This window comes from Haliotis rubra, unplaced genomic scaffold, assembly GCF_003918875.1.
Source record: "Haliotis rubra isolate DU_JTF1 unplaced genomic scaffold, ASM391887v1 Scf5, whole genome shotgun sequence".
NCBI lineage: Eukaryota > Metazoa > Mollusca > Gastropoda > Lepetellida > Haliotidae > Haliotis > Haliotis rubra.
Genome location: NW_025767190.1, coordinates 2,505,738 through 2,632,503, shown reverse-complemented (window position 1 = coordinate 2,632,503; position 126,766 = coordinate 2,505,738). Strand labels below are relative to the sequence as shown.

The window sequence follows — 126,766 nt, the reverse complement described above, 5'->3', positions numbered from 1 at the left end:
AAAACAGAACAGTATTAAGTGCATACTTATGTATGAACATTCGAATAAAAAGCAAAAGACCAATTCTCACAGAGAATGCCCAATTTGAAAGACACAAATCGTAAAAAAACTAAAGACAATATTTCTGTCACTTGTTGCTATTTTATTGAAGAAAGTGTCATGAACGAAAATCAGTGTAGCACTCAAGGGTAGCTTGTCAAAATTCCACCTCATCTCATTCAATACCACCCTACACGATTGTTGTAATCTACATGACTTCTTTACGATGGCTTCATAACACATTGAAGGGAGATATCGTTCACAAAGTTCAGTCGTTAATCCCAAAGTTGTGTTTCGTTAAGGAAACAACATTACATGTAACATCCTCTCCACTCAGATGAGGTTGTTAGCATTATAACAATAAAGTTGATCAAGTCAAAGCTCTTGAAAATATAACATTATGTTATACTGTTAAATGCAGTTCTTTACGCAAAAGAAGTCGACAAAAAGAATCTCATCTGAGAGGTAATATCATGAACTTCACTGACAATACAACAGCATTTATAAAAGGTAATATTAATGATCAGGTTGTGAATGAATGCCTTTGTAACGTAGATAACAGATTTGCAGAAAAACACCTGTTCACATGAATAACATTCATTCTTTCTTTCTCCCTATTCCCTTGTCCGTAATCCCGCTGGATCTCGGCATGAGCCTTGCCCATTCTGTCAGAATTCAACAATTATATTGTTGTAATCTACGTTACCTTACAAACTAATTCATTGGACGTAATAATCGTCCTCATATAGACTGATTTTACAGCAACTTACCATATATGAAAGTCATTATTGCTACTTGGTTAGCAATAAATAAAATATTCGTAACAGCTACCGGAACATGTGATAGTTATGAAGGTATTACTTCATTCATTGCAATCTACGTTACCATACTTTGAGGAGAGAGTACAAAATTGAGGTGAAAGATATGTTGTAGTTTTTTTAGGAGATCGAAATATCATACGTTTAGGGTCGATATCAATATGTATAAAAAATCTATGTGATGTTAACAGAATCGATACAAGCTTCACGAAATACAACTTTTGTCAATTGGTTTGAAATGATGGCTAACGACACCCAAATATAGTGATCATTTCCAAATGTTTGTACCGACGAACTTCTCAACAGTAGAACAATTGATGTCTTTCAGTGGCATTTAGAAGTTGTACATTGATGTCCAAGATATTTTTATGGATTAAACTTCTTTTTTAATTTCTCTCACAACGTTTCGAGACCATTCCAGGTCCCTTCATCAGGTGAACTGGCAGTTAGGACTATGACGTCGTCACTATTACGTCATAACTGAGTTATGACGTCACAATGCAAGTGACATCACAGTACACTAGGGAGAGGGCTGTGACGTCAGCTGATTGTTGACGTAGGTGTATGATGTCACCACTTTTTTTTTGGAGGGCACAATAGACTGTGACGTTGCAACATTGTTCCCTCACACATTCCTCTTTGGACAATTGTGCCACTGTCGTCAAGGCCGATGTAGGCACTTCTTCTATTTTGTAAGAGATGCTCTCCATTGCTCTAATTCATGAGACCGACTGGGTGTTCTATAGAAACCATTTCATTGCTGATAGGCATGAATTTAGAACAAGCAGCAACCGAACGACAGAGTGTGCTTCAGTAAACTACACAATCTCCTCCACTGTAAATCCAATGCTACAATAAGGAACAACAAATAATCTCCAGGAATGGAAGTCAATCTTCAAGTCATATATCAAAGCGACCATCAGTGCCATCATATATATTTCTGTGTGTGGCGATGAGATCCTTCAAATTTGGTATGATTACTGAGGCTGAACGAAAGGCCTATCTTACCTGTGTCGATGACTCCCTTCTATTACACCCGACCTGTGATTATAACCCCTCCCTAAAGCAGGCCGTCGTCCGGCCGCGTACACTGCTGACACTCAAGTGGGCTGTGACGTCAGCTGATTGTTGACATAGTTTGTCTATGATGTCACAACTCTCGGGGACACAATAAGCTGTGACGTTCCACCATTGTTCCCTCACACATTCCTCTTTGGACAATCGAAAAAATGTCGTCAAGGCCGATGTAGGCACTTCTTCTATTTTGTAAGAGATGCTCTCCATTGCTCTAATTCATGAGACCGACTGGGTGTTCTATAGAAACCATTTCATTGCTGATAGGCATGAATTTAGAACAAGCAGCAACCGAACGCTAGAGTGTGCTTCAGTAAACTACACAATCTCCTCCACTGTAAATCCAATGCTACAATAAAGAACAACAAATAATCTCCAGGAATGGAAGTCAATCTTCAAGTCATATATCAAAGCGACCATCAGTGCCATCATATATATTTCTGTGTGTGGTGATGAGATCCTTCAAATTTGGTATTTTTACTGAGGCTGAACAAAAGGCCTATCTTACCTGTGTCAATGACTCCCTTCTAGTACACCCGACCTGTGATTATAACCCCTCCCTAAAGCAGGCCCTTGTCCGGCCGCGTACACTGCTGATACTCAAGTGGGCTGTGACGTCAGCTGATTGTTGACGTAGTTTGTCTATGATGTCACCACTTTGGAGGGCACAATAGGCTGTGACGTTCCACCATTGTTCCCTCACACATTCCTCTTTGGACAATCGAAAAAAATGTCGTCAAGGCCGATGTAGGCACTTCTTCTATTTTGTAAGAGATGCTCTCCATTGCTCTAATTCATGAGACCGACTGGGTGTTCTATAGAAACCATTTCATTGCTGATAGGCATGAATTTAGAACAAGCAGCAACCGAACGCTAGAGTGTGCTTCAGTAAACTACACAATCTCCTCCACTGTAAATCCAATGCTACATTACGGAACAACAAATAATCTCCAGGAATGGAAGTCAATCTTCAAGTCATATATCAAAGCGACCATCAGTGCCATCATATATATTTCTGTGTGGTGATGAGATCCTTCAAATTTGGTATTTTTACTGAGGCTGAATGAAAAAGGCCTATCTTACCTGTGTCAATGACTCCCTTCTAGTACATCCGACCTGTGATTATAACCCCTCCCTAAAGCAGGCCCTTGTCCGGCCGCGTACACTGCTGATACTCAAGTGGGCTGTGACGTCAGCTGATTGTTGACGTAGTTTGTCTATGATGTCACCACTTTGGAGGGCACAATAGGCTGTGACGTTCCACCATTGTTCCCTCACACATTCCTCTTTGGACAATCGAAAAAATGTCGTCAAGGCCGATGTAGGCACTTCTTCTATTTTGTAAGAGATGCTCTCCATTGCTCTAATTCATGAGACCGACTGGGGTTTCTATAGAAACCATTCCATTGCTGATAGGCATGAATTTAGAAAAAGCAGCAACCGAACGCTAGAGTGTGCTTCAGTAAACTACACAATCTCCTCCACTGTAAATCCAATGCTACATTACGGAACAACAAATAATCTCCAGGAATGGAAGTCAATCTTCAAGTCATATATCAAAGCGACCATCAGTGCCATCATATATATTTCTGTGTGTGGTGATGAGATCCTTCAAATTTGGTATTTTTACTGAGGCTGAACAAAAGGCCTATCTTACCTGTGTCAATGACTCCCTTCTAGTACATCCGACCTGTGATTATAACCCCTCCCTAAAGCAGGCCCTTGTCCGGCCGCGTACACTGCTGATACTCAAGTGGGCTGTGACGTCAGCTGATTGTTGACGTAGTTTGTCTATGATGTCACCACTTTGGAGGGCACAATAGGCTGTGACGTTCCACCATTGTTCCCTCACACATTCCTCTTTGGACAATCGAAAAAATGTCGTCAAGGCCGATGTAGGCACTTCTTCTATTTTGTAAGAGATGCTCTCCATTGCTCTAATTCATGAGACCGACTGGGGTTTCTATAGAAACCATTCCATTGCTGATAGGCATGAATTTAGAAAAAGCAGCAACCGAACGCTAGAGTGTGCTTCAGTAAACTACACAATCTCCTCCACTGTAAATCCAATGCTACATTACGGAACAACAAATAATCTCCAGGAATGGAAGTCAATCTTCAAGTCATATATCAAAGCGACCATCAGTGCCATCATATATATTTCTGTGTGTGGTGATGAGATCCTTCAAATTTGGTATTTTTACTGAGGCTGAACAAAAGGCCTATCTTACCTGTGTCGATGACTCCTTCTACTACATCCGACCTGTGATTATAACCCCTCCCTAAAGGAGCCCGTCGTCCGGCCGCGTACACTGCTGACACTCAAGTGGGCTGTGACGTCAGCTGATTGTTGACGTAGTTTGTCTATGATGTCACCACTTTGGAGGGCACAATAGGCTGTGACGTTCCACCATTGTTCCCTCACACATTCCTCTTTGGACAATCGAAAAATGTCGTCAAGGCCGATGTAGGCACTTCTTCTATTTTGTAAGAGATGCTCTCCATTGCTCTAATTCATGAGACCGACTGGGTGTTCTATAGAAACCATTTCATTGCTGATAGGCATGAATTTAGAACAAGCAGCAACCGAACGCTAGAGTGTGCTTCAGTAAACTACACAATCTCCTCCACTGTAAATCCAATGCTACAATAAGGAACAACAAATAATCTCCAGGAATGGAAGTCAATCTTCAAGTCATATATCAAAGCGACCATCAGTACCATCACACATCTTCCTCTGTGTAGCGATCGTATCTTACCCCTTTGGTACGATTACTGAGTCTGAATGAAATAAGACCTGTACTACCTGTGCCGAATACTCGCTTCTACAACACCCGACCTGTGATTATAACCCCTCCCTAAAGCAGGCCCGTCGTCCGGCCGCGTACACTGCTGACACTCAAGTGGGCTGTGACGTCAGCTGATTGTTGACGTAGTTTGTCTATGATGTCACCGCTTTGGAGGGCACAATAGGCTGTGACGTTCCACCATTGTTCCCTCACACATTCCTCTTTGGACAATCGAAAAAATGTCGTCAAGGCCGATGTAGGCACTTCTTCTATTTTGTAAGAGATGCTCTCCATTGCTCTAATTCATGAGACCGACTGGGTGTTCTATAGAAACCATTTCATTTCTTATAGGCATGAATTTAGAACAAGCAGCAACCGAACGCTAGAGTGTGCTTCAGTAAACTACACAATCTCCTCCACTGTAAATCCAATGCTACAATAAAGAACAACAAATAATCTCCAGGAATGGAAGTCAATCTTCAAGTCATATATCAAAGCGACCATCAGTGCCATCATATATATTTCTGTGTGTGGCGATGAGATCCTTCAAATTTGGTATGATTACTGAGGCTGAACAAAAGGCCTATCTTACCTGTGTCGATGACTCCCTTCTATTACACCCGACCTGTGATTATAACCCCTCCCTAAAGCAGGCCCGTTGTCCGGCCGCGTACACTGCTGACACTCAAGTGGGCTGTGACGTCAGCTGATTGTTGACGTAGTTTGTCTATGATGTCGATTTCTAGAGCTATATATTATAATACCAACCGACAGTTGATTATTGTGTAAGATTTTGTATTCAAGTTCAAACAGTTTTAATCAAATCATATACCCAAAAATATAACCATGTTTTTGAGTGCCGAATAAGCGCTAGTACAGTTCATCATTTCGGTATGGTTCTCATACGACTGTTGTAGCACATACGTCAATGGATTTTGTTAAAAAAATGGGAGTATGTGCGCGATTCGGTTTCAATCATTTGTGTATGTATAAAATGTTACAACTCGTTCATATATCACGAGACAGAGTTTCTGTTTCGCCATTGTAGATGACGGATATATATTCTTATCATCCAAATCTGTGTTCCACAGGAGATATCGCTTGTGTGAGATCAAACGATATCTCCTAGGAGATATCGTTTTGACAGTAGATTTTGTACAATGCCCTGACAATGCTATGACGTCATGTACTTGATGACGTCACAATGCTATGACATCGCTGCACTGCAAGTCTAATGGCAGTACTGTGTTCAGATATGTACATTTTACATTGAAAATTAATGAAGAGGGATTTTGGATGATAAATAGAATCTCACCCTCGTATCTTCTGATATCAAATATATCAACACTCGTTGATAAAAGTTAAAATATCCTCGGCAAGCCTTGGATATTTGTAACTTTATCAACTCGTGTTGATATAATTGATATCAGAAGACACTTGGGTGAGATTCTCTATTTGCAAAATCTTTAGGGGGGTGGGGTGACGCATCCTAACAATTTAAAACCCTTTCGTGCGCCATGTCAGTTTAAAATAAACGTTATGGCGTATAATAATCAGACATTACAGCATGACCCTAAAGATAAGAATAAATATGTTCACTCATAATATTTCACTAATTACAGTGTCTTGACCAAAACTAGAAACTGGGATCAGGTGGAGATACCGCAGCTGTTTAAATGAATCACGGACCAAGATATAGTCCGGTTATTATTTAATTTGTTGTGGCCTCGCTTTCATGTGACCTGAAATAACAAGAACGTCTTGTTACTTTGTCATGTTCCCCAACAACAGGGAGAACTGACGGGATAGATCCACGTACACAAAGATGACACATTTTGGAATCTGAGCTCAACCATGCGTGTATGTGTGTGTTCATGTCTATTTTTAGCCACATACTTATCGTCTTACGCATGCGCGAATAATGTAAACACCAACATGGCGGCTGCCGAGGACGGAGCCTACTATGGAACATGGAGGGTATTAATTCTTAATTACATGTTCACCGTTAGTTGTGATTTCATGAGGTATGTGATTCTTTTACTGAATAGTATGTTTCATCTATTTGTTTTATTTTTCAGATTGTGGAATGCGTGTCTTTAACGGGAACAGTGGAAACCACAGGAATCGAAGGGTGGGTTTTGTTCTTCATTCAATCTCATGTCTGATTGATATAATTTCTGGGGAGTTTGACAGTTTCCAATATTTTCCGTGTCTGTCTTTCGAAATCACATAATTTGACGAAAAGGGTTGGCCAAGCACCACGATGCACTTTCAAATATATTTATTTTTGATAAAGGTGAGGGTCTTAACTTGGCCTAGACTAGTGCACGAGTTCATTTCCTTGTTTCGTAGTCCAGTAGGTATGTTAACATTTACGTAGGCGATACAGGTAGACAGCTGAATATTTCATTTGTGAAGTTGGCTGTTTCTTGATTTGTTCGTCGCAGGGCATGAGATTCTTTCCTGATCCGATTATAAATTAAAATATGATTCACTCATGGCCCTTGGTGTCTGATGTGACCCGTGAAGATCCGGGGTAGAATACGTCTTCAGCAACCCATGTGCTTGCCATAAAAAGGCGACTATCTTGTCGTAAGAGGCGACTAACGGGATCGGGTGGTCAGACTCGCTGACTTGGTTGACACATGTCATCGGTTCCCAATTGCGCAGATCGATGCTCATGCTGTTGATCACTGGATTGTCTGGTCCAGACTCGATTATTTACAGACCGCCGCCATATAGCTGGAATATTGCTGAGTGCGGCGTAAAACTAAACTCACTCACTCACTCACTGATGTGGTGTCTGAAGACTGGATACAGTCTAGTTTTATTTGAGACATTATCTTGTGGCATTACAGGACAGAATTCCAGCTGGATGAAAGTGGGGATGTTTCGTGGAAGGTGTCTGAGGATGCAGAACCCATGCCTTTCTTTAACTGTGAAACATATGAGGTATAGTAGCCCAAGTGAATACATGTCTGGTATTTTGAATATTATGAGCATTATAAACCATTATACTAATTGTTATACGATATGATAACTTTACAATTATAACATAGAGATGAATGTCTAGTTCAAGAATTGTTCTATAAGTACATGTAATACCATGATATCCATGCTGGCTGTTTAACACTGAATCTTTTCCAAGTATGATCACAATCATGCACTTACACGGGGCAATTAACACCAAGCAAAGCTGCTAATGTAGCTGGACTCAACAGACAAAAGATGATAAGTGACATGTCAGCTGGCAATGACAGAATTAGCAAGGTGATAGAGTATGACTGAGGCCGTTCTTCTGTGCCGCAGTGTGTGAAAGAATATGCTTTTTACAGTAATTCTTCTTTGTCTTCACTCAGCATGCCATGGTGCAAATTCCTTGCATCAACCAACTTTATTTCTGTATATTCATGTACTGATAAGCAGAGTAAATATTTTTAAACCCAAACTGGCATCTAGATGTTGTGCAAAGTAGCCAATGTTATAAGAGACAAATAGAATGATTTGGGTGGTCTGATGTACAATGAGGAGGTTCATTGTAAATGACCTGGGTCATGGCATTCTACTTATGAAACCAATGGTTATTTGAGTCAACATTGTTGATTAGTGAATACCACAGAATTGCTTGTAATGTATTCATTTTGATGTAAACATTTGATATCTTCATGGAATATTTCATGTCTAACTCTTCATGTCATGTCCTAACATCCGTCTAAACTGAGAATTGTGTTGTTCAGCATGATATCATGTATGTCATGTCCTAACATCTGTCTAAACTGAGAAATGTGATGTTCAGCATGATATCATGTATGTCATGTCCTAATATCTGTTTAAACTGAGAAATGTGATGTTCAGCATGATATCATGTATGTCATGTCCTAACATCCGTTTAAACTGAGAAATGTGATGTTCAGCATGATATCATGTATGTCATGTCCTAACATCCGTCTAAACTGAGAAATGTGATGTTCAGCATGATATCATGTATGTCATGTCCTAACATCCGTCTAAACTGAGAAATGTGATGTTCAGCATCATATCATGTATGTCATGTCCTAACATCCGTCTAAACTGAGAAATGTGATGTTCAGCATGATATCATGTATGTCATGTCCTAACATCCGTCTAAATCCTGAGAAATGTGATGTTCAGCATGATATCATTTATGTCATGTCCTAACATCCGCCTAAACTGAGAAATGTGATGTTCAGCATGATATCATGTATGTCATGTCCTAACATCCGCCTAAACTGAGAAATGTGATGTTCAGCATGATATCATTTATGTCATGTCCTAACATCTGTTTAAACTGGAGAGAAATGTGATGTTCAGCATGAAATCATGTATGTCATGTCCTAACATCCGCCTAAACTGAGAAATGTGATGTTCAGCATGAAATCATGTATGTCATGTCCTAACATCCGTCTAAACTGAGAAATGTGATGTTCAGCATGATATCATGTATGTCATGTCCTAACATCTGTCTAAACTGAGAAATGTGATGTTCAGCATGATATCATGTATGTCATGTCCTAACATCCGCCTAAACTGAGAAATGTGATGTTCAGCATGAAATCATGTATGTCATGTCCTAACATCCGTCTAAACTGAGAAATGTGATGTTCAGCATGAAATCATGTATGTCATGTCCTAACATCCGTCTAAACTGAGAAATGTGATGTTCAGCATGATATCATGTATGTCATGTCCTAACATCTGTCTAAACTGAGAAATGTGATGTTCAGCATGATATCATGTATGTCATGTCCTAACATCCGTCTAAACTGAGAAATGTGATGTTCAGCATGAAATCATGTATGTCATGTCCTAACATCCGTCTAAACTGAGAAATGTGATGTTCAGCATGAAATCATGTATGTCATGTCCTAACATCCGTCTAAACTGAGAAATGTGATGTTCAGCATGATATCATGTATGTCATGTCCTAACATCCGTCTAAACTGAGAAATGTGATGTTCAGCATGATATCATGTATGTCATGTCCTAACATCCGTCTAAACTGAGAAATGTGATGTTCAGCATGATATCATGTATGTCATGTCCTAACATCCGTCTAAACTGAGAAATGTGATGTTCAGCATGATATCATGTATGTCATGTCCTAACATCCGTCTAAACTGAGAAATGTGATGTTCAGCATGATATCATTTATGTCATGTCCTAACATCTGTTTAAACTGAGAAATGTGATGTTCAGCATGAAATCATGTATGTCATGTCCTAACATCCGTCTAAACTGAGAAATGTGATGTTCAGCATGAAATCATGTATGTCATGTCCTAACATCCGTCTAAACTGAGAAATGTGATGTTCAGCATGATATCATGTATGTCATGTCCTAACATCCGCCTAAACTGAGAAATGTGATGTTCAGCATGATATCATGTATGTCATGTCCTAACATCCGCCTAAACTGAGAAATGTGATGTTCAGCATCATATCATGTATGTCATGTCCTAACATCCGCCTAAACTGAGAAATGTGATGTTCAGCATGATATCATGTATGTCATGTCCTAACATCCGCCTAAACTGAGAAATGTGATGTTCAGCATGATATCATTTATGTCATGTCCTAACATCCGTCTAAACTGAGAAATGTGATGTTCAGCATGAAATCATGTATGTCATGTCCTAACATCCGTCTAAACTGAGAAATGTGATGTTCAGCATGATATCATGTATGTCATGTCCTAACATCCGTCTAAACTGAGAAATGTGATGTTCAGCATGACATCATGTATGTCATGTCCTAACATCCGTCTAAACTGAGAAATGTGATGTTCAGCATGATATCATTTATGTCATGTCCTAACATCTGTTTAAACTGAGAAATGTGATGTTCAGCATGAAATCATGTATGTCATGTCCTAACATCCGTCTAAACTGAGAAATGTGATGTTCAGCATGAAATCATGTATGTCATGTCCTAACATCCGTCTAAACTGAGAAATGTGATGTTCAGCATGATATCATGTATGTCATGTCCTAACATCCGTCTAAACTGAGAAATGTGATGTTCAGCATGATATCATGTATGTCATGTCCTAACATCCGTCTAAACTGAGAAATGTGATGTTCAGCATGATATCATGTATGTCATGTCCTAACATCCGTCTAAACTGAGAAATGTGATGTTCAGCATGATATCATTTATGTCATGTCCTAACATCTGTTTAAACTGAGAAATGTGATGTTCAGCATGAAATCATGTATGTCATGTCCTAACATCCGTCTAAACTGAGAAATGTGATGTTCAGCATGAAATCATGTATGTCATGTCCTAACATCCGTCTAAACTGAGAAATGTGATGTTCAGCATGATATCATGTATGTCATGTGTCCTAACATCCGCCTAAACTGAGAAATGTGATGTTCAGCATGATATCATGTATGTCATGTCCTAACATCCGCCTAAACTGAGAAATGTGATGTTCAGCATCATATCATGTATGTCATGTCCTAACATCCGCCTAAACCGAGAAATGTGATGTTCAGCATGATATCATGTATGTCATGTCCTAACATCCGCCTAAACTGAGAAATGTGATGTTCAGCATGATATCATTTATGTCATGTCCTAACATCCGCCTAAACTGAGAAATGTGATGTTCAGCATGAAATCATGTATGTCATGTCCTAACATCCGCCTAAACTGAGAAATGTGATGTTCAGCATGATATCATGTATGTCATGTCCTAACATCCGCCTAAACTGAGAAATGTGATGTTCAGCATGACATCATGTATGTCATGTCCTAACATCCGTCTAAACTGAGAAATGTGATGTTCAGCATGATATCATTTATGTCATGTCCTAACATCTGTTTAAACTGAGAAATGTGATGTTCAGCATGAAATCATGTATGTCATGTCCTAACATCCGTCTAAACTGAGAAATGTGATGTTCAGCATGATATCATGTATGTCATGTCCTAACATCCGTCTAAACTGAGAAATGTGATGTTCAGCATGATATCATTTATGTCATGTCCTAACATCCGCCTAAACTGAGAAATGTGATGTTCAGCATGATATCATGTATGTCATGTCCTAACATCCGTCTAAACTGAGAAATGTGATGTTCAGCATGATATCATGTATGTCATGTCCTAACATCCGTCTAAACTGAGAAATGTGATGTTCAGCATGATATCATGTATGTCATGTCCTAACATCCGTCTAAACTGAGAAATGTGATGTTCAGCATGATATCATTTATGTCATGTCCTAACATCCGCTTAAACTGAGAAATGTGATGTTCAGCATGATATCATGTATGTCATGTCCTAACATCCGCCTAAACTGAGAAATGTGATGTTCAGCATGATATCATGTATGTCATGTCCTAACATCCGCCTAAACTGAGAAATGTGATGTTCAGCATGATATCATGTATGTCATGTCCTAACATCCGTCTTAACTGAGAAATGTGATGTTCAGCATGATATCATGTATGTCATGTCCTAACATCCGCCTAAACTGAGAAATGTGATGTTCAGCATGATATCATGTATGTCATGTCCTAACATCCGTCTAAATCCGAGAAATGTGATGTTCAGCATGATATCATGTATGTCATGTCCCTAACATCCGTCTAAACTGAGAAATGTGATGTTCAGCATGATATCATGTATGTCATGTCCTAACATCCGCCTAAACTGAGAAATGTGATGTTCAGCATGATATCATGTATGTCATGTCCTAACATCCGCCTAAACTGAGAAATGTGATGTTCAGCATGATATCATGTATGTCATGTCCTAACATCCGCCTAAACTGAGAAATGTGATGTTCAGCATGATATCATTTATGTCATGTCCTAACATCCGCCTAAACTGAGAAATGTGATGTTCAGCATGATATCATGTATGTCATGTCCTAACATCCGCCTAAACTGAGAAATGTGATGTTCAGCATGATATCATGTATGTCATGTCCTAACATCCGCCTAAACTGAGAAATGTGATGTTCAGCATGATATCATTTATGTCATGTCCTAACATCCGTTTAAACTGAGAAATGTGATGTTCAGCATGATATCATGTATGTCATGTCCTAACATCCGTCTAAACTGAGAAATGTGATGTTCAGCATGATATCATGTATGTCATGTCCTAACATCCGTCTAAACTGAGAAATGTGATGTTCAGCATGATATCATGTATGTCATGTCCTAACATCCGTCTAAACTGAGAAATGTGATGTTCAGCATGATATCATTTATGTCATGTCCTAACATCCGTTTAAACTGAGAAATGTGATGTTCAGCATGATATCATGTATGTCATGTCCTAACATCCGTCTAAACTGAGAAATGTGATGTTCAGCATGATATCATGTATGTCATGTCCTAACATCCGTCTAAACTGAGAAATGTGATGTTCAGCATGATATCATGTATGTCATGTCCTAACATCCGTCTAAACTGAGAAATGTGATGTTCAGCATGATATCATGTATGTCATGTCCTAACATCCGTCTAAACTGAGAAATGTGATGTTCAGCATGATATCATGTATGTCATGTCCTAACATCCGTCTAAACTGAGAAATGTGATGTTCAGCATGATATCATTTATGTCATGTCCTAACATCCGCCTAAACTGAGAAATGTGATGTTCAGCATGATATCATTTATGTCATGTCCCTAACATCCGTCTAAACTGAGAAATGTGATGTTCAGCATGATATCATTTATGTCATGTCCTAACATCCGTCTAAACTGAGAAATGTGATGTTCAGCATGATATCATGTATGTCATGTCCTAACATCCGTCTAAACTGAGAAATGTGATGTTCAGCATGATATCATTTATGTCATGTCCTAACATCCGTTTAAACTGAGAAATGTGATGTTCAGCATGATATCATGTATGTCATGTCCTAACATCCGTCTAAACTGAGAAATGTGATGTTCAGCATGATATCATTTATGTCATGTCCTAACATCCGTCTAAACTGAGAAATGTGATGTTCAGCATGATATCATTTATGTCATGTCCTAACATCCGTTTAAACTGAGAAATGTGATGTTCAGCATGATATCATTTATGTCATGTCCTAACATCCGTCTAAACTGAGAAATGTGATGTTCAGCATGATATCATGTATGTCATGTCCTAACATCTGTCTAAACTGAGAAATGTGATGTTCAGCATGATATCATGTATGTCATGTCCTAACATCTGTCTAAACTGAGAAATGTGATGTTCAGCATGATATCATGTATGTCATGTCCTAACATCCGTCTAAACTGAGAAATGTGATGTTCAGCATGAAATCATGTATGTCATGTCCTAACATCCGTTTAAACTGAGAAATGTGATGTTCAGCATGATATCATGTATGTCATGTCCTAACATCCGTCTAAACTGAGAAATGTGATGTTCAGCATGATATCATGTATGTCATGTCCTAACATCCGTCTAAACTGAGAAATGTGATGTTCAGCATGATATCATTTATGTCATGTCCTAACATCCGTTTAAACTGAGAAATGTCATGTTCAGCATGATATCATGTATGTCATGTCCTAACATCCGTCTAAACTGAGAAATGTGATGTTCAGCATGAAATCATGTATGTCACAAGATGTGTTTTCATTGTGTATCCATCAGATTTGAAAGAAAACCATTCTGTCCTTTCTGCTAATCTGGTGGTAAGGTTAGTAGCTTTGAATCTAATGAATGTTCATTGACCATGCCATTGCATTCATGGACAAATACGACAAGTAGCATTATTGGTTTCCCAGTAATGTACAGGGAATGCAAGCCTGTGTCTGTGTTCTCAGGGTTTTGCTAGAAATGCAAGGCTGTGTCTGTAATACCATTGTTTGTAATGGAATGCAAGGTTTCTGTGTTCCGGTTCTTGTAATAGAACTTCAAGGCTATGTGGTCCTTGTTCTAGGTGACTCCTGGGGCAGGTACTGATCCTGCTGTGCTCAAGTTCATATGGACGTTTGAAGGACATGTCATTGAGTTCAGGGTATGTGCACATTGTTAGCCATGTTTCACTGGTCAATTCTGATGTTATTGTTGTATTCTTAATCATGTGTGAACTCAGTTCAATTTCTAGACAAATTGTTCAAATTGATAATTCATAGCTTGAAAACTGATGTTATCTGGAAACATAATCTTTAACGTTTGTTTGTCCTGTTCATATCAGCACATGTGTACATTAACTCAACACACTTCGTCAGTTCTCAACTGATGACAGGCCAAGAATTAGCCCTGAAACATTGTTACACAAAAGAACAATCAGATATGTTAAAGAACATGACAACAACAGATAGTGATAAAGAACATGGCAGGAACAGATAGTGATAAAGAACATGACAGTATCAAAAAGGGATAAAGAACATGCCAGCAACAGGTATTGATAAGGAACATGACAGCAACAAAAATGATAAAGAACATGCCAGCAACAGGTATTGATAAAGAACATGACAACAACAGAAAGTGATAAAGAACATGCCAGCAACAGATAGTGATAAAGAACATGACAGCAACATATAGTGATAAAGAACATGACAGCAACAGATAGTGATAAAGAACATGACAGCAACAGAAAGTGATAAAGAGCATGACAGCAACATATAGTGATAAAGAACATGCCAGCAACAGAAAGAGATAAAGAACATGACAGCAACAGAAAGTGATAGAGAACATGACAGTAACAGAAAGTGATAAAGAACATGACAGCAACAGAAAGTGATAAAGAACATGACAGCAACATATAGTGATTAAGAACATGACAGCAACAGAAAGTGATAAAGAACATGCCTGCAACATATAGTGATAAAGAACATGACAGCAACAGATAGTGATAAAGAACATGACAGCAACATATAGTGATAAAGAACATGACAGCAACATATAGTGATTAAGAACATGACAGCAACAGAAAGTGATAGAGAACATGACAGTAACAGAAAGTGATAAAGAACATGACAGCAACAGATAGTGATAAAGAACATGCCAGCAACAAAAAAGAGATAAAGAACATGACAGCAACAGAAAGTGATAAAGAACATGACAGCAACAGAAAGTGATAAAGAACATGCCTGCAACAGATAGTGATAAAGAACATGACAGCAACATATAGTGATAAAGAACATGACAGCAACATATAGTGATTAAGAACATGACAGCAACAGAAAGTGATAAAGAACATGCCTGCAACAGATAGTGATAAAGAACATGCCAGCAACATATAGTGATAAAGAACATGCCAGCAACAGAAAGTGATAAAGAGCAAGGCAGCAACAGATATTGATAAAGAACATGACAGTAACAGAAAGTGATAAAGAACATGACAGCAATATATAGTGATAAAGAGCATGACAGCAACATATAGTGATAAAGAACATGACAGCAACAGATATTGATAAAGAACATGACAGTAACAGAAAGTGATAAAGAGCATGACAGCAACAGATATTGATAAAGAACATGACAGTAACAGAAAGTGATAAAGAACATGACAGCAATATAAAGTGATAAAGAGCATGACAGCAACATATAGTGATAAAGAACATGACAGCAACAGATATTGATAAAGAACATGACAGTAACAGAAAGTGATAAAGAGCATGACAGCAACAGATATTGATAAAGAACATGACAGCAACAGATAGTGATAAAGAACATGCCAGCAACAGAAAGTGATAAGGAACATGCCAGCAACAGAAAGTGATAAAGAACATGACAACAACAGATAGTGATGATGAATTTTGTGTAACTGCATATATATATATGACTATCACTTGATGTGACTTGTCTAGATGAGAGGATGAAGTAGTTTTTGTTGTGATGCCAGGTGGAGGTGGCTGATGACTTGATGCTGTTGACATATGAGAGGTGTTGTATGCTGCAGTGCCAGAAGGTGAGGTTTGGGTTCACTAAACTACCACCCGTGAAGATCCGGGTTAGAATTGATCTCCAGTAACCCATGCTTATTGTAAGAGGCTACTAACGGGATCTAGTGGTCAGGTTCGCTATCTTGGTTGATACATGTCATCGGTTCCCAATTGCGTAAATTGGTGCTCATGCTGTTGATCACTGGATTGTCTGTTCCAGACTCGATTGTTTACAGACTGCCACCATATGGCTGGAATATTACCGAGTGCGTGTAAAACTAAACTCACTCACTAACTAAATTACCTATTTTTACACAATCCGTAACTCCCAGCAGAATGTTTACATAATTTCAGCAACTCTGTTTGTGTGGTTAAATATATTACCTAAAGACTATATGGATTTAATTTATGATGCTCTATTATTTATGCCATGACTTACTGAAATATCTAGTTTGATAGAGAACCACGGAGTCCCTAGCTACATGACCGCCTCCGTGGTGTAGTGGTTAGAGCGTCCGCCCGGAGAGCGGAAGGTCGCGGATTCAATCCCCGACCGCGTCATATCAAAAGATGTTAAAATGTGGTACTTGTTGGTCCCTGCCTGGCGTTCGGCATTAATGGGTACAACAAGGACTGGTCAGTATAATGTGTCTGAGTGGGGTATTCATGCTTCACTGCAGCATGGTATCTCAGTGGGCTAGCACTATAAAACCAGCTTCAGTCTGGGCTAGTACAAGCAGCCGCACATACACATTCACACGCGTCATATGAGCGAAATATTCTCAAGCACGACGTTAAACCCCTTTTAACCTCACCACCTCACCCCTAGCTACATGGGTATGTAGGGAGATTTAAAACTGTGGGTAAATCACAATAAAGGTCTTTAAGAAATAAAATCTGGATTCTTTTGTATATGTCACAAATCGAAATGAAATTCCATCATGTCGTCAGTGTTACAGATGCAGGAGAAACTCATTTCCTGAGACTATGATAAATGTAGAAGTTATTTATATTTTATTATTTCATGTATCATCCAAATTTGGCTATATTCGGCAATATGTGTACTGGTTGAACTACTTGTCAATCAGTCAAGGATCCGTACATCTGTAACCATGTGTACAATGTGGTGGTGACTGTTGTTTCTCATTTCAGGTGTCATCCAATGACCCTAAAGATGATGTGCCGTTCTCATTCCTCAGTGCAATGGAGGAAGGTTACTTCTCAGAACTCAGCATAAGAGCTGATTCTGGAAGAGAGGTGTGTCTAGGCTCCAGTTCAAACTATATACTTACACAGTTTGGTTGCGTATGTATATTAAAAAAGTGGAGATATCAAACAAATTTTTTGATGATGCATCCTGGTGTGCACAAATGATGTGCCGTTGAAATTCTTCCCTCTTGTCTTAGGGGAGACCCATGAAGATCCAGGTTAGAATTGGTCTTCAGCGAACCATGCTTGTCGTAAGAGGTGACTAACTGGATCTGGTGGTCAGACTCGCTGACTTGGTTGACACATGTCATCGTATCTCAACTGCATAGATCGATGCTCATACTGTTGACCACTGGATTATGTGGTCCAGAATCGATTATTTACGGACCGCTGACGTATAGCTGGAATATTGCTGAGTGGGGCGTTAAACAACAACCAGCCAGACAACCCTCTCTTTGGTTGTTCTGATTCTGAATGAGACTGTATTTACTTTGTAGACATATTGATCACCCATGGAACATTACAACTTATCTCTTTGTGAATAGTGTTAAGACAATAATGACACTGGTCATGCTTGGTGTCAATAAATCAGCATTACTCCTGGTTTCTTCCCTTGAAGTGTTGATCATTTATTATACAGTTGCTGGTTTAAATGCTGTTATAATATCATAATGTAATTATTACTAATATTAAATCTCAACACATAATACAAGCATCACTGAGAAAGACTTTGTTACATTGTTACATATATTTTACATCTGTAGAGAGTGTATTGTTTTTTTGAAGATTACTGAATGCATACATATAAACAATTCCTGTTGAAAAATTTCATATATGGAATATAATTATTTGTCAAAACAAAGGTGCCTTCAGTTCTGTGTGAGCATTGTTGAACAGGCTGATAGATAGTGTTTGTCCCATCAGTTCAAGGTCCACCAGGTCTTGCTGCAACTGAGTGCCCCCGAGATGGACTGGCTGCGGTCCCCTCCCCCACTGACTGGACTGCGGGAGGACGTCCTCCAGGCCACCCTACACTACCTGTACTCGGAGTGTCTACCCAGGGGGCTGTCCGAGGACACGGCCAAGGCCTGCATCAAATCTGTTGGAAAACTGCCGGGCTTCTCCAGATTCTCAGATCTCTGTGATACGTTTCTAAAAAATACAGCACTTAAAGAACGTAAGTATGGGTGGTCTCCCTTGACTTGATGTAATTACGTCAGTGAATGAATAGAACATGTTGGACAAATGTAGCCAGTGATGATGGGCAGGAGTACTGTAGATGAGTGAGGCAATGTAAGAGTTTTGTAGTCTGTTTGATTAGTTTCAAATGTTTCTTAGCAAGGTTCTCATGTTTTTTTATGTATAAAAGGGAAGTTTTACAATAATTCAACATTTGTACTTTAACAGATATATATTGAGTCACTAGCATCACAGTAGTACTTGATGGGGCTGTGCAGAAAAGATTTTATTTGGGGGCGTGGTGGGCAAGCTGTCTAAGGTGCCAGGGTAGTGATCCAACAAGCTTGAGGTGTCAGGATCGAGCCCACCTGTGACTGGGTGAAAAAACTTTGGAGTCAACTTTGTGTACAGACTCTTTCAGTGTTGTCACAACCCCTAGTGTACAGTACACAACTCTGTGCACTTAAAAGAACCCACGAATCCGTTGGTAAATGACCAGATGGTAGCCTCATGAATACGTGCAAACACCTAGTTGCTGGTACAGCAATGTGCAGTGAACTTGGACAAAGTACTGTGACTATGTATCCAAGTCCACCCAGCTGTGAATGGGTACCTTGTAAGGATTTGGTGCGCCTAAATGACTGCAAGAGTTGTATGTTCCCCAGGGAGTTGAGATTGAAAATACGATGTGCCGTTAGTATGTATATTCAAAGCGGATTTCTTTACACGTAAGTCTGTATTCAGTTCGGTTGTGTATGTTGGTCGGTGGTGTTGACGTTGGGTACCTCGTAAGGATGGGAAAGCCACATTAACTCAGTGTGCCTTATGGCGGGCACGAGTTGTATGATCCCCAGGGAGTTGAGATTGATAATACAATGTGCCGAGGGAAAAACAACTTGTGAAGCACCTTAGAGTGATCTAGAAGTAGTTCAAATAGGGCACTGTAGAAATGTGACGTATGCTAATAATAATAATTATTTGGTTTTGTGAAATAATAAAATTGCTCACCATAACATGATTCAAGTGCAGATTGTCAAGCTTGTCTTTAGAGGTGACTTAAATATGGATCAAATAGTTGTAGTGGTCAGACTTGACATGGGATTTGCTACCTCAACTCTGACCTGGTTCATTGTGTCACCATGCTTCACTGGCATGGATTATTTCTCACACTCACAACCACCAGCAATAAACACTGTTTCTATCTACCGTGTATGTACCCAGATCACCTGTCTGCTAGTGTACCTACCAAGTCATTCATACCTATGTCATTCTCTATTACAGAAATCACCAACCTCATATCAGATATGCATGGGTGTGCTGACAAGATCATAGAACTGTTCAGTGTTAAAGGAGGTGTGGGCGAGGGGCACCTGTCAGTGGACTCCAGTCTCATGTCCAACCCAGCCAAGCTGTGTTATACTGTCAGACAGGGCCTGAAGGAGGCAGCAGTTGGTAAGTTACTTTAGTTAGACTCTGAGTGGGGGTGGGAATCAGGTGTGGTCGGAGTCAGGGGAGTCAGTAGGGGATGGTAGTCGGCCAGTCAATAAGGGGAAGGAAACGGTGAAGGTAGGATGCGATTAAGGGAAACTGTGAGGTGATTGTGGAGTTAAGTGAGCAAGGTGACATGCTAGGAATGTGTCTGTACCAAGTGTTTCCCAAGTTTCACTTTCAAATTGCAGTTAAACTTACACACCATGCCAAATTGAAAACTCATGCAATAAAATTAAACTTGATCTGTCTGTATAAAATGACTGACAGAAACAAATTCCTCAGTCTTAGCACCATGCTCAGTCATAATAATAAATAATTAAGAGATACTGCAAGGTGATTGTGGGATTAAATGGGCAAGGTGACATCCTAAAAATGTGTCAAACTCTGAACCAAGTGTTATCCAAGTATTGCAGCTGGACTCTGCCAAATTGAAAAATCATGCTATAACATTAAGCTTGATACGCTCTGTATAAAATGAATCTAACAGAAACAAAATATTTAGCACGACGTGTAGTCATAATACATTTTTAAACTTTACCTATCTCACTGTACGCACCTCTCTTCTTCTACGACCATGTGTGGAAACGTGCTGTAGGCTAAGTTGAATCAAACATTACCTGGCCTCTGACCACCTGACCTCTGCCCCCACTCCGATAGCAGCACCTGTCAATCATCTCAATAAGTGTTGCAGATTGCTCAGATGATCACGTGATGGTCTGTGCCTGTCATTCTCTTTCTTGTTGCTACGTCGTGTGGACATGTGTTGATCTTAGTGAGATTTTGATTGTGTTCAAAATAAGGAAATCTCATCACAGTACTTCTACAAAACAAAGTGCAATTGTAACTTTTCTGCAGCGGACCCACATATGTTGTGTGTGGATTGCTTGGGATGTTGTGATTGAGCGCACCGGTGTACCTACTGTGCTCAACTTGATGATGATGCGTCGTACAAAGACATTTGTTCGCCGGTCTAAGTCCCCGGCGCCGAATGAAGAATTTCTATGTGAAGCTTCAGATTCCTATCTAAGTGAGGATCTCCAGCATTTTTTTTCGAGACCGCAAGAGTCCAGTCTGATTGTAATTCAAGACTAGAGTTGTAGTTTTAACTACTTCGTCTGGCCAGTCCTTTCCGTCTACTCTGGTGATGATTTCTCAGAATCCTGGTGATCCTACACCGACTGTTTCCAGTGCAGTGCTTGGTTTGATGGCCAATCTTCACTCTCAAGGGGAGGATACGTTCGGTTCGGCGCTCTCCAGCTCAGTGATTGGTTCTACGCTTTCTACCAATGCACCGCTTGTCTCCAGTTCGGCGCTTTGTCCCGGTTTGGCACTTTCATACACTCCTGTGATGTTTACAAGTATCACGTTGAGTTCCAGTGCGGCGCTTTTTACATCTGCTTCGTATGCTGTCCCACCTGTTTATAGTTCACTGCCAATTTCAAGTACACCGCTTACCTCTGAAGCGACGAATACATTCAATGCGCCACTTGCTCCCGGTTCGGTGCTTACTGTCAGAGCGCCACTTGCTACCAAGGTGCCCTTTGCTCCCGGTTTGGCGCTTGATACCAGAGCGCCGCTTACTCCCTATTCAGCGCTTACTGTCAAAGCGCCGCTTGCTCCCGATTCAGCGCTTACTGTCAGAGCGCCGCTTGCTCCCGGTTCAACGCTTGCTGGCAGAGCGCCACTTGCTCCCGGTCGACGCTTACTGTCGAAGCGCCGCTTGCTTTCAATGCGCCACTTGTTCCCAGTTCGACGCTTACTGTCGGACTGCCATTTGTTTCCAATGCACCGCTTGCTTCCGACTCTGCATTTACTGTCGGAGCGCCTCCTCCTTCCAATATGTCACTTGGTCCAGGTTCGGCGCTTCCTGTCAGAGCGTCAGTTGCTGCCAGTGTGACGCTTACTTCCAGTGTACCACAGTCTGCCAGTGTGCCGATCTCTATTGGTTCAACGTTGCCGCCTTTGCCAGGTCATCCACCCATGCCAGCCTCTTGCTCTACATTGCCTCCTACTTCGAGTACTACGTCGATCACCTCGGGCCAGACCTATTTTACCAGTTTCTTGGGATCAATCATCTGAGAGTTCTGCGTCTCGGCCTTTTGACTTTGGTGCCATCGTTCAGGCTGTGGCCTCAGCTTTAGGCCGGCAAGTCCCAGCTCCAGCTTCAACTGTTCAGCCAACTGCCCCGCGACCGTTCCATTGCAGTCCATGGATGAAGTTACTCAATCAGCTACACCCCCTCCTACTTCAGATGGCACTTCGGCTTCAGATGTCAGCGTTGATGCAGTCGACACACCTCAGTTATTAGTTTGGATTGCTGATAGCCTTCGACTACGTCATAGTAGTTTACCCTACGGACTTGTTGACTAGTTTTGATATGAAACCAGGTGACTTCAGGTCTATCACTGTTCCACCTCATCCCTGCATTACTCAACTGGCGGCTTCTCTTGGCTTTAACTTGGCGTCTTCCCATGTTCAAGGGTATTCTATGTTGATTACCTCGCCTCTTGTGGATGATGACATCGCACTTTTGGGTTCTAAACAGAGAACTTATTCTCCATTTTTGGTTGAAGACCGTGAGTTGTCGCACCTTGATGGTGCCATTCGGAGGATCCTAGCTCCCCTCAACTTGGTTTTGACAGCGACTGAAGCTGTGGCTATGTCTGTCTCGCATACGCGGCTACCCCTCAACAGGTTTATATTCGGGCTTCGATGGTGTTGCTACAGGAACAGTTCCAGCCCATCTTGGATCAGCTGGCCCTTTTTTTCTCCTACCTCACGGCAGTTCGGCACAGGGGCCCGCTTCACTTATCTTCGTGGGAGGAAAGATTTCGGACAGATCTTTTCCGTCAACCTTGGTCAGGCAGATCTCTCTTTAACAGGGTTATAAGAGACATAGCTGCAAAGGTTGGGCAGGATGCTCATTTGCAGGTCTCTGTGGAGTTGTTGAAATTCCAGCGGTTACAAGTAGAGGATTCGTTGCGTCAACGGTGGCCAGCTACCTATGTGCCGTCCAACCCAGATCTCATTCAGGATCTTCTACTTCCTTTCGAGGAAGAGGGATCAACAGAGGGCGTTCCAACCATCAGCAGCAGGCGTTCAGTGCTCCTCGACCAACTTTTGGTTCCGAGCAGTCCTCCACGCAGAGAACCCCGAAGCAGTGACTTGCAGACATCAGAGCACGATTGGGTCCTTCTGCCTCCAATCGTACCCATCACAGCTTCCCAAGTAGGCGGAAGACTTGGGATTTATGCCCGCAATTGGACCATCTTGGACGACTCTTACGTTCTCTCCACTCTGTCCAAGGGGTTTCAACTTCCGGTCATCGGCAACCCCCCTCTCACACTATCTCCGGAGCACAGGACGTATCCTCCTCGTCAAACGACTGTGCTACGATCCACCATAGCCATGCTTCTTCAGAAACTTGCGATCAAATCCCTGGGCCCGAATCCTGTCGACCCGGGGGTTTATTCTCCAATCTTTCTGGTTCCCAAGAAGGATTCCAACAAACTGAGACTCATCTTCAACATGAAGGTCTTCAACAAGATGTTCCTACAACCTCCGCCTCATTTCTGTATAGTGTCGGTGGCTTTGCTCAAGACTATCATCAAACCGGGGGATTACATGGTCAGACCTACAGAATGCGTACCTCCACATCTCGATCTTCCCGGACCATCGCAAGTTTCTTTCTTTCATCTTCGCGGGCACCCACTGTCAATGGCGGGTGCTCCTGTTTGGAATTTCTTCGGCCACGTGTCTTTTTACACGAGTGACGAAGCCTATCACCAGCTTCCTACATCGCAAGGGGATATTGTTCGAAACTTACATCGACAACTGCATCCTATGTCGCATGGGGTTCACGATGCAGCTACTTCCCCAGTTAGGCTGGCTGGTCAACATGGAGAAATCAGAGCTAGTCCCTTCACGCCGCCTGCAGTTCATCGGGGCGGTGTTCGACACTGAGCGCAACAGACTGTTTGTGCCGAGGGATCGTTTCTGCAAGATCCGGTGGTTAGCTTCCCTTGCATTGTCTCAAAACAGGACTCTTCGTCAATGACAGGAGCTCCTGGGTCTCTTGACGTCGGCCCAGGCGTTGACCCTCAGGGGTCAATTGCAACTTTGACCCTTGCAGTTGTTCCTGGCTCCACACATCAGGGTGGGCAACCAGCTCTCTCTGATCACGTTACCTCCGGCGCTCCATCCCCATATCCTATGGTGGATGGATGAGTCGAACGTTTGCGACGGAGTTTGCTTGAGGCCGTTCGTCCCGACTCACCACCTGTACGTGGACACATCTCTACTCAGGTGGGGGCTCACCTTCTCGATCAACGAGTGGCAGGCCAGTGGTCTCCCGCAGATCGTGCTTACCTCATCAATATTCTAGAGCTCAGGGCGGTGATACTTTCCATCACTCTCTGGCAAGAGACTCTACAATCGACCTCTCTCATGATCCGGTCAGACAATGCAGCAGTGGTGTGGCACATCAATCGGATGGGATCGACTCCTCAACTCCTACAGCGTTTCTTCCAGTTGGTGGACAATCTCAGCATCTCAGTTTGAGCCAACCATATTCCAGGAGTGAAGAACGTGATTGCGGACTCCCTGTCCCGTCCACTTCGTCCCTCCCCGACAGAGTGGAAACTTCATCCACAGGTGTTCCAGACCATTTGCCTTCTGCTGATGACTCCGACAGTGGATATGTTCGCCACTCGTTTCAACCACCAGCTGCCTCTGTTCGTGTCTCCGATTCCGGATCCGCTTGCCTGGGGTCTCGACGCTCTAGTCATTCCTTGGGATGACCTAGACGCGTACGCGTTTCCTCCAGTGGCCCTTCTTCCACACATACTACTGAGACTATGCACGACTCAGCGGATGACACTGCTTTTGGTTGCGCCCTACTGGCCGGCCAGAGGGTGACTCGTCGATCTACAAGAACTGGCCGATCCAGATCCCGTGCCACTTCCCGAACTGCGTCGATCTTCTGGTTCATCGCTAACTGCATTGGGATATCGCTAACTGCAAAGGGATATTCTAAGCATGTCGCTACTGCCATCACGACAGCACATCGCTCCTCTACTAGGTCACTCTATGATGACAAGTGGAAGAGTTTTGAGGCGTACTGCAGGGTCATAGGTATAGCTTCTCCCACTACTGTTTCACCACAGTTGGTGGCAGAGTACCTCCAACATCTTCGAACCTCCAAGAAGCTTAAGGGTTCTACATTGTCTACCTACCTGGCTGCTCTTAACACCGTTATTGCACCAGCCACAGGAGTGAAAGTGTCAACTGTTCCTGAGCTCCAGTCTCTCCTCAGATCTTATAGACTTGCTGACCTCCCGAAATTCACCACCATCTTATAGACTTGCTGACCAATAACCCTTGAGGAAAAGATTCAGATAACTTTTAAGAACCACCATCTTGGGACCTTTCCGCCTTGTGCGGTTTGAGAGGTCAAGACATGCTGAAGTCTTTCTTAGTTTACGGTGGAATTTCGTCACCTAGAACTTACAACCTGGACAGCTGGACTGCATGTTCATGATTCCACCGCTGTCCACTATCTTGGGTCCCTGTGCCCAGTTGGACACAGCGGATCTCTTAGCTGCCTCAAAGATCGACTGTTCATCCTGTTCTACTTAGCTGCCTCCAAAGATCAGAGTGTTCATCCTGTTGTCATTCTGGATGAAATCCACCAGTCTGCATGCCTATGATGCCTATGCCGACCTTCCTCCACCTTCGACAGCAAATCCTCATGAAACTCGGGCCCTAGCTTCCACCATGGCGCTTCATAGGAACTGCTCCCTCCAGGCAATCATGGCGGGATGCTTTTGGAGGTCGGATACCATTTTTGCCTAACACAATCTTCGGGATCTCTCGGTCACGGATGTGGAGGGCCTACATCAGTTCGGCCCTCTGGTCCTAGCTCAGCAGCTGCCATCGACCCGTGCTCACAGATGAAAGCAGTCCTTCCGCGTGTCGGTTTTGCTTCTGTACATTAATAAAAGATCTCGATGTTATCTTGTCTTTTGTACCTTTTTCACTTTGGGCTTAGACCACCTCACCTAGGGAACTAGGGTGTGTTTGCACTGTCATAGATTTGACTCAATAGACTGAGGGGCCAGTCTTGTGTTACATGCAGAGGGGTCGACATTCCGCTTACTGACCTCGACTCTCTGAGCAATTACGTCAGTGAAGCGTTGATTCGACACCTGCATGGTTTTGAAGCGTTCCATTCCTCATTACTCACCTTTGGGGGATTGGTACTGAAGAGTTGAGCATCCGGAACTAGTCCTTTCACCACTTTCCAGTGTGTGTCTGTGGAAAGTTTAGGGACTGGTCCAGAGCGTTAAACTTTAATTCATCACTTGATAAATCCAGGGAGGTGGGGTCCACTTGCCAAACTCGCGCCTTTTGCCTGTCAAAAATTGTGGTTGAAAACCACATTAATTCGGGATCGAGTTTTTTGTGCTATGTAAGCATCTGAAGCAACCCATCACAAGTTAGTTAGCATATCGGGAGTTTGATGTCTCCTGGTGTTATGAGACCTCATGGTTGTAGAGTTGATATGGGATAATCTATCTGTGAGATAATGCATAAGTGAGATAGGATAAGTTTAAAAATTTGGACATTTTACTATAAATTGTCACATCCTATCTCACCCGATTCGACCTGCCACTGGAAGCTCCAACGAGAATGACAGGCACAGACCGTTTGATCATCTGAGTAATCTGCACGCTTGAGATGCCTACAGTGCTATCGGATTGGGGGCAGAGGTCAGGTGGTCAGAGGCCAGGTAACTTTTGATTCTACAGGCCGTTTCCACACATGGTCGTAGAAGAAGAAGAGAGGTGCATACCGTGAGATAGGATAAGTATATAAATATACAATTTATAGTAAAAGTTCCAATACCTCAATCCTGGGTAACCCTGTACTATGAGTAGACATTTTCACTTCATTATTACTTGCTGATTTTAAGCTAGTATGCTGTAAACATGTTATACAACTTACAAATGATCATGAACAACTCTAATGAACGCTGAATAGTATATGCATATGTATTTATCTTTGTCCAGCCTGTGCCAAACTGCTGATCCTTTGTGACCTCTTCTCAAAGAGGAAAGGAGAGCTGTCGAGAGAAGAGAGACATGAAATAATGAAGTATGCCAAGTCAAGGTGAGCTGGACTGCTGGTCCTACTGTTATATTCAGAACAAGTTATTAAGGCACCTCCGTTAGTTACACAAGTGTTACTTAGGCACCTCTGTTAGTTACACCGTTGTTACTTAGGCACCTCCGTTACACGCAGGTGTTACTTAGGCACCTCCGTTAGTTACACAGGTGTTACTTAGGCACCTACACCGTTGTTAGTTAGAGCACCTCCGTTAGTTACACAGGTGTTACTTAGGCACCTCTGTTAGTTACACGTTACTTAGTTACACAGGTGTTACTTAGGCACCTCCGTTAGTTACACAAGTTAGTTACACAGGTGTTACTTAGGCACCTCTGTTAGTTACACAAGTGTTGCTTAAGCACCTCCGTTAGTTACACCGTTGCTACTTGGCACAACCTGTTAGTTACGCAGGTGTTACTTAGGCACCTCCTGTTAGTTACACAGGGTAGTTACAGGTGTTGCTTAGGCACCTCACCTCAGTTGTTACTTAGGCACCTCCGTTAGTTACACAGGTGTTACTTACAGGTGGCAGGCACCTCTGTTAGTTACACAGGTGTTATTTAGACACCGTTCTGTTAGGCACCGTTACAAAGGTGTTTATTAAAGAACCTCTAGTTACACAGGTGTTACTTAGGCACCTCTGTTAGTTACAAAGGTTTGTTATTGGGAACCTCCTATCAATTCACAGAGGATATTATTTGGGCACCTCTTTTCATTACATAGAGCATATTTTGTTAATGCGCCACGAGTGAACATATCAACTTTGTCAGACCACTCGATGAAATATTCATGTTATTTGACAACATTAACAAAATATTCTATTTGTTATATTTTGATCATTGTTTATAAATGATCAAGACATCGATCATTTCGTTAATGGCAGAAACGTAGTTCATGGCATTTTGTTAATGGCATTTCGTAGTTCCAGGCAAAAGTGATATTCTACTCAGTGAAATTACATGTTATTCTACTCAGTGAAAATACCATTTTTATTTTCACCAATATTTACAGTATTTCACCCTTAAGAATATGATAAACAGAGGATAATATTTTGGCACCTCTTTTAATTACACAGATCATATTATTTGGGCACCACTTTTAATTACACAGAGAATATTTAGGCACTTGTGTTAATTTTGACAAAGACGATGTCACTCCTGATACACTGTCAGGACGTGGAACAGTCAGTGAACAAAACCTCTATATAAACCACTTGCATGGCCACATTTAGATTATCGTGTGAGTCTATGGGGTTGATGTTTGCAGGTTACCAGTATTTATGAACCAGCTCCACAAGTTCCTGGAGGTCATCAAGCAACACACATCCAGTCTCAGTGCTCCCCAGAGGAACGAGATCGCCACCTACCTTGTGCCTGAGGTCAGGCCTGTCCACAGTTTCTACTTTATTTAATAATTGAATGATACAGCTATTCTTGATGTTTATGTGCATTTAGTCAAGTGCAAAATAGGAGGAATATTTCAAAGTATGATGATTTGATATGAATAAGTCTGCTCGTTTGATCTGAGTATGATGCATGCAATTTGTGTAATTTTGTTTATAATGGTTAATGTGCTATGTGTCGCTTTTATGTCCGGTCTCATTGAGGTAGCCACAGTTAAGACATTCAGATATTTATGATGCTGAAAATAAGTATGAATACCCTTTTGCACCTGGTAGATATTTAACTGCAAGTCTTGTAAACTATTATGCCGAATTCAACAAATCATCAATGGTGACTTGTGTGTCATACCCTATTCGTAACAATATTGATTCCTGGCTCAGCTTGAGACAACACTGGACCTGATCTTCCGCTTCGCTGTGGAGACCAAGGATGCCCTTGACAAGGTCATCACCTCCAGCAACACGTCCGAGAAGTCAGAAAAATCAGACAAACATAAAAAGGGGCATGTTGGAGACGTGTTAGGAAAGGCACTAAAAAATGTGAGTCTGTGACAGAAGGGTACAGTGCATGAAAAATCTATCAGGGCACTTCTCAGTCAAGTGCTTATCAACTCCAAGGGAAAACAGGAAAACATGTGCTCTCTTGTATCGTGTATTACCCATATTTCACAGTACAAAAAAAGAAATCCGGAAAAAACAACACAGTCCTCAGTTAACCGGACGAGTCGCGGATAAATTGAAATCCGGGCATAGGGATACTTCTCGACAGTGCAAGTGATCGGTGCTTCAGTCTAGATAAGGTAGTTTGGGTGGCTCAGTTATCTTGGTACTGCAGTTAGCTGGGCAGAGTTAACTCCCTTAGTCATGCCAGAAACCTATGATTGTGTGTTCAAATCCCAGTTCACCCTGCTTATTTTTCTTGGTTTGCAAGTACCATACACATAATCATAGTTTACATCTGGAACCTGCATCACACCAGGCTGTCCCCTATCATGATGCTGAAATACTGGTTAAAGCCGGAGAGACCCAACTGACTCAATCACTACTGGATCAGGGCTCTTTGATCCTAGGCTGTAAAACCAGTGCAATGGTCTTGAATTAGAAGACTAAGCTACTCTGTTTTCAATTTTGCTGTCCTTTATTGTTGATTTAAGACCACTAAATGTAATTTAACAACCGAACGCGTTAGCGTAAATTAAACATTTAGCAGTCTTAAATCAACGATAAAGGACCACAAAATTGTAAACAGAGCAGCTTTATCTTCATTCTAGCACGACTCATAAGTCTTTTAAAACCGAAGTGTTTGGCGTGCAAGAACACAAGGCATGAAGGGGCCTTTTTCCTGGAAATCGCTTGGAATCGTCCCGTTGAGGGACAGGTTGTGTAATGAACAAGATAAGACATTTTCAACAACATAAATGCTTTATTTCAGGAACCAGTATGCTTGTATTTGTAACAAGTAGCATACATAAATAAGAAAAATACAGTTTATACTGTGAGCAAGTACAATTATTTGATTTTTCTCAAGTGAATTATTGATCTCCCCTACTGTATGACAATCGACTTGCGCCAATTCAAGCCGTGAACTCTGTATGTTTAGTCGCCGCTAAGTTTATTCACGGAAATAATTGTTGATAACCACCCCAACTATTCCCAATTTGGAAAAGACCTGACATGCCACGTTTTATGTGGGTTACATGGACAGTGGAAGTGGAAGGACTGGGCATTACGGCTGAAGCGGTCAGGTTAGGACGCATGGGCCGACGTGTGTTGTCGACGTCATGCCTGGTCTAGACCCGGTTTGAATACTGCTGCTTTTGCGCTGCTGACAAATTTTCCTGCTTCGTAGTTTCTTCACTGGGATTAGGATGAAGAAATTCTTCTTCAAACTATTCGCATTTTACTTCAAAAACATCAAAAATGCCGCCGAGGTAGAAATTGCCGATGTCCGACATGTTTGTTTGCAAACAAAAGGGTCAACGAGTTCATTGTATTCATACTTAACATTATGATAGGGCTATTAGAGGATAACAGTTGTGTTGGGTTTACTGTATCAATTACATGTTTTAATTTTAAAAATGCTATTATTCCATCCATATGTTTATGGAGTTTTTAATAATGGAATTTCCAGGCATTGCACATGAAAGAGCTCAAGAAACTGAAGAACTTCCATGACAGGACATCAGCCAGCTTCACACATCTAATGCAGAAGAAGTAAGTTATGTCTGATTGAAGGCAATGCTCTTGCCATGATGAGTGTGCTAGTTAATTTGGGATATCTGAAGGTTAAAATCCCCCTGTACTGACCTTGGTATAACCAGAGTTGCGTAACCTAATTGAAATTTTTTGAATGACTGGCAAATTTGAAAGACTGCCACATAGAGAATACTACACTCGGTCTCATTGCATACCAAACTCGTGACCTTCTTATGGTATTTGACGTCGCTTTCGCTTGGTCAGATACCATAGGAAGGTCACGAGTTTCGTATAACTCGTATGTAATGAGACCGAGTGTGGTATTTTATTTATTACCCACGTCCTACATGCATTAAATTGACAAATAGCGTATTTTTTGTTATTTTTCTGGTTTCAAACCGAAACCAGTTTCATAAAGAGGTTGCGGAAGAGTTTTGTACTGTAGTACAATATTTGCATGACGTCACACTGTATTGATGTCACTACCTTGGTAACCGACATCACGATGCATGCATGTTGTCATTGCCTCGTACAGCCTCCTACAGTAAACTACTCCGTAGCACCCCATTTCTTGGTTTGCAGTTGCTTCACTCGGCTAACATCACTGGTGAAAACATAGCTTTTATGTTTTTCGATGGATATAATGTCTCAGTTCGACTCACAATTAAACAGCGACACGGCAACGTTCGCAATGTTTACATTCCCACAATGCATATAAGTTGTAGAATGAATGAATTCACGTGTTTGTTATGAATGAAAAAATAGTTACGTCAGAACATGACCTAACTGAGAGGTCATCGGTAATCCAATCCAATCGCTAGCTCAGGTCAAGTCGTTACGACACAGGTCAACGCAATATGACACTCGTGTGACGTACGAGATAAGTATGCAACTACCCATACGTTGACCACGTGGGTTTAAAAGTCCAATATGTTTTTAGGGTGAAAGGTATGGCATGACATGACAGTGTATATTTTGTTCACACCTCTTGCTGGAGTTCAGTATGAAGAACAAATATGAATATAAAATGAAGATGTGATGAGGATTGATGAAAAGAATTTTAAGGGTGATAGGAATAAATAAAAAGCCAGAATAACACAACTGCAACACGTCCTCATGGCAGGGCTATAGGGGGAGAAAACAGGATCCTTGCACTGTGACTTATATGACTGCATGTTTCTATTTGTAGTGCCACCCCATGAGTATAAAGTTGGCAGACAGAGATACATGCATTGTGATGGACTGATCACTGTCTGTAACAACTAGGAATACTGTGTTTATGTTAATTATGTTAAAGATGTCAGAAGATTAGCCTTGGTTTGCTGTCTCACATGGGTACAATTTGTGAAGCCCATTTTTGTTGCCGTGATGTTGCTGGAATCTGTCAGTCAGTCAGTCAGAAGATTCTTGTTGCTGTCTTTCTTATGTTTTCTGTGTTCAGAGAAAACTTTGGTATGATGACACATGGAGAGAAAGTGAGGTCAGTCTCAAAAAACCTGGAACAAGTAATTGATGAGGTGAGTGAAGGTCCAGGCAACTGAATAACAGCTCATAGTTATCTTTCACTATCTCCAGTATTAGCTTAAACATGTTTTTTGCAGTTTTTAGTGCAATTAACAGGGTTTATTCCTCAGGACCTGTGCCCCATTTGCCTCAGAGGTGTTGATGTAGTTAGGACTGACATAAATCAATGTTGTGCTAGGGAAATGTGAGGATCAATAATTTGTCAGCGCATGTATTACATCCTGGTGTGTGGAGTTGTCTCCCCTGAACACTAGTGACACTGACTGTTCCAGGTGCCCTTCTTCCTGGTGCGTCTTGAGGAGCTAATGGCGGCCTTGGATGAAAAGGTCACATGGAGAGAGTGGAAATATCTGTTCAAACTTGGCACATCAAAAGTTGTAAGTTAATCTTATATCATAGTTATATCCACAGTTGTGTGACCGCCTCTGTGGTGTAGTGGTTAGAGTGTTCGCCCGGAGAGCGGAAGGTCGCGGGTTCGATCCCTGACCGCGTCATACCGAAAGACATTAAAATATGGTACTTGTTGGTCCCTGCCTGGCGCTCTGCATTAATGGGTACAACAAGGACTGGTCGGCTCGGAGTCAGTATAATGTGTCTGAGTGGGGTATTCATGCTTCACTGTGGCATGGTATCTCAGTGGGCTAGCACTATAAAACCAGCTTCAGTCTGGGCTAGTACAAGCAGCCACACATACACATCCACAAGCATGCACGTCGTCATGTGAGCGAAATATTCTCAAGCACGACGTTAAACCCAATTTCACCTCACCTCACCTCCACAGTTGTGTATTGCATCATTCAAGGAATATTTTCCTGGGGCCTATGTGTTAAACTTCATCATCATTAAACTGATGCTGTCATGTTGGTTAAATTGTTAATCAGACTGTGACGTAGGTGTGTCAGAACTCTTCTTCAGTAGGATAAAGAGAAACCACATGTGGCACTTATAATCTCTGATGTTGATAATGTTGATGTAAGTAACAAAATCATGACCAATAATAATAGTCAAATCTTCATGCTGTGCTTTTCCGTGCTGGATGTTCTGCTTAAAGCGATAAATTATTACCTCAGTCTGTGGATCGGTTGTACAGTTCTGCTCAACTCACTGGGGCGGTTGGGTAGCCTAGTGGTTAAAGTGTTTGCTCGTCATGGCGAAGACCCGGGTTCGATTCCCCACATGTGTGAAGCCCATTTCTGGAGTATTGCTAAAAGTGGTGTAAAACTAAACTCACTCACTCACTTTCTACTCCCTGGGTATCATACAAACCAAGCTGCCCTGAAGGTCATTGGTCACATGATCAGCTCATTCTATTGGATACCTACATGGAGTTTAAAAGTGCAAATATCATGAAGATAAAATTGTTTGAATGATTATGGTAGAAGTATGTATGCAAGCAATGAAACTGAATAGTCAGGCCTCCATTAGCTGGGAACCCCAACTTCAGCTGATGGCTGTTGGTCATGTTGTATCTATATAATGAGACATTATACCGGACTAACAAAGATCAATGGTACCTGTTTCTTGTGTATAGGCCTGGGGTCTCGGCAAAGTGTTGGCCAACAAGTCCACTCTGCAGCATCTCATCGACCAAGCCTGTGACATTGCCAACCGGGACCAGTTCACAGCGTCACTGGCATCCCTGGGTTTGACGTCACCGGATGCCAGTCAGGACAGCAGCGGGGCAGGGGGAGGTAGACAGAGTCACGGACCCACAAAGTATGCTCAGGTCAGTCTCCATGGGAACGCAGCACATTGTCTGATTGGTTACTGTGTCTCCATAGTAACACATGACATTGTTTGGTTGGTTACTGTGTCTCCATAGTAACACAGCACATTGTCTGGTTGTTTACAGTGTCTCCATAGGAACACAGCACATTGTCTGGTTGTTTACAGTGTGAGGTTTAATTATGTGCAAGTGTCATGGTTTCAACCACATGTTTGTCTAGAATCCCGTCTGTGCTAGATTTCAGCCAACTATCTAGACTGAATGACCCTGGCACACTTATATTGGATGTATATGAACAATAAAATAAAGATAAATGGAACTGATGTGTAAGGTTCCTTGGAGTTTTCCTCTTTCCTTCGCCATGCTGGTAGTTAACCCTGCAACCTGGTATCAGATCAATCAAGTAATGAGGTGTTTCCAACCTTGCAGCTCAGCTCAATAGAATCCCTATGCATCCCCCCGTATGCCCGAGACAGCCGGACAGCCAAGAGGGCGCTGGAACTGCTACGTAAAGGAGAAAAGACCGATATGACCTTTGAAATAGAGGTTGTGCATGGTAAGGTTTATGGCGTAGACGTTCTAGTTCAACAGTCCTTACCTCTTGCCATTTACATGCCACTGATGTATACTCTGATTTATGTAGACTTGATCAGAGGCTGATATTTTCCCTGAATCTGCAGTGCATATCAGTTAACATTCCCTGTTGGAATAGCTCATATTCCCAACTCATTATACTCTATCTGTGTGTAGGTACTGATAACAGGACCAATACTGGTATTTGCCAATTTTGCTTACTTTTATGTCATTCAAGTTAGACCCATGAAGATCTGGGTTAGAATTGATCTTCAGTAACCCATGCTTGTTGTAAGAGGCAACTAACAGGATTGGGTGGTCAGGCTCTCTTACTTGGTTGGCACATGTCATTGTATCCTAATTGTGTAGATCAATGCTCATGCTGTTTATCACTGGATTGTCTGGTCCAGACTCGTTTATTTACAAACCTTCGCCATAAAACTGGAATATTGAGTGCGGCGTAAAATTTAACTCACTCATTTATGTTACAGAGTTTGAGAAAATAAGAATCTGTGACAATACAAATCTCAGTTTTGCCTGACATGTGTTGACATTACTATGCGAAATATCCCAAATGAAGCTATTCTATCTAAACTAATGCCATTGCTTCTATTGTATGCATCAGAGGGTGGAGACATTGTGATTGACCACACACATGGGGGGGAGCCAGTGGAGAGGACAGATGAGGGGGAGGTGGAAGTGAAGGAGGTGCGAGCTCACTGCGTCATCATCGCAGCACGGTGCGACTGGTTCCGTCGAGCACTTCTTAGTGGCATGAAGGAGTCTATACACAAGTAAGGAAACTGTAGATCTGGTTGAGAATGAACACTGATGTTATACTCAAACCTGATGTCATAATACAGTACCCAGGAACTCACATGGACATTGGCAGCTGTTATGCCAAGGGCAAAGGGAAGTAACTCTGTTAGTACTGATTTGCAAAAGTACTAGCCTGAGAATAGACCTCAAATTCTACTTTGAAAATATGGAAGATGCCAAACCTGTTTTATAGTTTTTCAGAAGGGGTGAACATTCACTGGGATTTAAATAACAAATATCTATTGAATAATTTTCTCCTTTGCAGAAAAATTACAGTTCATGATACAAATCCTGTGCTATTCCAACTGTTCTTGGAGTATTTATATAGCGGCCAGTTGGAGACAAACGAGTTGTCAACAGAAGAGCTGGCTGATATGACCACCCTCTGTGATAGATATGAGGTAAGAACATCACCATCCATTGTATATAAGAATATGTTCCATACCAGTGGATGATTGATACAAGCTACGTACATCCTTATATTCCACTCAGCTGTACATAATCCTCAAAGCTATTTGAGTGCTATGAAACCAGCATTATTGACTGTTATTGTAGATTATCCTACCAATTGTGTCCTCCAAAACTACTAGCAGCCATTAGTGGCTGCGCAACTTTGTTTTAACAGCTGTTAGAGTATGCTGATGAGTATGTAAACATGCTAAACTGTTTTGTAATTGTTTTTACTATTATGTTGAAATGGAGCGCAGTACTCATCTGAATGAGAGTGTCATGTGGTGCTAGATGCTAGGCTTCTCATGTGCTGTTATTGCAGATGGACAGCCTCAAGTCAGTGTGTGAACATGCTCTGAAACACCACATTGATGATGAGACAGCCCTATACCTGCTCAGCCTGGCTGACCAACTGCACTGTAAATACCTCAGAGTGAGTACTCATCTATTAACTCTTATCATCTATGACCTCACAACCACATGTTTTCCTCACGTGTGCATTTCCTTATGCATAAGATGCATGTAATAAAAATGAAGTGTTGCTGGAAGTCTTGAAATATATAATTTTTCCTTATCCTGACTCATGATCTTTGCTTATCTCCCTTTCCCTTTCGAATGGTAGTGGAACACTTGAATCCCTTGAAGTTCCCGAAGCGGACATACAATACTCACCCACGAGTTACCTCCCTTTGCCCTTTCCCGCGCAAACCAGTCATGTGACGCGCCTTACTTGTCACTCTCTCCCTTTTCGCCCAAGCGGATGGTTGGGCGAGCACCGAGTCCCGTATACGGCAATCTATCATTTATATTTAGGCCTATTCTTCTTAATTAAGCTGTGTATGGTTTTGTTTATAATTACGATGTCGTATCTGTACAAATTTGTTGAAATTTATTGACTTTGAGTCATGTTTTCATCGTGTTCTGATCTGATGATCTACCTCCAGCATCTCAACGCAGTGAACCAGGGGTACTCAAGACTTCAGCGTTTGCGAACGCTACGTCTTCAGACAACCTAGAACTTCGACCCTGACGAGTTTATGACGCAGTTCACCAACCAGATGATGTCCATGATGGAGCGGAGGTTCGCGGAAGAAACACATGCTCGGCGAAGCCTCTTAGCTGCAGGAAGATACAGGCCTCAGTCAACCCTCTACGTAGACATCGGCAGTGAGAGATAACGTTCGCGAACGTACACCTCTGCAAACGTTCACTCAACAATCTACTTCTGCGAACCCGCAGTCATCTGCAGAGAGATCGTCAAACTCCAGACGCAGCAGAGCAACGAGTCTGGACGTCATCATCTTCAAGTCGCTCCAGATCTAGATCTCGCAGACGTTCGCGAAGCTATTCACCACATCATAGAGGTTCGCAAAGCTCACACCACAGATCATCGCATGAGCATAGATCATCCTACAGTGGCAGCCTGCAGAGCAGACGTTCGCGAAAGCACAGCTCTCATTATTCGAAGTCACGAAGTAATGAATCGGCGGTAGAAGGTTCGCGAAGGCACAGCTCTCCTTACAAGGGTTCGCGAATGTACAGCTGTCATTACAAGGGTTCGCGAAAGGATGATGAGTCATCTAGAGGTTCGCTAACTCATCTTTCCAAAGATAAAGGTTCACAAAGAGGGGAATCATCTGAGAAGGGTTCGCAAAAGGACAGCACACGAGGGAATGCAGATTCACAGGCAGATGAACAGCGCAGTATCAGCTCTATTCAACAACCACTACAGGAACAACAAGAAGACCTTGTGTTTCCTGATCCAGAGATTACAGCTGGATAGCTAACGGCCTGAATCTGCTGTCACCATCTAAAGATACAGACGACATCCTCTCTTATCAGATGCATGATGACAAACGAACGCAGACATCTACAGGGTTTGTGAACTCTCAGATCTACAAGACATCTACAGGGTTCGCGAATCCAAGGTTTAAGAACCTTAGGTCAACAGGCAGAATGTTTACGTCAACTCAACAAAAAGATCTACAACATGTGCGATCTCTACAGTTTGCAGCCTGCTCAACTCTACAACCGGTATGAACCTTACACCTATATAGGTTCAGGTTTAAACGACAACCTACTTGATGAAAGAATCCCTTCATCTACACGGATGCGGAGATATATACCGGGTAGCAGATGGCCTCGCGGAAATTGTCGTTCACTCACTCACTCCAACCCATCTGAGACGTACTGCATATATGCTGATGACTGTGACTTCAAGATGATATCACCTATCAAGCTGATATATCAAGTTTTGCAGATATAAGTCTTGACAGCCTACTTCATCATGCTGGCTTATATTATCTACAGTGGGAAGAGGTGATTTATATCACTGAACAAGAATTTACGCCTGGATCAACCCTTATTCAAGAGGTTTATATGAGCGGCGTAGAGGTACGCGCGCTTTTACTCAACCAAGACTGGTGATGTCACGCTCGGAAGCTGATTGGTCCACGTCAGACGACGCCTCCCACTGACGGAGCAAGCAGCAGAAAGTTTACTGACTTGTAAACAAAGACGAGGTACAGGGGATTACTTCATCGACAGCCATGTAAACAGTATACAACTATGGCCTGTTATCATCTGGGGAATCTGATAGATGTCTACCCTTCACAGCAGCATAAACAAGATTTATTTTGGAAGTTGTTGCTGAGGAAAGTCGGCATGAGTGCCTGTCCCCGGCGAGGCTACACTGCACCCAGCTGTGCTATAAATAGACAACGCTTCGAAGTATGCTGATCAACACAGATTGCCTCTGTATAGAGGGGAAGAATGATGTATCATCACTGCAATCAGAGGTTAGCACTTCCGATGGAAGATCCTACGGTTTGGAATATTGTCGGCTTTATGATTATTATTCATAGAAATAATCAAGACTATCGGCACCGATCAATGACATCGAGGTCTATGCAGTGTCGGGTATCTGGACGACGGCATGCAGTTTTCTTCAAAGTGCCAATCAACTTTAACAGCAGCTGAACCTCACAATTAAGTTGCTCACGAAACTAGGATGGCTAATTAACCTGATGAAGTTGCAGTTAGAATCAACAAGATCTTCTATTGCTGGGAATCATCACAACAGAGAACCGTATTGTCATCCCAGAAGGTCGTTGGGTTAAGATACAAGCCATGATACCACAAGCATTCATCTCTCCGTTTACACTACGATCATGGCAAGTTCTACTGGGTCTACTAACCTCAGCACAAGACTTAACCCGTACAGGAAGATTACAACTGAGGCCGTTGCAGCGATTCCTGACAAAACATCTAGACAGCGTCGATCCCATCTCGCTACCAGACAACCTCAAGAGGTATCTACTCTGGTGGACTACCAGAGTGACCGAACCTCCTAGTACATCCGCACACCAAGCAAGCACATGGGAACCCAGCAGTGTTCCAGTTACACGTATGGACCGTATCAAAGCATGCTTGACGAAGAGAGGATACTCTGCCAGAGCAGCCAAGCAGTATCGCTATGCCACGCAGATCAACTCGCAGTCTATACGACGACAAGTGGCTGAAGTTTGAACCTTATGCAAGGCGGAAGAACTTCACTGCGATAAAAACGACTCATCCTCAAGTGGCGGAATACCTGTGTCATCTGAGACAGACGAGACACCTTAAAGGTTCGACATTATCTACATACCTCGCTGCCATCAGTTCAGTGATCACCATGATAACAGGCATCAAACTGACAAAAGTTCCAGAGCTAGACCAGAAGAGGAAGCAGAGGAAGTCTCACCAGGGATGCCTACGAACACTCTACATCACAACTCACCAGGGATGACACAAAAGACTTTGAACCTGTTTTACATCAACACTAGACCTTCGAAATGAGGCAGTACATCTAAGACTTAGATGGGACTTCATCACCAGTGATGCCTACAAACCTTTACATCAACAACCTTCGAGTTGATGACACAAAAGACTCTGTTCCTGCTAGCGTTAGCCATAGCAGCAAGAATATCAGAGATACATGCACTGGACTTCAGCGGAACTAGATTCAACGCAGAGCGAAATGAGGCAGTACATCTAAGACTTAGATGGGACTTCATCGCCAAGAACCAACTACCTGGCCAACCAGATAGACAGTTCCAGGTACCAGTGCTATCTACAATCCTCGGCCCAGAGGATGTAGTGATTTATCCTTGTGTCCAGTCAGAGCTCTGAAGATATATCTTCAAAGGACTAAGACAAGGAGGCAAAAAGTTCAAGCGCCTATTCATCTCGTTATCTACAGAGACGATGACAGAGGTCTCGAGAATGATATCGTTTTGGATGAGAGCCGTCATACTGAGAGCCTATAAAGCAGCAGGACTAGAACCTCCTAGAACTTCCAACCCACACGAAGTTAGAGCACTGGCGTCAACACTAGCTCTACATGGAAATTGCTCTATACCGACAATAATGGAGGGCTGCTTCTGGAAGTCGGACACAGTGTTTGCCAACCACTACCTCCGAGACATAGCCACTGAAGACGTCTCAGGCATTCACCAATTTGGGCCTCTCATTTGTAGCACAGCTACTAACGGTTCCTCAAAGGCTGAGTTGAAATCTCACCCTTTATCACGTTGACTTGTAGATGACTTTTACTAGGAAAAGTATTAGTTTGAAAGTCCATGCTACAGTCTAGGACAGACTAGCATGAGTGATTAAGATCCAAAAGGGTAATGACCTTACCTGCACATAAAGGATCGCGAACTCATTTATGATAAAGACCTTATCATAATCCATGGGTTGTTATAAGATATCTAGTACAGGAGAATACTAGTTTATCTATAACCACACGAATTAGCATGATTCAACTTGTCTGAGATTGAAGTAAGACAAGGAGTGGTCCCCCCGAGTTACTACACAAGTTGGAAGAATAGGACCACGGAAATGCCGTTTGCAGTTCCCATGGGGGGGATACAGGACGTATCTAAGGACAGCTGTTGAATCCAGTGGCTTGACCCACCACCAACTCCGACGGATTCTATAAGCAAAGATCATGAATCAGGATAAGGAAAAATATGTAATTTTTTAAGTAAAATTGATATTTTATACTTATCCTGACTCATGACGAACAAGCCCTCCCAGCCTCCCCGTTGAAGACACTTGAGATTTCACAGCAGATCCAAGTGCATGGGCAGAAAATCAGGAGAGAGTGACAAGTAAGGCGCGTCACATGACTGGTTTGCGCGGGAAAGGGCAAAGGGAGGTAACTCGTGGGTGAGTATTGTACGTCCGCTTGGGGAACTTCAAGGGATTCAAGTGTTCCACTACCATGCGAAAGGGAAAGGGAGATAAGCAAAGATCATGAGTCAGGATAAGTATAAAATATCAATTTTACTTAAAAAATTACATTTTGAAACTGCCACTGTAGATTGAAGTTATCTTCCCCTGTCATACACATTTCTTACATTTGGAAAACAATTCTGCCATTTGGATTAGAGAAGAAACAAGAGAAACAAACTGCTTCTGTAGTATGGCAAGAGTTACCTGCCTTTGTCTTATAACATTCTGACAACAATTCTGGCATTTGGAGATGAGTGAGTGAGTATGGTTTTACGCCGCTTTTAGCAATATTCCACCAACACCAGAAATGGGCTTCCCTAATTGTACCCATGTGGGGAATCGAACCCGATTCTTCAGTGTGTCAAGCTTACGCTTTACCCACTAGGCTACCCCACCGCCCCCATATTTCGAGATGAAATGAGAGAACAGAAAATTAAGCCAAATATCTTTTTTAACAGATAAAAATGCATGTTTTATTTGTGCATTATCTTTTATCAAAACATTATTACAACAGTCACAGGACATTTTCAGCAGCAGAAAATGCATGTATGTTCCCCAATGAAGACTTTCTTCAAACAATTGAAAACCCCTCCTTTTTGCATTAAAAGCATACTAAGCATTTAATTTGTAGCTGTTGAAGAAACTGTTTATGATAGTCACAAGAAAAGATAAATGTGATTGTGATTATGTTTTGTGTTTTGCAGGAGACGTCCTTGCATTACATCAGTGAGCACCAAGGCCTAGCGGACAGCGAGGTCTCTTCGAGGATCTGCCTGAACATCTTCAGGCTGAGGTTGAGGACGCCATTGCCTGGCATGGGTCAGTACATGGAACTTTGTGGATGCAGGGCCAGTTATGTCAATCACTAAGCATCAGTTGGGTGTCAAACACAGCCAAATCTGAGCAGAGTGTTTCCAACTAACTGAAGTGGGGAGCAGTTGGTCCTTGGCAGGATCAGTTGTCATGTGTTTAACCACTGGTCTAATACTGACTGAGATGTAGAAGACATTTTGTACTTGATAATAGGGGAAGTGCCATTACACATGTAGTTGAGATGTCCTGTGTCTCAACTCACTATAGCTATAATACTAAGGTTTTCCCATGCACATTTTGTATGCTTCTGTACTGACAATCAGAGTCAGTTATGTCAGTATCTTTGTAACTGACATCTGGGAGTGGTCAACCCTTGTTTGTTGTTCAGGGAACTTACATGTCTTCATACACTTACCCCAATGACTGTTACTCATAATGAAATTCTTCAAAGGCATTTAGAAGTTGGTGTAGTAATACAAGACAAATCTTATGGATAACAACTTCTTGATTAATTTTTCACAACGTTTCTGGGCTAGTTCTTGCCCCCTTCTTCAGGCGGATAATGGTGATAGTGAACAGTACAGTATATATATAGATGTACAGGAAGCCAGATATGTAAATTGAGTATATACAAGCGCAAGGGGGGGGAAGGAGATATAAATAAGTATGTACAACGATGCAGTGAGATCAAAGAGCAGAATACAATGATAGGGTATGTTATTACAATAAGGGCAAGGGTGTGTTTACATAGCAGAGTGGTAAAAGCAGATAAAGTTTGAGAGTCTATGATTTCTGGGTGATGAACCAGTCGCTGGGGAGGTAAACCCCTTGATCTCTGTTGATCTCAGGCACTAATCTTCTTATGGTGATTGACTCACACAGTTTTCTTTTGCGCCAATTGCTGATGTTGGAAGCCAGGATTTCATAATATTCATTACTAGCTTGGCTGGACCAGATTCAGTTATCTAAAGGCTGCCATCAACATTGTATTATCGCTGATACTATGTGTTGTATGAAGATATGAAAACCAAACCCGGTAAATCATGATTTTACTTTGTCTTAGACAGAAAGACACTGTATTAACCAGTGTAATTCTCGGGACAGTTTGAAGTATACAGTAAGTCAGTTCAGTCGATATAAGTATGTTATATTCCTTGTGTTTTGTGTTTCTGGCAGCCTGGAGCCGCGGACAGCTCGGTTACGTGCCGGACCCATGGTGGACACACCCAGCTCTATGTCCAGTGTGAGTGAGGTGGATGAGCTGATGACCAACATAGATCTCATGGACAGGGTGAGGAGAACAGCTTATGGTTTTAACAACACAAAACCACCAAAATATAAAACAAGTAATTCAAAAGCTGTGACTTTAGAATAATTGTTTTGAACTTTTTACCTTTTTGGTGATATTTGGTGTTAAAATGTGTATGCTGTGTTTGTATCTAATAGTTTTTCCTGAGAAAGAGATAAATGTACAGTGTTATTGTAAGGTACAGTTTGTCCAGTTGTTGTTAATGGTATTCTTGTACAGCCAAACTCGTCTCATGCACTGACTCACTTACAGTTTACTAATAAATAGTAATAGTCCGCTTATATGGCGCTCATATCGAGGCACATTGCCTGCTCATGGTACTACGTACATTACTATCCCCGGTCATGGGACACTATCGTACTTTCCGATACTTTTTCAACTCCATGGGGAGCATACAGCCATGCTGCCTGTCAGGCGCAGTGAACTAAACACTCACATTGCCAGCACATCCTCACGGGCACCAATTTTACAGCTGGGTGAACCGAGACAATGTGGATCTAAGTGTCTTGTCCAAGGATACTACGCAAATGTGCCAACCTCGGGACCCGGACCTAGGTGCCTCCCCCGGGGATCGAACCCGGGCCTTCAGCATGATAGGCAGACACCTTACCACTGCACTCCACAAATAAAGAATCTTTTTACTGACGAAAGCTGATATGTTTGATATCAACATACACAAGGGTGAAATTAACAACATTTTTAGTTTATAAACAGTAGTAACCGCGGTTTCAAGTAAAAACAGTACACCTATCTAGCTTCAGTGAGATCAGTGGTGTCATTTGATTGTATCATACACAAAAAGAAATACGATCCTTCTCTACACGTTCACTCATATTATGACATGATCAACAGTGGGTTAAATATATATAGTATCAAGGATGGTCAGTTCCTGGTCATGATGTTAAAAGAAGGGACTTGTTGTTACTCTGCCTGGTGCTCAGCACTAAGGGGATAGAACAAAGGCTGGTACACTCAAGGGTCAGTGTACTGTATCTGAGTGAAATATCCATTTTATACTTAAACATGCATGCTATAGAAGTGTAATAATCTTAAACACGGCGGGGCTGTTGGGTAGCCTAGTGGTTAAAGTGTTGGCTCATCCCGCCGAAGAACCAAGTTTGAATCCCCACATGGGTACAATGTGTGAAGCCCATTTCTGGTGTCCCCAGCCGTGATATTGCTTGAATATTGCTAAAAGCGGCATAAAACCACACTTACTCACTCACTCACTTAAACATGGCACTCACCTCCCTAATTAACTTACGTGTATCATTTCAGCCCCATGACTTATCCACCTCAAGTTCCTCTGAAGATTTACCATTTATGGAGGATCCATCACGCCTAGAGTCCTGCCTGGATGCTCTACGTGACATCGTTGGTGACACAGTGCCACAAGATGAACTCGTCCGCATAGCAATGGCTGCCGACTATGATACAAACCGAGCACTTAATTTCTTCTTCTCTTCATAGCACAGGGAGTCTTTTAGTATATTGTGTAATATAGGTTAATTTATATGAAATATTTGACTGAGATGTAAAGTCAAAGTATCTCTACTGCAGTTCAAGTGGTGCTTTCCAATTGGTGAGACGTCCTGACATCTTGGACATTGTTCTTCCTCTAGGATATCTTGACACATAACTGTTATAGCTTGTAAAATCAGCCAGTCTCTGTGGGCCTCTGTACAATCCTATACAACATGATATACAACACCTTACAGCATGATACCACATTATACAACCTGATATAATTATGTACAACATAATACATCCTACATGTTATACCACTATGCAAACTCATACGACACTGTACAACATGCTTGTAACATTGTATAACATTGTACAGCATGTTACAATATGTGCTGTAACACTGTGTAACATTGTATAACATTGTACAGCATGTAACATCGTACAGTGTGTCACAACTATACAACATTCTGTAACAGTGTACACTGTTACAACTATACAACATTCTGTAACAGTGTACAGTGTTACAACTATACAACATTCTGTAACACAATACAACTTGAATCAACTCTGTACTGCATGCTACAAGACTACACATACACTGAGTCACTAGCATCATGGCCAGATACACTGACCAGTATACAGTACATTTATAGGAGTTTCTCTGTGTGATATATCTAAATGCTTTGCCAGATATCGGCTTAATTTGTTCTAAGACTGATTCCTGGTTCCCAGGTTTTCTGTTACGCCCATGCAAATTAAGCAAAGGGGCTATCCAAAATTGTTAAAATTCTTTTTTAAACACTGAAAAAATAATATCCACCCTGCTTATGAAAGAATATTGAAAGCTGTATTATATATGTCAGTATATGACTAATGCAAGTGTACCAATGTCAGAAGTACCATGCGGTGCAGAGTTGTGTCCCTTCCCTATACCATACTTGGAAATGTAACAGTAAAGTGACATGGAATGGTGACTCATGTCTCAGATCTAAAGTTACTTCTATAAAAACACTTACATCTACAACTTGCAGTGCAGCAGAAGTGAGGCAATTTACAACACTAGGCAAACAAAATATGACGACAATACATGCCCACTGAGGCGTTATTTAGCAGATCTTGTTAATCGGAAGAGGTAATTACCTAATTACCAAGCTTTTTTCTTTGTTACATGAGTGCCCTTAAAAATATTAGGGCAAAGAAATTGCCTTGATCATTAAGGTTAATTAACAATTCCCTTCTTTTATTGAAATATTCCATTGGTTTGAAACATGGTACTTCAGGATCTAGGAATTTGTTTGTGTGACCTGTAGATAATTGTTGTAGACAAGTTATGAAAACATGTAAATTTTGTGGCAGTGTTTGTTCAATTTTGGGCTCCTGTTTTGTGAAACTTTTTCAAAAACAACAATGGTCTTTAGTTAACAGATTACTGAAACAATACAGGAACAATATCCATATCATTGCTGTGTTTCAATGTTGACCTAGGAATCATTCATTATGCATTTTCGTGTATCTTATGTTGCGTTCAACCAGTACCCATGGCTGTTTCTATGGTACTAGCTGTCTAAAGTCTTGCCTAAGTATTAAAGAACCTTGCTATACAAATATTATTTATCGATTTATCTTTCAAATGTTCTTCAAGTTAGTATTTTCTTGTCATTATTTTCTGAAGAATTTCATATTTCTTTTAGAGGTGTTGAATGTAATTTATGTGATAAAATGGTGATATTTATTACTACAAAAGAAAAGCTATTTATTATTGAATGAATGTGGTTAGTCTTCGTTTACCAGTGTACTGTTGACTATCAAACGTGATAGTTGTGAGAGAATGTTTCTCTTTTTCATATATGTATTAAATGCATGGCTTGAAAAGCAAAAAATCTTTTTCCGTTTTTTCATATAATCTACATTTATATCAATATTGAGTATTTTATTTTGGATTAAACAAGTACTTTTATGTCATACTTGCATTTATTTGTATTTAAAACGTAAATGATTTTCAGCATCGGTCATGCTTCCTCACTTCTTTTATTTATTGTTATAACATTTTCAGCTTATCATTACTGCTGAATACTACCTGTCAACAGGTACAAAATATATTTAAAAGTTACAATTCTAAATATTAAAAAATTTTGACCAGGAAGTGAAATTTTGTTGAATATTTTGTTTAAAACGTTCTTTAGAAATAGAATTAATACTCACACACTCTTTTGACTCAAGGTTCACTTGAGGTATATTTTGGAATATACAACAGCAGTGGGTTTTTTCCCCTTTCATTGGGTATTATGGATATTCTTTTATTCTAATATTCTCAAACTGATTTATGGACGATATACGTGTCCAAGGTGTATTTTGTAATGGATAGATGTTGTAACAAAGGTTTCCCTTCACTGAGTGTCCTGCATTTGTTTTAATTGTATTAATAACAAAATGTTTTTATTAGTTTTGATTTTATTCAGTGGCAAGCATAAAGCAAGTTCTCTTGGTATATTTAGAGGCTTGAGAGTCATTTGTTTCATTTGTTTGCTTATAACCTGATTACAATAAGATTTACACAGCAATCGGTTCTTGAATGCGTACCATCATGAGATCTCAGCCATAAGTAAGGTCTAAGGTCTCAAATGTGATGAAAATAGTTTCATAATAACAGTGTACCATATTTCCCCAGTTAAACATGGGGCTTGAATAACGGGGGGGTTCAATTAATTGCTTCATAGTTTTTTGCTTGGAATTCTCTGTTACTATCTTTCTGACTAAAGGGATTGAGAGTGTCCCAAAGTAGTATAGGTCTGACCCTTAATCAGGGAAATATGATATGTTGAGGTAAAGTTATCCAGTGGTTTTGAATCTGGGAAAGGAAATCCTGTGAACAGATTTGTCTAAAGGTCAACACATAATTACTGTACTGGGTTCCCAAATCTGCATTGATTGACGAGACTTCATCATGTCTTTCAGTGGCATTTAGAAGTTGTACATTGATGTCCAAGATATTTTTTTATGGATTAAACTTCTTTTTAAATTTCTCTCTAGCGTTTGAGACCATTCCAGGTCCCTTCATCAGTTCACCTGATGAAGGGACCTGAATGGTCTCAAACGCTGTGAGAGAAATTTAAAAAGAAGTTTAATCCATAAAAAATATCTTGGAGACTTCATCAGTTCTAGCGGAAGTCTAATAACAGTCTCCTGGAAACTAATCCATAAAGCGAAGTCATAGTTTCCTAGCAAATTGCCCGATGATAGAAAAATATCCTGAACATTATCCTTCTTGTGCTTGATACACATCATTTGTGATTTTTCACTTATATGCTGGTGGTAGAACATTAAGCAACACCTAATATTATCAATATTTTCAGGTATATATCTTGTACACTTTGTGAAAGTGCCAAGGTTACTTACTTTTAGAACAGGGGCTGTGGGGTAGCCTAGTGGTTAAAGCGTTGGCTCGTCACGCCGAAGACCCGGGTTCGATTCCCCACATGGGCACAATGTGTTAAGCCCATTTCTGGTGTCCCCTGCCGTGATATTGCTGGAATATTGCTAAAAGCGGCGTAAAACTAAACTCAGTCAGTCAGTCAGTACTTTTAGAACATGTATTAATGAATTTCTTGAATGTTCATCTTTTGACTAATGAATGAACACAGATATCCCAAATCATACGAGTTTCTTAGCTTTAAGACAGTTATCAACCCATGGAAGCATTCCTGATGTTTGTGGCACATTGCAAGATTATATGTTGCTTAACATTTGACCATGAGTATAAATTAAACATTATGCTAATCATTCCACACTAACTGACTGTCTTATTAGCCTTGAAGTCATTAAACTCTTGATGGAAAAAAACTGTGATTATTTCAAGAACCTGAACAGGCATTACATAATTCAATATTGCTATTTAGGGATCATAAGTTAAGACATCTTTGTGTGTAGCATTAATATGATTCAGTCCTGAGGATTGATGTAAATCAAAAGTCTATGTAAGTAGAATTGTTGTTACAAAGCTTATTTCAGATTTGTTCAGGATCATATCCCTTGAACATATTTTAATCAAATCCCCAACATCCATTGGTATTGAAACATATTTCATATTACCAATAAATCCGCTGTTACAGCATATTTTTGGAACTCAGTTCATCCTGAAATCATTGCTAAAATCCATATTCTCCATTTGTTTGTACCACTTAATTTTGAATAAGGTTGTGTTATTCTCTGTTAGTTTCCATCTCCTCAAAGTGAATATGTACAATACGGAGAATTTCTGACAGTAGAAACAGTTGTCTCAACCTACTAAGCTCATCACAGCCTATGCCGCAGGTAGTCCTTGGGAGGATGAGGCCATTCACGGCAGTTCAAGGCAGTGATCACACAGGTTATGCACTTGCAATGCTATTTACACCTACTTCAAGTAACAGTGTAAATGTTTTTGTACATTACTGTACATAAGCAACATATTGTATATACTGCAGTTTTGTACAGATTTACTATTTCTAGAGAGAGTTTCAGTATGAAAGTGCACTTAGCACTGGGCAGAGAACTACATTCTAAAGATTGCTTGTTGACTACAAACACATGAAATAAGTACATCCGCTTGAAGCAGCAGCAGTAATGGTTGATACATCTGTGATGGTACTACTTGCCCAGTGTTATCGAGCATATCTTGACATGGATATGGTTCATTCCCTACAGCTGAGGCCAGAGAATGGTGGACAAGACTGATGTGCAATCATTGTATTAAATACTTAAGCAAAGTGCTTGTTGTGTTATTTGTTGCTGTGAACTAGCATTCTAGGTAAAACTATACTGAACACACTCAGTTGGTCTTTGAAGAGGACACTTAGGGCTCACTTGTCTAAGACATATCACACTCGATAGAGTTGCATCCCTTTGACTTGCAAGGATGATCTTTGGTTTGGATGCCTGACTTATGAAATTATGATCCTTGGTCTACTGGTACGTACACGGGCTTTCATCACATGTTCAGCTGACAAATGTCCTGAAATGGTTAGAGTATGTCCCAAGCAACCTATGCTGGTTATTAGATGGTTATTAGACTACTAAATGGATTTGGTGATCCAGCTTGGAGAGTGATACCACCGATAGTATGATGTCATACCCGACAGCAAGGGACAGTGCTCATAATATCAATCACTAGTCGTCATATTGGTGGAATAATTCTGAGTGTGATGTTCAACAACAAACAGCTTACAATACACTAGAGATAAACGTGGCATGAAATGTTTCCAGCAAAACGTCAAAACACAACAAACACAGACGTATTTGATAAGAGAAATGTATTTATTTACAACTATGTATCTGGCTGTTCCATTTATTGCACATGGCTACATTGATGTAATCACAAAGCTTTCTTATGTACAACTGCCAGTTCTTCATAACATTCCTAGTAACAGAAATAATCACATTGAAACTTGATAATGAGAAATGAGTACATCGTACAATATGCGTATAAGCCATTAGTTCTTGAACCACATTAGTCCATACAAAGATTAGTCTGAGGATACAGATTATCTACACAATGCTTAAGATTCATAGAAAAGTGATAATTCCTCAATGAAAGCCAATACCTTTCTAAACAATGTCATTTCATCAAGAACATTGAAAATAGTTTCCACCATTATCCTATTTTAATGTAATATCTGCATTGGATCGGCCTTTGAGAAAACAACTACATTTTTTGCATAAAGAAAAGCAAATGGGAGATAAGTGCCCTCATTTTATGAAAAATGAACTGTCATTCATATTTCTATTTTACTTGTTCAGAAAAAAAAAACGAACTTAAGGTTGACTCCAGCAACATGCCAACTTAAGTTATAAATTCTTTACTACAATGCAAGGAGGGCTACAAGTTGCATTAATGTTGAAATACCCACCCTAGTCTAACATGACAATTATTGCTTTTCCATCCTAACAACTCTTGCTGATCTGATTTTATGGAGTATGTACGCCAATCACAACATCACTAATAATGTTTGGCAGCCATATAATCGGATTTAATTACAACCTGATGGAACAACATGTACTCAGAAACCGATTCCCATCACACTGATAACCTATTATATTGTTTTCTATTGTTCTAAACATTTGTCTTTAGAAGCATTTTTCACATGGCAAGTATGTTTGATTACCTTCCTAGTCTCCCAGAGATTACCAGTCATCAACAGAAAGTGTAATATCGTCCGATCATACAGAAAGATTAGGTAACCCGTATGTAGGTGAATCTGTAGTATATATGTTAGTAGTTTTGTTCATGATGCTAGATGAATATAAGGAACGTCCAAACATGTCTGTACAATATTTACATCAGTAGCACTTTCATAGAAACAAATTACATCAAGGACCTTATGCATAATGATTAATGATTGTGGCACCATGTATAAGATGAGAAGAGCAGCACAAGCAACTTGACAGTACAGATGTGGGTCCTAAATCCACAAAGCATATGTAATGGTCCAACCTACTGGAACTACACAGTGTATCATAGGATCCTGAATAACAGAACACATGTCAACATTAACCATGTTCTCGAGCTGGTGGATGTACCTAAGGGCTGCCTCTGTCAACTATAATTTCTGTAACTCAACTAGTTTTATTTACTCTTATGAAACATTTGTAGGTCAATGTGCTGAGATGCAGGAACAAATGTAACAGGGCTGAACCAAAGTCCAATATATCTTAGTAACATTAACACTGAACTTTGACTCAGACTGTATATTTCTGAAGAAAGACCATGATGAATGGCAAATATCATCAGGACATCTTCATGATTTCATCAATGCTTGTTGGGACAATCTTTTGTATCGTTACCAAATTTGAATGAGATCTTCTACATTTCAGAAAAAGAATCAAAGTCCTTGAATATATATTGATCTGAACAGAATGGAAAGTGTTGCTTGCTCCTTTGCTTTCACAAGCAAACTATAATGCAGTTTCAAGAAAAATATTAACAATTTGTTAAATACATTTTATGCCATTTACTCAGTATTGACAGAGAGGTTTGTCCCTGTTAGTTCATATCAAATAATGCTGAGGCTGGGTCAGAAAGGAAAATAATTATTTCAGTGTTTTTCCAGCTTCATAAATAGATAAACCTCCCAAGTCAGAGAAAATTGCTGTATGGAAAACAACCAGGGATGTTACCTGGCCACCCCTCCAATACTGCCGACCTGTGTGACCGCAGGGGCATGGCACCAGCACAGAGAACAATGTCTTTAAATCACAGCAGACAAGGAAGCACTACACAGAAAGGTTCAACAAAACAAGGTACTATGGCCCTACAGATCAACATTACTATATCCCTTTGAAGCTAATGTCATTGTCGGTTAATGTAACCATGATAGCAATATAAACTGACTCAGTTTCTTCACAGCCTCTGGAATACAGATAACATTGTGGCTATCATGGCAGAAGTGATCCTTAGCACTCCATGCTTGTTGAAGAGAAGGCTATGATAAGGATCTGTTGGTCAGAGAGTCTGACCTGGCTGAATGTGTGTCATCGATGTTGATCATGCTCATGACAGCAATCATTGGTTTCCCTGGTTGCGACATGATTGATAACTGCGACAGAAACATCATCCCTTCAATCACTATAATGGCTCTAAGTTGGCATAGCACGAATAAGCGGCAGTTGTCCCCGGTGTGTCAGGTTAGTCGAATATATCACAGGATGCATTATGACAATCACAACACAGCTGACAGATGTCAGATCTACATTACAATACACTAGGCAATATGTCTCACATGGTGATGGGTCCCTGTATCATTGTGTTTAACATTACTGGAATATCTGTAAGCATAGGTCTCTATATTTGCTGTTCAGGACTACTTTGCATGAGGTAAAGATCACATTGAGTAAATGTGACAGAGTTGACGATGATCACAGTAACTGCAGGATGCTCCACACTGAAGCTGGACCAGCAGAGCAACCTATCACAGTCTCACAGAGTCTGTCAAACAAGTCATGTGTGTCTTTCTTTAGACTGAGACAGACAGATGTAAGAATGATATAATAAAGCTGAACAGTGTCCGATCTTTGTGAACATGTTCGGTGGGCAGATGCAACATCCTTCCAGTCTTGTCACTCCTGCAACCCCTGCGTACAGACACTCATGGATGCCTAGGTTTCTGCTGTAGAAAGGCTGAAGCATGAAGGTCACAGTTTTAACACTCCTTATTCCTGTTGAGATTAAAGCATGGACCCTGAGACTATGGACAAACACCTCAACACATCACAGATCTCTTTATACCATTCATTGTTACATGCAGAATACACATCACCTTTCATCTGAAACAGAAACCTTTACCATCCACATTTAGCTTAGCAAGGTAGTGGTATCACATCCTGAAACATGTACTTCCTGTGCAGTAGAGGTTGAAGCAGGAGAATGTGGCACTGACATATGAGCTGGACTGACAGGTGCAGGTGCTTGTGAAGAGATGCCAACTTGCACTCTCTACATAATAGTTTCTCAGTGTAGCTGGCTCTCCCTGTATCACAGACTATGTCCTCATCTTCTGTTTGGTATCACATGTTATATTGAAGGAGTAAGTTCCTTGAGTGTGGAAAGACACAAATGATGGCATGAACTTGCACACTTTGCAAGAAACTGTGTCCTATCAAGTACGCACAGTCCTCCGACGAGATGCATTTGGTGCTGCAAAGCAAGGAAACACACTTATAGATGTCTAGTCACAAATACACATATTATGCATATATATATATGTAATTTTTTGAGTAAAATTGATATTTTATACTTATCCTGACTCATGCTCCTTTTCTATGTCTTCTTCTTCTTGCGAACATAGTGGAACACTTGTATCTCCCTAATTGAAGTTCCCTTCAATGTAAAATCACTAATTAGTACACCATGAGTTACCTCCCTTCCACAAGCGAAGGAACGAGGGCGCCACCTCTACCCATGTGCCTCACTCTCTCCTCATATACTGAGCCCAACATTTGAATTTACAGGGAAATCCAAAGTGTTATTTAGGGAGGATGGGAGGGCTGACCTCATGAGTCAGGGTAAGTATAAAATATCAATTTTACTCTAAAAATTACATATTTTTCCTTATCCTGACTCATGCTCTTTTGCTTGTAGAATCCTGCGGAGCGGAGGTGGGAATATATAATACTTTGGATTTTAATAATTAGTGATTTGAAAAGTGATGATTGTAATAACCCTATGGGAACTTCATAAAGGCACTGAACTGATGAATTCCTGCTGCTAACTTATCAGCTGCCATATAAAGGTTATTACAATGTACTTATTATGATAAAGTATATATAACATTAATACAATGCTTAAGACTAATAGACTTAAGCTTGTTAATATGCTAGTATAAACTCCTTAGAGTTTGTTAGCTAAATTACTTTAAAATATAAACATAGTACTAAGCTTAAGATATGATTAAACTTAAGCTAATTATATAATAGCAAAACTCTTTTAGAGTTTGTTAGTTAATGTACTTATATGATATAGACTTAGTGCTGAGCTTAAGATATGAATAAGCTTTAGCTACATATATAATAGCAAAACTCTGTAGAGTTTGTTAGCTAATATATTTTTACAATATGAGTATAGTACTGTGCTTAAGATATAATTAACTTAAGCTACATATATAATAGCCAAAACTCTGTAGAGTTTATTAGCTTATAGATTTATAATGTAACCATAGTACTAAGCTTAAGATAAGATTAGACTTAAGCTAAATGTATATAGCAACAAAAAACTCCTTAGAGTTTATTAACTAATATACTTTTATGTTATAACCATAGTACTGAGCTTAAGATATAATTAAACTTAAGCTATATATATAATAGCAAAACTCCGTGAGAGTTTTGTTAGCTAATACATTTTATAATGTAACCATACTGCTTAAGATATGATGAAACTTAAGCTAATTGTATAATAGCAAAAACCCTTTAGAGTTTGTTAGCTAAAATACTTATATGATATAAACCTAGTATTGAGTTTATGAAGGAAACCTTAAGCTACATATATAATAGCAAAAAACTCCGTAGAGTTTGTTAGCTAATATACTTATATGATATAAACATAGTATTGAGCTTTGAAGGAAACCTTAAGCTACATATATAATAGCAAAAACTCCGTAGAGTTTGTTAGCTAATATACTTATATAATATAAACATAGTATTGAGCTTAAGATTTGAAGGAAAACTTAAGCTACATATATAATAGCAAAACTCCGTAGAGTTTGTTAGCTAATACAAGTTATAATGTAACCATAAAGCTTAAATTATGATGAAACTTAAGCCAAATATATAATAGCAAAAAACTCTTTTAGAGTTTTGATAGCTAATATACCTATATGATATAAACATAGTACTGCGCTTAAGATATGAATAAGCTTAAGTTACATATATAATAGCAAAACCCGTAGAGTTTGTTAGCTAATACATGTTATAATGTAACCATATTGCTTAAGATATGATGAGACTTAAGCCAAATAGCAAAAACTCTTTAGAGTTTGTTAGCTAATATACTTATATGATATAAACATAGTACTGAGCTTAAGATATGAATAAGCTTAAGCTACCTATATAATAGCCCAAACTCTGTAGAGTTTGTTAGCTTATATATTTTTTACAATCTGAGTATAGTACTATGCTTAAGATATAATTAACTTAAGGTAAATATATAATAACCAACTCTGTAGAGTTGTTAACTTATATATTGTATGATGTAATAATCATTGTACTGTGATGATAAAAAGAACTTAAGCAAATTATATATAGCATGTAGCTATTTAGTACTGTTATAAGATAAGTAGAAATCTGTAAGATTGACTTATCTTCTCCGAGGAACTGTCAACTGTTGTGCGAGGACCATGGGATCGAATTGGTGGATACCTGAGACGTCCTCGGTGATGATATCTCTCAGATAATGGTTGGCAACCACCATATCGGATCTCCAGAAAATAAACCCTCCATTATTTCAAATAACATTGTGTAGATCAATTGTAGAAATTAGCGCTCTAATATCATGAGTATTAAAAGCTCATGGAGGGTCGGATTGTGTCCATCCGTCTTGTATGCACGTAGTATGACAGTTCTGATCCAAACGGAGATATAGTACGTGAGATTTCATTCTGCGTAAGTTGATGATAGAGGAAATAATCTGTTGCATTTTTCCCTTCTGTTTGGTTCGGTGGAGATAATTTTACAGTGCTCTTGCTGGCCATCGTGATAGAATCATCGTATCATGGAGTCCAAGTATGTCATCCAGGCGTGTTCATAAACCTCACTTGTGAGGTGTTGGAGCACTATATTCAGATCCCCAAGTTGGAGGGTGAAACTTCCGTTTTAATTCTCCAATCAGAAAGTTTAAGTAGGTTTACTAACCATCTAGTTGTGTTAGTAGCTTGATTATGAAATTCAGCTGTAGTCTGAGACGCTGTGGATTTAGATCCACTTGTATCCCGTCGTCTACGTTATTAAGCTCGCGAAGTCCTTGACGATGTAGGTGCACACCCAGGTGTGTCTGTCCTCGTTGAACTTTATGTAAAATTGCCTGACTGCCGTGCCTCGTCCTAACTTGACAGGGGAGGTCTCTAACCTGAAGAAAGCAGCCCCATCATGAAAGTTCAGATTAACTGGACTGTAAGGAGGCTTGCTCGCGTTCACTGATATATAGTTGTCACTTGTAACGTAAGTCTTGAACTGTGAACTAAGATCGACCTATGCGTGGAGTCGCGTTGTCCAACGCGGTCCAATCAGAACAAGGCATTTTGATTCTGTAGAATACCCAGCTGTGATGTCACGGTGTAGCAGGAAAAACCTTGTATAAAATCTTGCCGCCGTTGATATTAGCATAATCGCCGGTCTTCACCGTAGCTTCGAAGTTACCCGAAAGTGACCACGTGTTTCGAGGGTTAAAGGTAAACGTATTGAAACCTCGGCGAAATACCTCGCTCTGTAATATTAATGCTGGGTAGATTATTTTCCTGGCTGTCGTGAAAGTAACTTCAGTTTTGAATATAATTCCAACTTCCTTATATAAAGGTACAACAAACTTGCAAGTTGTCAGCTTGTAGACTGTATACATGAATGTATCGTCATAATTGTAGAATTAAAGCTGAACTTGTTGTACATATTTCTTCTCAGACACTTTGACGATTATGAGTTATACTCGCTGTAACAAAGCTGCTGTTCAATTTCGATATTGAATTGTCTGCAGATCTGCGTAATGGTCACACATGTAGATAATCGTATCGTAGTCCGGGATTGCATATTCTAGCAATCTATAACGGAAAGGTTGATTCCTGTGAAGATCTATGAAACGCCGTTGACTAATTAATACAGCGACGTTCTGTGTTGTAAATAGCCTGTGCAATTGTCTTCGCGTAGGCTTATAGACGGCATATGGCATACAGTTGATAGACAACTTATGCGATGTCTTGAACGGACTGACGAGTAGCTATATATGACGAGTGGCTAATATATGGAGACCTTGGAGGAGATTTCCTCGGTGGACGCCAGAGACTTCGCGAAGCTCTCGAAGTATCCATTCTAGATTTTCTGTGTGAGGTAGACTTGAAGCCACTTAGCCTTCGCGACCTTCGCGAAGGTATCGGTCAGAGCCCGATCAGTATATATATAATATATGAGTGCTTGCTTCGTGAACGACCTCTGTGTTCAACAGGAGTGAGTGAGTGTTTTGTTTTACGCCGCACTCAGCAATATGTGGGGTCGGTGAAGCGCTACTCCTCCGTGACGTCCCTTGTAACTGGTGAGGCACTAGCTCCTTCGCGGAGGTGGCCTGGGACTTCCTTAGCGAAGTGTCTAGAATCCGATCAATATATGAGCGTTAGCTTCATACAGGGTGTGGTTCTTGCTGGTTCTGCATAAGTAGAGCCGAGTAGATCATCCTATCATCTTCAGAAGTCGTGTCACGAAATATGGTGATAAGAATCTCATTGATCGTTCTAGATCTATTAAGGCCAAGAACATACGCCTCTGGCGTTTGAACTGTTATGGCTTTATGGTAGGCTGTGTCCACATACTGTGGCACCGCAGCAATCGAGTCGATCGGAGGTAAGGTGATGGCGTCTGCCTCGTCTTCCTTTATCAGGTATGTCTGCGCCGAGTTGCCACTCTTGGAAGGTGAAGAGAGATCTAGGTTGTTTACCATCCAATATCGTATCTCAGCGTCTGAGAAAATGATGCCTCCATCATATTCTATCCCAGCATCGCTGATGAGAGGTTGATGCTCTTCTGATGGTGGACTGTGTATTTCTATCTCTATGTCGGGTGACGCTCGGGGAGACCTGACTGTAGACTTGTGTGCAGACTTGTGTGGTGACCTGTGAGATGATCGACGTGGTGATGTACGAGGAGATCGGCACGGTGAACGGCGCGGAGATCGTGTTGGTGATCTGTCTATGGGTTGACCTTCTCGGAGACCTGTGAGGAGAATGTTGATAGCTTCGCGAAGCTCTTGTGTAGTCAGGTGTCCTTCGCGAAGCTTCCTCTGCGTCCGGTCCTGGGGAACGGCGATTTGACCTTCGCGAAGGCTTCCGTGAGGTCTGATGGTCTGAGTCCGCATCTAAGGATGAAGCCGAGGAAGGTGATGATCTATCCCGCCTTCGCGAAGGCTGTACATCTGGGTCCTTCGTCGAGGTGGTCTGCGACTTCCTTCGCGAAGGTGGCTTCGTCGTGGCTGCTACGCTGATGGGGGTGCCTCTGGGGTGTCGTCTGCGTTGGAACCTTCGCGAAGGCTCAGGCCTTGGGCTGGCTGCTTCTCCAGTCTGTAGTGGCCCTCCATCATGATCATGATTTGCCGCAACAGTTCATCTGGGATGGTCTGCGACGAATTAGTCGGTGCCCTCTCTGCGATGTTAGCGGCGGGGCCCTCAGGGAAGTCGTCTGACGTCAGAGTAGAGACCTCAGGCTGCATGGCGATCTCTGCTGATGTCACTGTAGCTGTCTCCGGTCGCTTCTTGTGGCGTTACGTCGGGGATGATGATCGGCTGATCATAGTAGAGGCCCAGTTCAGCGGCTGGAACAATCTCGGTTGAGAAAGTCCTAGTAGACTTCGTTGATTTCCCCTCAGAGGTCGCGTTGAGATGCAGTAGAAACCCTCTAGTCTTCGGCTGCGACGATGGGATGTCTGGGGAAGCAGGACGCTTCTTGGAGGCGGCGGACTACGTCCCACGCCTCCCTACCACTCTAGCGGAACACCAGACGGGAGGGGGGTCGACCAACAGCAGTAGACTGGCGAGGGGTTCAGGTGTATCAGTCATGGCTAGACTCTGCATACGCGACCTATCTGCTGCGCGTCTCAAACGCAAAGTAATTATTTATTAAAGGTAGAATTGGATAAATGAGTATCGCAACTGCAACGTGAATAACATGAAACATGGCGCAGTACAACTAGGGCATATTAAATGCGGATCAGCAGCAGAATAAAAAACGTAATGTGCAACAGTACAGAATTTTTATCAACGTAATCCACTGAAACAGCACGGGCGTCCGTGCATAAACAGTAGAAACACGACTAAATATCAATATATAATTGTTGAAGGATACTAGCTAAACCTCTATAGATGTCTATACGAGGTAACTAACTAAATATAATCAAAGGATATAGTGTGTCGGGAGACACAGGCGCTCTCACGTCCAGCTCACTGGGCGAAGAAGGAGAGAGTGAGGCACATGGGTAGAGGTGGCGCCCTCGTTCCCGCGCTTGTGGAAGGGAGGTAACTCGTGGTGTACTAATTAGTGATTTTACATTGAAGGGAACTTCAATTAGGGAGATACAAGTGTTCCACTATGTTCGCAAGAAGAAGAAGACAAGCAAAAGAGCATGAGTCAGGATAAGGAAAAATATATATATATATAGACATTCCTCAAAAGAAGTCAAAGGAGTATTGACTGTTTCAAATGACTACAGTTAACCTGTAAGATAACCTCCAATGTTTTTCACATCTATTTCATGCCATGGCTGATTAATTACAGTGATATGAAAACATCATGTGTGTTTTAACTTCTGTTCTGTATCCACTGGTTTATTGTTAAGAGCAGGTGTCATCTCTTAAGAAAATACATCAAATATTGATAAATACTAAACTATTTTTCTATCATGTGATTAATTTCAAGAAGCTAATTTGAAATGACAACCTGTATTTACTTTACAACCTAACCACAAGCCCATCTGCCTCAAGTAATCCAGTAATAGGTATCAATGAGGTGAACAGATATATATTTGTATAGATACTTGTTGTCAATGTTCAGACAAGTACTGAGGAAAATTATTTTTTCAACATGTAAGTCACTAGTTCAAACTGAAGCTTATTTCTTAAGCCATATTGATCTGGTTACACAACCTTGTACAGAAACGACTTTGTGATATCAGAAAGAGTCCAGACAACATATCTCCTACAAACCCAACCAAATTCAGGTGACCCAAGAGCATATAAAATTACAAATGATATGGTCACTTAATATCAAATCCTCTATGACTACCTTGTTTATATAACATGACTCTGTGTACAAGAATGGCAGCTATCACTATATTGTGGACATATTATAAACACACAATACTGTCCTCTGCACATAGTATGATGACGTCCTCTACAGACAACACACCAAGACAGAGGACATCTTATATTGTGGACATACTATAAACACATGATACTGTCCTCTACACATAGTATGATGACGTCCTCTACAGACAACACACCAAGACAGAGGACATCTTATATTGTGGACATACTATAAACACATGATACTGTCCTCTACAGTAACCACACCAAGACAGAGGACGTCCTACTTTATGATGTAATAAATGGTGGAAGACCTTAAAATGTAATATCACAACATGACTAAAAACACTCATTCACACATGATTAATTCACTGAACTGTTCTTGTGAATCTGCAAATTAGAGTATCAACATGTCTCTGATTAGATTGCTGTGAAAGAGGCTCCAAAGGGAGTTAACATTAAAACAACATTTAATCAGGTTTCACCACACAAGTGCTGTTAAGAGAACAATGTTAGTGAGGTCAAACGTAGCGAAGGAATGACAAACTCAGAATGCTTCCTCTATACTATCCTCCATCAGGCCCCACAGCGACACCTTGGCTGAAACATGGCAGGAGGAGGGTGAGCTATGGCCATTCCAAGCTGAGGGAAACTGAGATGAAATGTGGGTGGGGGACAGCTACAGTTTGTACAGGTGATCTGGGGGCCCTTTCTCACTGCCATACAGTTCTACAACTGCCGTAACTTGGTGCATGCTTGTTGGGTAATCAGTAATGGTAATCAACTTTTCCCACTTGTCAGGAGTAAACTCAAAGAGTCAAGCCTGAGCTTGAAGCCTTAAGGTGGTCAGAGTTCAAAGATTAAACAGAGTTGCTTTCTTCTGTTACAAAGACAGACCTCCATTTATTGTGGACAACATGAGAGTGGACATGAAAGGTATCTCTGTATTCATGTGTTCACCAAATAAATATATATATCATTGTTATAATTTTTTAAACTGATCAAGCTTAAATTACAACTGTGGTAACCTAACATCCAAATCTGAATGTTTCACATCTAACATTATTTCATTACATAAATGGGCACAGGTACACTCCTTCAGTACCAAATACTGCAGCATACATAAGTGATGACCCTCTACTCTCCTATAGTACTACACATCAGTAAGCATGTATCAGGAGACTGCGGAGCCTGCCAGGGGTACTCACGCCACTGGTTGTGTAGTGGACTCTCCTCCATCCCTTCATTCTCCATGATGTTCGGTGGAGGGCCGAGGTCGGACGAGTGCTGGAGACTGCTGCCTGTGATTCCCAGAGACTTGCTGCCTACATGACAAACAATGGTACAACAGTCAAAACCAACACAGGTCTACAGCAGTGAAAAGCCCTACCAACAAAACTCCATTATGTCCGCCAGCCATTCAATGTACATGTGTCACAAAAACCAAGCTTCCCGGTGGGAACAATGGCACAGTCAGCAGTTTTACATCAGGAGATCATCATGTTCAACCAGTTCACACCAAGATTTGGTTTTTCTCTGGTGGTCACCCATTTAAGTGCTATTTGATTCTTGGCAGCCATTTTGCCTCCTAATCTCCAGTGGTGAACCAACTTACCATGAAGCATACCCCTGCTGTATCCCAGCGGTGTTGACGACCGCCGCCCTGAAGTTCCCATTTGAAAAGGAGTATCAGACTGAAAGATATAAAACACCATGTTATTCTTAAATCACAAAACAATTAACTAGCAGCCTTGACAAAAGAAATACTGAAACTAATACTAATACAGAATTGTAAAGAAATGCAACCATTCAACAAAAAGGAAACAAAATAGTTTCTGATATGTGATGGTATGTGTGTGAACAAGAACCCCATACTTTCAAGCTAGGGGGGCGGTGGGGTAGCCTAATGGTTAAAGCGTTGGCTCGTCACGCCGAAGACCCGGGTTCGAATCCCCACATGGGTACAATGTGTGAAGCCCATTTCTGGTGTCCCCCGCCGTGATGTTGCTGGAATATTGCTAAAAGCGGCGTAAAACCAAACTCAGTCAGTCAAGCTAGGACTCTCACACGGGGCGTGATGAAAATCCATCAGCGTTTGAAAGGTTATCCGGTAGGGGTGAAACGGTATACCATGGTATTAGTAAAACCACAGTATTTGGCCTTTGGTTCAGTATACCTTAATACAATCCTAAAATTCGATATTTTCGTTTTTTGTACCATCATTATATTAACCTTTTTAAACCTTTTCTAAAATGTCTAGAAATGGAATCATTTTGTCAAAATCTATCTACGTTTGGCTCTTGTTGTCAATTTTCTTCATTTTGATCATATCTCATATACCAAACCGAAGACCTCAATACGTACCTTACCATGGAAAGAGAGTACCATTTCACCCCTATTATCTGAACACTGTTATGATATTTATCAAGTGAACTCAGCACTTTGATAACCCAAGGAATTGTTTCCCAGAAGGCCTATCTTAGCTTAGTTTGGTAACAATACATCAATGCTGTTCAAGTTCTCCTCAGAATGTAACTGTAATAGCTTACTCTCATTGCATGAGTTGTACTGGGCCTCGGGTCGATGGATGGGTTGCTCTTCTCTCGGTTGAAGTGAAGTGTTCGCACATCCTTATTCTCAATAGCACTACTGACTCGTAACGAGCTCATTTTCCGCTACAAAAAAGGAGTCACATAAAAGTAATCATCGTATAGCATTCATAACAGTACATCAGCATCATACATACATTCTCAAAGAGGGATAATAACATGAGTCACTTGCTATGCTCCATTTTGTTTTTAGCACAAACACAGCATTTAAAAACATTGGTTCCAGCAAGGTTCCTAATTTACTGTCGCTGTCTTCATGGTTGCTGTAGATGATAGTGACAACTGTTCCTATGTATAGAAGTATCAGTCACAGATCTGTAATCTCTTACAAGGTGTCCTCCAAACTCAGGAAGATAGCATTCAACTGTGTACAAGTACACTTGCCAGTTTACACATTGTGAGACTTGTTTTAACATAATGTCTTTGTGACATAGTCTCCAATGTCAGACCGAGTGATCAGCACGTACCTTGCCCTTCTCCTGCTGCAGGTCGTAGGCTAGAGGTGGCAGGGCGGTGTTCTTCTGTATGGGAGCGGGGGTTATTCTCTTGATGCTGATACTATTTGGCATCTCCTCCTCCTATTCAAAAAACACAATTTGTAACAGGAACTCACAAGTCATGAAAATCCATTATGCTAATCTGCAAAGTCTTCCAGCCAATTCACAGACTAGTCAAAGCAACCATTGAGGTGTTGATGCCTACGTTCCCCTCTATATGATTAAGTTCTGTCTTTATGTCATATAATATGGGTGGGGTAGCCTAGTGGTTAAAGTGTTCGCTCGTCACGCCAAAGACCCAGGTTTGATTCCCCACATGGGCGATTTCTGGTGTACCCCGCAGTGTTAGATTATTTAGATAATACAATATAGATCTTCTTAAAGCAGATCACCTAAAAGGCACAAAGTCACAACTGCATGTCACTGTAATTTCATTGTCTTGTCATATTCAGCTGTCTGCCAGCTGAATGATTCAGGCTAACTTTATATTTTAGTTGTATACAACCAATTTTCTCACCACACTTGGTGTCTTGGATCTGTCAGGGAGAGGTGCCAAGGCCTTACGCCGACTGGGTAAGGGCAGCATCTTCACACTGGTTGGTCGCTTGCCGATCATGCTGGAGCTAGGGCGGGCCGGAGATACAGACTCCGAATCTGTCGACTCTCTGTTTTAGATGAAACATTTGTCAAAAACTTAGCTAGGAGAGTCTGCATGTTCAACAAAAATGTTTTACATTCATATAGTTGCTATATCCCTTGACATATGTATTGTATTATACATTCACTCCTAACACTCATAAATTATGAGACCCATGAAGATCCGGGGTAGAATAGGTCTTCAGCAACCCATGCTTGCCACAAAAGGCAACTATGCTTGTCGTAAGAGCCGACTAACGGGATAGGGTGGTCAGACTCGCTGACTTGGTTGACACTTGTCATCAGTTCCCAATTGCGCAGATCGATGCTCATGCTGTTGATCACTGGATTGTCTGGTCCAGACTCGATTATTTACAGACCGCTGCCATATAACTGGAATATTGCTGAGTGCGGCGTAAAACTAAACTCACTCACTCATAAGTTATGAAAATATATCTCACTGAACTGTGAGTCAAGCGATCAAAAAACATCTAGAAACTTTTATTGCTGGCAATGACTGACTTTTACCAGAAGCAAAATCTTGTGTCATATTCAAATACAAATTGAGAATGGACATAATAAACTCCATAATGGACATAAAACTGTTATATAATGGCAAATAATCTTACGGTGCATTCTTGTTTTTGAGAGTAACCCTGGAGATCTGAAGACAATCATCTATGGACTTTTGAGGGTCTGTTGTGCCGATGTGTGTGTGTGCCCGCTGTAGAGACAGTGCTTGGAACTGCTGCAATGAAACATTGACACACTGGTACAGATTCCACTGGCAATTACCACATCTTGTAGTTATAGCAATAGCTGATGTTCAAAATTCACTGACTTTGGAAAAATGAAGATGATATTTTCTTCAAGTGTATTCAACAAATGATGCTCTCCTTCTCGTCATCCATTAATCCAGTAAACTGGATTCCATCTGGAATTTCAGTAATCAACTCTCTCACACAATGCATCATAACAAATACAGAGGAGAGATGTATTATCTGTACCTCAGTGGAAAGATATACGAAATACAAGACTGTGAGCACAAATTGGCTTGACACTATGGAAAAGATTCCGACACAGCTTCCTATTCACAGGTAACCATCTCCTGCCAGACACAATATAGAATCCCAAAGATGAATATGAAAAAAGTGAAGTCAAATGACCTTGTAGCAACAGAGGTTGCTACCCATCAATCCAGCCGAGTGTCATCGATACACATGAAAGCCCCATATATGGTGTCATATCTGTCAGATTATCTCCCTTTAGATGAAGGATAATAAAAGGGAATTGCACAATTTAACCAATGCAAAAGGTTGTACTGAAATTAAAAGTAATTTAATTTCTTCAGGTGTTATGTCATGACTGATGATATAGGCTTATCAAGTGGCCTGTAGAAGCACAATGAGTTAAGGTGTACGTACTCTGGGTTGCATCAAGCCCATATAGGAGGACTCCCTGGTTGTGCGGCCTGGGTCATGCAGGCCGATGGGCGACACATGGAACCCTGATGAAGGCACTAGATCTTGTTTGGATTCTAGAAAACAGCAACAAGTATTGTCACAACAAAAATAATACCACTGCTCACATCTAAGCATAAATTGAATGATTACATGTAGTGAAAGTGGCATGTCAATGATTACTAAGAAACCTTATGGATAACAACCCGTTGTAGAGCTTGGCCCTCATCACATGAATACTTAGTGAACATTCCAAGTTAATATATGTATATGCTCATATGTCATCACGTTCTTTCAACTACCAAATGCCTATCAAACACTTGAATCATAATGTCTTCTACAAAGTAAACATGTTTTCTTTTATTAAGTTACAATTCAAACATACCTATTAGATTGGAATACTCCTTAATGATTGGCCTCATCCAGGAGATGATCTGAAATAATACATGCATGTTCAAACTTTTACAACTAAACCAAATCACTTTACTGTCTCAGTAATCAATATATATATTATCAATGACTAGCCTGATGTTGTTGATCTGTCAGAGATATCATAAAGGATATATTTCTTAACACTTACCCATACATTCTTATCGAACCATGCACTTAGTTGTTTCTGTTTCATTAAAAACTTTGAGACTGATCTTGGTACGTAAGAGATCTAGGTACGTAAGAGATCTTGTTACATAACAGAAAATGTTAAACATCCACTGTGACCCCCATTAATTCACCATGGGTTGTATCACTGGGTGATTTCCCTCACCTCATTCCACATACAGTCGAACACGGAACTAGCTACGCTATCTTTGACACAAGCATTAGGGGTGATGGGGGGATAACCTATCCGTCGTCGTCGAGGGGTGATCTGCTTCTTGTGTTCAGAGTCTTCGTGGCTGTAACACAGGCAACACACTTACAATGTCAGACTGATGGGTGATATGTACAGTGATATTTGGCTTGTGATTGTAACTGTGATACCTGGAAAGAATATGTAATGTGATACTAGGCTCATGACATGATACAAATAGCAATACTTGACTCATGACATGATACATATAGTGATACTTGACTAATGACATGATATATATATAACGATACATGACTCATGACATGATACATAAAGCCTTACTTGACTCATGACATGATACATATAGCCATACTTGACTCATGACATGATACATATAGCCATACTTGACTAATGACATGATACATATAGCCATACTTGACTCATGACATGATACATATAGCCATACTTGACTAATGACATGATACATATAGTGACAGTTGACTCACGACCTGATACATATAACCCGTGAAGGTCTGGGTTATAATTAATCTTCAGTAACCCATGCTTGTCGTAAGAGGCGACTAACGGGATCAGGTGGTCAGGCTGTCTGGATCAACACATGTCATCATATGCCAATTGCGTAGATCAATGTTCATGCAGTTGATCCCTGGATTGTCTGGTCCAGACTCAATTATTTACAGACGCCACCATATAGCTGGACCATTGCTGAGTGCGGCGTAAAATTAAACTCACTCACTCACATGATACATATAGCAATACTTGATTCATGACATGATACATATAGACATATAGCGATGCTTGACTCATGACATAACACATATAGCGATACTTGACTCATGACATGACACATATAGCAATACTTGACTCATGACATGATACAAAAAGTGATACTTGACTCATGACATGACACATATAGCAATACTTGACTCATGACATGACACATATAGCGATACTTGACTCATGACATGATACAAATAGTGATACTTGACTCATGACATGATACAAATAGTGATACTTGACTCATGACATGATACATATAGCAATACTGGATTCATGACATGGTACAACTAGTGATACTTGACTCATGACATGATACATATAGCGATACTTGACTCATGACATGATACACAAAGTGACACATTGACTCATGACATGATGCTTATTGTGATACTTGACTCATGACATATATATACCGATACTTGACTCATGACATGACACATATAGCGATACTTGACTCATGACATGATACATATAGCAATACTGGATTCATGACATGATACAAATAGTGATACTTGACTCATGACATGACACATGTAGCGATACTTGACTCATGACATGATACAAATAGTGATACTTGACTCATGACATGATACAAATAGTGATACTTGACTCATGACATGACACATATAGCAATACTTGACTCATGACATGATACATATAGCAATACTTGACTCATGACATGGTACAAATAGTGATACTTGACTCATGACATGATGCATATTGCGATACTTGACTCATGACATGATACATAAAGTGACAATTTGACTCATGACATGGTACATATAGCAATACTTGACTCATGACATGGTACAAATAGTGATACTTGACTCATGACATAACACATATAGCGATACTTGACTCATGACATGTACAAATAGTGATACTTGACTCATGACATGACACATATAGCGATACTTGACTCATGACATGACACATATAGTAATACTTGACTCATGACATGATACATATAGCGATACTTGACTCATGACATGATACAAATAGTGATACTTGACTCATGACATGACACATATAGCAATACTTGACTCATGACATGATACATATAGCAATACTTGACTCATGACATGGTACAAATAGTGATACTTGACTCATGACATGATGCATATTGCGATACTTGACTCATGACATGATACATAAAGTGACAATTTGACTCATGACATGATACATATAGCGATGACGTTCTATGTATAGTCATGGTGACTTGGTTCACAATACATATTGTGATATACCATTTAGTCAGTTTTTGCACGACAGCCACTGTGTCAACCAGTTTCAGCTCTTCTGAATCAAACTATGACTGAATACATGGTGTATCATGTATCACAGCAACAGATGTGATTTCATAACACATTACGGTAATACAATTAAAATTCTGACACCCTTAATCTATAGACACCTATATCTCCTCTCAAGGTTACAGAAAGAAGTTTGAAAGCATAAACCGGTACTTACACATCCTTGTAGTCGATGGCAATGACCTCCTCGTAGTCACCATCTTGTGCCAGTATTTCCTCGAAGAGATAGGCATACTCATTGTTGGAGTATTCCCTGTCTGTGTGGATGGCAGCAGCATCAACTGGCGCCTTCATCGCCTTCATCTGTCTACCTGTTACACTGAGCCTGCAACAACACACCATGCTGTCAAATACACGTGTGGGGTTGGTTTGTCTGTATATATCTGTACTGTGCACTATGAAGATGTTCACTTTTTCTCTCCTTTATCTTTCATTTGTAACTTCTTAAATCTAAATCAGAATATGTTACCCTCAAATCAAATTTTGTCATTTAATTATAGTCTGCATCACATCAGGATGGTTAAGTGTCAAAGAGTTTAAGTGAAAAATAATGTGATTAATACACACACACTTTCATACAATCAGAACCGTAATGGAAGAACAATACTGGGATTCAGGACTAGAACAGCTTCCCAGCGAACTATGCTGGATTGTGTCACTATATCTGGACTGTCTGGTAAGGACTTGATTGTTTACAGACTGCCATCATACACATGATACAGTTGGAACACTGCTGAGAGGCATGAAACCATCATCACACACACACACACACACTGTAATGGATGAATCTGCTTTGATATGAGGCTTATAACCATATGGTTTTGTAAACATGTTTTGTCACTAAATGCTAGCTTTCATGAATCAATTCTTTTGAACATAAAAGGGAATGTGACGGTCCTAAGACACAGCAGGGCCAAGATTCTAACTATACTAAAAGAACAAAATAAATTGTATGACTTGTGAAGAATAGAGATTGGACAGAGATTGGCAAAACATCTGTTGCTATGGCAGCCATGACATATTTACTGGTTGTACACTACTGTAACTAGATATGTGAAAATTTATCACAATGTCGTGGAACAATAAATTGAAGTATTTTCTGTGTAAGGAATTACCAATGAATCCATTGTTGGGATAACCCATGTAGAGTCTAAGCTTCATAAAGCTTCAACATAAAAAAGATCAATAAAGGGGGTTTGGAATGAAACGATGATTTAAAGTTGAAATCCTAAAAAGGTCAGGACAAGTTTTCTTAACATCTATATGTTGTAAATAAAGTTACACATTGTCCTATTCACTACTGTTACATATGACAATGTCATGGTGATGTTTTCTCACTCTAGTAATCAGTGGCATTAAACTTCATAAGGTTTATCAATATTTAATTCAGGTTTTACAAGCATCACACCTCTACATGTGGACATGAAACAGCCTAAACATGCCGTCATCCCCTGCTTAGAAAAATCCATTTGGCCCCGTAATAAGTACAATCTCAATTACATGTTACAGCGCTTTACCATAATAATAGTAATCCAGACACTTTTATTTTTCACGGAACAGAGGAGAAATGGGCCTGTTGTAAAATGTCAGCCATTGATGGCAGGAGCTCCGCCATGGTGACAGAACCCCAACAGTTTTTAATCCCTTATGTAACTAGGTGTGAAATGTGTAAGTTCACAGACAAACAGCTGTCCTTCAGGCTGCTTAACAGCAGGGGCCAATTGTCCCCATATTGATGGAAATTGAGAAGTAGTTCAAGTGAAACGTGCCTCTCACACAGAATACTCGTCTATGTCCCATGGTTGCCATGGTGAACATGTCAACAGCATCAAAACACTGACTGCTAGCTTTTGTTCAGGTGAACTTTTTGTTTGATGTAATTTAATGTCAAGCAAAAACAGGAATTTAGCCAAGATATTATCGATAAAAACTCTTCAATGGAACATTTTTTTTCTAAACCCAAGAAAATTTCCAAATGAAATACATTTTCCAACAAAACATTATTTTAAGCCTATTGCTTTCTTCTCCTCTGACAGTCCTTACATTTCTGGATACCACACTGTCATACAAATATTTACTTAATTGACAGAAAGAGTTTGTTTCTCAGTGTCTCACTGCCAACAAAGACACATTCAATATTTGTTGTATTTTTTACCCTGTATTTAATTTGGATCAACTATTCAACTAATATTAATATAAAAGAAACAGTATATTATGACATCCATTGAATATAATTATGCCTGCACAAATGATACATTTGATTTGGTGTTTTCCTTTGTTTGTTAGTTAGTTTTGTTGTTATTTTGTTGTTGTTGTTTGTTTAATGTCCCAGCTACAAGGCTCAAGCCTGTAATACTCCTGTAATACTCCTGTAATAATCCAGTCTGGACCAGATAATCCAGTGAATGATATTATGATCAACTATCCATGCATTCTGAGTACAATGCCTTGCAATCACAGAGCCTGACCACAACATCCATTAGCTGGCCACATACGATTGGTCTTGGATGCTAGTGATCGATCCTAACCCAGGAATCCCCAAGGGGATCAAACATTTGTAGAAATGTTTTATTTGCTTTTTGTTTTATGTAGCATTCAGCAGTATTCCAGGAATATTTGTTGGTTAACAAACATCACAATCCATCAGAATATAATGAATACCAGTGGCAAAGCTTGACCCAAATTAGTGGACTCTTACAACAAAGAATAGACTGCTGGCCTCCCGTGCTAACTCAGATACTCCAGAAATGTGCAGTTCAGAGGACAACATAATATTTTTTCTCCTTCTCTTGAGTGATTGGGCTTAACCCACTTTCAAGAGTATTCCATTTATATCACTGCATTTCAGCTTGATGAGACACATTGCTGGGACACACATGGATTTTGATTCTCAGCATGGTGAATAATGGTTCCTGAGATGACTGGGCCACCCTTGACCCAATGTTTCCTTTGAACTACTGATGACCATCAAATCCAGCATGTCCACAACAGTGTTTCCCTAACAAACACAACACACCCCTTTCAACCTACCCCTGAGAATCAGCTGATATGGAGATGTCGTTGTCTGTGACGTCAAGGAGCAGCCCTGGTGAGGAGAGTCGAGGGCTGTCCTGGGGGATCTCCTGAAAACCTTCATCCTGGGGCACCACCTTCTGGGTGCCCAAAACCCTGCAACACAGGTGAAAATGGGGTTTAACATTCCGTTACAGATCACTGCACTTATAAGCACAAGTCTATGTGTTTGTGGCTCCTTGTACTTGTCCACACCAATGTGAGTTTTACAGTTTACACTGAGACATCTTGCTGCAGTTTTATCAAGAACACCCCCACAGTGACAGTAGCCTTACACCGGGCTCACCTTCGCTGTAACCCCTTAATGCAGAAAGCCAAGCAGGGTAACAAGTACCATCTGTTAGTGTCTGATATGACAACATCAGAACTCAAACCTCTGTCCAGGCAAAACCTCTACCCCCAACATCATGAGGGGGGTCAATACACAGGCATTTGTCTACCATGTCCAAACATGGTACCATGACATCTATCAACGCCATCTCAAATATAAATTAATATTATTTTGGAAAAGAAAACACAGGAAAATTAACACTCATAGTTTGATCCATGGCACCAACAAGTCTAAATAACAAAATCTGAAGTAATGCCTGAACTAATGACAATACACAGGAACAGCCTAGCACCTACCTGAGATGAGGAAAGTGTGTGCTCCAGTCCTTACATTCCTTGAATATACTGGATGGGTTCTCACTGCTTCCTTCAAACAGGAACCGCTCAATCTCATCAAACAGCTGGTTTACTGTTTTTGCTGCCTGTCGGTCAAACTCCTGAAAAGACAACAGAGGTGCATCAGTGACGCAACAGGATTGGAGCTCCCATGGTTCCATCAGCTAAGACCATCATGATGACAAAAAACATCCCAAACCCCACCTTTTCAAAACTATCAATAGGATTTGTCCACAATAGTCAGCAATAATGTGACAAGTATTACCTGACTGGGACTAGGTAAACCAGCTGAAGCTAGACATATGAGAGGTCACAGTGTCAGGTAAGATTTCAGCTGGCAGGTCAGTCAGTGCCTTGCTTTGAACATAATGTCAGGCACAGTACAACATGCCAGCTTAATGTCAGAGGAACTCACATTGATGTATGTTATGGACAAGGTGAGACACTGGTGAACCCAAAGGCATAGTGATGACTACCAAGCAAAGTGTTGCAAGGGCCCTGGGGTCCTGCTCCTATAACATTTGAATCGAGGGACCAATTTAACATTAGGGTTATGACAAGGACCAGTTAAGACTGTGACTAGGTATGACAATGACATAGTATGCCATGAAAGGGACCAGCTGTTCCAAGAACCAGTTATGACAGAGACCAACCATGACAAAGATCAGGTATGAGTGAGTGAGTGAGTTTAGTTTTACACCGCATTCTAGCTATATATGGTAGTCTGTAAATAATCGTGTCTGGACCAGACAATCTAGTGATCAACAGCTTGAGCATCGACCTATGCAATTGAGATCAGGTATGACATGACAGAGACCAGCCATGACAAAGATCAGGTATGAGTGAATGAGTGAGTTTAGTTTTACACCGCATTCTAGCTATATATGGTAGTCTGTAAATAATCGTGTCTGGACCAGACAATCTAGTGATCAACAGCATGAGCATCAACCTATGCAATTGAGATCAGGTATGACATGACAGAGACCAGCCATGACAAAGATCAGGTATGACATGACAGACACCAGCCATGACAAAGATCGGGTATGACATGACAGACCAGCCATGACAAAGATCGGGTATGACATGACAGACACCAGCCATGACAAAGATCGGGTATGACATGACAGAGACCAGCCATGACAAAGATCAGGTATGACATGACAGAGGCCAGCCATGACAAAGATTGGGTATGACATGACAGAGACCAGCCATGACAAAGATCAGGTATGACATGACAGAGACAAGCCATGACAAAGATCAGGTATGACATGACAGACCAGCTATGACTGGGACGAGTTAGGACAAGAAGATTAAAACGCAACCAGAGGATTCTTGTGGGCCTCACAGAGGCAACAGATGCAGCTGGCTATCTGTGTATAGGACTGTTGTCAAGGAGTTGATGTACTCACATCCCAGGTGCAGGAGGAGCCCAGACTGCTCCTCTCCGTTGTGTTGCCAGTCGTCCATCCTCCATGCGATGCAGACAGCGCGCTGTGTGTCTCGATTGTTGGGGATGACCGCCCACTGCTGGCTGGGGTCGTGTTGAGGCTACAAGGTAGATTCATAAACTATCAGTACTAACCAGATAAACAAATACAATTACAAAATACATCTTAATCGCCTCAATTTACTTTTTTGCTTATATATCATAATTTATGAACAGTGCACTGATCAAAGTGGATTCAATACTCAGTATGCATGTGTCCTCTGTACAAAAATGCCTGTGAAAAATGCTCAAACAGTATTATAGAGTTATGACACAACAAATACTAAGGCTGTAACGATTCACTCGCATATTCCGTGAATCAAACCGTAGCCCTTCATGAATTCAATTCGTTATTCGTGGTCACGAGAACCGAATATTAATGAATATTTACGATTATTTTAAGGGAGCATGTTTTACTTGAACCCTTATGTCCTTTCCACAGTGAGATATGCAAGAATGGAATATGTACTAGCATTGCAGTAGTGCAAGTCATGTTAGTTTGCCAAGACTTCGCATGGTACTGTCAATTATAACTATTACATACCAAATTTGAGTGTCATGAGATCACTGGTTATTGCAGTGACAAATTAACACTGTCAACATGGCCGTTCCATATTGTACATCAATCACTTAACTACAATATTGTATTCGTAAATAATTATTCGTATTCGTTACCCAATATTCATGATACGTATCATATTCGCCACATAGTGTATTCATTGCAGCCCTTCCAAATACAGTATCTTAAGAGGTATTGGCCTATTTCAATTCCTTATCATTTTACAAAGTATTTCAGGTTAGAAATATCCCCCCCTCTCATGAAACTCAAGAAATTGTTGAACACAGATGGACTTGTCCATGTCAGTGATGCAACTCTTAAAGCTGGCCTTTCATAGTTCTGTTCCCTTAATGACAAGCACCAAGGAGTACTATTAGGTGCAATCTTTGGGTATTACACAACCAAGAGACCAAACTACCAACTTTCTTAAATGTCTTTCATTAATAAACAAAACTTGTAAAAAATAAAATATTTTATCAGCATAATGTAATCTAATGTTGATTAAATATAGTGGAGGGGTCATTGCACCATGTTAAAAATATGCATGTCAGTAAAACCATTCAGTTTAACATTAGTGAATAGTGTAGGCAGGTACATAGCACAGCATGTTTGGATGTACCTAAACCAAATACAGGGGCAGGCTAGCATATGTTAACAGGACACATGAGTAATTCTCATTTCAGCCTCAATATGTATTTTTTAACACTAAAAGGTCTGTGAGAAAACGTAATGAGTCAATAAATGAATGTCATATTTATTCTGCCCGTCAAGCATGTTTTATGCTCCTCATGTAGCTACTGCACAGCACTATGCATGGTCACAATGTCCACGCCCAAAACTGTTGGCCTCAGCATGCACAGCGCATTCACTTAAACCTAATGATTACGGCAGGTTTAGTAATTGGGCTTCAATAATGGAAATATCATCACTGAATCAATAATGCTATCAGGATGGATAATGATTCTCATTAAACTAATCACTGATGCTATCTCATACAATGCCATGGTGCCTTTTTCAGGATGATTAAAGTGGTGACTTGAATATTGAATAGATCTCACTGGGGTGGGTATTGTGTAGAAGCAGTCACAAACATTAGCTCTTAGGGAAGAGCGAGGGTAAACTTTTAGGTAATGGTGGTAAGGAAGGGAAGAAGGAAGCAGTAACAAGCGATGGTGGTCAGGGGAGGAGGAAGGAAGCAGTAACAGGCAATGGTTGTCATCAAGGGAAGAAGGAAGCAGTCACAGGCAATGATGGTCAGGGAAGGAAGCAGTAACAGGCAATGGCGGTCAGGGAAGAAGGAAGCAGTAACAGGCAATGGCGGTCAGGGAAGAAGGAAGCAGTAACAGGCAATGGCGGTCAAGGAAGAAGGAAGCAGTAACAGGCAATGGTGGTCAGGGAAGGAAGAAGGAAGCAGTAACAGGCAATGGTGTCTCCGCTGTGATATCGCTTTCAGCAATATTCCAGCAATATCACAGCAGAGACACCAGAAAAGGGCTTCACACATTGTACCTATGTGGGGAATAGAACCCAGGCCTTTGGCATGACAACACTTTAACAACTAGACTACCCCACTGCCCCTAGAGAGTCAGGGAAGAAGCAGTGACAAGTAATGGGGGTCAGGGAGGGAGCATAGAAAAGCTAACATTGACAACCTTGTAGTTGCATTTGACAATCAATATTAAAAAGTCCAAAATTCTTAGAAAAATACTATTGTCATCATTCTAATCACACAAGAGGATGTAGACTTAGATACAGACCTAGATGTTCATAGATGTGAAAAGAAGCATTTTCAGACAAAGATTCATGAAATTCCATCTGCGATACAAGCTAATATTTTCTTCAAAGAGGACAAGTCCTTCTCTTACTGGTTCAGGATATGATTTCACCAGGTTGTAATATTGATATTTCACTGCCAGGAATGATGAATTGTATAAACTCAGGGGAGAGAGTAAAATCATTGATTGTGGATGCCCCACCCATTCAATATTGCTGTGTACATGATCCCCAACCTGAAACATGGATACTAGTTTGAATATTTCATGTGATGTGATCATGGTGATTGAGTAGCTTATACGACATCCCACAGACAGGCTCACTCAATAATACATGCAAAAGTCAATCACCTTTCATCTACAAGAACGCATAAACCAGGGAGAACGTACATTTCATATTAAAGAACATTTGTACAGAACTGACTGAAAATATTGGAACATGTTCAAAACATTATTAAAACTACTCATTATCAAATACTCAAGTATTCAGTAGAATTGTGAACGTGCTACTCTACAATCACTGGATCAGCACAGTTAATTATACCCAGGAGTAGACACTATTAATTGTATCAGACTAGACTACAGGTCATTTTGGACAAGTGGTTTATAGAAAGTAGAGGTTTAAAGTTTGGTAGAAAACAACTCCTTTCTCTGGATATTCACTAGTCACAGACTACAACTTCGAATTTCACTGTATCTGAATTCAAGCCATTCTAGGTCTGCTTGCAGAAAGGGTCTGCTTGCACTCTTTGAGCTCCATCCATCAAAACCTGTATACTTCAATAAAGACTTATGAAAGAGCACTTTGTGCAAGAGGGCCAAGGTTTCCAAATAAAGACAAATCCACATATCAGGCAGTTAGACTCACACTAGCAACGTCTCCAGCCAGGTGTTCCTTTAATCTCACAAAATGTCAGTACAAATACATGCAACAACCTTTGTGTACTTGAGGAATTACTGTTTGTTTCCTAATCCAACATTATGATAAGAGCAGTGTCTGTATACCTTGATGTGGGTTTACAGGAACTTACGTAAGCATCATAAAGATGCGGATATAAACTGATCTTTTGCAACTGACCTTGACACTGGCTCATGTATGCTTTGGAGGATCTGCCGCATGATAGGATCCTCATCAACACTGTCAAGCGGTGGGCGGTCATCGATGGGTGTGCGTGTGAAGCCTCGTCTGAAGGAGAGATGGGAAACATGAACACAATGATACTGCAGATTGAAAACAAACAATCATTCCATCACAAGTGTTTCAACACTGAAGAAAGTGAAATTGTGGAGCACCTCCTTTGTAGTAAAGTACAGACCTACCAGACATATTTGATGGCTAATCCATATTGGGTTATAGTCAGACATATATCTCAGGCCTTGCATGCCACAGAACAACAATTTCAAATCTTTATACCCTCAGCCTTCAAACATTATGCAAGTTCACTAGCCAACTAATGTTATACTACTAAATTGTGCTGAGTACAAACATACAGTCAGTGCTGTATGTCCACACTGACCAGAACCTCCAGACTGACATTAGTCCCATAAAAATGTTACCTGATTGAAAAATATATGTATCTACAAATAATATTTGAAATTGAGCCAAGAACAATGTTTAATTTCTGAGATGAGGCAATATAGATTAACCAAATCATCTTCACTCAAGTTGGATGTCCATTCTTGCTGTATTCTCAGGTGTCTTGGAGACTAAACTCGACGGCTATATTTCTGAACCAATTCTCAATGCTTCAGTTGAAACCGAATAAAAGTGACAGGAACTGTGAACATAGTAAACAGTTTGTCTCATTCAAGCAGGACCAGTTTCAGTGAGTGAGTGAGTTTAGTTTTACGCTGCACTCCTCAATATTCCAGCTATATGGCGGCGGTCTGTAAATAATCAAGTCTGGACCAACTTTTTAAATCATTAAAATATAGCAATGTTGAATGTGACGCTATGAACACTTTATTTACAAAACTGAAGAGAAACAGGACCACGGCATGTTGACAAGAAATCCTATTCGGTGTAACGAGGGACCATATTGTGTAGAATTGCAAGCCTGACACTGAGAAGTATGGACATAGGTTTGAAGCTTACTACAATAGGGGGTTTATGCACTACATCCCGATATCACATTTTCAAGATTAGACTCATAGTGACGAAAAACAATTATGTACCAAAGCCTATTCGTCTCCCCTCGCCGCCATCTTTGACGATTTGTATGCCGTTTCAGGATGCTATGACTGCCGTGTTCGTGTTGGGATGCTATGAATGCCGTTTTGTACGCTCGGCGACCGTTCTCACACGCTCTTGTAGCTGATATGTGAGTTTTGTTTCCATTTCAAACGATTTGTCTTCCATTACAGATATATTGTTTCGGTTTTAGAGGATATTGTTGCAGTTTTGGTGTTTTTTGTTCTGTTTTGGTGTACATGTATATGAGATCAGTTTGATGATTTGTTCACCCTTTGTATGGTAGGCCTGATAAAGATGTGATAAATGGACACTGAAGTAAATACATAGATTTCTGTGGAACGTTACTGATGGTCACTGTCAGCTGGGGAACACATTGAGTCCATAGACTTGTGGTCCATCTTGAGATAATATTAAGAATAATAATACTGAAAATTTATATTATGTAGCGCTAAATCCAAAACAATAAACAAAAGATTCAAATTTTGCAAATATGCACATGCATTCACTTGTAAACAAAAGAGAGACTCATTATGAAGTTTGGATGTTTAATGCTGTTTTGTTTCTGACTGAGGTCACAGAAAGTTAAATCAAGATTTTCATTAAAAATTATGGTCAGCAATAAGTGATGAGTGGGTCATGTGCAGCCCAGGTCATAAACCAGTTGAAGTGAAGCAACCTTGGTCACGGAGAGTTCTTGGATGGGTGGCAGTGTTTGGCAGCTTGACTCCTGAGGTTTTATAGGACTTCAGTCCTGCCCCACATCAAAGCACACATGACCCATGTAGTCTCCACTTAGGCAAGTGCGTTTGTACAAAATTGCGTGTTCACTCAGCAGTGAATGGGTACCCAGTGGGACAAGCCAAATGACTACCGGGTATTAACCTTTTAGCGCCTGAGGGCAGCTTGGGTTACCTGAGGGTAATAATAAACATTTTTTGGTCCCCGCTTAGAGCATAACTGTGGAGTTAAGTTCCAGATAAGTGGCTTTATTTGATAATAGCATCATGCCGTGAGTATTGTATACAGTGTATCCTAAAGAAAGATTACATTCATTGTGTTACAGTGGATTGTTCATCATACATAAAAGTCATTAAAATCATATTTGTTTTAGACTGCCTACGCAGAATTTCATCCCCAAAATGTGTGTAAATGAACTTGAGATGCACAACTATCAAGCATAAGATACATACTAGTAAGAATAAAAACATGAATGTGAATTATATATACAGCAACTATTAACATGCTCAGTATCAACTGATGAGGTATGACTGTAATTTAAATGAATGGTGGCCTTGACCTTTGACACATCTGGACCCCAAACAGGACTCCATATTGAGACAGTATATTCCAAGTTTGGTAATAAACTGATTATTTGATCTCATGACTGAATTTTCTGCCCAAAGACTTCTTCAGGAGAAGTACAGAAGTATCATAAATTCACCCAAACTAAACAGTATCAAACATTTTCACTGGCAAACATTATATTCATTACTATATCCTGAAACAGCCAACAGCCTCCATTGTGTGGTTATCTACAATACTTAAGGGCAAATCAAGACTAGAAACTTATCACCCTGTGTTCCCCCCATACTGCCCGCACCCTGGACTGGCCTGACAGTAAGGTAATACTGTTTGCTTGGCAGCACCCCCTGGTTACTACAATGGCAACTAGGCAGTGACCAGCACAACCAAGGACAGATAAGCCACATTGAATGGCAGGACCTGGTATTTAGTTGACCAAGATATACTTCTGTGGAAGGAAATCAAAGGCTGAAGGTGTCAGGCCCTATCTTGATAAACAGTTGACAAGATATCTGATACACCAGCCTTCATAACAAAGTGTTGTTTAGTCAGGCGCTTGTAGGAGAGAGGCACTGCTCAATCAATCACTGGTGATGATAAAAGATCAATCAGTGCGCCTTATCAGTGTTACCTGACAGTTACCAGGCCAGCAAGGTATGGTACTGACCAGGATCACCTGTACCAACACCATAGTAATTATCAGATAAAATCTCCAAGCTGACCAGTAAGAAAGCTACTACTGTGCCCTAAGACTGAGCTGCAGTAATAATCTCTTAATGATGCTAATATCCTCTCTAAAACCTTGGGTCACAAGTTCAACATCACCACTTCCACATTCAGTTTCGTCAGAAACATCATTAATGTTTTTTGTTTATAATATTATCTTCCAGCATAAATAATTTTATATCTAAGATACATGCACACCCCTTGTATATGGATAAAGACATTCATATTAGATACTTTTTTATTAAGTATGAAAATATAATAAAATCAATCACAAGCTCCCTCCACAAATACTAATAACAATGATAATATTCCTTACCTAGAAAGGATTGACTTATTAAAAGCTTGTCCATGAATACACAACATAGCTGTACTCCCAGTGAGAGGGACAGCATTTATTCTGTGTTGATATCCACTAGACTTATGAAGTTGACAGCAGGACCTTCAGTCCTACAACCCTCCTTCAGCTGATAAGGCTAACAATACACATAAAACCACAGACAATTCTTTAGCTGGGCTACATATCATTCCTTTCATACGGGCAATATCAAAGTTATATGAATTTTTACATCAAATATTGAACCAGGCCTAATGATATCTGGTCATGCAAACTTTAAGCACTTCATAATGAATACATCTGCATCAGCAGTTAACAGATAATATAAAAAACATGAAAGAAAATCACGCTATCAAAATCTATGAAAGAAATATTATGCAGATAAAAGACACATGGGAGTGCAATGTATAAACCCTAAACACTTCATAAACTATTTAATTGATGTCAGTCACTGGTATTCATTACGCACTTTTTCTTTCCAAACACAGCAGGCATTCAGTAGAGGTGCATACATAGTGTATACGAACACTATATTGTGTGACGTAAATGTGGCCAAACACTTGCTATAGAACTGTCACCGTGGGCTGTGCAAACACATGTCATTGTGTAATGGACTAACACCAATAATAGCCCCTATCAACATCAGGTAGAGGCCCATTTGGCACAGTGTCCACAAACAAGCCCATTTAGTCAAGCCAATACATAACCGAGTTAATTTACAGAGCATGGATCAGTGAATATCTCCTAGGAATGAAATCACCCCATTCAAGTATACCCCTGTCACTAATGGGCCAAGCTTCTCCATACATTCAACGTTAGAATCTGATATAACCAGTCGTTCAGACGATCACAGATGAACACCCCTGTAAAGAGACATATCATTTGTTCATAGCAAAGCCTTACTTTCCCTTGGCCTTAAAAGGTCAGTTGTTCTTGAGTAGGAATGTCTACTTCAATATCAAGATGTGCATGAAATCATATGGTTTATTATTCGGGTGTAAAACTGAATACTTCTCATTGTCTAGCTCACATAACCAAGTACTGAATAAGGTTGTGATTGATATGAAACGTAAGTGACAGACCTTTCACAAAGAGAACCTAGTACCATGAAAATAGAAAGTCTATTTGAAAGTACATGAGTTAAGATAGTGACAGCGCTGCCAGGGCTACGTGAACATTATTACAACAAACAGTGCCTACAACTGACAAACATGAACATGTAAATGAACATGAAACATAATATCAATAATTTAAATATACTCTTAATTTCATGGCATTGGTTATTATAAAAATATCAATATATTTTCAATTTCAACTCTGCAGATATAAAATAACTTACATAAAAAAATCAAAGATTTTCAATTTTGTCCTTTCAACATGCAAACCAAATCAGTGAATAACACACATCAATCTATATGCTCACGATTGAACCCAAACTATTAAACTGTGTATCAATAGTGTGTTATTTATTAGATGACACCACCCGGAATGAGTCTACGGCTTCACACACATGCAAACAGTGGAAATGACTTTCTCCACATTTATGTCCAAGTACTTTCAATAGCTGCTCCCATAAACAGGTGATGGGCCAGTTATAGAACATAACATGATGGCTGATGACAACTACTGTTGTTTGTTGTGGTTACAAGGCCATCAACTGCTGAGACAAATCCAGCCATACCAGCTATGTGGTCACATGTCACTGTCTACAGTGCTGTCAGTGGAACAACTAATTGCTTGCTGTCTAGTGGACGTTTCTGAGTACCTGAGGTGGATCTTGTATTCAAGGTGTTTGATTTCTGGAAGGTGTGAGAAGTACAGTACAACCAGAAATTATTGAGAATTTAAAGATTGTAAATTTTCTATTTTTTTCATTCATTACTCACGTATTAAATGTGAATATTAGCAGAACATAACTCCAGATTCAAAGACAGGTGAACAGTTAGTATTTTGTCAAGTCACCATGGGCAGCAATGCAGGCTTCAATGCGGCAGGGCATACTACTGATCAAAGAAGTTAGAAAGTCGTGTTCCATGCTGTCCCAATATCGGACCACCTCTTCTTTCATTTCAGCAATATTTGTCACATTTTTCTTATTGACACTTTCATTTCCCAAACATTTTCTATTGGATTTAGGTCAGGGCTATAGCTTGGCCAATCTAATAATGTCATATTTTGGGTTCGAAACCAGGCCTCTGACCGCTTTGAACGATGTTTTGGGTCGTTGTCCTGCTGGAAAATCCAAACAGATGGAAATAAATGTCCCTCGAGAATATCTGTGTACCGCTCACTGTTCATATTCCCTTCAAATACACAGAGGGGCGTTGCCCCTAACACAGATATGCCAACCAACACGTTAAATTTTGGACTGTACTTTGGGCACTGATACAAAGGTTTTTCAGTTTGTTTGGTCTAGAATTTAAGTGTATTAGGAAACAGCCACACAAAACTTTCATCTGAGAAAATCACATTGTCCCAGTTAAAATTTCTAGGCTGTAAGCACCAGTTCAACCTTCGCTCCTTTTGTTCAGGTTTCATGGTCGGTGATGGAATTCCTCAACTTTTCTGCCAACCCATTGCATGCAGCTCAGTTCTAATTGTCTCCTTACAGACAGCCACAGTTTTTCTATCAATTATAACCAGCCTTAAGTTTTCTAAACTCCTTTGTTTGTTTTTAGAAACAAGATAACCAAGCCGCCTCCTGTCACCGACAGTCAATTTTCTGGGCCTACCTGCGCCTCCCTGGTGCTCAATGCCATATCCATTTGCCACATTTTGCAAAACACGATAAACAGTGGACAAAGGGATGCCTGTTTTACTTGAAATCACTTTAGCTGATCTGATGTCCTTGTTATAATACTCAAAAATGAACTTCCTCTTCTCTAAATCATCCATACTGAGGATCACTGAAAATGTCGTCTGCTAGCAAGTAAACAAAGGTCGATAACTCTTCACAAACTAATGAAAAAGGATTAACAGAGTTGTCTCTCTTGAATGAAACCAAGCACTTGATAGCTGGTCAAGGTTGTTTATACTAGCAATCCAATTAAACATATTCCTAAAATTCTCAATAATTTCTGGTCATACTATATCACATGTTTGTATGACAGTAAGAAAAATGAGAGAGTGACACTAAATTTGGTTTCACACCTTTCCACGAGGAGGGAAGCATATTAATAAGAACAAGGATATACACATCGTTCCAGCAGTCATACTGACAGTTTTGATTTTCATCCCTTAAACTGTATCACATCTTAAGTAGTCATGATGAATCCCAAACCAAAATATGTATTTAAAGTATACAATTCTCACATACCCGCTACCAAAGTAAAAAACTTTCAACCTCATACTTTGTATCACCTTTTGAACTAGTTGTCATGAATATCTTATCACCACTTGAACTAGTAGTCAAGAATATCTAATCACCACTTGAAGTAGTCGTCAAGGATATCCGATTACCACTTGAACCAGTCATCAAGAATATATAATCAAAATGTAGCGCATAAGGCTAAGTCATGTTACCTTGAAAACAAGGTGTATTTTGCAAGCACAAAGGAGGTACACATTCTTCACAGAACACCAAGAACTTCACATACAGTGATAAACATGTTCCTATTCTCTAGATGGCCACCCAAGCCTAGTTACCTGCTAGAACAAAAGCGGATGCCAAGACGAAGTCCTTGAGAGGCCAGGTCTTGTGTACCTGCTGTATTCTTTGTAACATTGGTTTTTTTAATTCATAAAGGCAATAAGACTGAACTAGAGCCATCCTTGAAACAACAGGCTTAAAAATATTATATAGAGTGTATGTATAAATGTGAAAAACTGATGTGCATACAAAATAGCATAAATATTATCAAGTCACATTTTACACATCAAAAAGGGTAATTTCATTGCTAACATCCCCCCACCCCCCAAAAAACCCAAACCAAAACAAACCCTGGGATATATGAAATAATTCAGCCTAAAAATGAAATACAAGACCTAACCATTCCTTTACCAGCAAGTCAGGAAACAGTGGTCTGTTAGTGGTTGTTGTTTATGTAGTGTTTAGCTCATGGAAACACAAACAAAAGGAAACCCTCAATGAAATGCCAGGGAATAACTTGCAATTGAGTTTCATATCAGTAACAACAGTGTTGCCAATCCTGATGAGTCATTTCAAACAATAATGCCACAGTGATCCACTGTCTGAAGAATGGGATACAACATTACATTATCAGAACAATAGGCAGATTTCACTGGAGGTTATACTGTATTTGTTAATATCTTGTACAATGACATGGACTATAATATAATTACCTATACTGAACTAGAAATTACAGGTCACTTAGGATAGAATGTAATGGCTATAAACATGAGCATGATAATTATGTTTTCTATGGCTAAGTTTTATGTTTCAAATTACACACATTCCATTTTGTTGGTAATTATGACAATAGTGTAGGTTTTCTCTATAAAAAAAATCTGTCTCAAATTCTTAAAAAATCTCAAAATCCTTAAAAAGTTATAATTTAGTCCTTATGGTACAATAACTATTGGGCAGTTCATCAAGAAGTATAGTAATAGTGTCAGTATGAATGACTGCATTGTACTACATACCCCACGGCTAGTAATGCACACATTGAATCTGTGATGCAACACTGAGTAAACATTGTAATCCATCCCCTCACAAGTTCATGGTAATACTTAGATGTTTGTTGGGCTCTCCGTGCATATTGTTACATTCATAATATGAAAAACATATTTGAATACTGAGCAAATATCTCTTACGAATAAATTGAGATATCACTGGTAAACTAAAAAACAATCCAAAAAGAAAGAGAAAAGTGCAATAGAAATATGTTTGTTGTTCAGTATTACTCCCATTATGATTCAGTTGCATATTGGGTGAATTACATCATATTTCTTTATGAATCCAATTTGTCATTCGCAATCACTAAAATTGTTTTTACAAATATGTTTTTAAAGAGTGGTTTTCACATGGAACTCATCTGTTATTTATCAAAGAGATATGTAAATGGGAAAAAGAATATATACAAATAGTGTAGCTTGTGACATTTTGCCAAAGCCCTTATTTAATTAGAGAATGCGTACCCTTCTGGCAAACACCTGGTGTCATCACTGATTTTCAGTGATTCATTCACATCATTTTCATCACTAATTTGCCTTTGATAACCAATGGAATCTGTTTTGGTAGATCATCGAGACTTCTTATTCTTTGACGTTAATGATTTATCGTATCAAATATAACCATTGCTCTTAGTCTTTTCAATCTATCAGGTTACAAAGGCAGCCTTCTTTAAATATTGCATTAAAATTCGATACACATATATCAGGTCTGTAGACAGTTTCCATGACATCCTTGGCTGTATTTATCAGTTAGGCCTCCATTATCAATTTATCATGCCATGAATGTCAACATTTTGAGTAGCTCTTCCACTGCCCATCGGTCAGTGATTGGCTCACTTGTGGGGCAGTGACCTCCCCTTGCCAAAACAAACATAGCTGCCAAACAAAGACATACTTGAAAGGTTCAATACCTCAAATAGAGCCATTACAACAAGGGTATCTGTACATGTCCATGCTATGGCAGGGTTCAAAATACCCCATATATTAGTGTGCCATGGCACGGTAAATATTGAAATGGCACGGCTAAAAAATGTTCTCAGTGCCCTTTTGACACGCCTGATATTTCAGAGACATAACTCACATTTAGTCATTTAATCCCCAAAACAATTATTTTTTTCCAAATTGAATAATACCATACATATTTGAATGCTCATAAACCCGTTTCTTTATTTAACAATATATTTCAAATGATCATCATCGTCATTTATTCTAAAAACATGTGGGCATACTCAATTTCTGAAAGGCACACCTAAAATATTTGTCTGGTGCCCTAAGGCACACTTAGAAAAAAAAGTATTTCTATCCCTGTATGGACATATTTCTTTTACTCCTCACATGACATGTCCACCATCAACACATTAATAAAAATTGGTTAATTTTTCAGATGATCCTTGCAATGTTATACTGATATGAAATAAGAAAGACATGAATCTACATGAATCATAAGTGGGTGATTTTTTTTTTTAAGGTAGTCTTATCAACAGAACAATCAACACCTTTCAAAATTATTGTAAAACATATTTCAAAAACTGTGCCATTTTGGTATTTTGATAATTTAGTCTGATCTGGCGTATTGCCATTCCATGCATCTGTACAGACATCAGCAAAAGCTAAAAAGATCAATTTTATGAAATAACTAAATATTTAACAAAGTTATGATAATTTGAAATGTAGTGTATTGATATTTTCCAGTAAGCTGACTGCTCACAATTACCTGCACAGCAAGATATCTTCATAAATATTTCAGAAGGAGGATATCAGGTTACAAGGAAAACAGGATGGATGTCAGTTTCAACTGCTGATGCTAAAATAAACCAACAACCAATATGAGCAACATAGAAAGCAAATATCTGAATCAAAATTAATATATTTAACCAAAACTTGTTGCCCCTTCGTAAGTCAGTTGGAAGTTGGGAAATTCAGTTTTTTCAAACGTACGCAAATATTACAAACGCTGCACCAGTAATTACAAGTTAATTCTGTAAATTATGTATGTCATCTGAATTGTCCCCATCATCTGTACAAAAGATGATTCCAAACAGACACAGTATTATAAGCAAAGTATAGCTTCAAAAGATTAAGTCCACTATTAATCAACTTAGATACTGGTATTTTCCAACCAAACATGTAAGCTACAGTCTTTTTCCCCATAAAAAAGGGGAAATTTTGTAAGAATCGTCTGTAATGAATCACAGGCTTAGTAAAACTACTGAGAAAACAAAATTATTTAAGCTATGTCAAATTTGGCCAAGTACAACGCCAAGAACACAGATTTCACATTACTGTAGTTCAGGATCCAACACCTCAGGCAACAAAATCACTTTAATTAATGACATAAATCAAGTAGAAAGTAATTTCAGCAACATGCCTTGCCAGCATCATTATTTCTCCATTAGACCTAATTGTAATCACTGCAGGTAATGGAGGCAGCAGAGGACGTTTGGTGCATCCTGCTGGCAGATCCATTGGCTACATTATCCTAGCAGTGACAGAGTTGCATAATCTACTGATCGAGTCATTAGAGGATGGAGAAAGTGTGGAATAACAGTGTACAGTCATCAAGCACTGATGGTTCAATTGTCCTCTGCCAATCTGTAGCATAAAGATAATTGGGATAATTTGCCTTCTTCCTGCTTCCATGATGGTAATGAGAAAACGACATTAAATAACAGTAACAAGAAGCCACCTTTCTGAAACAGAATTCATCATGATTTTCTTTTTGTAGTGACAAATGGACTTGAAATTTTTTTGGACATGTCTATGACTTCATCCATTTTGAAAAGAACATTACTAGTCATTTTATGACGTCGACATTGTGGAAAATATTAATCTATCCAATGACCTAAGCAATGGATTTATCTGTAACACTGTACAGTAATTATGATGATGTATGAGGAAATTAAAAGAAGTGCTGCATCTCCATATTTCATAACTTTATCTGAAATTGCTGAAGCAAATGTGAGTCGAAAACTAAAACCGTTTTTTATGTGTTTTCACAGGAGTCACTTAGAATGATATAATGTTCCTGTTATACAACAGCCTGTCAGCTTCATGTGGTACAAAGTAATGCAGGTCCTAGACAATGACCACTTTGGTGGAACAGATGGGCATTGGTAGACAGCTGCTCAGCCTGGAAACTGGGATTCACTATCAAATATTTCTGATATGCAAACACAGGCCTACCATACAAACGGTGAACAAATCCTCAAAACTGAACTCATATACACCAAAACAAAAAACATCAAATTAGGAAAATAAACTTCCAAAACTGCAACAATTTCCTCTGAAACCGAAACAAATGCATCTGTAATGGAAAACTAATCCTTAAAAATGGAAACTAAACTTGCGTATCCGCTACAAAAGCGCCCGAGAACAGTCGCCGAGCATACAAAACGGCAGTCATAGCATCAAAAAACGGCAGTCACAGCATCGTCAAACATGGTGGCGAGGGGAGACAAACAGGCTTTGGTAAATACACTATGAGTCTAATCTTAAAAATTTGATATCAGGATGTAGAGCATCAACCCTCTATTGTAGTAAGCTTCAAACCTATGTTCATACTTCTCAGTGTCAGGCTTGCGATTCTGCACAAAGTGGTCCCTCGTTCAACCGAAGAGGGTTGGTACTTTGTTGTCAACATGTCGTGCTACTGTTTCTCTTCAGTTTTGTAAATAAAGTGTTCATAGCGCCACATTCAACGTTAATATAGTTTAGTGATTTAAAAAGTTGGCAAAAAAATTGTTCATTGCATACCTAGGTGGTCACTTTTACTTTGACTTCCCAAATTTTTTAATGTCTCAAACTTGTATTCACAGATTCCTGAGAGAGACGTGTCAGTCCTCTCGTCATCTGTGTCCCCAGACATGTTCTTCCTAGTTTGTGTGTTTGTATGCTACCCCTACACACCATATACATGGTCATGTTCTCAGACGAAGATCTTCTAGTTTCATCTTACTTTTTACTGATGCGTTATATGGTAGGCCTGAAACAGCAGCACCAGATGACTAGCTACCTGTGCCCTGGTCGTACCAGAACCTGCACATGTAGGTTTTGTACAGATACAAGGCACAGACGTACAAGGCTTTGAAAGACATTTACAATACTGGCAACATTTCATCTTCTAAGTAACACAGAACGACAGGCTACAGCATACTGAATCCTTTTTTGTAAATGTTGCGACATTACATCTTACAATCAATATTGTACTCAAATGATAAAATCATGGTTTCACTAAGAGAAATGGACATATCAGTGAAGGAGTTAAACCTTAACATAATAACCCAGCTATTTCATCAAATTTTGTGACACCAAATTATCAATTCCAGAAAGGCAACACTTTTTCCAAAAATATATTCATCCTTTCCTGAGGACCAGTGCACAAAGTGGGTGTTGAATATTGAATGACTTTAACAGTGGCAACGGGTAACCGGATATCCTGGGTGAGATCGACATGGAGACCTTCTTCATCCACATCCCTCTATTATTGATACTCACATGAATCTTATATAACAGTAAAACTGGGATCTTGCAATTTTTTGACCAACTGTACAACATTAGAAACATGACAAATTCTGTAAGAGGAATATGCTCACAATAGTCACATCAATTAGGCACAAACTGACACTCCTGCTGATCTCAAGTTCAATCCATAATGAGTTTTGATGTCTAAGATAATGGAAATATGTATCCCTGAAATATGATATCTTAATGTCATTTACTATAAGGATTCTGGTAGACGAGTAACATGATCCTCATTCAGTTAGGTGATACAATGTGACCACCTGATCCTCATTCAGTTAGGTGATACAATGTGACCACCTGATCCTCATTCAGCCAGGTGATACACTTTGACCACCTGATTCTCATTCAGACAGGTAACACAATGACTACATGATCCTCATTCAGTTAGGTGACACAATGTGACCACCTGATCCTCATTCAGCCAGGAGGGCGGTGGGGTAGCCTAGTGGTTAAAGCGTTGGCTCGTCACGCCGAAGACCCGGGTTCGAATCCCCACATGGGTACAATGTGTGAAGCCCATTTCTGGTGTCCCCCGCCGTGATGTTGCTGGAATATTGCTAAAAGCGGTGTAAAACCAAACTCAGTCAGTCAGTCATTCAGCCAGGTGATACACTTTGACCACCTGATTCTCATTCAGCCAGGTGATACACTGTGACCACCTGATGCTCATTCAACCAGGTGATACACTGTGACCACCTGATCCTCATTGGTCATCTCTCTGGACAAGCATGGGGTACATGGTAACAGTTCTAAGAGCAGGGGTAGCCATACCACGAAGCCATACATAAATGCATTGTGTACAGAATATTCATGAAATACTGCTTTCCTATTACATATCACTGTTTCTCATTCAAGTTGTAAACGCAAGTTAGCACTTTTTAGTAGCTGAGCTGATATTTCTTCCTTGAAAGGGAATGTAAAATTTAACGTGTACAATGTCTTCTATATATGTACATACATGCGTGAGCAAACAAACATTTACTCTTTACACAGCACACATATTATATTTCCAGAGAATGTTTCTCTTCTAACCCAGGTCATATTAATGCATAGTGTCACTCTATCCTTCCTCTCTATGAAACTGAACTACATGATTGAACCTAATCTGGTGGGAAAACCTGGCCTGCCATTATATTCTAAGCACACGTTTATTACATTACCAAAGTGAAAAAGTGATCAAATATCCAGCCTCAAGGCCAGTAGCCCAATGAGAGTCACACCTGTTATTAGCATGCCATGCTTGATTCCTTCGTCTCCACATTCTACATGTACCATTAAATAACATTAACAAATGACTTTGTTGTAATTAAACCAAGGGGGCCTTACTCAGAAGGCATGGTTAAAATTGTGTCCTTACAACAAGTCCCAATTGTGCTCAACAAAAGCGCTACCAGTGATCGTTGGGCTAACTTTGCCATGGTAACCTGGCATAAACATACATAAACCATGATGGTGCAAACCAACATGGCAAAAAGTACCCACAAAAAAATCTCAACACATAACATCTGATAAAATCGGATCAAGCACATTTGTAAAACTATACACTGAATTCAATATTTGGTGCCATTATGTTGGGAGGATGATTCAAAGTTTAGTGGCAGTACAATTGGGGGATAATTCAGTATTTGGGGTATGCTGGTATGTTGAGGGCTGGTATGAAGGGTGGATGATTCAATGTTGGGTGTCAGATGTTACATTGATGATCCAATGTTGGGTGTCAGATGTTACATTGATGATCCAATGTTGGCTACCACTTTGCTGGGAGAATGTTTCAGTGGTGTTAGGGGAATGATTCAATAATGGGTACCAATATGTTGGTTGAATGATTCAATGTTGGGCATACTTTCGTTGGGTGGATGATTCAATGTAGTTGGGTACCAGTATGATGTATAATTCAATGATGGGTACAACTATGTTGGTTGAATGATTCAATGTTGGGTATAATTTTGTTGGGTGGATGATTCAATGTAGTTGGACACCAGTATGATGAATATTTCAATGATGGGTACAACTATGTTGGTTGAATGATTCAGTGATGTGTATTATTTTGTTGGGTGGATGATTCAATGTAGTTGGGTACCAGTATGATGTATAATTCAATGATGGGTACAACTATGTTGGTTGAATGATTCAGTGATGTGTATAATTTTGTTGGGTTAATGATTCAATGTAGTTGGGTACCAGTATGATGCATAATTCAATGATGGGTACAACTATGTTGGTTGAATGATTCAGTGATGTGTATTATTTTGTTGGGTGGATGATTCAATGTAGTTGGGTACCAGTATGATGTATAATTCAATGATGGGTACAACTATGTTGGTTGAATGATTCAATGTTGGGTATAATTTTGTTGGGTGGATGATTCAATGTAGTTGGACACCAGTATGATGAATATTTCAATGATGGGTACAACTATGTTGGTTGAATGATTCAGTGATGTGTATTATTTTGTTGGGTGGATGATTCAATGTAGTTGGGTACCAGTATGATGTATAATTCAATGATGGGTACAACTATGTTGGTTGAATGATTCAGTGATGTGTATAATTTTGTTGGGTTAATGATTCAATGTAGTTGGGTACCAGTATGATGCATAATTCAATGATGGGTACAACTATGTTGGTTGAATGATTCAGTGATGTGTATTATTTTGTTGGGTGGATGATTCAATGTAGTTGGGTACCAGTATGATGTATAATTCAATGATGGGTACAACTATGTTGGTTGAATGATTCAATGTTGGGTATAATTTTGTTGGGTGAATGATTCAATGTAGTTGGGTACCAGTATGATGTATAATTCAATGATGGGTACAAATATGTTGGTTGAATGATTCAGTGATGTGTATAATTTTGTTGGGTGGATGATTCAATGTAGTTGGGTACCAGTATGATGTATAATTCAAAGTTGGGTACAGGAATGTTGGATGGATGAATGAATGTGTATAGAAGGTAGATAATTCATCCTTGGTAGGTTGGACATACAAGTCTCTTAAAGTGGAGCATCATGTTGACACAACTTATCTTCTATATTTACATCATAAGATTAACACTAATGCCTTGCTCCATATCCCTCCAGGGACACTAAATAGTGGGCAGGTCGTAGCATGACTTCTCAGCTGCTTCAATAATCAAATTCTTTACACACTCTCTCGAAACCTTAAACATATTCCTAGCGGTTTATCAATACAACAGGACAGACAACAATTCCATTTTCCATATGGTGCTGTAGGAATTATTTTTATTCTGAGTGGGAATCAATTTCATCTGAGATGAAATTCGCATTTGTTAACTATTGAAACTGCTCTGCATCCGAAAACAACATCAAGACATATTAATATCACATAATATACATTATGCTCAAAGCCTAAGATCCATCAGAATTATTGATAATTTTACATAAAATTGATCTTTTGTTTATTGAATAAACATGAACATGATCAGGCCAATTTAATTTATACGAACATCTAAATAATTTTAATATCCAATTCAAAAATATTTGATGGATACAAGTACACTAACACATTATAACCATAAAATATGTTTAAAAAGAGACTATGCCAAACTGTTTTTTAGACAATTTTCAGACTTGAGCTAGGAGTTGTTACATAGTGCCCTTTGTGAAACTCAGAGATTGCTCATATTTAATTGGTGTAGTTGATAACACCACCACTTGCTTGACAACGACATTAGAATCTATGTCGAATGTCGCCTATATAGAATAAAGAAGTTGTATATCCATAAAAATAGTCCTCATTCTTTATCTACCCAACTTCTAGAATGCCAATCAAAGAAGTAGTTGATAACAGTTAGAAGATGTACATAACAAATGTGTCTCAAGAACCATCCACAAGCATGTTTGTAAAACTTAATAACCTTTCACCAAAGATACAAAATCTCTGTCCAGTTTGGGATTCTATGTTATACAATTGCATGCATGATCCTAAACCTTTGTAAGTTATCTTGAAAAAAGTATTATTTTCAACAGTTCGTGTTTACAGGTGGTGATTTTACTATAGCGAGCTAAGATTAGTGAGAAACATTCAAAGTTCATACCCATGCCCTTCAACAATATTTTGGAATTCCTAGTAGTTTTTAGATCTATTCTGCCTGCATATCCACATAGTAAAATATTTCCAAAATAATTCACACAACAAATTTCTTAGTTTTGAACTTACAGTACCTGAAATGCAATTCTATTTTGTCCTAATGTGATCTTATAAGTATGATATGACTTTAACACATTAATCAGTTCATGCTTAAAACAATTTGCAGTTGGCAAGTGAATTTCCACATGACAGTAACTGTCGCTGGTTTGCCTCAGTTTAGTTACATATTAAGTTATTCTTCGACTGACTATGGGCTTGTAGTTATTAGGATTTGTATTCTTCTTACAGTGGATTCAGTTAGCTACATTTTATATAAAATGTGAACAAAGAAACCTTCTAAAATTCATACAACTGGTATGTAGAGGCCTAGTTTGTCGAAATTAAAACTGAGGTTTTCAGTAGTACATCATCTAGAGACAAATCAATCTCACAATAATTCTGTCAAAGAATTTAAATACACAGAGAATTCCATGTTCCATATGGTGCTGTGAGCATTCAAACTATTTCTATTCCGAGTGGGAATCAATTTCATATGAGATGGACTTCTCAATTGTTAACTAATTATATAGAGAGAGATATTTATATGTACTTTTCATATGTTTAGGAGAGAGTTCACTGCTCATGGAATGTAATATGATTAAACTGAACAAATCTTACCCTCTGACAACAAGAATCTCATCTAATCGCTCCCGTACAAAACTTCCACTTGAAGATGACACCGATATAACACGTGAAGATGATGAAGATGATGGCGCCCCTTTCCCCAGGGCAATCAGCGGGGGCAGCTGAGGACCATATCCCTTCCCCCTGCCTGTGTGTGCCAGCGTATAGGCGTGAGGGGGCAAGTTGGAAGGGGACAGGTGGGGCAACTGCTTTAACAGCAGGTAAGTCAGGTGTGTATGGGTGTCTGGATCAACACCTGTAACGTGGAGTGTCATCAGGACAAAACACAGACACTTGGGGATGCATTTGAGGTCGGGAAGTTTGAAGTCACAGTTGGTGCAGTATCACACACTCCATAATGATTTGGCTGTGTAAATAGAAGACACACTATTGGATGGAAGGATCCACTTGTTTCTCATGCCAGAATTTCTTTCAAATCTGTTGTTATGTAGAACTTAACAGAGTATTTGGAAGTACCTTTAGGCACAAGCCAGGCAAAAATATCCTTTGATTTGATCAATGTAGCTCACTTAAAGTAAATCAGGTTTACAAGACAATGCATCTGCTGTCGGTTTCTGGCAAGTCTGCTGCAAAGTGTCCTAATGGCAAAATGAAGGACTTTTGGCGGTATCAAAGTCTCAGGAACATGGAAGAACAAGACCTAAGGCACTGTGAACACTGCCCTGTCCGAGGGCTATTTGAATAACTGTCGACCTCAGTTGCCCCTATCAACACCTATCACTTATTGCACCTAAAACCTCCTTGACTTCACCTAAACAGCTCAAATAACAAAAGTCTTTCTGCCTATTAATGGTATCTAGTACATAAATCCACTAATTTTGACAAGCATTTCAATGGCCTCTAGATCATATCACACTTCACCAAGGCACTTAGTTTTTGACAATGGATATCTTCTGTATTTTTGGCAAATTATACATGTTCAAATTATAAATTGCGCCCTGATCAATTGCAATTACTTCAAAAATAATGGTTGACAAGATAATGTTAAGCAAAGATTTGGCAACTTTTAGGCAAAAAAATGCACTGGTGCATTAAGGTAGGATTTATGATAAAAGCAGAAGCACACAGCCAGTGGAGGACCTCTTCTCAAGAATCTGGATAACACACAACACTGTTAACAATTGTGAAATGAGTAGAGGCTGGTGAAACTGATCCAATAGCTTTCCGGTGTGCTCATCCCAAGCATTGCTGCTATTGTGCCCATCACAAGTCAATGAAGCACATCGTATCCAACATCAAGGTCTATAATGATCATCCAATACACTGTCTATTCTTGGCATTATCCATCTTAACATCCCCTCAGCTTGCTCTCTCATCCCATTCTGACACTGAGAGTAAGTCGCACCTATAGCAGGACTTGCTTTCACTGCCACCAGAAGGTATGTCCTGCGGTAAATTTAGACTGGAAGATTCTACTTCTGATGAGGGGTGTCAAGCAATGGAGCAGGCCGGGAATTATGGTCATTATCATCCCAAGCTGATAGTTGACACGAAGGACAAATTCTTCACACAATAATTATTACCTTGGTAGGTAACATACTATACTTGTGTAAAAAGTAAATTGAAGATAATAGTGTTTTCAACACCCTTCTCACCCAGCTTTCATCTCTTTGGTCCCCATAAATCTACAAATGTCTTAATTAAGTCACAGCAGTATGCCTTGTGGTTACCAGAGGTTATGATAAACACTAGCCTGGTTATAGCAGTCTTGGGACATGGGATTTTCGTGCTGTGAAATTTCACATGATAAAATTAACAATTAATAATTTTTACATTCACAACGGAACTATGTCGCACACTTAGGTAAATAAATGTTTCTCACACTGAACGAGCATCCCTAAACTTCAGGTGGCTATGACAGCAGCTGGGTGACACAGACAGGTTAATTTATTCAATCAGAGGAGTGGATGATGAATATTATTTAACTCCATCAGATAGAAACTCTTGACTGTAATATCACCTCTCCCATGCTTGCTTAGCAACAACAATCAATATACATGGATAAAAATAATCTCCTTACAAGGATACTTCAAATTGTGATTGCTGTTGTAGTGAAAAAGGCTTGATACTCACTTAATATTTTATTAACACATAAAATAAAATTGTGCCAAAAATGGTAGTGTCTGAAGTAAATAAATATCATGTTGTTTTTATAGGAAAATTCATTTTTTGTCTCAAGTACATCCCATTTTCAGACTTACGCAATTCAAGCATTTTCAACATAATTATGGTCATCAGTGTGTCAGTAAGCCTTTATCATGTTTGAAAATTAAGGTTTTAATCCCATTTATTTATTTATTTATTTATATATTTATTATTTACAGCATATGAAAATAATCAAGAAACAATTTATAATTGTTTAATCTTTTTTTAGGCCAAGAAACTGGAAATGTAAACATTTTTTCATGTTGTTGAGAGATCAACAAAAATTGAATGAAATACTGAAAACAGCCTATCTGACTGCTGACCAATAGTTTAGTAATAACCAACCATCAACATGATCAATTTGTTATTGACAGTCAACTCAATTATAACCCTTAGGTACTCTTTGTTCGATAAACTCTTCACAAGAAATCAATCAGGAGTAGATATTAGCAGAATATTCCCCTGACACTTCTGATTCCTTTCTATTGTTGTCACGATGTGGCCATCCATTGGTCACAATATGGACATCGCATCATCTTCAGCTGTAATGGTAAGTGTGCCCATGTTATGTTGTGAGTAGTCAGTTACAAGACATATAGCACCATCCACACAGCATACATTTGTTACCTGTGCCACAGTGTGTCTACTATGTTACTCTATACACTAATTTACTACTTCATATCCCAAAAATGGACCAGTATTTCAGCCTCAAAATCCTTCAGGCCCGTCTAAGAAATATGTATTATATACAAAGTTCACACTGGCTTACAGACTTGGATATTAAATTCAATTGTAGCTGTTCACGAGAGGGCAGGAGACATGTGGGATCCTAATTACATGTATGTGATAATTATAGATGACGACAGCCTCCTGGGACAGCGTTGTGGATGAGTGACCATGGAGGAATGTAATTACACTGTACATATGATAACACCATAGCAGTTACCACAAGTAATGAACTGTTGACAGCACCCGGCCAGGAGAGTCCCTCCCTCCCTCCCTCCCCCTTCCTCCAGTGGACCAGCAACATGGACGTCACAAAACAAACAGTGAATTGTATAGCCTACAGTAACAATAGCAATAGTCAAAACATTAACTACCTAAATATTTGTCATTAAACAGCGAGAAGACCGGTGAAACTGCCCATATGACATGATAAACGGTATTGCCTTGGTTACAAACATAACAGTACGGTGGACAAGATCGGGCAGAGCTAAGCAGACCTGCCTGAGGCAAAAACCAGGAAGTGATCTGCTAACAACAATATATCATGGATGATATGATACAGAACATCAGTTCTGTCATAGTATCATGTTTTCGGACAGTATTATTTCAATAATATGTTCAAAAGATTGTCTTTTCAGGTGCATGGTATCATGTATATATTATTAAATGACACTGCAAAATAATTTGAGGTTGATTCAGAGATTCAGATATTTTTACTTTTGGAGTGGTTAATCTTTTGGACCGTAATGTTAGACAGTGAATATTGTCAGTGACATGTGTCAGTGGTCTGTAAATAACCAATGGCTGAGAGCACGAGGAATCATCCTCAATAATGGACATGTTGACACACAAATCCTACATACACTACTTACACACAGTTCCCATTGTCTCACCCACATGGCCAATACCTGAAAAATGCTAAATGCCACTGTTGGCTTCTGCAACTATATATTGTTACCAAAGTGGTAAAATGGATTAGTCCCAATGATACCCCATTTATCAGAAACACCATGAGAACATATGACTTGAAATGAATAAACACATTTAATAGGTTTTAATAGAATTGGATGTTATTAGTTCAAAGTTCAAATGCTAAGCATACTTGTTATTTAATTTTTTTTAAATGAGGGAGGATTTAATCACACTCTATTTTAGTTTTAACCAGACTGTAAAGTAAAGCAAAACTAACTCTGAGAAAATTTTAATTGAAATTTATGTGATAATGACAACTGATGTTGATTTCTTAACGTTCATCACATTTTCTCTAAATTAAAATGTGCATGTTGCTGCTGTGAATGTTACACATTAATTAAAGTTACAATACTTATGCCAAAATAAATGAATTAATAACTCAGTCTGTGACGAAAGCATGTGTCAATATTCAGTTCATGTTGTAAAGGAGGTGTTGAATGTGTACATAGGCTCCATCTCTCAGCAAAGTAAGAAGGGCTTCTTTCTGCTACCTGGCTTGTTTGTGACAAGATCAGATATCTCGGACAATATATATACAGTTTACAAAAACCAAGCAAGCATTCTCACAAGTATGTAATTTTCAGACCATACAAATGTAAGATGTCTTAATAATAAAATTTTTCATTAGTTTAATCTAAACTGGCACAAAATGTAATAATATAACCCTATTGTATCTGAGTTTATCAATTACCAATTTACTTCAAATATCTCTATTTATTTTATCTTAATTATACAATAGGTGATTTTCTTTTGTTTTGACAAGCCATCTCTATATCACAGTAGAAATGACTAGGGTACGTGTCAAATGGGGTGCCACTGATCTCATTCAAGTAATTTCCTTCTAACAAAAGGTATTTGGAATGCATTTGCTACAGAATTTTATCAGGTATTACCACTGTGAAATGGCACTTTGTCTTCTAAATTACCATTGCCTAAACTGTCTACTGGCACATTCGATAAGCTCTGAAAATGTTAGTGTCAGTTTCAGGGCAAATAGACAAAAATGTTTTCTCCTTTGCCTAGGTAAAAATATTTTGAACAAGTAAAAACTGAAACCTGATCAAACTTAAAAAATAACAAAAGTTTTTAAAATCCCCTTAATGGCACTTCTTGAAAATTATGTTGAAAACTCCATTGAAACAGAGCAATGGAATACATTAAATTCGTTAATAGTACCTAAAGTTCAGAATGGCACTCAGATGATTGCCTTTAATGCTCTTTGAAAATGGTAAAGAATAAGTTTGACAGGGAAACACTGGGTGATAAGATGTTGTATTAAGAAGCTAAACATATGTAACCGATGACAGGATTGCATGGATGATCAACTATTTTGCTGACTTTGTTTTGCCGTTTCTATGGAGATTCTAGCACCATTACCAATCACTTGCTTCATCAGACAAAACGTTGTAATAATCACAATAAAATTCATCATGCATACTACTTTGTCATCGGTTGATTTAATTAGGTCAGCATCCGAATGTAAGATGTACAGTGTAGTAGTTGTCAGAGCTTCAGCTAGGTCACTGGGACAACTCAGGTTACCCACACAACATTACAACAGACACTACAATTTGATTACCCTACAGAGAATTTGCAGGTAAAAGTAACTGATCAACTGAAACTTAATTTTTTTTAAATGTCATATTTTAATAAAACCAACAAAATGAAACATGTACGTTCCTTCCATTTTGTTATGATGATTTAACATGACTTAATAACAAGCTGTTTTAAAGCTATTATATATCATCAAATGTGTGGGGTGTACAATTCTTGGCACAGCCTTTACAGGTGGTGGAATCAAGGAGGGATGGGGGGGTGAAGGATGGAACTAGAAAAATAAGAGCCACCAGATGAGTTGATTACAGCTGTATGTTTTACTTACTGCTTACTGTAATTACGGCTATGAAATGTAATAGAAGAAAGGTATTTGAGTGAATTATACACTTCTGTTTTGCATAAAATGTTTGGCACAGACTGCAACAAGAACACAGTGTTCGTTCGCTCACAAAGTCAGAATTTATATCAGTCAAGCTTTATAAAGCCTAAAGACGCCAAGGATCCTTACAACATCATCCTTATTTACACCCCAAAAAAATTGTGCTAATTTGAATGGAATGAAAAATAGTCAAAACTAAATTAATATAATTTTATACTGTATCGATTTTCTAACATTGGAGCAGATACATGTGTGATCTGAGAACAAAGAGCACACTGACCGATCACACAAAGTGATGTAAGCTGTCATAATATATCACCAGCCATTGTTTCCTTTTAGTTCTATCTGACACACTAAGCCAAGCATGAATCCCCTGAGTGAGTTAAGAAATGGAGACACTGGCCATGTTTTTTGCAAGGATGGAAGCAGATTAATTATTAAAGACATGACAGATGCTGGAGTGTGTTGATTTCATTTATTTACTCAACTCCTTTATTTCCAAAGATGAATAACTACATCTCTCTTTTATCCTCAACATGAACACTACTTTGTTAATGGATATTAGTAGTGAACCATAAGAATCCATTTTTCCCCTCACATATAAAAACATGACCCATATTTCTGACAAAGGACGTTTCCATGTGTATACAGAGATCAGAAAAGAAATAAAACACCCAAATGTCATTTGTGATGATAATTGCAGCACATTGATTGAGATTGTCTGTTTCATTCTGTGCAAGTACCACCCAATTCAAGATTTATGTTGCTATGGTTACAAATATAAACAAACCCAAACACAATCAATTTCCATGCTGTGTATGACCTTTCTGATTCCACAAATAGACAGTATTGTACAAAACCCTGGCAGTATCACTACGCCATTGTGTACAACTACAACTATCTGGAATTTCAATATACAAAACAAATTGATATCAACATTAATCAAAATAATAACCCGATTCTGATGATCATGAACAGTATCTTTAAAAAACAAAAGACTGAACACACACTGTAAACTGTCAAAGATCTGAACTTCTATGAATATATTTCTACATAATAAAACAGGTGAATTTTTAAAAACTATAAGAAAGGTCAAATGAATGTCAGTGTTAGAAATTAAAGGGATTCCTTGGCTCCTTAACATATTCTGCTCAAGAATTTAAATCTGAGGGCCCCTTAATCTTTATTTTTAATTTTAGAGGCACAATAACATGCACAAAGACCTGCTCTCTTTGATCCTTAATCTTGACACTGATTAATAATTTAATGAAACTATTTTTTAGCATGTTGCTGACACTCTAACTTAAAACACATTAACAAGCAGCACATATTTCACAGTAAGAGAACTAACTGACAGGATTCTTAAGTGGAGATCTTGTCAAAGGGGAATATCACTATTGTTCTCCAACACCTGTGCCCCTCCCAACTTTGGACCCTACAACCTAGGGGGTACACATTCAGTGTCTGTCTACCCATCCTGCTGAAATATCAAAGACATTTTATCACACACGTGCCTGTGATTCATCTCAAACCTAATAGAAAAAGCATTTTTTAGTTTAAAGGCAAGGTATTCAAAGGTGCAGAATTTACTATCTGAAGCCACATAGAGTTTAACAGAGGAATTGTAATAAACCTGTCACTCGTCTGGTCATGTTCCTAACTACCTAAGATAAATCTGATGAAAAATGTTTACATAAGGATCACACATATTTACTTGACTGATTAAACGTGTTAAACAGATGACCTGTAATTCTCACATTCACAGCACAGCGTAAACAGGTATGGGGTATGTCTGTCACAGAACAGAGGCACCATGCTTTGTCACAGAGTAAACAGGTATGGGGTATGTCTGTCACAGAACAGAAACACCATGCTTTGTCACAGAGTAAACAGGTATGGGGTATGTCTGTCACAGAACAGAGACACCATGCTTTGTCACAGAGTAAACAGGTATGGGGTATGTCTGTCACAGAACAGAGACACCATGCTTTGTCACAGAGTAAACAGGTATGGGGTATGTCTGTCACAGAACAGAGACACCATGCTTTGTCACAGAGTAAACAGGTATGAGGTACGTCTGTCACAGAACAGAGACATCATGCTTTGTCACATAGTAAACAGGTATGAGGTTCGCTGTCACAGAAGGGAGACATCATGCTTTGTCACAAAGTAAACAGGTATGAGGTACGTCTGTCACAGAATAGAGACACCATGCTTTGTCACAGAGTAAACAGGTATGAGGTATGTCTGTCTAAGAACAGAGACACCATGCTTTGTCACAGAGTAAACAAGTACGAGGTACGTCTGTCACAGAACAGAAACACCATGCTTTGTCACAGAGAAACACCATGCACGTCTGTCTAAGAACAGAGACAACATGCTTTGTCACAGAGTAAACAGGTGTCTGTCGTCTGTCTAGAACAGAACAGAGACACCATGCTTTGTCACAGAGTAAACAGGTATTGGGTATGTCTGTCACAGAACAGAGACACCATGCTTTGTCACAGAGTAAACAGGTATGGGGTATGTCTGTCACAGAACAGAGACACCATGCTTTGTCACAGAGTAAACAGGTATGGGGTATGTCTGTCACAGAACAGAGACACCATGCTTTGTCACAGAGTAAACAGGTATGGGGTATGTCTGTCACAGAACAGAGACACCATGCTTTGTCACAGAGTAAACAGGTATGGGGTACGTCTGTCTAAGAACAGAGACACCATGCTTTGTCACAGAGTAAACAGGTATGGGGTATGTCTGTCACAGAACAGAGACACCATGCTTTGTCACAGAGCAAACAGGTATGGGGTATGTCTGTCACAGAACAGAGACACCATGCTTTGTCACAGAGTAAACAGGTAGGTATGGGTATGTCTGTCACAGAACAGAGACACCATGCTTTGTCACAGAGTAAACAGGTATGGGGTATGTCTGTCACAGAACAGAGACACCATGCTTTGTCACAGAGTAAACAGGTATGGGGTATGTCTGTCACAGAACAGAGACACCATGCTTTGTCACAGAGTAAACAGGTATGGGGTATGTCTGTCACAGAACAGAGACACCATGCTCTGTCTAAGAACAGAGACACCATGCAGTCACAGAGTAAACAGGTATGAGGTACGTCTGTCTAAGAACAGAGACACCATGCTTTGTCACAGAGTAAACAGGTATGGGGTATGTCTGTCACAGAAAGAACCATGCTTTGACACCATGCTTTGTCACGCGTCTCTCATAGAATAGAAACAGGTATGGGGTATGTCTGTCACAGAACAGAGACACCATGCTTTGTCACAGAGTAAACAGGTATGGGATATGTCTGTCAGAACTGAGACACCTTTGAACCACACCTCTTTTTATCAACAAAAGTGAATGCTGTTAAGATTTTTATACCCAACAATCTTCAAAACTGTTTAACATGATCAAATCTGGACCCAGTCTTCAACCAGTGATTGAAAACATGAGCAATGATCCACATACTTACACTGACACACAATCAAACAATCACAGAGAAATGTGATGGTAACCTAGTGGTTAAAGCATTCGCTCGTCACATGGAAGACCTGAGTTCGATTCAGCACATGGGTAGTCTGGGGTCCCCCACCATGATACTGCTGAAATAATGCTAATAGCTACGTAAAACCATACTCACTCACTTACTCTATGGATGGCATTACCATACAACTGAAGATGTAACTACACTGAGATATTGACCATATATTTAGCTATACATAGTGTTTTCATACACCTATTAATTGTTAAATTTTTAACATTTGATAAATGTTTTTTAAAAAAGATATATTTTCAAAATAGTTTATTATCTGTAAAAAAAATATTTCTTGCAATAAAAACGTTCCCATTTTTTCCCTCATCTTTGAATGAACACAAACACTAACCTAAACCAAAAGATATCCAGGTCTGGATAAACAGGGTTCCACTCTACTTCTGAAATCTCTCAGTTCCCAATATAATAATAATTAAAAAATCTTTGTCTGAACTGTTTTCAAGATTCCCAGTACATGCAACAGAAAAGTACAGTGTCCCATAAGAGACTCTGTCAGGTGACCAAATTGGGCTAACTGATGACCCTCAAGAAAATATTCCACACATTCTCCTTATCCATTAAGACATGACTGCTCTCTTTCCAACGAAGATTCAAAGAGTTGTCTCCCTTCACACGTCTTTCAGGCATGCAGCTGTTCAGACAGTATAAATTTGAGCAAATATTGCACCTGCTCCAACAAGATTCCCCCTTGTTCTGGATGATGGATGTTTTGGATGCATTCAGGTACAACTGGTTCAATTCCATGAAATAAGGTTATAAACACACCCATATAAATAACTTTCCACAGGATTTTATCAGAACATGGTTCTTCATTGAAGTAGCCCAAGTGTTCATTCACTGAAGTCATACACAGTTTGACAATCAACACAGTTAAATTTACAACTTCGAGGATGTTCAAATTAGAACAGCCAGGCAATGAAGTGGCCCTAAAGCTATCACTGTGATTTACTGCTGAAAGAACATTGAAGAGCTGAATCATACTGTTTCCCAGCAGTAAATAGTAGCATGGCTCCCTTATTCATGAGTGTTCATACAAAGTCAGGGATTAACCATAAAAGTTCCTTCTTTGTCCGACATTGAGTGTATTTCAAGAGCAGCTCAGATTTAATTATGATTAATACCTTCTGGGTAATTGCTGTCACTATTTGAAAGAAAGAGTTTTGAATGCATAGTTACAACAATGGACATGTGCTTCTTAATGGAGTGAGCATGGTGTGAGGATCACATGTAAAACTACTGTGTACATCTGAGAGAAGATGATTAATAGTCATTTTGTTTAAACTGTATGCAGAAGTGGTTAGCCTCAGGGGTACACAACTGTTACCATGGTTACTTGATATAATGATGTAACTCTTCTATGACACTGTTTTTCAACAGCGGTAAAAGTATGTCATGTGTCAAGTCCTTTTATGTTATATTTGTTGGTTAACAAAATGTTAGGCCTAAAACTCAATGTAGGTGGTAGGAAAAAATAAAAACGATAATTTAAAACTTCAAAGTTAGTACTGCTACTACTGAATGGAAAACAACCTTGAGGGTCACACCATCACAGAACTATTAACACATTATTGTAAAATGAAGCCAAACTTATCATGCTCATTATGTTTTGAGCAAGAACAAAGATTGTTGATATGAAATAATACTTACCAAGGTTTACTATTACTTCTTAACAGCAATGATAAAAAAAATTGTGTGATGGGATTTTTTGTTTTCATTCATAAAACAGAATCATCTAAAACATACACTGTCAAAAGTATTTTGTTTTCTAATTTCATGGTTTTAATAAGTTGATTTGTCTAAGAAAGCAACTGAAACAAAATATAATGTTCTTCATAGGCGTTTCTAAGGAATGATTTCTTTGCGATTTAATACAAGTGTAAGCATACAATTAGTAGATAACTGCACCAAAACATCAAAGGAAAAGAACTGCATAAAAGATTAACAAAGTCATAACACATGGGTGTAGGGGGTAGCTGCTTGAGCGAACTTTCCTCATACATGTCCATGTGTTCATGATGCGTGTTCATGATTCAGAGCAGTAAGCCGACCATGTCTCCCTTTGACCACAGAGCGGCACTATAATAACCAGAGAATAACACAAGTGATTTGAATGATTGATTCTTCTCCTACTTTTGATCTCTGACGGCCTAAGATAAGAGGCTGTTGTAAAACCTTCCAAAGGAACATGTTGAACACATGACCTTCTAAGACCTTCTAGGACCTTTCATGAGTTTTCCTGTACAGATGTGTCCTGTCCATTTTACAATCACACATATTCTCTCTTTATTCATCTGACACAGATACTTGCAGAGATAATTTTCCATTTTGCAAATTTACATTGTCCAGATCAACCTAGAAATCTGGCAAATGCTGGTTTGTTGTGACCTGTAGGGACATTCTATACAAACCAAACTGAAGTCTTTATCAGACTTAAAGTGAGTGAGTGAGTTTAGTTTACGCCGGACGCAGCAATATTCCAACTATATGGCGGAGGTCTGTAAATAATCGAGTCTGGACCAGACAATCCAGTGATCAACAGCATGAGCATCGATCTGCGCAATTGGGAACCGATGACATGTGTCAACCAAGTCACCGAGCCTGACCACACGATCCCGTTAGTCACCTCTTACGACAAGCATGGGTTACTGAAGGTTCATTCTAACCCGGACCTTCACGGGTTTATCAGACTTAAAAAGACACCATCTGTGACACTGACTTACCTAAAGATAACATGGTTTGGAAATTAACCACTCAAATAGTCAAGCTTTTAAAAGAAAATTTACAGAAACTTTTGATATGAAAGACAACGGTGACTTTCTAACCGTTAAGTCCGAAATAAGTCAAATATATGTGGTCAATTTCCACTTGTTAGATTTCAACTTTGAATCATTCAAACACATTCCATAAAATAAAGAATCTGATAGATATTAATATTCTGTGGACATGGAAAGCTATCTGTATGGTTCTAGGGAAGACTATGGCACTCTGATACAGACTGGAAACTACAACAACATTTTGTGAACCAAGACACCAGGGACTAGTTCGGGCAACAAAGACTGGTGTGCAAATTACAATGAAACATCGCAGGGCCATGAACTGGACTCAGCCCAAAACTGATGCACAATGATTACCACTGCCACAACTGTCCTCGATAGCGTTCCACACAAACACAGGAACTGGAGACACCGGCACTGTTCCAGAACCCAGGTATAAAGGGACGTGAACAGATGGTAATGTGATAGACTAAAGAAATAATTGCAGAGGTATGTGGCAGCTAGCCTCAGACAATGGAGTATTGTAGCACCCCCATTGTTGGCTGAAGGGAAGATGAGCCAATGAAGACAGAGAGATAGAGGAGGAGTGATATACAATATGGTTCTATCCAGGGTAGCTATAAACAAACTATAACACACACCACTGTAAGCACCAATGATGCACATCCAATCCAGATTCTATTGTGTACAGATAACACATATGCTCTTTACACTAACAACGCTCCAACATGGGTGGTTTATGACACAACAAGTCAATACCTTAGAGAGAACAATAATTGTTCTATCGTGTTGGAACAACAATAACAGCGCGACATAAAACTTAAGAGAAAAAAACATAACCACTGCATGTACCTTAACCCTAGTCAAGTCATACAAATCTTGCTGTTATTGTGTGATATTTTCATTCTTATTTTATGGCCTGTAAGAAAACTGAATCACAATTTATTCTACTATCCTGTGTTGGAATGATCACCAAAGCCAGGCTGTAAAGCACCTCATATTCTACTACACCAAGTACAATGTTGAGTGATCAAAGTATTACTCATGAAATAGCATACCGTCCTGTTTCTATCTTCGACTGAACACTTCCAGATCCAGTTACATATGCTTAGTTAAACAACTGATCACATTCCACAAAGGTAGACTTCCTTGGCCATATCAAACATGTCCACAATTCATTTCACACTAAATGTGTAAAATAAGTAGAGTTTGGGGAAAACAATTTACTCACCACCATTACTGCAGTAAATGAAGTAGACATACAGACAACTATACAAACAGATCTATTTTTCGAAACCATTTCGGCAGCTATTTCAAAACCTCTTGACCATACTTAATTTTCCAAAACAAAACAAAAACAACCTGTAAGCTTTCTACCAACTAAGCCTGTTCAGATTTGGATTGTTACTTGTCTGGATCCCGATAAAATAACATGATTTGATCAGATAAAACATTACATCTCCATATTTGCAAAAACCTGTACCAGTATATATTGAGTATGTTTCATCATAGTATTATTTTGCCTCTTTGTGCCGAGTTGATATATTGAAAAAACTCTTTGGCTCCCAACACTACCAGGAATAGACCAAATGGAGCAAGGGTGTCTCACAAGAGTTAAGTGAAACTTTTCAGGTGCGTTATCAGAACAGTCCAGTAACATGGAACCATTATGTCCTTTTACATTAGCCTTGTCTTGTGTTTATAGATATACTTTCATCCAATCCCAGCCACTAGTCCAAAGCCAAAATTTAGTACAATTCTGTTTGGTCCAGTAAGCTCAGCTAATGATAATCCATGCATAATAAAACTAAATTGTTTTTAAAATCCTGCAAAGAGTCATGTTCAGGCTAGTCACTAAGTCTCAATAGTTTTTAACATACTGCACAACTAAAATCCTGCACTTAACATGTTGAGAAAACCACGGTATTTTGAGACAGTTCACATTCAGACAATAGTTGTATTAATTATTATTCAACATTATATGGTCACAATGTTAAAGATGTTGATTGTATGAACATTATCAAGATAAGAGTGACAGAATATCCAGTAAATCTCCCAGCTAACTAGCAATTAAGTCGCTGCTGTGAATGTTTGATGCATCTATATATGCAGAAAGTGACAGACTAGTGATATAATCAATACAGCAGGTAGGGAGGAGAGCTCGCAGCCTGGCTGGCATGTTCACATCAAGTGTGTTGTCAAAACACCCAACAAACAAGTCAATACAACCACATCCAGCCATTCAGTTCACTGCATCCAACACATGCAATATGACATCACCATAAAACCTTACCACAGCACTAGGTGCACTGTTATACTACATGTACTCACAAGAAGCAGTCACTGTTATGAGTGAGTGAGTGAGTTTACTTTTATGCTGCTTTTAGCAATATTCCAGCAATATCACGGCCTGAAACACCAGAAATGTGGCTTCACACATTGTGTCCATGTGAACCCGTGTCTTTGGCATGATGAGCGAAAGCCAGTCTAAGTGAACTTAGGCTCAGTATTATTCGTTACACTGCTATATTGAGTCTAACAAACCCTAGTAGAAGGTCGTGTCAGCTAACCTTTGAGTGACCTATGACAGTCCAACCAAACGCAAGGCAGACGAACAGATTTAACCAATCAGACAACGACTACCTGTTAGGGTTCGACGGGACTTACAAAACGGTTCTTGGATTTTCTCTTCCCTGGTCCTGACACTGATCTATCAACAAATGAAAATCTGCAGTATATATCCTTAGATGTTTCTAATGACATGGCTACTATTAGCTTATATTTCCGCAAGATGACATTCTTTAAAATGACAAAAATGCTATTTTCAGCGACTGTTTACTCATTGCGTCCTCCATGTGTATCGCTCGGAAGCGATCGTGTGGAAAATGGCATTCGGAATCGTTCGAGTTTTTTATTTTAGGTAAAGGTGCAAACGGTATCTGCGAATGTTCTGATTGGTCAGTCCAAAAAGTTAGCTGACGCAACCTTTGACTAGGGTTTGTTAGACTCAGTATAGCAGTGTAACGAATAATACTGAGCCTAAGTTTACTTAGACTGAGCGAAAGCCTAACCGCCCGAATCGTCACCCGGCCAGGAAAGGTCCACATGACACCATAATTGTCTGAAGACCTGGCTAAAATTTAGTGAGAACAGGGTTGTTTTGGGCACATTTGGACTCAAGCAAATTATTTTTCAAATCTTGCACCTCAAAGGTTACAATAAAACTCACTCAATAAGTAACCTCAACAGTACTCACCTGCCTAAAATACAAAATAACACATGAACAGCCTTAAAGACATTATATAAAAAGATCTGTTTGGATCTGTGAAGACCTAATGACTACTTCAGCTGACACTCATTACTTTCTGCCATGCCAAACAGCAATGAATAGTGTAAATGAGTAGTTACCAACAAAACACACATAGGACATGTTAATCCCTGCTCAGTAATCACAAATCCAAGTAGATCACAGCGACCACATACAGTGCTGGCCCTCTTAAAGGAATCACAGCAAAATAGGCTCATCAAACAAAATTACTTAGCACTGATATCTACCACTGTGATAATGGCAGGCTACCAAAGCAGCATTATCCTGGTAAATTATAAAATTGATATACAAAAAACAAACACGTAGTTAGTTGTACATCCAGTGTTGGATCCAGGGATAGGGGACTGATGGAATGACACATGGACCCAATCACAAAAAACTCAAAAATAAAACCCCTACAGTATGCGCACAGTATGTGATACCTGATAATTTTCTATGGTACCAGTATCTTATTACTCCAGGCTATTTTACAGAAACCCTAACTCAGCATGTTACACATATAAAATAAAACAGAAAATCACAGCTAATATTTGTAATTCAATGTTAAATTCCAGAGATGATTTGGAGAAAATAAATAAAAAAACACCCTTGTAATAAAAATTCAGAAAAACAATGACCTGAATAACATCTTAAGACGTAAGGGTTTACATGTTTAAGGGGATGGATTTTGATATATTTGAATGATTGTCTCATCTCACCAATACTGTTACCTTACACTTGTTATAACATTTTAACCAAGCAACCCTTGCTGCACAAACAGAATCAAGTACTGGTATTATTCAAAGTTATAATAACATGACTTTTCTCCAGGTTTATCCATAAATAAAAGATTTCCTCCTTAGCTTATCACACACGGGATTCATGTTCATGGCTCAACAAAAGACGATTTTACATAATCAATACACTCATTCTGATGAAAAGTTAATGAGTGAAGCCAGAAAAGACTGGCGATGACATGCAGTGGTGGGTGTACCCTGTCCCTCCTCAGTGTAATGAAGGAAGGGACAATGTAATCATGGAGGCTATACATACAAGCTTATTGATTCAGCCTAGCATTCCTTTGTATATCTGTTCCATTAGATAACAAGGATTACAGACAATATGCCAAGAATTTGACAAACACCAATAACCTTTATATTTAGGTCAGAAATATTGACTAAGCATTAGTTATTTATGTCTAATCTGAGAACAAACACTAAGCTTCATACATGCATCTTGTAATTTCTTAAATGGTGTCTCAGTCAGAGACATCTAAGGCATCTTGTTTCACCTTTTCACTCAATTATATCTGTTAGGAGAGCCAGGGAAATATAAATAGTTGTAAGGTATAATTCAATAGCAATTTCCAAAAACTTCCTATATATGTTTCCATATGTTTTATATTAGCCTTTATTATTAAGCGTAAGCACATTGTCATTATAGCATAAAATGGATTGACTTAATTATTTGATATGCACATCTGCAAAAACTGCATTTAAATGAGATTATTTTTTGAACTAACATTTTATAAATATTGTTTTGCTTAAAGCATGTTTAAAGTGTTAGTGATTAATCTCACCTAAAGACATTTCTTTTTCTTCGCTACTGACTGTCTTGTGTTTGCGCTTAGAGCATGGTCAAGTGTTGTGGAGTCAAGAGCATTACAAATGATCTATATATATATAATGTATATCAGACTCACGAAAGAAAGCATAGGTTTGATATTCATGATTTTCATAATCATCATAATTGTAAATGTGTTGTTTCAAACTAGCCGAAAAGTGACAAAAGATGAGGATCACCAAATTTTAATTCTTTTCCCTGATTTCAAAGCCTCTTGGAACATTAGACAAAAACATTAATGCTAGAGGACAAGAGAATCTGGTCAGAATTAACCTTCGGCAACCCATGCTTGTTGTAAGAGAAATTGGGTGGTCAGGTTAACCTAATTTGTTGAGGCTTTTCAATGTATCCCAGTTACAAAGATGGATACTCATCGGGTCAATCACTAGACTGTCTGGTCTAGACTCAATTATTTCATTACCATCATATCATCGCGACACATTTGGAATATTGCTGAACATTTTTAAAAAAAACTCATACGTTACGAAGCAGGATAAGATATGGATGAACAACCTCATTACAATCCTATATCATTTTCTTCCTTAGTACTCCAACTTCTAAATGCCTCTCAAAGAAGTCTGTTATGGTGTAATGTTTAGGCTATCAATAAAGTCAGTGTGAATCTCACCTTGAAATGGGTACACGTACAACCCCCGAGCTGAAAGCCCCTGGAGCTGAAGATGGTGGTTTGTCTAAATAACCAAACTTGAGAGGCAAATTCACTCGAGGACTCGATCCAACAACTTCCAAATGTAACATCATGAAACGTTGAAACTCTTCACCAATATCAAGGAACTGATTCCATCTCCATTAAGTAGAAACACAATATTATCCACAACACAAAAATAATGGTTATATCACTATGAGATGGCAGCTGATAACTGCTGGAGAATAACAGTTGTATATCTCACAGCTACCCTAGCCTCTCAACACTGTTTGAAGTTAGTCTAAACTGAGTTATACAATCTCAGGCACTTGGGAAACAGCTACCTGACCAGTGTCACAACAGGCATAACACAGACACACAGAACCAGATCCTGTAATCCTTCAAGTTCCCTGTTACATGGTCAGCACAACACCTTGTCATCACTACCAGTAGTCAGTACTTATCACAATAGTATATCACTGGTCAGGGCTTTGTTTTCCACCTCAATTACCAAGCGAGAATTCCTGAGGTGTAAGCTGCCAGCTCCTAGAGATCACTACAATACTTTGTTTATCCTCCTTTAGACAGTATTTTTAGACTGGGGTTGACCATATACCTTGTACACCTATAGACGGATACCAATAACGTTGACTCTAGATCGGTGCTGCTTGAACACACACAAAGCAGGTTCTGAATGGAGATTTCATTACACTAACAACAACATGGTGTAGATCCTGTAAGACTACTAGTCTAAACCACCTGCACTAGCCGACTGGTGGAAGGCAGGGAAATCCTCAATATCCATAAGTACGCCGTGGATAGCTGGCTGTTCAAATCTTCTAGATCCAGATTTCGCAAAGAGAAATATCAACCTTGAGGTTTCTAAAACCCTTCAAGTCTCTGCCATAAATTAGCTGTCTTTCGATAAGGCCCAATATCTATCATACTTATTTGGTGTAGCTGACACTTTGCCAACCTGGGTTTGTTCAGTAGATTGTACACTGGCCCCACAACACTCAGTCTCACCCTTCTTTTGTATTGCATGCAAATGCCTAATTTAACGTTCAATAACACTCACAACAGACTGAAATTTTACGAGCAAGATTCTGTCAGGGTAAAAAAAAAATCCTTCCAACCAACAAAAGATCAAAAGCATGGCATTGTAAGATTACTCGCCAATGGTTGTGATTATCTTTCCATCAGATGAAGAAATATTGCTGTACAGGAGTTGGTATAGAGGGCTTTCCAATGAGATTGTATCTGGGCAGTCAACAGTAGATAGGTCCGTGGGTGAGGGAAAGTGAATAGCTTTTTTGATTTCTATCTGTCAAATACAGGTAAATATGTACACTCATATCATATTACTTGTTTTTGGGGATATGTCATATGCAGAATTTACTCAAGGGATTCCACTGTACTTCATTGTTGAATAATGCATTAGCTAAACAAGTGTCCCCCATTAGGGGTATATTATCAGGATATTTGTGCCACCCATTCTGTTTGTATAAGAAACATGAGACAGGTCACATGGTAACAATAGTAACTTTCAGAACATTTTGAAGCCTGGTCTTGGAATGGAAATCAGCAATTAGACCAAATTATGAAGTTTTTAAAACTAACATTACACACTCAGATCTTTATACTTAATACCATTTTAACAGTGTATTTATGTTTATGTTATTGACATGTAAAATCCAAAACTGACAAGAGGCCCTGTATTTGTTCAGTTATTTTTTTAACTGTCGTAAATCTATGGAGGCAGTGTCTTTGTCCGAAATTCACAAACAATTCATAAGGTGAAAACAGAATTCATTTCCTCGTTTGATATATTACAAATATCACACCCATTAGCACTATAAGTATCTGTTACACACCTCATCAACATGGACTATAATAGAGTGCAAGAAATGCAGAAGGGGAGCAAGTTTAGCAACATCTTGTAACATTAAAACTACAGGACATGGAAAGGATATAATGGTAAAGTTGTTTGTGGTGTTCCTCTCAGAAGATGAATTAGGAGCCTATTACAGGAAACTGATGCACTGGCAGATTGTGTTCTCCTCAGGAGTAATGATCAATAGTATGAGCAACAATCCACATTTTCTGAATACAAATACAGGTAATCAACCTAATCACCACCTGACCATTGGGTCACGTCTTACGACAAGCATTGGAACTAAGGACCTATTGTAACCCAGAATCCAAAAGCAAACTGACTGGAACAGGAATTAAATCTTCAATGTGACATCTGAGGTCTCACCCTAGGCAAGTGACTTTGTTCATGAACTCTGTTCACCAAGCAGTGAATGGGTACCCGGTGGGATAAGTCATATGACTTTCTAGCACCTCACGGGCATCTTGTGTTACCCGGGGTAATAATGTGTTAGTGCCTTGAGCATGCACAAGTGCTTGAAGTGCTTGGAAACAGGTGCTTAATAAATAGCCATTATCATCATTATTATTCTTAAAAAATCAGGACAGAATCTCCTGAAAATGCATAACAACAACGGGCAGCTAACAAATACAGCCTAGCTCTGATATTGCTGCAAGGATCGTCTTCAAATTAGGTTACACCACATCATTTCACTACACACAAAACTAAAACTCCCCTCTACACAGATATTTCTGCTCTACAACATGTACACTGATCAACTCTACATTTGGTCACACTTTATCTAATCCTATCAAACTCAACGCAACTAACTGAACCAATAAAACAAGTTAATATATGCTGCCAGTCTTGGCTCACCTTTGAAGTGTAACCAAGCTTTGAAATAAAAGCAGTGACCATTTTGAAATTTGGCCCCTACTGATATCATCAATAGATAAGGAATTCATAAGTCAACACAAAGGGGTAGTGGTGTCCAAGCACTGTAGGAATAGTCTGGCAAGTTGCTGCAGATCGTGTATAAGGACTCAGCACTACTTGAGAACATTGACACAGTTGTCTATATCAATCAACACAGGACAAAAACAGCTGTATGTACATGAACTTCACTTGAGTGGGTAACCAGCCATTATGCATTCTGATTTATATATACTGGGGGATAATTAATGTGGAGATGTTACAACTTACATTGAAAATCCATAACATGTGAATCTTGTCCTACTTTAACCAAGGACATAATGTACATAATAAGGTCACAGAGGCTTACTTGTAAACAATTTCAGTTTGTATGACAAGGTGTCATCTAGCTACCAAGCCTAGTGTTTAAACGTCTCTATGTATTCAGGTACGAAAGTATTAGCATAGCTAACACAATTTTAATATAAGATTGTCACTGATGACAAAACTCTAAGATAATATTCATTTTAGTTTTAAACATATTTATCACATAAAATCATTATGTCATACTACGAAAACGCCAGTGTATAAATAAACAACATTGCAAATAAATTCCCAAAAATAATTCCAATGACAATACATGATCAGTACAAACTTAAGATTAACAATGTTTAGAGAGAAATCCTTTTCAATAACCCAAATATCAAATGGTCATACCCTGAGTTCATAATTAAGGAGGATCCTGGGTTTGAAATTTTCTCCTATGGTAAATTTATCAAAAGACCTTTTAATCTTAATCTTTAAACATTAGGCCCTTCACTTTCATGCTAACTTTCAAACACTGCATGCCTGGTTTGAGATCAAGCCCACGTACGATACAATTCAACAATGACTATACCAAGAGATAGGACCACCTCTAGATTTAGTACTATAAAAGGCACCTCAGTTGACAGATTTTCACTGATTGAAAATTTTAATGTTAACATCGGGTTGACATGTCAGGTCAATACTACTTTACAGCACACATATATATGAAATAGGTACTCACAACCAGATCAAAACTTCTGTAGCTGCTTTGTGAGTTTATGTAATAACTGTGGTATTGTAGAGTAATAAAACAGCATACACCGATATAAATGCTAAAGATTCGCTGTCAATTCATGGAAAACTATGCAAACAGAAATGAAGAAGTCGGTGGGTGCTATTATCATGGCATAGATACAATCTTTTGTATCCCAGCATATAGAGATTTTATTGAGTGCTGAATACCATATCCAGCACTGAGCATAGAGATATCTCTTGTGGCCAGTGTATTGCACGGGATATCAACATAAAGAAGACAATGATATGTTGCCAGGAGCACAAGCTCAAACATACAACTGTTGTATTCAGTACACCAAAAATATAAGTAATTTACTTTTAGAAGAATCCACTGATTTGAATCTGTAGTTTACAGGATCTTTTATAAGAATAACAAACATGTTTTTTTTTATATCTGAATGTCTTATTTCATGTGGTATTGTTTAGATCTGAATCAAATAGAAGTCAGATATTTTATCTTTCTCTATACAGTAGCAAATATCTACTTCTGTGAAAGAGACTTTCATTCCTTTATCAGGTGTAAAGATTTGCTGGCGACATCATTAAGTAATCTGTGTAGATGATTAGTTTATGTCTCAAAGTTTTGACTTCATTCCAAGAAGAGGAGGTGGACATCTAAATGTACATTCATACTTTCTTCAGAAGTTTTTCACTCCTGTAAGCCAATTCTTAAAAATTATAAGTGCTGTTTAATATTTGCCCAACTCCTTTCACTGAATCCTGTGGGTTGGATCACACTTTGTATCAATATTGATGGAGTTAATTGACCACCTTGACCCCCACCAACAGAAACTCTGGATTCTATTCACTTTGGTTTTAACCTTTTAGTCGCCAAATCTTTGAACACAGGGGAAGCAAGTCAACATTTTTCTTTCATAACAGTAATTGGTCAACTGTTGATCACAAAGTGTCTATATCCCATCCAGCTGTAGCTAAGTCAACAACATTTGTACAGCAGGTACTTGCCAGGCGGTTGTCAAACAAACAATTTTCAAGACAACTTATCCAGAGTCTTTAACATGTTTAACCTCACTTCATCATGTATTTGAAGTGTTTTTCAAGTTAAAATAGGACAACTTGGGAAGTAGAATTGGCAGAATCTATACACTGCTCAAGCTTTGATAATCAGATATATCATTTTATTTAAATGTATACTTGACCTATTATGAGATTTTTTTCTATCCTGGAAAGACAACAAAAATATCAATTTAAAAACTGAATTGCTTATTTCTCGTTACCCTTACCCAGATTAAACGAGTAATGGCTTACATCACTGACATGGGATATGGTAGTTTCTTCTTACCCCCCAAAAGAACTTGTCAGGAATATAATTATTGTAAATCACACTATATGGTATTGATAAAGCTTTAATATCACCATAAATCTTCATTGATTAAGACATATGTTCATGAATAAACCAACCTATGTGTGTGCTTTGTTATGCTAACTACTACCGATCATCTTATCACAGACTGCATAGAGTACCGACAACTCATTTATCATATATTCTGGAAAGCGGTATAAAACTTGTATTCGCCCGATTGAAATTAGACCCTCAGAATAAAATACATTTGAAATTAATCTCAATCATGACACTTCTAAAAATGTTCAAGACTGAAAAATAACCCCTGAAATGTTCAGCTTACACAAGCTAAGCACTGTACTGTAAAACAAGGGCGTGAATATAAAAAGAAGGTTTGTTCAGTGCAGGGGATTAAGCAGATAGACAATGTCAACAAAATACAGACTAAATTTCAACAATTTCAAGTCGGGAGCTTGCAACTTGACAGATGATATCTGAAGAGGGACACGAACCCCACTGATTTTCACCACCACCCTTGAGGCAACTAAAGCTTGTCTCTAGCCCTGTCAGCCTGTTGTCAAGGGCAGCTCCAAACAAGACTCTTCAAATGCACACATAGCTTATGTTAGAGTCCAGATAACATTGGTTTTCTACCCATTTACCTTCTTGTAAGACCACATTTTATTATCATCTACTAAATTTCATGTATTGTACCCCCATGAACTAGCCCATATATAATATAAATTTGAAAAAATTATAATGTAAAAGTAACAAATAATCTAATAGTTTATCATGTTTGCTGGAAATCCTGAAACTGTTCTGACATGCTATGATTTTAATGGTATACCTGAATGGCATACATGCCATGTCAGGGCAGAGGTTGTCAATGGCTAAAGAAAAGCAAATAGCAGGCAATTTGACAACAATAATACAACTCTTCAACATTTGTTCAATGATAGTGTTGGGAGGAGCACTCAAGGACAAAAGGTATTTTTTAAAGATTGGTAGGTATGCAGGGCACTCTTAAAGATGTTGATGTGTGCCAACAAGAGTACTTTTCCAAATTTACCTCAAGGAATGTCATTTCACCATGAGGAGTTGTGCTTAGAAAGCAGGACACCTTCATCATCTTCAATAGGCCACCATTTTTCAATTTACTTTTGCAAACTTATACATCACTGGCTTCACAGAAGCACCATCATAAGCATGAATAGGTTTATATACTTAAGCTGTACATGTACAAAATATGCAGATAATGTCAAACTGCCCCTCCAAGAGAAAACATCTTGGTTGTGATTGTTAGATGAAAACTACCCATGGTTACTCAAAAATCACCTTGAAAAATTACAAGTTCCAGTCATGAATAGAATCAAAAGCATGTGTAGCCTGTTAGCTGTGATACAGGCCACACAAGAGTCTTTGGAAGATGGCACGAGGAATCCCGTCTAATTCTGGCACCAAACACCAGAAGATGTCTCCCAGTCTCATCTAAGGGTAAGACACACTCAACTGGCGCCATGTCCAGTGACAAAGACTACCAGGGCATCACTGGTATGTTATTCTCTCTGAGAAGCCCATAGAGACCCATGCTGAATGGGAATGTGCATCATCCTGCCAAAAGAGCCTAGACCAGACAATCTAGTGATCAACAGCATGAGCATCGATCTACACAATACGATGACATGTGTCAACCAAGTCAGAGGGCCTGACCACCCAAACCCGTTAGTCGTTTCTTACACCAGGCATGGGTTGCTGAAGACCAATTCTAACCCGGATCTTCACGTGGTGAGCCTTGCCACTGCAGTTGACACTAAGCCAACCTTTAAACCAATGCCTGATGATTCGTGTCATTTTGCAAAGCTGTGTGTGAAATCCTTTGTGTTTTTAACTCAGTGGCTTATGAAGGATCAACATGGTGGAAAATCCACACTTTTGTGCTTGCAATTTGCCCTGCATGTAAAAAAACATTAAATGGGACAAACAGCTGAGTTACTGCAACATGCTCCAAATGAATGATATAAACAGTGCACAGAGTTTCTTTAAAGCGTTTCTTTACTTCTGTATACATTTCTTCTCACAAACTATTCTTTTCAGCACTTGACTTACATTTCTTTTGTGGTTAGAAGTGTGCATAAGGGTAACAAAGTACCATATTTTAACATATTTTGGTACGGTTTTGCTAGGTGATCGAATCACAGACAAACAGATCTCTATCCACTACAACACAGAATCAATCAGTTTCATGCAAAAGCCTAGGTCTTATGTAGAACTGATATCTACATACCCTGTAAGTGTAAGGATTGTGGATTGGAATGGGTCAACTTTAGCCTCCATTGTGTACATGATCATGTTACTGTAACTGAAACAATCAGCACCCTCAACCAACATGACAAAAAAAAAAGCTTTCTCCACTTGATCGATTGAGAGGAGAGGAGGACTTAAAATCTGACTTCACAAAGACAATGTTTGAGCTATATATCAACTTACAGTAAAAAAAATCTGTACAAACCACACTAACAATTTTATGACATGTCAGCAAAGTACCATAAAAAAATCTGTTAAGCATAACTGAGATACTTTTCACAGAATCACACAGCAGTTGTCACTAAGGTGACATAATCCCCCGACGCAAATTATCAAATCAAACTTAAAATGTAATGAAAGTGAAAGTCGTAGTTTAAGATGAAGTTAATTGTCAACAAAAACATGACCAGTCAACATCTTTTGATATCTTGCTCTGCAGCTGTACAAACACAAATATTTTCATGATTCACTTTGACTTTGACATGAGTGTCATGGTGTATGAAATAAGCAAAAATAGTAATAGAGAAATTGCTTATCAAAAAACATTCTAGAGAAGTCTTGAAAGTCTATGAAGAAAATCCAGTGAACCGTTCTTGAGATATCTTGCTGACTATCTTAACATGCAGGTTAACAAACTGAAATATTCAATGTGTTGCTGTGACCTTGAAAATTATGTGATTGTGAACGTAACCAAAATCGACCGGGCCTTCCCTAGATGTAGCTTGGTGTCAAATATGAAGAAAATCCAGAGAACAGCTCTTGAGATATCTCGCTTAAAAAGGTAAAACGTTAGAGTCGCCTTGTGACCTTGAAATGAAGGTCAAGGTCACAAAACCTTTCGCATACTGTAATGAACCTAGGTACCAAATATGAAAAGAATCTAGTCACGGTTCTTAAGATATTCAAATTCGTACGTACGTATGGAGCCTAATACTATATCCCCCGATTGCGCTAAACGAGCGGCAGGGATAATAAATTGTAAGGCAAAAGTCACTGTGTTCCTTAATCTGATTGGTTGAAAAACACGATCGAATGGTATTCGATTTGAAATTGCAAGACCATTTGCTACGTATTAATACGTACAAACATCGCACACACCATTGTATTGTTTCGTCGTCAGCAGTGGTGAGACAGCAGAAACGGCCAGCTGATGACATTTCACTGCTGTACCCATACTCAACGTCAATGAGTGCAGACAGAAAAATGTGTGTGGACCTTTTGGTTTACTTTTGTGTTTACAGGGACTGTCTCACAACTGTTATCAATGTCCTTACATAATCATAGGTGATTAGGCAGGTTGCTCTAACCATACAAGGCATTTACAAATTGATGTGCAACAAACCTCACTGACACATGTATTTTCCACAAATGAATCAAGAAGGATGCTTTGACCTAATAGTCTTGCAAAGCAGAGAGAATGTTAACTGGCTCGTATTCACTGTTGTGCACATTATGAGTAGCCCCCTCTACACAGCTATGTTATTATTATTCGCGTGCACTATACTTAACATGTTTATGAAACCAGGGCTCCAGATAAATTTTCAACATCAGGAGTACGTACTCCTTACTGTTTCAATGCAGGAGTACTGGAAAACCTTAAGAGTACATTTAGAGTACTTAATGGAATTTAATGGAGTATCACCAATCTTGTGTTTCGTTTCATACATGCACCACAACATTGGTACTCTTGTGTAAACAGGTCAATAAACTATAAAACGATACTTTTTTCAGATAAATATGATTCTAAGACCATACACCATTGCTGTAGTGCGTATCTGCTACGTTTTCTAAATCATTTCCTACCGTATCGTGCACATTTTATATCTGTACATATGCCGATACGGACCTTATCTGGAGCCCTGTGAAATCAGGTAGTAATGAAAGAGATAATTGATGTTACTTTTTACTCTTTCATACATGAACATCCAACAGTAACTGTCAAATATGTTAATATGAGGAAGATGTGACCAAAACAAACATATCTCATTGGCTAACATAAAACAATACTGGACCCTTGGTTAGAGGCAACCCAGGCATTATGTCACCTAAAGCTACAGGTCCCTTCACTGATCCGAAAGTCAGGTTGTTGATCTATCTGTGAATTTTGTCATCTCGTGATTATGCTGGATTATCAAAGCAGTGAAGAAAACAAAATAGGATTCTTGGTGCTCTTTACTGTCTTCTCCCATAATGAAATGTCTTAAAGATATTTATTATTGTTGTTATCTGATGTCAAGGTTTGAGCACAATGAGCACAGATGGCTTAAAGTTAATCATTTATGTTAAGACTGGTTATAGTATCCACTATGTCCAATGATCCAGTCATATATATCACAAGAAAAAATACATTTATAGATCATATAATTGGGACAGATTTCAAGTGAAATGCATTGGTACCTAAGTTCTGTTAATCAATACACACCCTCTTCCTGATTGCCAAAGATGAATGGGCACAATATCACATACACTTGATAAATAGTTTTGTTACTTACAAGGCTTATGTTTTTAATATCTATGTCATTTCTGTAAATAACACTTAGGTGGACACCAGTGACAACTGTATGCATTGTGTCTGATATATAATGGACATGACCATTTACACGACTTACAGCTATGTTATTATGTTAATCTATGACATGTTTAACAAATAATTCTCATGCACTGCACTTGCAATCTTTCCCTCAAACATGATCATGATGGCAACTATATCAGTGTATATATTTCATATCATATAACACTATATAAGTATAAACATAACTGAGCAATCAATCTTCTCATGTCACGTTTACAGTGCACAAATGTAGTAGTGTATGGAAGGCTAGGGTTACCACTTTTTCTGAGATATGTATCAGTGGGAGGGACAGTCAAATATCATGTCTCCCATTCAGTCCAATAGCTGTATGAAATGTATGACTTTTTTCTTTCAATGTTTGTTTAATGCTTTCAAAACTAGGCAATACCACACTTTATATGAAATGTATAACTGAAAAGTGAGCTCGTCAGCACCTGGTATGATCATTTTTTCATTTGGGAGTGAATTTAAATGAGTTTGTATGTGACTTCCTCTCTATCTATAAACACACCAGGTAACCACACACAACAAGCATAGTATTTGGTATGTGTTGTGAATTTCTTATTGTTGGCAAGTTTATGAAAAGCAAAACAGATCACACCATAACTTACACTGCTAGTCGTTGATCGAAAGGGACTGTTTTCCTAACGTATTTTGACATTATCTACACTGGATCTGTCAGTTGGTTTACGTCTTCGGGACAACGGTTCAAGTTCATCTTCGTATGATTCTCTCTAGCCCCTTTATGTATGTTGTCATCACTTCATTGTTCATAGATTCAAAGTCACGTTATGAAGACAATTTCAACTCAAACGAGTAGTGCCAACCCGTTTAAAATTGTGGAATACAAAGGGCTCTTCGTATATGCATAACTGGCAGTTACGGGAAAGCAGTTCGTGTCAACTATCTTTCCCCGTAGCATTCTTTGGTTGTATATATCTGTGATAACAATGTCCTTGATGTTATCAATGAGCTTTTCAAGAGCACTTCGCTCGAATGCAAACAAACATGGCGGAAATCTATCCCAGAAGTCTGCATTTTTAGTGACCGAGCATGCGCAAGAAATAGAGCTCCTTACAGCGGAGTGAAATTTAGGTTGTTGCCTGGAAACACTGTATACAACTTTCGATTTAATGTTTTTTCGGCATTGAAGGAATATCTAATCAATACCTTTCTGCATGTTCATCGGTTTGCAGCATTGCTTTGCCTTACCACCACAGCCAGCAATTAATACTACTTTCTCAGACTAAATGCATGCCTAATTTGACAGAGTTATTTCAAAGAAAACATTAAACTGATGACGCTTTTTAATGAAGGGAAATATCTTTGTTCACCGCATTAAAAACGTTGTTAACCACGTTAATATCATTTGATCTTTCAAGTAAGATGTGTCACACTTGCTATCGAAACGTACATAATCCATTCGTGTTTTATTATACGCAATATCGAATAATCTTTATCGTACTTGAAATACCAATAAACATTTGAGAAATGAGATAAAATAACGCGTGCAGAACTGAAATAGTCTTTCATAAAATTATCAACACTTATTCATACACATCACGTGACAGAATGATCTTTAGTACAGTTCCATTAACTTTTTGAATAATGAAACGGCCACAAAATCTGTATGTTGAAAACATTAACTTTTATGGCAACTACGGGTCGTTTTTATGATTATGAAAAACAAACACAAGACATAACCGATTTGGGGTTTCTGTCTTTTTAAGGGTTTGTGTACCTGATTATTCTTGCACCTTCTCATAGCCGGCGTTTGAACTGTCTTGAGAAATAATGCGCCTTGATTATATCATGTTTCAATAGAAAATATCTTCAGTTAGCAATATAATATGAAAAAAGAATTGTGCTGGCGCTTCAGAACAAAACTTTAACGTGTATTTTTTTTGTAAATATCGTTTGATTTAAGACGTCGAAAAAGTTCACACATATAATTTCACATAATAAACAACTGCTGATAGGTATGTTACACTTCCTATTGAAATGTCAGATATTACATTTGATGCTATTTAAAAAAACATAAGCGTACGTAAGACCATTGTAGGTCTAAGGGCACAACATACGTAAAATGGGTGAAAAGGGCCGATTGACACTCTATACAAAACTACCAGTGTGAAAGATCAATTTTGACCAAAGGTTTCTTCAACTGCATACTCCTCCAGCAAAGACGTGCTTAAGCTAAAACAAAACTTGCTTGTTTTAACATATTAGAAAATATAGTGAAGTGTGTGTGTGTGTGGGGGGGGCGGGTGTGTGTGTGTGTGTGTGTGTGTGTGTGTGTGTGTGTGTGTGTGTGTGTGTGTGTGTGTGTGTGTGTGTGTGTGTGTGTGTGTGTGTGTGTGTGTGTGGGGGTCCCACTCATGTACTGTTGCTGACATGAACCAAGGCTAATTAAAATTTATAGATATGAACACTTCTGATAACTTAACAAATCATAGCATCATTACAAATTTCCTTTATGCGTTCCCGTTGCTTGGTGCTCTGGAGAGCCGTGATAAAGTGTTATGAATCGACACAAGAACGGTCAACGCATGAATACAAGAGACAGTTTTACGCCGATTAGGGGATATTTTACGCCTGATTCAAACAACTACTAAACTCGTTCCCCAACGCTTTGACATCAAGGCCTATTTAATTTAAAACGGATTCAATCATCCTCGTGCAACTAGACATGAACAGGAACCGTGCCAGACATTTGTGTAACTATGCTCGAACGAAGGTATGCTGAAGAGACACTCACAGATTTTAGGGGGCTTCACGAAGCGAAATTAATTAGCGTCAGTCTATGTGTGGACAGATGTCCTAAGGTCCCATTATTCAACAACTAATGGTATGAAACTTTCATGATAGTCCTCAGTTTTTAATACTACGTTTGTGCCAAGATAAAAACACATACATCACTGCCACACCCAAGGCCCTCTCGTATGCACAAACTATCTTAACGCTGGACGTGCGTTACTCTGCTATAATGCTGTCTACACAGCCTAAGGGGCGGTGGGGTAGCCTAGTGGTTAAAGCTTCGGCTCGTCACGCCATAGACCCGGGTTCGAATCCCCACATGGGTACTATGTGTGAAGCCCATTTCTGGTGTCCCCCACCGTGATGTTGCTGGAATATTGCTAAAAGCGGCGTAAAACAAAACTCAGTCAGTCAGTCTACACAGCCTAAACAACGAAGACACCCTAAACAATGGATACAGACATTAATTATGAATGAACATAAACACACCTGTTACATAGGCACAATCATGAACTATATCTGCTGTCTTGCATAAACACATTATTGTTTATATTATCTCGTGTCAAATAGTACCCAAAGGCTTAATTGTCTGCATAGTCACATTATCTATCACCATACGCCATAATGTGACTTGATATTTATATTGTTAGTTAAATAATGTTATAAATCAAATATTTTTTCAACTGCAAGCAGCGGAGGCTGGTTATAAGCTATGTAAGGGAGTAGATTTGAGTAGGGGTGTTTCTAGGCATTGTATTCGATAAAACACATAGGAAGGGTGTCTGTTCACGAAAAACACATATTTCATTTTCATATATTGTTCATGTGGCCACGTGGCTTGCTGACACAGGAAAACATTTAGGTAAGGACAGGATAGGGCGTGTTGTGAGATACTCGTACACAAGAGTGAAAATAATTATTTTTCAGAAATTTCAGGGTATTTTAAGAAATATAGACAGATACAGTTTCTATTACAAGGTAATATTAGTTGTATAATATTTGTAAGTATTGTCTGTATTTCACTTCGTTGTGCACCCGGCAGATGTCAAGTGTGTGACGGTAGAGTAGTTTGTTAATATAGTACATACTTGTGGGTTATTAACTAGGCTGAAGGTTCATTTGTGTTTCCGTTCTCTTTTTTATATTTCTTTATATAACTGAATGAATGTCCGCTATTCCCACATACAATTTCACCCTGTCTTCTTTTGGACGGGTATGTAGATAACTGATGACCTTTTAATCATCTTTGACCGCCTCCGTGGTGTAGTGGTCCCCGACCGTGTCATACCCAAAGACGTTAAAATATGGTACTTGTTGGTCCCTGCCTGGCGCTCGGCATTAATGGGTACAACAAGGACTGGTCGGCTCGGA

The 126,766-nt window shown here is 39.3% G+C and overlaps 2 protein-coding genes across 4 annotated transcripts; one reads left to right on the top strand and one right to left on the bottom strand.

Moving 5' to 3' along the window:
• The first annotated feature begins 6,642 nt into the window (after positions 1-6,642).
• Positions 6,643-49,944, top strand: LOC124291682. The gene is given in 24 exon segments (XM_046728732.1): positions 6,643-6,697; positions 6,799-6,851; positions 7,579-7,672; positions 14,647-14,724; positions 16,558-16,623; positions 17,750-17,854; positions 18,731-18,983; positions 20,267-20,437; positions 27,547-27,646; positions 28,910-29,021; positions 29,427-29,585; positions 31,177-31,259; positions 32,683-32,758; positions 33,038-33,142; positions 34,297-34,491; positions 34,921-35,047; positions 35,690-35,858; positions 36,149-36,284; positions 36,656-36,766; positions 42,315-42,368; positions 42,371-42,429; positions 43,600-43,714; positions 45,011-48,145; positions 48,356-49,944. Coding segments are annotated over 23 exon segments (2,655 nt in total). The 5' UTR covers positions 6,643-6,655; the 3' UTR covers positions 45,203-48,145; positions 48,356-49,944.
• Positions 49,945-50,472: 528 nt separating this feature from the next.
• On the bottom strand, positions 50,473-123,652 carry LOC124291704 (protein FAM149B1-like). Of its 3 annotated transcripts, none has more exons than XM_046728764.1 (16): positions 123,250-123,652; positions 77,454-77,561; positions 73,968-74,106; positions 72,520-72,659; positions 71,851-71,988; positions 68,978-69,145; positions 66,683-66,812; positions 66,305-66,353; positions 65,884-65,996; positions 65,089-65,207; positions 64,341-64,488; positions 63,794-63,904; positions 63,267-63,392; positions 62,333-62,411; positions 61,926-62,042; positions 50,473-53,867 (listed from the first exon to the last, which is right to left on the bottom strand). In XM_046728764.1, the coding sequence occupies exons 1-16, from the start codon at positions 123,297-123,299 to the stop codon at positions 53,830-53,832; spliced, it is 1,773 nt and encodes a 590-aa protein (XP_046584720.1). In that variant the 5' UTR covers positions 123,300-123,652; the 3' UTR covers positions 50,473-53,829. The 3 variants fall into 3 exon arrangements, with proteins under 3 accessions (XP_046584720.1, XP_046584719.1, XP_046584718.1); XM_046728763.1 differs by lacking the exon at positions 123,250-123,652 and adding an exon at positions 112,556-113,284; XM_046728762.1 differs by lacking the exon at positions 123,250-123,652 and adding an exon at positions 94,853-96,232.
• Between the last annotated feature and the right edge of the window lie 3,114 nt (positions 123,653-126,766).

Excerpts from the sequence above, each read along its gene's own strand:
- LOC124291704 (XM_046728762.1), bottom strand. The coding sequence starts at position 95,133 with ATGACACTCCACGTTACAGGTGTTGATCCAGACACCCATACACACCTG. Across the intron at positions 77,562-94,852 it reads GAGATTCTTGTTGTCAGAGG|ACGAGGCTTCACACGCACAC; the intron begins GTAAGATTTGTT and ends TCTCTCCTTCAG. Across the intron at positions 63,393-63,793 it reads TGCAGCAGGAGAAGGGCAAG|CGGAAAATGAGCTCGTTACG; the intron begins GTACGTGCTGAT and ends CCTTTTTTGTAG.